Genomic DNA, 144,179 nt, shown 5'->3' with positions numbered 1-144,179 from the left:
CCCAGTAGGGATTAGGTCCTCCTCCCTCCATGCAAGTCTTTCACTGTCCCTGAACTTGTCCTACAGTGGCACTTGTCACACTGTACCTAAACTGTTTATTAGTCTGTCTCTCCTACTACAATATACACTCCAAGTCTTTCACTGTCCCTGAACTTGTCCTACAGTGGCACTTGTCACACTGTACCTAAACTGTTTATTAGTCTGTCTCTCCTACTACAATATACACTCCAAGAGGGCAGAGAATATGCTTGTCTGTGTCCCTTGCACATTACAGTGCTTTAAATTTCTGCTGAATTATTAAGTATATATACTTTTGAGAATCTGTATTTGAATTTCCAAGCTACTGTTGCTTTGCCCAGTGGAAGAATATTCTTGGCATGAACATAACCACCCTGGACCCAGGCAGGTAGTAGAGAAGATACCAGTGAAATCAGACCCACTGCTTAAGAAAGGAAGGAATCCAGATGCTGTGGGCCCCGCAGGACCCTGGGAATGTTTGTCCGGCTCCCAACTCCTGTTTACACCCGGCTGAGCTGGAGGACAACAGAGCCCCATCACCAATGCCTCCCTCCGTGAAATCAGCCAGACCGGGGGCCGTCTCTAGCTCAGGACAGCACAGGCTCGCTTCCTGGGCAAGGAGCATTTGGGTGGCAACATCAGGACTCTGTTGGTTGAAGTCACTGCACAGATGGCTTATGAACATGAAAAGCCTGTCTAATGTTAAAAGCCTTTGATTGTTTTTTTTCCAGATTAATTCCTTCGGTGCCCTGCAAGCTGTACACAAAACTGTATGAGCCAAGGAGAAAGGGCATTTCAACCAAAACTCTAAATTTCCTTGCTTGATACCATTTCCATGAGTCCCAAATCAGTGTCTTAAATACACGTTTGTGGATTCAATGTTTGTTTTGGTTTGTTTGAGGTAAGAGAGTGAAGGATATATCAATAGTTCTAAGCTGTTTGCTGTCCAAGTTTCAACAAAGGGGAAGAGAGAAAAATATTAAGCTCAGATGGAAGAATAAAAACTTACCAATTTGTGAGTGTCTTAAAGGTTTCACTGGAGGGTCCTTCATTTACTCCTCCCAGCCGTCTACCTTTAATCACTACTTTGGAAGCAAGATAGAGAAGGAAATTGGAAGCCTGGTCATCCCTTGGTCTGGGGCATCTCTCTGAACAGAGTAGGGATGGTGGGTTTCTGGGAAACCAAAGGAAAGTCCTAGAAGAACACAGCTAGCAACATCCTCCAGTCAAAATTTTGGACTGTGGATTCAACACTGTTTTCTGTTTGTAGCTTTAGCTTTGGGGATAGGAAAAATGTGCTTCTGCTCTGTCTCCTCCTTCGTGCAATTATATATTCAAAAAAAAAAAAGTTACCGATTGCTAAGGATGCTGTATTGAAGGAAACCTAATCTTAAACCTAATCCTAACTCTCATTCTACTACCGGGCTTAGAACCCCGGCTCACCGTCCTTTCCTCCCTGAGGGCCGTTTCCCTCACTCCCAAATCAGAGTTTTGAACATGAGTTTGTCAATGGAGGGCTTGCTTTTTTTCTTGTGAGGAAGAGTTCTTTCAGTATTAGACATCGAGCCCTCTAAACGTTGGGCTGCAGCAGAAGTTTCATCTCCTTTAATTTTCTTGCCGATGATAGAAGGTCAATAACAAAACAGGGATCAGAATGGTCCCCAGCTGGTAAATGACAATGTCTTCTCATCAGACACCTCCCACCTGGGAAAAGAAGCCAAAGATACAATGTTTTCTTTGAATACTCAAGGAAAGTTAAGGAAAACCCAAGAACTCTTTCTCGAGGAAGTTAATAAGCCCATACATCATTCTGAGTCCTTGGCCCATACTAGTCTGTGATGTCACCAGCCCATCACACCACTCTTAATCAAAATCTCCCTACCTTCTTGCCTCTTACTGGTTGTTCAACAGGCCAGAGCGATTTGTGTGTACTCCCTGGATAACCAAATCTGTGCTCCACAGCCGTCTCCTGTCGGTGAACACAGAGCTATGACATGAAACAGTAACAGTTGTCACACACAGGCAATGTCTTTATCCTTATTTTTAAGTACATAATGCTGTGGAAGATGACAGGTTTGGCAATTTTTTTTTTCAACCTGCTCAGAACATCACCGGATATTTTCATAATGACTTGAGGACTCAATCTCTAAAAAACCAACATCCACGTGTGACTAAGTTTTCAATGTGCATCTTTATTAGCAATGGGGTCACTGAAGTCCCCCGCTCACACTTCTGATTAAGAAAACACGCAAATAAGTCCTCCTAAATCATTCCTTGTCAGCTGATTCTAAATGGCACCAAAACAGAAATAATTGCTTTCCTCTTGCACCCAGATAGGACATTTCCATGCAAACTGTTCATTTGATTCAAAATAAGGATGATACATGATGATGATTCAAATAGGAAATTAGATCCTAATTGGGTCTCTGGATAAACAACTTGAAGTTTTCTTTAAAAAAAAAAAAAAAAAGAAAAGAAAGAATAGAAAGCCTGAAAAAGCCAAAAACAAAGATCCCTCCATAATTACCCACATGTAAAGAAGGAGTTGTGTGATGTTTTCCTCTTCGTGGCAAATCATTAGGTCTATTCTAGGTTTTCAACTTAGAAGGTAGTTATGTCAGTCTGAAATGAGAACAACTACAAACTCTTTAACTGGGAAAAAGAGTTGCATGGTAAGATCTTGGGCTCTGGGCTGAGACTGCTGGCTCTCCCGGTTCCTGGCTGTGTGACCATGGGCAGGTTACTCTGTCTCTGAGCCTTGTCTGTGAATGGGGCTAAGAGAAGTGGCTACCTTAGAGGGTCACTGGGTGGATGACATATATGCCTAGCACAGTGGCCGGAACAGCACACCCAGTGGAGATCAGCAAATTATTATCATCCTCTGAAGGTCAAAGGCAGGAGGATCTTTCCTACCCATTCACTGTCAGTATAAAGTTGCTTTTGAAAAGTGAACCAACCAACCACCAGTTTGGCAAATCTAAAAGGGCTGGTACCTCTCCTGGAGGAAGAAGGCATTGCCTGCACCAGCTGGCTGATAGGTGCACTCAGGCCCTAAGCTGTTAGGTTAGGTACCACCTGGGAGGTGCACTCAAGCCCAAGGGGGGGTGTTTTCCCCCTCTTTGCTCAGCTCTGATACGTTAAAGAGTTGTCTGTCCCTAAAATGGCTTCCTTTAAAATACATGTATACACACAAGCATATATATGTGTGTACCTATATAGATAAATGGATATAATGTATAGATAACCATCTATGGCCACGATGTTGATTTTCCCCACACTCTGAGGCTTCAGCCTTAGCAGTGAGAGCTGGTGTGGCCAACTGTCCTGAGCTGTTGCCCCGTAAGTGCTCCTCCAGGCTACGGCCGGTTGAGTGTCCTGCACAATGTGTCGTGTTTAGGCTGTGGTGTCTTTGCTCCCTACCATTTATTGGAGCTGTAAACAACGTTGGCTGGCAAACATTGTGGAAACGAAGGTATTTAACCTGCCACAAAGAAACAAAGGATGAGTAACATGTTGGATATTAAAATGTAAGTTACCACACTGGGCAGCTCTCATCAGAGTGGTTAGGGAATCACCTCTAGGCCATTAGGAACTCCTGGAAGTCCTTAGATATTAGCATCAGGCATCAGCACATCACGGCAGCCCAGATAACGGATCCACAGCTGACTCTCAGCTCTACACTGAACAATGAAAGCCAAAAGTCTGAAGTTATTTCTGAAGAGCAACTGCCAATGGCAATGCCAGGACCACGTCGCCCCTGGGGACAATGCTGCGTCAGTCATCACTCCCTCGTCCTGGAGAGCAAACCGCAGCTAGGAAGCACATGACTGTGTTCCTCGCCTACCCCCAGCTTGAAGTCTCCAACCAGCCATTTTTAAACAAATTCTTAAGTTACAGAAAAGAAATGACTCATTCTTTCTGCCCTGTGTTAATCAAAAGTTATGCAAATTATTTATGTTACATGTACATATGTATAAAACATGCATATATGACCCTTAGATGAGACTCTAAATTTACTCAAAATTCATATTATGATTGGGTGTAAAGCTCTTATGGTAGAAATATATTCTTATTAACTGAGGTGAGCAGAAATCAGAAAAAAAGAACAAGATTGACATTGTCATTTTTAACCAGCATCTAATCTTTAGAGGGTCTGGTATGTCAAGTTTTCTTATCACCTGAAAACATGCTAAGAAATGAGAATATCCGTCATTTTTTCTGTGATTTATACAATGCTTGTTTGCCTTTGGTCCTTCTAAAAATGCACACACAAAAAGAGTAAAAATCAAATTCTGGAGTCAGCCACATGGCTCAGATGCTGCAGGATGTAAGCCCAGAATTCATTTTAACATGTAGTATTCCCTAGACTGTGACAGAATTCAGGTTTCAATTAGCTTTCTTCAGGCTCTCCAAATCAAGAAGAATCTAGTGGGTTCTTAGCATATTCATAAGTAAACAAACGTTTGGTCCTTTGACAGGTGGCCAGGAATGTGGAGCAGGGAGGGTTCCAGGTATCCATGGTGAAGCCATGGGGGGCTTTCACGTCCCTCACTCCATGGGACTGGACCAGCTACGCGTGCTGCTCCTGTCTTTCTGAGCATCTTTATCTATACATTTATGGAAGTGAGCAAGATGCCCACTGAAAGAAGCCTGGCATGCAGCCAGAATTACTGAACTGCGACGGTGCTCCTCGTACAGAACCACTCCAGGCTGAATGTTGGCAAAATGAAATTGCCTATAGGTCGGCCACAAACTTGAATGTGAACATCGATCACCTGGGAGCCTATTAAAATGCAGGTTCCAATCTGGCGGGATCGGGAGGGGCTGATGCCACTGATCTGAGGACCCCACTTCCCTTCACAATTAAATAAACATAGTTTGGAGGCATCCCAGGTGCCAGGCACTGTGCCTTCTCCTAGAAATACAAAGATAAGACGGGGACCCTGCCTTAGAGAAGCTGGTGTCATAGGAGAGACAGCTTAAAACACCCTGGGAAAAGTCAACCGTCGTTTGGATTCTTTGCATCGCAAGCAAGAAACACCCATCCAAAGTGGTTCAAGTGAAAAGGGAATGTAGCTGGCTCCTGTAATTGCAAAGCTCGGGTAAGGTGACTTCAGGTCCGCTTTGAAGCAGGGCTAAAATGACATCATGAATACCTAGTTTCTCTTTCTCCACCAGTACCTGGTTTCTCTCTCTCAGTCTTTTGGCTCTGCTTCCTGTGGTTTGGCTCTTTTCTCTTGGAGGCAATGTGGGTACCAGTCCATATTTTTTCTCCTCTTAATAAGAGTGCCCGCTTATCCCAGAAATCTCAGCAAAAATCTCAGGGTATCTCATTGGCTCTAATTGGGTCATGTGTTCAACACTTAACCAATCACTGTGTCCTGGGAAGTCAGACTTCCGCCATGGCAAACACTAGTGTTTAGGGTGGGGTTAGCCCCAGCAGAACCACGTGCATCAAAAGAGCAAGAGGCATGGATTCCCAAAAGAAAATCAGCGGTTGGATGCCAGGCAGCCAAAAGGCCACAGTCACCACAACAGAGGTGTGATAGAAGCATGTGCATAGAGAAAAACACTGGTACCTGATAAATACTGTTGACAACGCATGCACGCGCACGCGCGCGTGTGTGTGTGTGTGTCACCAGCCACAGGCAAAACACACACAGTGCCCAATCTGGAAAAGACTGCTGATGGGTTTCTTGGGGGCCTTTAACACGACACTGCTCCACCTCTACCTCAGCAATGGTGTAGTTCAGTCACTCCAGAAATATTTCATTCATTACTTTCCGTGCAGGAAATGAGAAGTGAAAAGTATGGTTTAATTGTTTCCGAGATTAGAGTTAAATTGGAATATAGACAAGACTGACACATCAAATATTTTAAAGCCAATACAAAATACTGTGTAGGGCTTCCCTGGTGGTGCAGTGGTTGAGAATCCGCCTGCCAATGCAGGGGACACGGGTTCGAGCCCCGGTCTGGGAAGATCCCACATGCCGTGGAGCAACTAGGTCTGTGAGCCACAACTACTGAGCCTGCGCGTCTGGAGCCTGTGCTCCGCAACAAGAGAGGCCGCGATAGTGAGAGGCCCGCGCACCGCGATGAAGAGTGGCCCCCGCTTGCCACAACTGGAGAAAGCCCTTGCACAGAAACGAAGACCCAACACAGCCAAAAATAAATAAATAAGAAATAAAAATAAAGGAATACCTTTAAAAAAAAAAAAAAAAAACTTCAGTGTTCTTAAAAAAAAAAAAAAATACTGTGTAGCTAAGTACTGATTTGTCCTCAAAGAAAGGAGGCATTGGTGTAAGCTGGAACAGAAGCTTCCACAGGCATCAGTAATGATCTAGCTTGTGCATTGGGACACGAAGAGACTAAACAAGTTGTAGAAGAGGACAGTGTCAACTTCAAACACCAGGGATAAGTGCAAGATTTGAGCGCCCAGATCAACGACCATGGCCTAGACCACCATTATCTATGATTTGAGTGTCCACGTTGGGAACCTATCTGATATCCTAGACTTTTTCAGTTCCTTAACATGTTCCCCTTCAATCCACACAACGACCTTAGCCCTTGACTGAGAACAACTGCACCATCTCAGAAATATAGGATTCAAGAATTCCTGACTGCTTGTTCTATAATCTATCCTGCCAGAACTGTATATATATATATGTATAATCTCAAATCTTCGCTCTCGTTGAGAGTTTCAGCATCTCTCCTACTTTTTCCCTATTCGTTACCCATCATCCAATCAGCCTCTTCTCTACACCTGACCTAAAGCCGCAGAATGTAGCTATAGAAACATGCAAACTTTCAATTCATTACCGCCTCAAGGCGGATGCCCCAAATAGCAATGATGATGATGTTGACGGTGGTGGTGATATCATTATCACCTAACATTTATGGAGTATCATTATGAGGCAGCTTTATTGTTGGTTCTGAGTCAGTAAGTACATAATTCTCTTTGGCTTAATTTAGCTCAGTATTTCTCAAAGGAACCACTATTGGCATTTGGAGCGGGACAATTCTTCATTACCTGGGACAGTCCTGTGCACAACAGAACATTCAGCAATACTGCTCCCAGCCCACTAAATGCCAGTGTCATGGCAAACACACATAGTTTTCCAAAGGCTGGCCCTCAATCCTCCCCACCAAGCAGATTGAAAGGACAGTTGAGAACCAGTGGCTGAGTGGAAAGAGTATTAATTTGGACCTCAAAACTGACATTTACTGTATGTACTTTGACCTTGAGCGAGCCACTAGCCTCTCTGAGAGTCAGTTCCTTCTCCTATAGAAGATGGATCATACTCCTACTTCTGCCGGGTGGCGGCAAGTTTCTAATAATCTAATAAAGTATTAGTGAGAATATTTAGTGTATTCATTAGGATTGTGTTTGACTGTGAGTAACAAAAAATTTGACAGCAGTAGCTTAAACAATTAGGTGTTTATTTTTCCTACAACACTGGTATTCTGAAGGCTGGTGGTCCACGACTGGTGTGGTGACTTCATGATCTCATCAACATCCCTGGCTTCTGTCTTTCTGCAAGTGGCCTTTACCTTCATGGGCACCTCTCAGCCACAGCATAGAGTCTCCCCTTCCAGACTCAAGACAGACAGACAGACAGATAGACAGAAAGGACGGGGGAGAGGAGGAAGGGAGCAAGGAAAGAAGGCAGGTAGGAAGACAAAACAGGCAAGAAAAAGCTCTGTCTCTATCAGAAACATGACACTTACCTAAAAATCCCCAGCAGATTTCCATTTACATCTCATTGGCCGTCGCAGGATCATTCCTACCTGCAAGGGAGACTGGGAAATATTTTTAGCTGAGCATATTGCCTCCTAAGATTCTGTGAGTAAGAAAGAAGGGGATAATGGATAGTGGGTAGGAAACCAGCAATACCTGCCATACTTAGTAAACTACAAAGCATTACAGAAGGGTAAGGTGGCGTTATTATTAAAACCTGAATGAAAGCACATCACAAAATGCACTGTCTACATGAATTTCATTACCTGTATGAATCCCCATCACTTAAATAAGTGAATGTTCTTATTTACATCCAACGAGCATGGCAGCCCAATTCACTAATAAGGTATATCGCTACCCACATTTTAACGTAGCAACGCAGAGCGAACCACCTTGTGTGTAGTGGGCGCTGAAGAAGATTGGTCCCAATTATTCAAGGTAACAGGAGATAATAAGAAAGTATGTAAATGAATATAGAAGACTTTTATTGGTTTAAGGCCACCTGGAATTTATTCACCTACTTTTGATCATTGCACCCTGATTTTCTTGTGGAAAACTACTTTCCCACATTGTGTGCAGGTTGGTGGTGAACTCGGGTGGCCTCGGCCTTCAGTGGCTTGAAGCAGGATCTCAGTTCCCCGACCAGAGACTGAAGCCAGGCCACAGCAGAGACAGCACTGGATCCTCACCGCTAGACCACAAGGGCCAGTGGCTGGTGACAAGACCCTGGCTTGTCTGCTTTGGAGAAATGAATTTCAACAAAGAGACAGAAAGTAGTAAAACAAGTAAAGTGTTTATTAGGAGGGAAAAAGTACCTGTGAATAGACACACACCAGCGGGCTCAGAGAGAGAGTCACGATTTGTGGTAGTTCGAATCACTTATATGGGGCATTTCTGCCAGGTTTCCTCTGGCCAATCATCTTGCTTTGCCTGGCTCTGAGTCTGTATTTGGTTTATCTCAGGGTCCCCCCACCCCGTGCACACACATCTCTTAGCCAAGATGGATTCCAGCACAGAGGCCTGTGGGAAGGTTGACACCACTTATTATGGGGTGGTGTCCCCTCCCTTTTTGACCCCCAAGGAGCGTTTCTGTGCATGTGTAGTCAGGAGGTCTCCTTGACCTCAAGAATGAGAAATACGTGGTCTCTTTATCTTTTATCTCGACAGGGCTCATCTCCTCCTTGTTCCTGCCATTGTCTTTATCTTGGAGTATCTGTCCACAGGGGACAGATTCTAGCTGCTCAGCCTGGGGTCCATCTATCTCCTGCCTCAGTGGGACTGTCAGTCAAGATGCCCTGCTCAGGTGCCCCAACCTCAGCCAATGCAACTCTCTCTTCCTAGACATTGAATTCTGAATGTGTGAAGCAAGGCAAATGAAAGAGAGAGAAAGGGAGAGGGAGAGGATGAGGAGAGGGAGGGAGGGAGTAAAAAAGAGGGGGGGGAGTGTGGGAGGGATAAGGGGAGGGAGGGAGGGAAGGAGGGAGGCAGGGAGGGAGAAAAGAAGGAAGGGAGGGAGGGAAAAAGGAAAGAAACAAGAAAACCAGTGTATCCGGCCTCGCTTTTTAGCTGTTCTTCAATTCTGTGGCCTCCCAATATATTTTCCAGCTTATTTCCTGTTTTATTTACTGTAATTGAGTCTGTTTTTCAACCAGAGAACCTTGACTGATGCCTATGAGAATGACACTTGCAGACCACCCAGAAACTCAGCTGTCTGCTTTGGATTCAACCTCATCTCCTACTAAAACTTGACCAGAATCCCAAAGGGCACTTCTTCTCTGATTCCCAGACATTCTATAGAGATATTGTGAAACACTGGAGTGGCCAAAAAGCTGGTAGGAGCCAAGGAAATAAGTCTTAGGGCAAGGATGTGTCAGGAAACCAAGAGCTGTGATCTCTAGTTTGGGCAGTTTCTCTGACTAGAGACACAGAGGACATCTTTCAGCCTCTCTGCACCTCCATTTCCACACCTGTAGATGACTGAGCTGTCTCTATCACATCAACCTTTATGACATGCCAGTACTTCCTAACTTTGCTAGGTCTCCACCTGCCCACTGAGTCCCTGCCTGCAAAGCATTGGAGTCGCAAGCCATACATCCACCTCCTGGACACCCCTACTCCTTGAGCAGTGCTCACACCACCTCATCCTTGAAATTTTAAATAAGATTGCCTAGAAGCCCCATCTCACAGTGGGAGAGAAGTTTCCTTCCCTGCCCAATGCCTCCAGGGAGCCCTGGGGTAAGCCCACACTCCCACAGGTCAATTCTAGCTTGAGTTCCTGCTTCCACTGAATTTGCAATTGCCTCCCTGCCTTTCACCTCCTGTAGTTTTTCACCCCATGTCATCCTGGGTGGCACTACTCTGATCCCTTCAGCCTGCAAAGCACCACCCACTCAAGGCAAAGCACGTAGCAGCCTTGCTGAAGGCTTGGAGTAACAGAGGCTACTACACACTGCAGCGGAGGAAGGCAAATACCCCCCAGGCTGAACATGGCTCTTCCTGTCACTGGCCGTTCCCTTCTTTTCCCAGAACATCACTGCAGGGTCCCCTCCTTGGGCTCCAGCATCCCGTCATGTTGCTTGTCTCCTCCTTCTACCTCTTCCCCTCTCCTTTCAAACTCTTTCTCCCAGTCCCCAAATTTCCTGTTCAGATTTTCCACGCCTTCTTCCCACCACCAAAATGGCCTATTACATGTTTCGCTAAACAAAGGTCATTCCAAGAGGAATTCTGACCAACAATTGCTTCTTTCTTTCTGCTGCAAAAAAAATGCATCTCTAACAATACTGATAACACCTGTTCCCTGGCTGAAGGCATAATGCCTCCAGCATTTAGGAAGCATTTCTCAGAAAGCATTTGGCTGGGATAAAAAGCTTTGCTATTTTGTTGGTATCCCTTATATGGAAATAGTGTGACCTCTCATGTACCAAGCAAAAAGAAAGAGGTTCTGTCACTTAAATAGCTGTGTGACCTGAGGAAAATTAAGCATCTAACCCTATAGTTCCCTTCTGTAAAGTGGAGACACTCATCACAATGAAAAAAAAAATCTATTTCTTTGTGTCTATATGAGATGAGGGATGCTCACTAAACTTATTGTGGTGATTATTCCATGATGTATGTAAATCAAATCATGATGCTGCACATATTTAACTTATACAGTGCTATATGTCAATTACACCTCAATAAAATTGGAAGAAAAAAATGGAGACCATAATACTTATTCCATAGGATTGTTATGAGAATCAAATAGAATCCTACATATAAAGTACTTTGCACACTGACTAGCACATAGCAAATGCTCTACAAAGGGTAAATGACAGTATTAGTATTATTATCACCATCACAATTAGGGCATTTGAAAGTGAAACTAAAATGGTGATAGAAAGTTATAAAAAGCACAACACATCGAGAAGTCACTTGGGAAATGTAAAAATATAAATGAAGACTTAACCTAAAAAAGTGCACTCGGAGCTCACATTCTGGAAGGCTACTGGTCTCACCAGCAAGTATGGCTGGTTAAATAACAGGGTTAAAAACTGTAAATGTGAATGCCCATTCTTTCAGAAAGAAAATGTGTTTCATTTCTATTTTTCTTTTAGAAAGAAATAACATAATACCCTCCTTCATCTAAAGATGCTGAGCATGAATATGAGAACATCAAATATTTTAATTCCTCCCAGGAGCCAGTTCAGTCCTAGAGAGAATAAGAGTTTGCCAGAGTAACTGGGACATCTGAAAATGGAAATGTAATATTCAGACCTCCACATTGTTCCTTGAAACTTTTCCAGTCCCTGAAAAAGTTAAAAGATGATCATACCAGTGATGAGCTCCATATGATAAAATAAATACATGGGCTCAGCCTACATGACCGCAATACATTTTCCTAGTGGGCCCTTAAAAATTGTATCATTTCTACATGCACCCCCCAATGTTCATAGCAGCACTATTTACAAGAGCTGAGATATGGAACCTAAGTGTCGATCAACAGATGAATGGATAAAGAAACTGTGGTGTATATATATATATATATTCCATTGTGTATATATCTATCTATATGTAGAGATAGATTCCATTGTGTATATATCTATATCTATAGATAGATAGGTAGATGATAGATAGACAGACACAATGGAATACTACTCAGCCATAAAAAAGAATGCAATTTTGCCATTTGCAGCAACATGGATGGACTTTGGAGGGCATTAGGTTAAGTGAAGTAAGTCAGACAGAGAAAGACAAATACTGTATGAGCTCACTTATATGTGGAATCTAAGAAATACAACAAGCTAGTGAATATAACAAAAAAGAAGCAGACTCACAGATATAGAGAACAAACTAGTAGTTGCCAGTGGGGAGGAGGAGGAGAGGTAGGTAGAGGTAGAGGAGTGGGAGGTGCAAACTATCAGGTGTAAGGTAGGCTCAAGGATGTACTGTCCAACACGGGGAATAGAGCCAGTATTCTGTAATAACTGTAAATGGAAAGTAACAATTTAAAAATTGTATTAAAATTTTTTTAATATGTAAAAAGAATACATATATATTACGTGCATGGGTAGGACCAAAAGAATTGTATCATTTCTATTGACTGTAATTCAGTTGTTACCTTTCTTTGGGGGGCTCCAATTTACTGTTCCTCTGTTTCAAACATTAATATGGAAAGACCAAGTTTGAGGCCTTCCACAGGACTTTTTGGAATTCCTTTTCGTCCGTATTGATTTGTCTGGCTTTTTTCCGCTTCTGCCTGGCACACATATGAAGTTCAGACCATGGTGGAATGTCACATCCCAACTCGAAAGCCTCTGACAGTGTCTGCTCCCCTCAATCCCTTCTGCTGCGGTGGCTTCTTGGGTGATCTCTTTTATTTAGCACTCCACTTTTTTTTTTTTTTTTTGGCTGTGCCGGGTCTTAGTTGCGGCAGGCGGTCTCCTTAGTTGTGGCATGCAAACTCTTAGTTGCAGCATGCATGTGGGATCTAGTCCCCTGACCAAGGATGGAACCCAGGCCCCCTGTTTTGGGAACATCGGAGTCTTAGCCACTGCGCCACCAGGGAAGTCCCCAGCACTCACTTTTTAAAGACCTACGAGCAAGATGCTGCTTCAGTGTTGGGGAGACACACACACAAATACGATCCAGTTTCTTTCCTCTCGAAGGACCATGACTAGAAGAGGAAGTGGATTATAAACAAAGAATCCCAATCTGCAGGGATACATACCGATAGATTCATGCACAAGGCAGTCGGAGGGAATAGGAGACAGAAAGACACGTCTGCATCTTGGAGCAGGGCTGATAAATAAAACCTTCAAACAGATCTAGGCTTTTCAATAATGAGTAGGAATTTACAAAGTAGAGAACAAATGGCAGGCAGGAGAGGAGAAGAGAGTGCAGAGAAATTTCCCCAGAGAAGAGAGGGACATCCCACACTTATAAGGAAATAAACTTAGCCAAAGAGACTGGGCACAATAAGGAGACTTAGCTGTTGGCTTAGCACACCCTGCACCTTTAATCCTTGCGTTCATTGTAACCTGACCTCCTGCTTTTCTATGCATAGACTCTCCCTCTCTATTATACACGAAGCAAATGCAGAGAGTCCCACAGTAGTTTCAGAAGGAAGGGAACATGGTTGTCAGAAGAAGTTGCTAGCATATCCACGCTGAGGGCAAGAATGTCGAGCTCTCCATCCTCATGGAAGACTATCTGACCTGTTCTTGCCAGAAGGGTTCCCCTGACGGCACAGACCGTATATATATATATTTATATTTATATTTATATAAAGTTATAGAAAATAACTTCTTGAACTTAAGAAGTAAATATTCAGATCAAATGGGCTTGATGAATACTAGACAAAATTCACATAAAGAGACTAGTTCTCGTGGAAGTTTGACATTTTAATTTTTCATAAAAAGAATTCTGGAAGACAGAAAAAAACAAAAGAAAATAAAACAAACAAAAAGAATAAACAGGTTAGCTACAAGGGAAGAAAAATCAGGACCAGAAGTTAATAAAGCAATATCCATCCTGAACAGCATTGGTCCCAAGTTGTCTCAAGCCCAAATGATGACTCAGAGGGCCTTGTCAATCACTTGCTACAATCATCAAGGATTATTTGTCATGTGTGCGCTCACCTCCTTAGAATTCCATCATGCAGAGTGCACTTGTCTCGCTAGGATGTCTGGGCTTTAATTATAGTTACACACGATACCCTGCAGCCACTTTCCAGGAAATTGTAGGCCACTGTTATTTATTCTCTCCTATAATTAAGCATTTCGTTTCTGTATCTGGATGCAGGACTGGCTTCACGGCAAATACCCGTACAGGTTGTGGGCCCTACACTCAGAAGGGCCCATGCTTGATTTAATTCTCTGCTGCTGCAGAATTGAAATGCTTAATAATTTTTTAACAGGAGGCCCTGCCTTTTCATTTTGCACAGAGACCCCACAAATTATGTAGCTGGTCCTGTCTCGAGGATTCACTGCCTCAAGGTGAATTTCTATCTACACACTCAGGATGGGAGCCATTACTGAATGGTTCTGAGTATAGCTTTTGGTTACAGTGATCATTTTCACAGTCATTTACTTGGCAGGGTGACTGTCACCAACCTGAATGTTCAAACAGCCCCAGAACACATTTGATGTCTGATTACGAACAACTGGCTTGGTCAAAAGTTAAGCTTTGGCCTTGGCCATCCTCTCTCATCCTGCCAGGTATACAGACAGGCCCTATTTCTTCAAGGCTCTTTCAAGTTTATAAACAATACCACCCCTCAAACACTGGTTCATAAAGTTTCCCATTCTACAAACTTAATGTGTTAGTCAGAATTGAACCATTTCCTTAGCATAATTTGATGAAGGGTGTGCAGAATTGTATCAGATGTAATAAAAGTCAAGCCCTGTAATTTCAATTATTAAACACTTGTACCAGAGCCCATACCCAAGCAGCTCAGTGGCTCGTACTTGAACTGCAAAAGTAGCAGCTGGATTGCCAGAAAGAAGGAAAGGTATGGAAACCAACTGTGTCCTTAGCCGTGACAGATTTGAAAGGGTCCTTCTCAAGGTGAGTGACAAAAGGGGTCTACAAACTGTGCATTTACCTTGGGACATCCCATCACCTACCTCGAGCCATTCCACAGATTGCAACTGACATTTTCTACCTGTCCACATTGGATCCTGACACGGAACTGTCACTGGTTCTGATAGAATCATCGCCCACGAGCTCTCAGAGGCCTGAGATCAAAAAGTGTCCCTCGCCACACACCCATTAGCTGGTATAAAAACGTTCTCTCTTCCAGACCTCAAGACGGTGCACAAACACACTTGTATGTGCGGGCGGGCATGTGTGCTGTGTGTAGAGAGGGAAGGGAAGGAGGTCGGGGGATGGTGGTAAAGTGACACCTCGTCTTTCTTCACGACTACAGATAAGACACGCCTTTTTACTTCCCTCTTAGTCTTTCTGAAGTCATCTCTAGAGACTGGGTTTCCAACATGATGTTTATTTCATTGTTCAGACCAAGGGAATATTCATTTAACGGCCTCACTCAGATTCACATTAATTTCAAACAGACAGCGTTAATTCAGCCACAACTCTCCAGTGTGCAACAGAAAGCCTGGACAGAACTGGCCACGGCCAGGCAGGGGATGAATGGGGACAGGCAGCCATTGTCTCGTCCACTATCCACAATAGGACTCGCTTCCTGCAAGTAACTATTCTCTGCCTGGGTGAAATTCACAGCACTCGAAACCATAAATAAATATCACAGGCTTCTGCAATCATGAACAACATCCCTTAGGTACCAGGGCAGCATTTATTCTGCCGGTATGTTCTGATCCCTGCCTTTTATCTTGTTCATGCCGTTGGAAAAAACAAATAATAAAAATAGAATTCCTCATTTGGAGACTTTTACCTCTCCATGTTCAGAAATTCTAATTCATCAGCGGGAAATATTGGTCTATACGCAGATCCCCCTGGAAATCTTGAAGGTGTTCCTAGTGCCTATGCCCCACATCTAAATAGAGCCTAAGGCCCATCCTCTTCAGCAAACTTTGATGAACAGCCTGGCACTTTCTCCAAACAGGTAACTCTTTTCCCCACTCTCTCCCTTCTGAGCACTTTCAAAATTGGATAGTTACATATTTCACTCAATAAATAGTTATCAAGTACCCACTGTGTAGTAGACACTGAAGGGTACAGGATTTGCCCCCATGCCTGCCCACAAGGTACCCACGGGTCAGTCTGAATGAGGCCTTTGAGTGGCCTGAGCTCCCTGAAACTCAAGCACTCAGCCTGAGCTGCTGCCCTTGTTCCAAACTCATATTTGTTGGCTAAATGCACTGAGTAGACTTTGTTTTACAAATAGAGCTTTCTAATTAACAAAGGCATTCCAAAGTCAATGGGGTAAATCAGGCGTGCTATCAGTCAAGCAGAATGTGAAAATAAAAATCACTCTGATAACCTGCTCTGAAGAATATGTCCTCCTGCTGATGGACATATTGCCAAGTTGGGAACGGTGAAAGGAACTCCTTCACATTTGCTGCTTCAGAAATGGTCACAGGCTGTCACAAATTGTTGTGGCACAAGTCTGCTTGCTCCGGGGGCTGACAGAAGCTGACTAACGTCCAAAATTGCTTCTCTCCTTCTCAGACTTGTAGAAGGTGAATGTCACTGATATGACGATCTCGGCTGTTAGTGGGAAATACACCTGTCTCGCTTTCCTAGAATGCAGCGAGGTACAAATCTCCAGGAGCAACAATTCACCCTGTCAAATTACCGAGCCCAGGAGTGGCAGAGTGGAGAGAAGGCAGCTGCTACAAAACAAGGATATTATGGGCGGAAACCCCGTTCAAACACAGCAAGGGCAGAACTGTTGGTGTTTAGCTTAAAATTTCACCGGAGCAGAGACCGCGAATGTGCTGCAGGCTACAAAGCCTCTACGTGGCATCTCACATTTTTTAAATACAAGATTCAAAAACATCGTGATTCCACTTTAATGCAATCAAAGTCCTTAGCTATCCAGAGAGAAGAATGAATTCAACTGCTTAAAAATCCTTCACTCAAACACTAAGCATGAATTTTACTGTGATTAAGTGAAACGAGTTGATTCTAATGCCACATGAAATTTGTTTTTAAATGGTTCTTTTATTCAGAGTGGTTGCTTTTTAATGATGCTGTCTTAATTTCCTGCTAAACCTGTTTCATCTCTAGTCATCCAACATTAATATTTATTTTGTTCATTTACTTTTAAAGTATTCTTAAATTAAAGTTGTTACAAATATTCTACTGCTGCTGAAGATAATTCAGCATAGGCGCTACCATGAAAATATCATAGAAACCATGATCAGTGTGTTATAGCTGTAATCTGGATTAATAAACACAATTACTATAAACAATTTTAGTAAATTAAGAAATAACCATTCTAGAATGTGTTATAAAATCCACTGCTAAATACATCCCTTTTTTTAACCTCTGTGCTTTTAAACTCTCAGAATTCTTAACAGTGTAGTTAGATTTCACATTGTAATAAAAATATACTTAAAGTATTTCCCACGTACATATTCCTTTTCATTATATTTTCCTTAAAATGAAATCCTCAGCATTTAACCTATACAGATTGGCTTGCACAAATCTCACAATAAATTACAGTAAAATAAAATTATGATGAACTTGAACTTGTACCATATTTAATGTAATATACAACTACACTCTCTTGTTCCTATTTAGCTTCATAACTTCTTATCATAATACAACATTCTGCAGAATGCTTCAGTACAAATGGGCTCAGGACAGCAGCAACACCATTACCACTACAGGAAAATTGCAATGGTTTTTTCCCTGGAAAATACCAAATCTCAAAATCCAACATACAAACTCATAATTCATTTTCATTTCCTCTTTCCCATAATTTATTTTCATATCTGAAAGAAGCTCTTGGTTGAAGACTTATACTGTCAGCAACACGTAGCGTCTTTGCAATTTTTTACTTTCAGAAAACATGATAAAAGAAAAGCAATGTACCCCACAAGCAACCTAAGTAAACCATTATAAATTCACATTCTCTTTTGCACTAATTTGGATGGGAAGCCAGGAATAAGGGGGATAACCTGTGGGTACCCTTACAGTTCCCAGATCAAAGTTCCCTTTTCATATGCCTCCGTGGACTGTGTCAGAGGCAGAAAAATGCTCCAAACTCAAATACTTCTGTCACTTTTCTAACCGAAGAACTTGCTACCGCTGCCAACAAAACGTTCACACTAATTTTTGAGGTTTGTGTTCTTATCATCAGAAGTTTTTTGAACTACATACTTCTCTTTTTTTAAAAATCCGTTTTCTGAACTAACCTCAGGACCAAAACACTGGTCTCTGCTTCAAGGTTTCCCAGTGTTTACTCAAGAGTAATCAAAACCGAATGCCTTCAAATCCTCAAGGGGTTGCTTCTTCCTTTCCGTGCTCCAAGTGGAACAGGAAAGTAGTGCTGTGCTTTTTTCTCCACTGCCCTGCTTGATTTTTGCCTTTAGAATCTGAAGATTTGTTCCCATTCCTGGGCACCTGACAGGCTGTGATTTACACGGGAGAACACAACTCCAAAGCTCTTATCAAGGAGTCTGAAGCTGCTCCCACCCATCTTAGCTGTTTTCTAGGAAACAGACAGGAAAAGGGGGTGGGGGGAGGAGAAGCAGATTCTGTCTGAAGCTGCACAGGACAAGGAACACAAGCAAAGCCAAAGTAATGGAGGCAAATATAAAAAAGAATATTATTTATTATTTTCTTTATTAATACTCACATATAACCTTTGCTTTTTACACAAAAGTCTACTTAGAAGAATGCCTCCTTGGTTTAGCATGCCCAGTGGGGCTTTTGCTCCTGGACCACTTCCCCTTTCTCCGCCCTCCCACACCTCCCACCCCACCCCCGACATCCAAATGACTCTTCTACGTGTTCACAGATACCACGAAAATTTTGGAAACAAGATTTGGGTTACTGGATCTTGATTTAATCAACATCCCACTTCAAAATGGAAGGCAGGTAGGGGAGAGGGTAAGAAAAGGGAGAAAAGGCAGGGGAGAGAAGAGGAAGGGCAGCGGGTCAGAACTTTCAAGCCTTGCCTTTTCTGAGATGTGTGTGTATTGTGGCTGTTCCTTGAAATTCAATGACTCAAAACACTGACAGCAAGTGCCTGTGTGGTTATTTATATTATGTATCTATAACAGAATGTGTGGGCTTCCTCAGTTTGGATCTGGGCTGTTTTTGTTGAAACACACCACAATCCTTCTGTGGGTGTCACCACAGGGAGTCTGGTCTCCCGGGAACCCCTCTCAGAGCCGGGGTTTCCGGAGCAGGGTCTTGCTGAGGTCTCTGACCTCTTCAGGGCTATTGACCCGCTCGTAACCCAGCACGGCCATGGGCTGGTAGCAAAACTCCTCCACCTGTTTGATCTGCTGGAAGGTGAGGGCGGTCCGCCAGGCGTTGGCGGCCTGCGTGGCGTTGCGTGCTGACACCACGAAAGGCTTGGAGGAGGAGCCTGAGCCACTGGTCATGTTGAGGGCAAACTGCTCCATTTCAGGGCTCACCAATAGCCCCACAAAGTCATACACCCTCCGTAGGGTCTTGACGGGGTCTCCCACCAGGTCCTCGTACCGCACCACCAGGTAGTGGCCTTGCAGCCAGTCAGGGGGCTGCAGGGCCGTCTGCAGCGTCTTGGCCATGCTGTGGCAGATGACCTCCATGGCGCCAAGGGCGTGGTAGTCTGCAGGCCCACCCATGCTCTCCTTCTTGGCGCCCAGCTTATGGCCAGCGGCCTCCAGGAAGGGCATGCGGTGCGCTCGGGGGTCCCGGCTGCGCACCACCTGCAGGCTTTCACGGATGAGACCATGGCGCGAGCGGATGCGTGAGCTGGCCACAGCGCGGGGATCCCGCACCAGATGAATGACCTTGAGGTCCAGGGCCGGGTCGCGCAGAAGTGGCGCCAACACGGCCACGTCGAAGACACGCACGCCCTTGATGACCAGAGTGCGGTACTTGCGGCACTCCTCCTCGAAGCGCGCCAGGCGCTGCGGCGGGCACTTCTTGCACACGCGATCGTCCACCAGTCCAACGACCTCCTTGCGGTAGGCGGGGCAAAGTGGCGACGAGCACACCACCTTGTTGGTGGCCGCGCCGAAAATGCCCAGCGTGGTGAGGTTGCGCCCCCCGCTGCCAGCGGGACTGTACAGCTGGAAGACCGAGAGGTCGCAGCGGTAGAGAGCGCTCAGCATGTCCCGTGCCGCCCCTTGCAGAGAAACGGCGTCCCCTGGGTACAGTTTTTGCCACACGTGCCACACTGGCTCGTAGAGGAAGAACACTTCGGGGTTCTGGTTGAAAAGCTCGCCGAAGAAGGACGAGCCCGAGCGCCACGTGGTGAACACGTACACCAACTGCCTCTTGTCCCCGCCATCCCCGGTGCCCCGAGTGCCATTACCCGGAGAGGCTGCGGCCCCCGCCGCCCCCGCCCCGGCTGCCGGGGCCGCCCGGACGGGGGCGACGGGAGAGCGGTATGGGGTACGGGGGTCCGAGCGGGTGTGTGCGCGGGGCGGCACGGCCGGAGGAGGCCCCGGACGCCCCCAGCCGCCCGCAGCCGCCCCCGCCGCGGCACCGAGCGGCCCGTCGGGGCTGCACTGCTGCAACGGCCCCTTGTGCCACTTGTAGTCCAGGAGGTTGAGCATGGTGAGCACCAGCAGCAGCGCGTAGCCCGCGCACAGCACCAGCGCCTTCCTGCGGAACACCTTCATTCCGAGCGGGGACGCGGGCCAGCGGCGACCCGGGCGCCGGGGCCACGGCGGGAGCAAGGCGCGCGGCCCGGCGGCAGGCGCAGCCGGGAGCAACCGGGGGGGCGCGCCCGCGGGCAGGGCTCGCGGCGGGCTGCGGCTCATCACAGGCACAACCCGGGCCGGCAGCGCGGCGGAGGCGGCCCTGCAACCCGGGAGGAGGACGCAGCGGCCCGGATTCGGGCGCTGGGACTTGGGCCGCGACTCCGAGGCGGGCGCGGCAGCAGCGGCGGCTGGTCCCCGGCACCCAGGGTTGGCTCTCCCATGGCAGCGGCTCTGAGAAGGACCTGCGAGGGGAAGCGGAGTAAGCTGGTGCGCCCCAATCCTCCTGCCCAGCCGCCTCCTCCCCCTAATTCACGCCCACCCTCGGGTCTGCCTGGCTACCCCGCTAACCTGGAGCCGCGGGCGCTCCCCGGAGCGGCCCGGGAGCACGGCCCGGCGGTCAGTCCTGCTGTCACTCGTTCCTCGCCTTCTCGAGCGCTGTTTTCCGCCCGGGGTCCGCGCGCCTCCGAGGGGGCCGAGGGACTTGGCAGCCCAAGCTCTGGGCAGAGTTTCCGGGCAGCGGGCGCCCTGCGGCTGGGGAAGGGAAACTTTCACCGGGCCCGGAGCCCTGCTCTGCGCTCCGCTGAGTCCTGTGCGCCCGGCTCCATCGGCGTCTCCAACGCCCTCTCGGGACTGTAGCTTCCTTCCTCGCTCTGGGGGGGTGAAGCTGGCCGAGGGAGGGGAGGGGGAGGGGGCTTATACGCGACCCAGCTCCCGGCAAAGCGGCTCCGCCTCTCTTGCTCTCGGCCTCCGCGCCCCGAATCTTCCCATGTCTCTGGCGGTGGTAGATGGGGCGCAGCGCGACTGTGCAGCGGCGGCGGCAGCAGCTGCTTCTTCCATCACCCGAAGGATGCCCGGGCGGGCATTGCCGGCAGCCCCCGCCGCTCCTCAGCCTCCGACTGGCCCGGAAACCCCCTACACACACACACACACACACAGCTCTAGGCAAAGGAGCCGGGGTCCGCAGCGCTCCCTTGCCCGCCTCGCCAGCGGCACCAGCCTCTTCAGGTCAACGAGGCATCGGGGCAGAGAAAACCCCGCCGCCGCCGCCGCAGCCGCCGCGCGAAAGCCGGCGCCTGGGAGGATGCTGCTACCCGACTCTCCCTACGCGGAGCGGCTGCAACGCGCTCGGGCCAGCCTCTGCGCGGCTCCTGCCAGCCGGCGCCGGGTTGGTGCGCGCCGCCGTCTGTCGCTGCGGCTCCTCCCCTTCGGCGTGCTGCCCTCCTCCTCCGCGCGTCCCGCGCCCGCCCCCCCTTGCAGCGCCCAGCTCCCGCCGCCGCCACCTTGGGGGTTGGAGATGCGGGTTCCGATTTACAGCGGCGCCGCTTGGGCCGCCATCCGCGCGGCGTAGGCCGTAGCAATCCGTGCGCCAAGCGCCAGGGTACGGACGCGGGGTTCGGAGCGCTCGGGCGTCCCGACCTCTGGGAAACTTGGATTCTCCGTGCCCCTACCGTGCTCAACCGCACAGTTTTGCTCTCGGAAAGAGTTGGTGATAAAGTTTGGGCAGAAATCCCCCAGCGGCCTCCCACTCCGCTCTTCCCCCGGGGTCGGCACCGCCGGGCCTCTCCGGGAATCGAGGACGCACCCGCGCCCCGGAGCGCTCCGAGGAGGCCGAGCGCGGCTCTCAGGCTTCCCACTCCCGGCTCGTCCCTTCCAGCTGGCCTGAGGCTTCTCCCTCACCGAGGAAGTAATAAATCTTTCTGACCCCTGGGTCAAAGAAGAAGCTTCAGTTTTCCGGAGGTGTGTGCCAGCGGGGCGTCTTCTCCCCGCTCTACTCCACCTACGGAGAGGGCCTCTTCGGTTTTATTAGCCCCCAGCAGACGCTCTCCCCACCTCCGATCGTAATGACGCGTCCGCTGTGACTGACGTCCTCGGGAATTGGGGTGATGGGGGGTCGGGGGGTGACTCTTTGTTCCAATTTACAGTAAAATACTTGTTTTGCTTCTTGGTGTTAGAGATGAGATCAAACGATTTCAACCTAAAGGAAACGCAGTTTTTGGAAGTAGATCATTTTTTAAGTTAAGGTTTAAGTACTTTTTTTTTTTTTAGGATAATGAGGAACAGCCCTCCCTTCCTCCCTCCCTCCCTCCCCTCCTCCTCCTCCTCTCTCTTTCTCTCTCAATCTCTCACCAAAAGAGACTAAGCCATAGCTCAATTTCATCCGCAAAATGGGGACAATTATAATAGCCTCCAGTAACTGAACGGTGATGGGGAGCTAGATGCCCAGATGATTAAACCCCTCTTGAGCCCTGGGCTGAATCGCTACGAACTGCGACCGGTCTTGAAGCTCACGGGCCGCTGGTAACAGACTGATCTCCTGGAGACGTTTTGCTGCCTCCTGTCCTGATGGAGTTTTTAGAAGTTTGACAAAGTTACTGCGAATTTCTCTTCGTACTATTTGGGGCAGCCTTTCTCAGCAAGATCCTTCTAAATTAAAAAATGTTGTTTGCGCCATTATTCTTCAGTGAGTCTTACTGAAGTACGAATCTTCGGAGTGCAAGGAGTCTTAGAAAGTGACTTAATTCATATGAGTTTTCAGGGTAGAAAAATGTTCCAAGAACTTGACCTAGCCTCGTTTTCCAGAAAAATCCATAATGCCACGGGTAGAGTTCAGATAATTTTTTTCCCCCCGTGGTTCTGATAAAATGTAAGGGTGAGACGTTTCTGGGACAGATTTTATGCAAATAGAGGGAGGGAGAGTAGAGATCGAATTTTATTCACAGCTTTCTCAAGCAGCATGGCATTTCTCCTGGGAGCGTGTCAGGACAGACAGACATTTTTAATCCCTGTTTACAGATGAAGATGATAGTTTAATGGAGTGACTTCCCATCTCTCCATTTCTGGGCCCACCCACTGCCCTTCCCCCTGCTGTCTCTATCCCTCTCCCTTTTTCCCTCTACCCTTTCCCCACAAAACTGAAGTGATATTGACACATTAAAAGACTGGTGGAAGAGAGGGAGTTAGGGAGGCAAGAAAACCTCAACGTTAGTATTCAGCCTGGTTCCAAGAAAAATAATGTCGAATATCTAAAATTTAGTCCCTGGCTTTGTGGTTACTCAGAAAGCCCCTGAATTGCAGTTATTTGCTGTAAGGACCCTTTTCTAAACAATTGTTTGCATAGAAACAGTTTTGTCTGCCATTCTGTAACACTTTCCTGAAGTTGGCAAAATAGTAAATCCATTTGCCAGACACTCCCCCAGTGAGTGCTCAGCTGGCGTCAATTTACAGGTTCCAGCATCTCCACCCTCTCCTTGCTTGCAAATGTTTTACCGTTTTGCGTGTCACGATTAATTCCAACCTTCGTCACAACTAATGACACCCAAAGACTTGATAATGCCTGTCTTCACACGTGGGTTCAGGATGTCCTTTCATTTTAAGCCACTTATCCCGTTAGCATAGTAATGACCCAGACCTATAAGAAGTCACATAATTTCGTTGCCAGAGGAGTCAGGCCACAGGGCTGTCCTTAATTTCAGCTCACTGTTGAGTTTATTGCAATTCAGAGTCTTTTCCACGAGGCTCCTCAGTCCGTCCTCTGCGGTCTGGGCTGTGGAAAGGAAACTGCTGTTGGAAACTTGCTGTGGCATTTACCTAATCCTGGACAGATAGGAGGCCAAACGTTCTGGGGTGCTGTAGGCCCAGGGCCCAGCCTGTGGGATGTGGCAGAGAGATCTTCCCAGACCTTCCTCCATAGTCTGTCGAGAAAAGATGTAAAGCTGGGTTACCCGGCCAGTTTCCGTCCAGGCCTGTCTGTGTCACTGTGGAACCACAAGATTCCCCTCTGGGGAATGCCTGCCCCCCGGGCACCAAGATAGGTTCAGTCAGTCATCATTTCAGCGAATATGCATTGTCAGAGGAACTTGAGTGCACAGAATTGGATTAATCATAATCCTTGATTTAAAACATGCTGTTGGGCTTCCCTGGTGGCGCAGTGGTTGAGAATCTGCCTGCCAGTGCAGGGGACACGGGTTCGAGCCCTGGTCTGGGAGGATCCCACATGCCGCGGAGCAACTAGGCCCGTGAGCCACAATTACTGAGCCTGCGCATCTGGAGCCTGTGCTCCGCAACAAAAGAGGCCGCGACAGTGAGAGGCCCGCGCACCGCGATGAAGAGTGGCCCCCGCTTGCCACAACTAGAGGAAGCCCTCGCACAGAAACGAAGACCCAACGCAGCCATAAATAAATTAAAAAAAAAAAAAATGCTAAAACACGCTGTTGTCATTAGTCCAAGGGTGACCCTTTTCTTTTTTATATGATTTTAAATAATATAATGAATACTCATGAACCCATTACAGAGCCCACGAACCTCCAGAGGTAACTGCTCTGCTTAATTGAGTTTAAAAGCTGAAATGAAATAGTCAAGTTCGGGGTCGGGGGAGAGGGGCTTGCCTTAACTGTCAAAAAAGGAAATAGCCTGAATCGTCTGACGGCTGTGAAGGAACTCTTTGGAGTTCCCACCTTCAAATTCTAGCGTGTAGCCACCAGTCATCCTGAGGAGCTCCAGCCCAGCCTCTCCATCAGCACCAGTGACCTCACCACTCACACCTCTCCCTGGCCTCATTTATCACCAGCTGGATGAGAAGAACCCACAGGTTCCCACCTGTGTCTTTCTCCTCCACAGAACACTTTGCTACTCACTTCACTTCTGACACTCCAGGTCACCAAACGTGTGGATTCTTTCCCCAACACCAAGCAAGTCTGTGGCACCAGATGGGTGTCGAGCAACTTTACTCAATTCTGACACTATTTGCCTGGAGATAGTGTCAGATCCCAGAGGTTAAGGGCTCAGTCCCACTAGACTGCCCCCCACTTCTGATGCCAATCGCAAATCCAGATTGCCACCCGGGGTTCTGACCAATCGGTCCTAAGTAAGAGGTTTCCCACGACCCCCTCCTCGGGTTCAGTTAATTTGCTAGAACGGATCACAGAACTCAGGAGAAGTTTACTTATGTTTATGGGTTTATTGTAAAAGGATACGATAAAGTATATGGATGAAGAGCCAGATGGAAGAGATGCACAGGGCGAGGTATGTGGGAAGGGTCACGGAGCTTGCATACCCTCTCTGGGCTCACCACTCTCCCGGCACCAACACGTGTTCACTGGCGAGGAGTTCTTTGAACCCCCTACTGTTGGAATGTATGGAGGCTTCTCATGTTGTCATGACCAGTGATTAACTCCATTTCCAGCTCTTCTTCCCTCGCTGGAAGATGGGGGCTGGGGCTGAGAATTCTGTTTCTAATATGGCTTGTCCTTCTGGTGACCAGCCCTTACCCAGGAGCCACCCAGGAGCCCACCCAGAGTCACCTCATTAGAACAAAAGATGCTCCTAGTACCCTTATCACTTAGGAAATTGCAAGGGTTTTAGGAGTCCTGTGCCGGGAACCAGAGACAGAGACCAATATATGTATATTTCTCATTATCTCACACTAACACTGATTGCGCTGCTCACTCATAACCCCTGATCTGCTGGGCTCTTTTATTATTATTTAATTATAACCTCCCATTCAAAAAAAAAAAAAAAGCAGGAATGTGAGGTAGCCCACAGAGATAAACACAAGAAAAATGATCAAAGGGAAAAATAACATGAAGCCAGGGGTATGGTCTGTACAACAATTCATTTCATGAGGTCCTGTGCAATTGCAAGAGGTGAGTCCAAAAATTGGCTCTGAGCTTCCTAGTAGGCATTGTAAAGAAGGAAAGTTGCTCAGGAGATTGACAGCTTTGCCTGCCATAGAGAACTAAGAAAATAATTTCTCTTCTTTGTATTGTAAGACTCATTCATGTGATTTCTTTGTTCATTGCTTTATTCCTAATACTAGCACCCTATCTGGCATATAAGTGTTGAATAAATATTTGTTGGCGAATTACTGTGGGTCCTTAAGAAGGAATTATGCAGTATGGAAAGTGTACTATGTCCTTAAATATGTCTCCACGATCTACAATAAAAAAACTGTAGAGTTGGGGCAATAGGTGCTGGTTCTTATAAGCCCAGTCAATGCAATCTAATGTCATAATATCAATGCTCAGTTCAGGAAAGGTGGACTAGTGTGGGCTACATCTACCACTCTGATGGTCTGGCCTGATGGCTCATCTCAGCAGGCTGCATTAAGCTATTTCTCACGCCCAAGTGTGTAGGGATGAATCCCTTCTAGGAAGAGGCTTCTTGGAGAAATGACTGCCTGGAAACAAGAGACTCAGCTTCTGTCAACTCTTTTCACATCTCCATGCCAGGCATCTCCCAACAGCAGTAAGAGTGTCTTGTGCTATCCTCAGCTAGAAAGTGGTCTTGAAGCATTTGGAAAATCATTTCATTTCCCCCTCCCCACCCCGCTGTCCCCCTCAGTTTCCCAGGACTTGTGAGCTATGAACACACTAAATGGAGTTGAACTGGGAGCGGGCAGCGTGCCTTGCTCTAACCACCACCCTCACCCGCAGGCTGGAGCTCCAGTTTGCAGTAATTGCTCCTTGGAGCAAATCTGTTCTCTCCATGGAGAGCCTGTCCCCCAACAGTTGGATGCCTGGAGGTTGGACCTCCCTATAGGCTCTGAGAGATGGCCAGCCGCCTCACCGTGGACCTTCTGGACACATCACTCACCTGGCCCCAGTCGGTCAGGAGCAATGACTTTCACTGTATTTTTGAAACACAGCATTTGAAAAACTGGAGAAGCTTTGCCACTGAGGTTTGCGTCCATGATCGGAAGTACTTTAAAAATAACCAACCAGTCACCAAAATCAACTGTCATGAGGAAGCAGAGATAATGTCACACTGGTAGAAACTCCATCGGACATCCACATGTCTGTGCAGTAATAGAATTCTGCTTAAAACAAAGAGCTGTCTAGTGTAATACCCCCATGCCTTCAATGTGACTTCTACCACAGGTACCACAGTCTCTGATAAAAGGCCGTCAATTGGAAAACATTCTCTTTATTGACAGAAGAAATTAAGTTCCTTGAGATGGAGAAACAAGATATAGTGGCTCATGGGGCTTCCCTGGTGGTGCAGTGGTTAAGAATCCGCCTGCCAGTGCAGGGGACACGGGTTCGAGCCCTGGTCTGGGAAGATCCCACATGCCGCGGATCAGCTAAGCCCGTGCACCACAGCTACTGAGCCTGCGAGCCACAACTGCTGAGCCCACGTGCCACAACTATTGAAGCCCGCGCCTAGAGCCCGTGCTCCGCAACAAGAGAAGCCACCACAATGAGAAGCCCGTGCATCACAACAAAGAATAGCCCCCACTCGCCGCAACTAGAGAAAGCCCGCGCGCAATAACGAAGACCCAACGCAGCCAAAAATAAAATAAATAAATAAATTTATAAAATTAAAAAATAAAAAATAAATGAAAAAAAAAAGATATAGTGGCTCATGTACAGAATTTGAAATCAGCCCTGGATTCAATTCCCTGCAAGTTTACTTACTAGTTCTATGTTCCCAGACAAAGTATGTCATCTCCTTGGGCCTCAGTTTTCCATCTGTAGTAATGGGATAATAATAGCCATCTCCTCGAATGGCTAGTAAAAGCCAGGGCAAGTGTAGGAGGAAGGCACACAGCGTGGCTCAGAGTGGTTAGTAAATAACAGTTCCTGCCCCCCACCCCAGGTGAAGGGCATCTTCTCCTTAGGGAGGAGTGAACTCTGGGGGTCTGCAAAAAGAAGGATGCCATATCACTTTTTCTACCCCTTTTTTGGTGAGGACATTTGGGGATCTGGCTCAGCGAGGGATTTTTTTTTCAGGGCAGGGAGTGTTCTGGTTGAGATTTGTAGGGGCAGAAAGATGGGAGAAGGATTCAGTGGTTAGCAGAAGGATGAGGCCATCATGACTGGAGTTTGACCTTGGGATTCATTGGCCTTGACGTCCCCTGGGCCTTGCTACTCAAAATATGGTCAGTGGATGGGCTGAATCAAGGTCACCTGAGAGCTTGTTAGAAATGCAAAATCTTAGGCCTCCGACGGCTTCCATCAGAATCTGCATTTTAACAAGATCGCTGAGTGACTGGTCTGCACGTTAGAGTTTGGGAAGCCCGGTAGCTGCCATTCTGGTGTTAATGGGCGTGAACACCTAGGTGGCTAGTACAGGCTCCTTCTGGAGCAGTTGCTAGCACACATATTAATAAGAAATGCTTCCTCCCCACCGTCCCCACCCCAGGTACAGCCCCAGGCCAGGGTGCGCCGCCAGCGGAGCAGATGCTGGAACCTTTGTGCAGAATACAACCTGCACAACCACACGAGGGAATGTTCTTGGCACAGAAATCAGTAAAAATAATACAAATGTCCAGAACTAGTCCTTCCCTCTCAACTTCCGTATTTACCTAAAGCCATAGAAATAGCTGCTTTGCTGGCATTAAATAGAAACAAAAAAAAAGAAACTATGCCCGCACTTAATTACAGTAGCAACCCATCGTGACATCAGTCTTTTCTGAAGAAAGGCGAGTGCTTTGGGCATGTTCTGAGTCTCATGGTACTCAGCGCCACGCACAAAAGCAAATTCCATTCCGGGCCAAGTTATCTCCGTCCTTGTAACTTATAGACAAACTATTATGCAGAAAGCCAGCGATTTTCCACAGGTGACCTCCATGCTTATGTGTGTAATTTCTATGGTGTGTCGGTGAATGCAGGGGAATGTAGAATTTCATGCATACATTGTTTTGGCAGTCACAAGATAGAAAATCCAAGCGGGGAAAAAATCGGAGAAAGAAAGTAGGTCTTGACCTAGATAGTTGCATTCTGCATCTCCTCCGTCTATAGTTGGTCTTCCCCCCTCCCTGGCCCACGCCCCGCTTTCATCTTCTGTGGCAGCTTCTGAGTTCTGAATTCCCAAAGTTTTAGGTCAACTCTTTATACTTTGGCTCAGATCTTGCCTAGTTGCATGCTGAAAAGTTGGACGCAATTTTGGCTCAGAATGTAACGTCTCATTAGTTTTCAGATGATATATCCTTGTCTTTCGACAGATTTCTCTTTTCTCAGTCACGACGTAACAAGTGGCTTTACTTCCTTCAAAGGAGCAACCTTTCAACTTAAGCGTGCTTTCTGCCACTTCCATTTTGAGAGCACAAAATGTTCTGTTGATCTGTTGAGTGTTTCTTTTCCTTCGCCTTGTTAGCTGTCTATTTTTATGCAAGATTTCATTGTTAGGACACAACTTTTTATGCAGAAAAGTTTCTTCTGCAAATCCGTGCCCCACTTACAGTTTTGGGAGACAATCTACATCTTAATGCCACAGGTCAAATTCCAATCCAATAAATGTCTAAACTCCTAGCCTTCGTACAAAAATATATCACTCTCTTCATCTCCAGCCAATACCCCATTTCTCATTTATTTCAGGATCTAATTGACTCGATGAAATTTCAGTACAGCGTAAGAAATTAGGAATTTATTATACTAAACTATCTGTTTTGATTTTTATGACAAACATCTGGGTTCCTCCAGATTTATTTTTCCGTTATCGTTTTAATGATGGATGTTTTGTTTCTTTTTCCCTCAAATCTCCTCTGCCCAGACCATAGTGGTCATGGCTTTATACTCACTATAGAGAAGCAACGTTCAGCCATTGCCACCGCCTGGACTCTGTACCCAGAGAATGAAGATATGATAGACAGCATCACAGCATATGATGATGTGCTTGACAGAATGGCAGTACCAACAAAGTGGGAATAATGGTCACTAATGACAGAAGAAAGCCCTCTCCTTCTGGTGGAAATTAATTCTTCTCAATTAATATGCATGGCACTGCTCTGGAAGCTTTTGGATCCCTGGCCTGTTGAACTCTGTCCATAATGACGTGAAAGCCACAACATCTTCCCTATTTGCAGCATTTTTGCCGGTGTCACCACATCAGAGCACTTGGGTATCCATTGCTCAAGTTTTGCCCTTCTGCCTGGTGTGCTGTGTTGGAGAAGAACCCAAGAGAGATGGTGCCATTTGGTATGTTTTGGCTGAACGACATTGTTTCTGCACACAGCTGGATTTGTCCAACCATGCTGGCCATCAACTTAAGTATTTATGGCTATTATGAAACTCCCATATCGCTCAGGCAGGCAATTGTTTGCTTATGTTCTGCTGGAAACCCTTAGAAATATGTACTCAATAGCTGCAGCTGTGCCCACAGCTTGCCCACAGTCCCAGCCTGGGTCAGCAATCTTTTACATCCTTTTAAATAACCCACTCAGAATATCCCCTAACAGATTACTATCCATCTGGTAGTTCAAGTCAAAGTGCTGAAGATGCACTGTGTGCTTTGGGGGCTCCCATTTAGTCTAATCCCATGGTTCCTCCTGATTCAAAAAGTCTTTATTTACCTGCAAGACTCCCCATATCACCAATTCTTGCTGTCAGTAGAAGGTACATAATGTCATCTGTTTGCATAATCATGGTTCACTTTCAAAGCAATTTACAGAAGCTCGTCCTTATAACCTCCCACCAGAGAAGGGTAGAAATTTCACGAAGACTGGAAATGAGGCACTAATTTTACCCAAGAATAGCTAGGTCCAGCAGAATTTTAGCATCCTTATTTCATCCTGTCCTCCAAGGACCCATTACTGGATGCCTAGTCCTGCACGAGGCTTATATAGAAAGCATGAACAGAGAACTCATAGCAGATCTTCTCTCTCCATCTTCCCACATCCAAGCATTCTCCTCCCAATCTCTCCCACAAAAACACCGCCAAACCGGTAGCAAATATGTGTATAAGCCTCATGGGCCACGTGAGAGTGCTGAAGCTGATGTTAGCCGGGATTGCAGTGAAGACACAGGAAAGTGGAAGCAGCCCAGCCATGTTGCAAGTTTTATGACCACAAGAGGGATGCTGACTCCATGCTCAATGGGCTCTGACCTCCAGCGCTGTGTTTAGTCTCTAGATTCACAGGCCCTCTCAAACTGTGGTCCAAGGACCTGCTCAAAGTGAGGTTTAAACACCCCATTCCCCCAACCCACAGCATCATTATCTCCAAGGGCAGGGTCCTGGAAAAGCTCTCCAGCTGATTCTGATGCACTTAAATGGGGGGACCACTGTCAACTGCAGCACACGCCTTGACCCTCAGGCTTTCACAGTCATTTCCCCCATTTTGCAAGGCCCTTGGCTCCAATGCTAGCCCCCATCCATAGATAGGCTGAAAAGCCTCCTCCAGGGAGCCTTCCATGATTACTACAGGAAGAAAAGCAACCAATTCCCAGAGCTCTTTCTGTCTGTAGCTCATGTCTGAACCACTGAGTTAGCTGAGCAGATATGTGTGTGCATCTCTTACTTCTCCTCTGGTAGTTTACCAAACCTCATTCATTCCTCTTCCACTTTCACTCCCTCTTGTCATGTCCAGATACCACCTGTTTTATTGTTTATTTAATATTTTATTTTATCTGATTCACTGTTCAAGAGCTAACCTATATTTATTTTAGGTAGAAATTGTCTATCACCACTATAAATGGAAAACCATTATCAGTTTTTGCAAATGAAAAGTAACCAAATACAAATGTAATAAAAAACAAAAGAAAGTTATTAAATTCAGTGAGATTATAGCCTTTCTTTGTTTTTGGTTTCTTTTTTGTTTTGGTTTTTTGTGTTTTTTGTTGTTGTTGTTGTTTGTCTTGTTTTGTTTTGTTTTTGCTTTTTTGTTTTGTTTTTAAAAGGAGGGGGAAATTAGTAGGTATTAAAGACAGACCAGCCCCAGACCGAAATTGAAAATTATTCTTCATTTTCCTGAAAACAATCTGACATACCATGAGTGGTAGGGTTCCTAGTCTTTAAGAAGCACCATGCCAGAAATTGAAGTTTCTCAAAGACAAGGACTGTATTTTATGGGAAATGTAACAATTTAAAAGTAGATTGCCACTTAAGAGATCTGTCTGAACGTTTTATAATACCATCATGTACATCTTTAAAACTGCTTTAGGACTTAGCACAAGTGCCTTGCATATGGAGGCACTGAACAAAGATTGAATATTTGTTGAGTGAATGAATGAGGGAATGTACAAACATCTTGACTGTAAAATTTGATTTTGCAACTTTCCTCCATTTAATTACTCCATTAACATTAGTGGTCCAGTTCAGGGTCTTCCTGGTACAATGCAGATTCTACCCCATGAACTCCTTCCCCTGTGTGGTGAGTTCCGATTATACAATTCCTGATTTGCATGTGATTAGATTAGGGTCAGAATGCTCATTAACAGAGGCTGAAGTGGGGTTTTTTGTTTGTTTATTACACTTTCCATCTGGCATGCCAGATCACCCCATTCACTTATGTTAGGTCATGAACCACACGGTTTATTAGAGCCACTGATTGGTTTCTATGTTCCGGTTTTGGTTTAGGATTGTATGTCTAATACTAATCCTCCAGTTTCTAGCTTCTCCTTTGCTGAGGGTTTGTGTTTACGTCTGTGCAATCCGAAGCAGTTATGCTCAACCTGCAGCCCTGGCTCCAGCTCACTGAACAACTTCATGCTATTTCCTTCTTAACAGTAAATATTTCCATTCCAGGCTCATGAGCACTCCAAAAGATGCTGGCAAACTCCATGCACCCCAAATCTGATAATTCCATTGAAACGCTTCTGTGAACTATATACATACATACAATTCCCTTTTGTTGTGAAGGTTTAGAGTTAAGAAAGACCTTTCTAAAACACTCAACTTGCTTTTAAGTGTATCTCGTTCTTCTTTTCAGAATAGTATATAATCAATTATTTTCAAGCATCAAAGCCACATGAGTGCCACACATACAGTTACAATGAGAAGGGAAAACACGTTCTGCTTGCCATTACACTCGGCATTTCTATTCATACAAAAGATTCTTATATTCAGCACATACTTTTTGAACAGCTACTAGAGGCATGAGGTCAACATTATACCACCACCTAAATTAAATCACAAAACATATAAATGGTCCTTCTCCATGCTAAATCTTGTTCTGACCTGCTTTGGGGGTGCACATTTGTATTCTGTTTTCTAGAGTGCCATTGGGGGGTAACATATGCAAATCCTTATAAATGTTCTACTCAGAAGGTACTGCTTCCATTAGTGACAAACTTGGTTATTCGGATTAACATACCCACTTACTGAAAGTTCGTGGTGTCAACTGAAAAAAAATGCACAGCCTAAAAGTTGAGAATTATGTTTTATTTGGCAGACAGAACTGAGGACTTAACCCTGAGACGCAGCCAATCAGATAGCTTTGAGGGACTGACTGGAAGAAGAAAGGGAGGGAATTTCCCTGATAGCACAGTGGTTAAGGCTCCGCGCTACCAATGCAGGGGGCCTGGGTTAGATCCCTGGTCAGGGAATGAGATCCCACAGGCATGCCGCAACTAAGGAGTCCGCCTGCCGCAACTAAGACCCGGCACAACCAAATAAAATAAAGAAAGAAAGAAAGGAAGGAAGGAAGGAAGGACCCAGGATACATAGGGGCTTTTGCAACAAAACACCAGGTAGTTGGAACATCAAAAGATTACTGCTAATTAAAGAAAAACAGCCACCTCAAGTTAATGAAATTAGCACCTTCCTAATGTACGGGAAGATGCAAGAGTCTGGGCTCATTGAAATCATTCCTTTGATATGTACCTCAGCTAGCTAGGTAAGGCCACTATCCTGTGCTTTCCCAGCCCGAGTCCCCTCAGGGTGCACCATAGGGGGTGCCTTCCGTGGCTGACAGCTTGGCAGCGGGCAGCCTGTTTGTCTCCATCCTGAGTTGCCTCAAGGCTCACCGTCAGGGGCGGCTGTAGTGGCTTGAAGGCTGCAGCATCCTTTATTTACTGAGAAGGCAAGCACCATTTTTCATTCACAGTGGATATACAGTGTAGAGGACCAAGCAAAGCCAAGCAAACCTCAAAGAAGAACAAGCAGGAAGACTTGCTGTTGCAGATATCACGACTTGGTATAAAGCTCTCGTTATTAAGACAGTGTGATATTGGTGCAGGAACAGAAAAATCGAGCATGGACTGGAATAGACCAGGTAGCTCCTTCACAGACTCATGCATATATGGACCTGAGCTGTGACGTAGTTGCCACTGCAAAGGGGTAGGACAGAGACAGTCTCTCAATAAATGATGCTAGGACAATTGAATGTCCATATGGAAAAAGTTGACATTGAACACCTATCTCATACAATACATAAAATTCAAGCCCAGCTAAATTACAAACCTGAATGTGAAAGGTAAAACACTAATGCTCTTAGGAGATAACGTAGAAGAATAGCTTAATGATCTCAATAGAGAAAAAAAAATTGTAAACATACAAAAGCACTAACCATGAGGAAAAAATATATATATGCATTTAACTACATTAAAAATAAGGGCTTCCATTCAGCAGAAAAATAGCATAAAGGAAATGGAAATACAAACCGTGGAATGAGAGAAGATATTGCAACACATGTAAGTTTCAAAGGACTTCAATCCATGTTACACAAAGAATTCTCACAGCTCGGTAAGAAAAAAAGGCAGGTGGCCTAATAGAAAAAACTGCAAAAGATTTGAATTGGCTCTTCACAAAGGAATAAACTGAATTTGCCAATATACACGAAAAGATGCTCAATCTTATTAGTAATCAAGGAGATGCAGTTAAAGACCAGAAAGCAATATTACTACACACCACCAAATTGCTAAAAACATAAAAAATCTGGCAGTGCCAACTGTTGGTGAGGAAGGGAACTCTCATTCGCTGCTGGTGGGAATCATAAACTATTGCTACTTTGGAAAAAATTTTGATATTATCTAATAAACTTGAAAAAGTTCATCTCTATGACCCAGCAGTTCTACTCATAGGGCATATTTGCTAGAGCATCTGTGGACATGGGCACGAGGAGACAGACCAGAAGTGTTTATAAAATCCAAAACATCAAAACAGATCAACAAATTATATGGTCAAACAATGGAATATGACATGAAAAGAAATGAACTAGAGTATAAACAAAAACATGAATCTTACAGACACTGTTGAGTAAAAATGAAGCAAGACACAGTATTGTCTCATTCCTATGAAGTTCAAGAACAGGAGAAGTTACACTATGTTCTTTACATATTTTTTTAATTATATTTTTTTTAAATCAAGAAAATGCTTTCCATGAAAGTCAGTAGTTGTTACCTCTGTGGAGGAGAAAGCAAATGTTGATTGAGAAGGCAGGTGGGGGTGCTTTCAGGGAGCTCATGATATTACATTTCTTAACTTAGAGGGTGTTTATTATAATGTATATTTTATGTACTTTTCTTATGTGTGGTATATTTTATAAGAGGAAGTAAAAAGAGAAGAAGATAAAGCAAGAAAAGGAAGGAAAGAAAGGAGAGGGGGATGGAGGGGAAGAGAAGGAAAGAAGGAGTGAGGGAGGGAGAAATGAGAGCGATCAAAGGCAGAAAGACCGCAGCTGCAGAGATGCTGGACCACAGACAGGCTGGTGACCCAGCTTTGATCGTGCAGTTAAGGACGGTTCCCTAAGGGATGGCAGAGCAAGATGGAAGGAGCGTGGTCCCTGAATGACCACGTGGAGCTCAGCTGGCCCCCAACCTCCCAGCCCACCAGCCTGGGCCACCACCTCAGAGAAATAAAGGTCCATCTTCTTAAAGCTACTGTATTTTGAAATGTATTTGTTACAGCAGCACTGCCTTTTACCATAACTAATACAGTTGTCTACATTGCCAATCAGGAGATTTCACATAAAAATTCAGATTTCTGTTGAAAAACCGGAAGATCTAGCAACACTGGAGTTGCATTCTCATAAGATAATCTTCCAGAGCTGAGGGGTGGCTGTCCCCTCAGTGGGACCATGTGATGGACAGCTCACCAGAGCCCACACCTGGTGCACTTCATTCATTCATGGTACCTGCCTAGCTTCGGAGAAATTTGCAATCCCAGCATCAAATGCATTTTTATCAATCCGTTCTCCTGATCCAAAGATTTCATTCGCTCCCCACTGCCAAGATCTGGCTCAGCCTCCTCAGCCCAGCATGAGCAGTGCTGCATTCTCACCCCTCCTGTGTTACCCCTGCACTCCTGTACTCCCAGAGCCCCACTTCCAGGCCCTGGCTCGGCTGGTCCCCCTGCCCGGGAAAGATAGCCTCCTCCTCTCTGCTCAGGTGACATCCCCCATAAAGCTCCTCGGTGCCCAGGGACCTGGTCATGCTCTAAACTGCTAAGACACAAATTAACTGTGTGTGCTTCTCAAAAGATCATAGAATGTCAGAGCTAGGAAGAACGATAAGAAAAGAAGAGAGAGATGTAATGAGAGCATTTGAAATGAAAAAACTAATTAATGGTCAGTTTCTGGATGGAAAAACCTAGACTCCCCGACACCTAGCCCTTTTCACTCCAACTCATTCATTAACTTCTCCAAGCCAGAGTTTTACAAACATTTTTTTTAAATCACAACTCACAGTAGGAAACCGATCTTACGTTACAACCCTGTACACAGACACACACACACACACACACACGCAAACTAGTGCGCATGTGTGCCACTCACGAAACATGAGAGATCCTCTGACATTTTCTAGTCTATTCTACTTTTTTAATACTGTCCTTAACCTCTGAATTATTTTCATGACCCATAAATTGTTTGCAACACAGACCAAAAAACAGTCTGCTCCATGATTCCTCTTTGGCCAGGTGGCAAGGAGCTCTGCTTGTCTCCAATCCTGGATCAACCGCTTAGGGAGCTCTGAGGCCTTGGGGAAATTGCCTAACTTCTTTGAGACTCAGTGTTCTCATCTGTAATATGGGATAATAATGTTTACTAGTTTGTCATAAGAAGTCAAGATAGTGATGTAAGTATTTTATCACAGCGCCTCAGACATAACAAGCAGTCAATAAACAGTGGCTTTGTTGTCAGTTTTTCTTTAACGTTTTTGTATCATTCTTCAACTGCATGGCAATTTTCATTAGAATGTCATGGCACCCAGAGAGCTGCTGTGCACCCGCCAGGATCTCAGTGAGTGCATCAGGGACAGTGTCCTGTCACCTCCTCGATCTTTGCCTTGAGGTCCCAACTTCAGGAATCAGCTGGGAGAGTTCAAATGGAAATCAGGGGATGCGGAAGTGTGGGAAGAGGGGAGGAGAAGAGGCAGAGTTTTCTCTCCTCCGATGCTTGTGATGACCGGCCACTGTCCTCCTACACACTGATTTAGAGGCTGTCAGAACTGCAGTCTTCAAGGTGATCAGAACAAAATTCCTCATGTGGGGTCCAGAGGGGACATTCCCTGGCAGCCGCAGGAAGGATGGGTTAGAACAGTGGTACTCAATTTGAGGAGGGGCAATTTTGAGGAAGACAGCTTTTAAAATTTACACACACACACACACACACGTACAAAGACACCTACACACATGCACACACATACACACGCACACACTGAGTTGTCTGGTGAGAGTAATAGTATAATATGGTACGACAGCTCCATTTTACAGATGAGGAAGCTAAAGTCCACAGAATAACTGGCTGAAGGTCACAGGCTCACCCCGATCCGCGCCCTGGACAGAGTTCTTTTCTCAGCCAACGCCTTTTCCCCTGTGCAACCGCCAGCTTCGTGCTTCCAAGCGTCCCTCAGATGCCCACTCTGCCTCTCTCCCCCGGATACAGTCAGGTTACACGTTGGTTTTGGAAAGTCGTGGCCACTTAACCCTCTGTTCCTATTTTCTATAAGAACCAAGGCTGGTTTTGGTTATTTTTTGTTTTTTACATTCTCTGCGGGAAGTAACATTGATGATGTGATATGGAAGTATAACCAATCTACCGGCCTCTCCATAAGCAGCGCCAAAGCATCAACAGTGGAAACATCTCTACTGGTGATCTTTTCTGAAGGCATTGCAGTTGGCCATGTAAAAATTGTCTCTCTTCCCATCCTCACATTTGCCTCATTTGAGTCCGGAAATCAGAAAATAACCGCTGACCCATTAGAATATGGTTGAATCACTGACTGATGAGAAACCAAGTAATTTCATTGGCAGCTCGCACTGCTGGCTCCCCACCCAGCCTGGGGAAACACCGAATGTTTAGGCCGTAAAGTACAGGCCAGGCCCAATCCACTCAGTCTGCAAAATGCAGGACTTTCTCGTATACGGGAGGCTGAACAACAGCCCGGCCTCTAAGTTTCCAAGCTTTTGTCAGTTTAAGTTAGGACTTTAATGCAATTTTAATAAGTAGTGATTTTATTTTGTACCTAATGAAATCAACGGAGCGTGAAAATAGACATCAGAATTTGGAAGATAATGAGTCTGTTAGCTCGGCTGCCAGCGTCGCTGAACGAGGTACAGTATTTAAGGTACGAAGAATAGCCCGCTTCAGAGGAGGCTTTTATTAGCTTCATTAGGTGGACATCAAATGAATGATTTCATAGCAGATCTAATTAACCAAAGAATGTGCAGAGGCTGCATCTTCTTCCTGATAATTGGGCATCTAGACGCAAGACATATTAGCTACCTTAGAAATTCAGCATACAGATAAACCTGATAGATTCTTTGTGGGAAAGTGTTCCGTGCAGGGGATATTTTATAAGCAGAATTTTGAACAACCCGAGATAAAAACTTTCTAACCTTTTGGGGCTTCCCTGGTGGCGCAGTGGTTGAGAATCTGCCTGCTAATGCAGGGGACACGGGTTCGAGCCCTGGTCTGGGAAGATCCCACATGCCGCGGAGCAACTGGGCCCGTGAGCCGCAACTACTGAGCCTGCGCGTCTGGAGCCTGTGCTCCGCAACAAGAGAGGCCGCGATAGTGAGAGGCCCGCGCACCGCGATGAAGAGTGGCCCCCGCTCACCGCAACTAGAGAAAGCCCTCGCACAGAAACGAAGACCCAACACAGCCATAAATAAATAAATAAATAAAATTAAAAAAAAAAAACAACTTTCTAACCTTTTGGCTCCTGACGATGGACCAAGGACACTGAAGCCACGTTGAGAAAGTGTCAGAATACTTGGGAGCCAAGAAACAGGAATGGAGTCTGACCATCATAAATGAATGGAGATTTTATTAGAAAGCTATGGGGGTGGTTGGGAGGGAGGGGAGGGCAGTGTCACAGGAGAGAGGAAGGTGGAAGTCCCAGGCTCACAAGGGACAGAGCCAGTCTGGTCTGGTCAGGGGACGGCGGGTGCCCAGGAGACTGTGTTCCAGCCTCCGCCAGGCACAGCCCCGCTGGAGTGAATGACGCCAAGCATCTTCTGTCCCTAGGTCAAATCAAAAAGTGATTCAAATTCCAGGGAGGGAATTCCCTTCATCCTGCTTGGGTCCCTTGCCCACCTCTTAGCAAATGGTTCAGGTGCAATGATAAAGTGGGTGCTGCACCATCAAAACACCCACCGTCCACTCTTGTTTCCTTCTTAACTGAAAACTGCCTCTGCAGAAATATTCATGGGTAGAGTATTTCACCAACTTTATTCTGACGGTGGAAATACTTTTGTGTCTTCTGGGCAGACTTGGTTCTTTTGGGGAAATCTTATGTTGTTTATTGGTTTGATGTTGGAGTCTTTTAGGAGGAAGTTTGGGTCACAGAGGACATTTAATAACACTATAGTTGTCCAGCTTTTAAAAATAAATCTGATTTAAATAGATTAAAAGTACTCTGATCATCACAATCTACTGATTACCTGGACCCAAAAGAAATTCCTTCTGGCTCACATTCGAAGACCAGCTGCTCTTCCTCATTTAACCAGAAAGTTCAGAGCCAAATTTTGGTCCACGGACGGAAACTGTGTTGGTTTTAGCCTCACTCCATTTTTATCTATTCATACTTGCTTTTCTTGTTTGTATCACTCCTTCCTAAACTCTACCTACTTCCTTTTTTTTTTTTTTTTGTGCGAGGGCTTCCTCCAGCTGCGGCGAGCGGGGGCCACTCTTCATCGCGGGGCGCAGGCCTCTCATTATCGCGGCCTCTCCTGTTGCGGAGCATAGGCTGCAGACGCGCAGGCTCAGTAATTGTGGCTCACGGGCCCAGCCGCTCCGCGGCATGTGGGATCCTCCCAGACCAGGGCCCGAACCCGCGTCCCCTGCACCGGCAGGCAGACTCCCAACCACTGCGCCACCAGGGAAGCCCTACCTACTTCCTTTTATGCCATATTATTCGCTTTTTGTATCCTTCAAAAGTACCTTAAATATGATACAGAACAAGCTGGGAGGTGATGATGATGAAGATGCAAATACAATATACACACACAACAGAATGTTAAGATGGGCCTCTTTCAGTCTCAGTTTTGGCCAAAACTCCATATGGTCAGGAACAAATCAATAGGTTGAAGAATACAGTATACGTTATGATATCGAAGGCTTGTGTATTACTGTAATATTTGTCAACATAGCTCTTTTAAATGTCAAATAAAACTGAAATTTATAAAATTTTAAAAAAAGAACAAATCAATAAGTGTCAAGTACTCTCCACATTTCACAGGTTGGTACTAGACACCCCCATACAAGACTTGCAAAAGAGGGGCTCAAAAACTGCAATGTTTAGCCCAATGCCACCTTGAGGGTACTAAAGGGGTGAAGCTGAGAGATGATGGAGAAAGCTCTTAGACAGATGAGAGAATATTTCTCTCTCTCCTCCTATGGGAAGAAGTCAGAGGCTTGTAAGGGACAAGATGAGAGAATAAGCGGTTTCTTAGTCCTCGGAACTCCTACGCTCTCAACACACCAGTTCCACAAACTCACAGTCTTTTTTTTTATGAAAAAGATGCTTTGGTTGTTCTTTTTTATTTCCTTGACTATACATTAATTTTGGTGATTTATCCAAGTAATTTTAAAGAACTAAGGAAGTTGGATTTTACCTATTCAACTTCAGATCATTTTTTCTTGTACTTTTTTTCTCTTTTACATTCTTTTCCATTAGGCTTTATTACAGGATATTGAATAGAGTTCCCTGTGCTATACAGTAGGACCTTGTTGTTTATCCATTCTTTATACAATAGTTTGCATCTGCTAACCCCAAACTCCCAATCCATCCCTTCTCCATCCCCCAGTCCCCTTGGCAACCACAAGTCTGTTCTCTATGTCTGTGAGTCTATGAAGGCACCATGAAAGATGAGGAGCTGGAGCATTTCGGAGAGTGGTCAGAGGGGCGTCTCTGAGGAAGGGACGTCCAGGACACCAAGATGGAAGGAAGAGTGGAGCCAGCCAAGCATAGTCTGGGCGAGAGTGCAGGAGTGAGAAGGGGAAGCACGCTTGGCATATTCTAAGTCTGTTTGTGTCACAAACTCACAGTCTTAACCCACAGAGTTGAGATCATAGGAATCAACTCTTCACACAGCATTGGTGCCAGGGTCCCTGGATACAAGTGTGCGTGATTTCCATGAGAAAGCCTGTCACAGAACTAAATGAAAACTCTTACTTGTAATTGGACCAGAGAATTGGTCTAAATCTAGCAAAATGCCACTCCACCAAGATGCCTAGGGATCTTCGGATTTTGTTTCCTGATCTGGGAGCTATCTGAGTTTTCCCTTGTTTGCATTGGGCCTGCACTGGCCCTTTGAGGCGAAGGACTGGACAGCTTCTCCCTTTTTCTCAGGAAACATGCTGACAGAGGGCACTGCCCTGTGGCTGTCAGGTATGTGCAGAGTCTGAAGAGGGAAAGGGGGAGGGAGAAAGTAGAGGAGCCGAATGGTGGTGGGCCCAGGAAGCAGGGAAATTTCAAGATATAACCCTTAGAAAAGCCTGTGAAATATCTTGACCAGATCCTCAAGCCAGAAATCAAGTGGTGAGGTCCTTGCCTGACTTCTCCGAGGCTGGGAGGTCCAGCAGCCTTGCTCCTTCATGAACTGCAGTAGCTAAATGCAGGGCACTCACGGGGAACCGACTCAGTTCACCTAATTGGTAAACGCTTCAAGATTGGGTGTTTCTACGTCTCCTCAATGATAGGTTGTACTGAATGTTCGATACATGTTCATAGATGCGGTAGGAAGAATGGATTGTGCAGTTGAAACAAGTGGTATGAAATTCTAGCAGATCAATGCACTCTGGGTTAAGCGTTTTATTACAATTACAGAGAAACTAAGAGATTCAAACAAGGGGCTCCAAATAAGCTGTTCCTTAGTTTTCTGAGGTTATGTCTTGAGAACATTATCTTTTCTGAAAATCAAAAGCACAGCAAATGAGATTTTTTTTTTCTCCAGTTGTTTGATTATTTTTTGTTCACCCCTGGGATTGTGCCTGATAGCTAGAAAAATGAGAGATCAAGGCACCTCAGGACCCCTTATTAATTCTACACACCAAACGTTCCCAAATAACCCTATATAATACACCGCTGACAATAAATATTTTAGTCTGAGAAATAAATATATTTAATTTTAAATGTATGATTTAGGGATAAGCTAGCTCTCAGCTTCTTAAGCTTTTTATTGTTTCCCAGAAATTCCCCAAAGATAGATGTTGAAGAAGGACTTTTCAGAAAGAATTTTTTTTAATGAGTTATCAACTCGATAAAGAAATGGGCAAAAGATATGAACAGACACTTCGCCAGCAACCAAATCCCTTTCTCATGTTCGGAAACTTGCCCAACATGAGTCCATTCCACTAGAGGAGCCAAAGAGGGGCTTAAATTCACGTTCCCCAGCTCTGTATGGAGGGCCCAGGACTGTGGCTACAGTTCTACTAACCAGCCTCGCAGATGCAGAACAGATGAGAATCCAGCCCGACAGCCGTCTGTGCCCCTAGCACCTCTATTCCCACTCATTCTGTGAGCCTGGCTCACTGCCGTCCTGGTGATTCTAGGAGGTGCCCAGTAACTGTTTTTCCCCCTAATCAGCACTAGTCAGTTTCTGTTGCATTCAGCTAAAAACCCTGGCTTATTTGGCAAAGATGTGGAGAAAAGGGAACCCTCATACACTGTTGGTAGGAATGAAAACTAGTACAGCCACTATGGAAAACAGTATGGCGGTTCCTCAAAAAATTAAAAATAGAACTACCATATGATCCAGCGATTCCACTCTGGGTATTTATCCAAAGAACACAAAAACACTAATTCAGAAAGATAAATGCACTCCAGTGTCACAGCAGCATTATTTACAATAGCCAAGACATCAAAACAACCTAAGTGCCCATCAACAGATGAATGGATAAAGAAGATGTGGTACATATATGCAATGGAATACTACTCAGCCATAAAAAGGATGAAACCTTGCCATTTGCAACAACATGGATGGACCTTGAGAGTATTATGCTAAGTGAAATAAGGCAGAAGGAGAAAGACAAATACTATATGATTTCACTCATATGTGGGATCTAAAAAACAAACAAGCAAAATAAATAAACAAGCCAAACCAAACAGAAATAAACATGTAGATACAGAGAACAGAGTAGTGGTTACCAGAGAGGAGGGGGCCATGGGGGTGCGGGGGTGGAATAGATAAAGATGATGGATGGAAACTAAATTTCTGGTGGTGAGTAGGCTGCAGGGTATCCTGAAATAGAAACATAAAGTTGTACACGTGAAATTTATATAACATTATAAACCAATGTTACCTCAATAAAAAAATTAAAATTAAAAACAAAAAAAACCTGACTCGTTCATTTTTGAACAAGGAATGTGAGAACACTGTGCTTGGACAAGACGCCAGACCTCAAACGTGCCTCTGTTTCCCACCTAAAACATGGAGCTACTAACACCACTCTGTTTCACCGAATTCTTGAAAAGAATAACTTGTAAAAATGCAAACATTTTTGAAATGAAGTAACATAGACAAAACACATATGCGTACATGTTTTTGAACCAGCACGTTTTATTAAAAGGAATGTAAATTTCAAAGCTAGAGGAGAAAACAAAAGCCTCCATGCAGAAATGCTGCACAGAATATCCTTGTTCTAGATCCTTCAGGCAGTAAGTGGAAATCCAGCCCGCACTGCCACCTGACTGGACTTCAGAATTTATGGGGCCACCTAGGAGAAGAGACAGTTTTTTTTCACAGACCCAACAATGCCGTCGAAAGCTTTGAAAAGCATCCCACCTAGCCGTAATTCCCCTGTGTGTCACAGCATCTCTGTGTTTCCCTTCCCTGTATCTTTTTTAAGCTGCTGAGATAAATACAGAACCTCGGTCTCTTAAGAATTCATCTGTTGGAGTCTTTTTCTTCTCACCAGCTGTAACGTCCAATTGTAGCATCCAAGGTAGAGGCTAGGGACATGGTAATCAAGTCACAAAGAATGAGCCCAGAAGGAAAAAAAAAAAGCAGCAAACACGAGAAAACCTTGCACATCAGAAGCCCATTCTTAGAAGAAAAGGTCACTTACAGGTAAAAATAAAAAAGGAAATGAGCATCTGGAGACTACTGCTTCATTAAGACTTTCTTTTAAAGCCTGTAAGGTCAAGGTACCCACAACCTTTAGAGAATATCACACACTTTCATTTGCAAATCCATCCAAGGACATCGTGTCCCCTCTCGCTGCATACGTGTTGCAGACAAGGAACAAGAGGCAGCCCTGGGTGACCCCACGGGGAGGAGGGAGCCCCAGGGAGTGCGGGACATCAGACCAGAACAAGCTGCTGGGACCAGAGGTAACATTTCCTGCCGGTGTCAATGACTTGGAAAGTCACGTCTACTCCACTGAGCCTTGTTCCTCAGTTATGATGCTCTGAACCCATCTTCTTTTCACACCTGCAGCTTAGGGACAATTCTGTGAATCAGTCTGTCACCAGCTCACCCTTTGCACATCTCTAACAGGCACAGATGGGGCTGCAGCAGCTGGCTGGAGGCAAAGAGAGATTCCTTGTAGGGGAAGGTGCTACCGAAAGATTGTCAAGACCCGGGTGCCCAGAAGGGATCTGCAGACCTCCTGCTGTCTGCACAGAACCAGACCCCGGGCACAGGGCCCGAGGGGCAGACAGAGGACTGCTGGGCTCTCCCCAGAGGCTGACTTTGTTCATCCTTCCACACTCCTGGAGGGAGTACCCAGCAGACAGACAAACTCACAAGCACTTGTAGGATTAAGAGGAAGGAAGACAGGGACTTGCCTGGCGGTTCGGTGGTTAAGACTCTGCACTTACAATGCAGGGGGTGCAGGTTTGGTCCCTGGTCGGGGAACTAAGATCCCACATGCAGGCAAAAAAAAAAAAAAAATGAGGAAGACAGGCAGTGGCAGGGTCCAGCTCCAACCTCTCCCTGTACCTCTGAAGTCATTAGCTGAACGTGGTGCAAGAGGCCTGGGGTGCCCCAGCTCCCAGAATAGGGGATACCGGGAGCCCCAGCTTTGTCCTCAGCCTACGGTGCCCCTCGCTCAGGCACAGTGAAAGGCCGCCACTCAGTCAGAGATGGGCACTTCCCTTGCCGGCATTCAAAACGTGTGCAGCCCTGAGCGTCAGCCTCTACAAGTTCAAATAGCTTCGGCTCTCCCTAGCCCAAGGAGATGTGGAGGGGGCCGTGCAGACCTGGACTCAACATAGGGCCCAATACGTGCCTGTAATTTCCATTCTATACAGTCCGTCCTGACTCTTCTGAGAGTTTAAACCATTCGTGTTAGCATTTTTCAATATTATTCCTCGATGAGACACAACTTTATTACCATCTCTAGCTGCCCTTTCTAATTCTAATATTCTCATATTCTGTGCATCCCAAGAGGCCCCTTTCCTGACAAAGATATTTACCTTAGATATGTGTAACTTCCAGGAGTCTAAAAGACGATCATAAAGCTATTAGCTAACACAGTGGTTTTTAGCTTCTCCAAAGCAGAACTCACATAATTAATATGTCTTTTAGGATATTCATCTCTGCCTAGCTTTCCTCTATCCCCCTACGTGAGGAGGACTTATTATAGACTCTATCTTGGATCCACCAGGGGACCACAGAAATGAGGTCTGCATAGCATGTCATTAGCCCAATAGATTATGTTCATGATGGAGAGGGAGAAAAAGCACATTGATACCCCAGGAGACTTGTAATGGTCCGAAGCTTTTCCCTCAGGCCGAAGCAGGAGGGAGAAGCCCCAGCCTGGGCAAGAAAAAAGGCAGGCTCCCTCATTGGGCTCACTTCTGCCTTTCAGAGGCCAGAAGGTTTACGCTATTCTGGAAACCAGCTCCGGGAGGCGACCTGAGGATAGGAGTTGGTCTAGACGGGGGTTCTCATACTTCAGCGTCCATCAGAACCCCTGGAGGGCTGGCGGGAGCACAGATGGATGGGCCCCACCAGAGTCTCTGATTCTGTTCGTCTGGGGTGGGGCATTAGAATCTGCGTTTTTAACCAGTCGCCAGAGATGCTGCCTCAGCTGGCCTGGGGACCACACTCTAGAAGCAGTGGGGTTCCAAGATGGGTCACTGGTTTAGGACACTCTAAGGGGGCCAGTGGACACAGGTTCTGCGGGGCGCCCCAATCCAGCTGCTCTTCAGGCCCCCCCTGCTCACTGTGAGCCCCCCTCCTGAGGAGTCCAGACGTCCCTGGACCAGCCCAAGGCCCATTCGCTTTGACCTGAGGGCCAAGGGCTGTCCAGGCAGCACCCCATCACCACGAGGACAAGTGCTCCCTGGCTCCGCCCCTGTTTCCTCCTTCGCCAGGACCAGCTACATAATTTGTGGAGCCCAAAGCAAAATAAAAACGGGGGGCCCCTTGTTAAAAATTAAGAGCTTCGGTACAGTGACAACAGAGCATCAAGCCAAGCACGCACCCTTCTTCCCAGGGCTGGGTCCCTGGGCCCCCAGGCTGCAGGCAGGCGAGTCCTGAGTCTTTCTCTGCCCCATCCTCCCGTCTCCCTCATGTCTCCACACAACAATCCACCCTCCCTCCGCACCACGCCCCACCTCCTTGACTCCACAACTTCTGCCCCTCAAAAAGGGGGTATTGGTATATTTTTTGGAGGGAAACTTAAATACCTGTGAAAGTTATAAAACGTTTCTACACTTTGACCCAGCAATCCCACTCCAAGGGATTTATTTGTCCTGCAGTGGATAGATTCCTTGAAGTGCTCTCCCGGGGCTCAAAGGATGTTCACTGATATGGTGTCTGGAATCAAATGTTTACCAATGGTAGTTAAAGAATGAGGCAGATTTATAGGTAATGACGAGGAAGTATATTCAAGATCTGGTTAGTATAAAAAACAAGTTGAAAATGGGTGTGTGTGTGTTAGCACATGAATAGAAAAAAAAATCAGAAAATCGAAACAATATATTGTTAGCCATTGCCACCAGGAATTTTCACTCTTACGCTCTAAATTTTAAACTTTTAAAGTTACTTCTTTTATTATTTCTGAGCTTATGTAGAACTAAAAAAATACTTAAAACCCTCACCAAAACTGTTTTCATCCAGAAACCTTGACCACCAGCGGGGTTGCTCCCTGCCCGCTCCCCCCTCGTCCTTTCAGCCCTGTCCCTTTTCTCTCTTACTTTGTACGTCCCAGCCCTGTAACTCTCCACTCACTGCCATCCATGAGGCCTCTCAGGTGCCTGACTGAAGCAAGACTACAGCTGAATCTGCTGCATCTAAATACGCTCAGTACTTCCCAGAAATGGGCTCCTATAAAAACCCAGTGAGAATACTGAAAGGGGAAGAAGCATTTATAGAATGTCTTTCAGATCTTTTGCCTTATTTAGTTTTCACTCTGAGGTATGGATGTATTCTTTCTTTAATATTTTAATTTTATTGGAGTATAGTTGATTGACAATGTTGTGCTGGCTTCAGGTGTACAGCAAAGTGATTCAGTTATACATATACACATATTCGTTCTTTTTTATCTTCTTTTCTCATATTCTTTTTTCATATCTCATATATATTCTTTTCTCATATTCTTTTCTCAACAATGTATTCTGTTGTCACAGAATAGTGAGTAGAGTTCCTTGTGCTACAGTAGGTCCTTGTTGGTTATCTGTCTTGTATATAGTAGTGTGTGTGTTTACGGATGTATTCTTATTTTCACATTTGGACTTTGGATATGGAACAGGACACCCACCCGACATCTCAGTCAAAAGTGTCTCAAGGTACACCCCAAGTTGAATTTTTATCTTCACTAAGGGCCTCCAGCCTCCCCACCTCCTAAGACTCTAAACCATCCCTCTTTCTCACTCTCAATCCTGAATAACAGTCAGCCAGTTGAGGTATTAGGGTAAGTAATACTAACAACAAACTCCCAAATTTCAGTGGCTTAACACAGAGGTTTATTTTTCACTCAACTAGGTCCAATGCGGCTGTTCCTTGGTGGCAGACAGCTTTCTGCTTGGCCATCCAGGGTCCCAGGTACGTACATCTCTGCCTTTTCCTTCCTTTGTGTCCTCAGCACAGGGAAAGGGAGAGAGTGTGGAGGGCAACAAGGGAGACTTTATGGTCCAGGCCTGGAAGGGAAGAGTAGAAATCACATCCTCTGGTCACATTCCAATGGCTGGAATTTGGCCTCATAACCCCACCTAACTGTGTGGGAGCCTGGGATGAGTGGTGTGTAGGCAGATTATGGCCCCAAGACGTCCCCAGAACCTATGTTCTATGTTACATGCCACAAGGACTTCCCAGGTGTGATTCAGTTAAAAAATCCTGCGATGAAGAGATTGTCCCGGATGATATGGGTGAGCCCAGTGTAATCACAGTGTCCTAAGAAGAGACAGGCAAGAGGGTCAAAGTCAGGAAAAGGAGATGTGAAGATGAAAGCAGAGGTTGGAGTAACATACTTGAAGATGGAGGAAGTAGCCCAAGCCAAGGTGGTGCCTCTAGAAGCTGGAAAAGACAAGGACACGGAGTGTCCTCTGAAGCTTCCAGAAGGAACAAAGCTCTGCAACACCTGGATTTTCGACTTCTGACCTCCAGAACTGTAAGAGAACAAATTTGTGTTGAGTTAAGCCACTAAGTTTGTGGTCATTTGTTACAGCTGCACTGGGACTAATACATGTGGTCCAGCTGCGTGCCAAGGAGGAAAAGGCAACAGAGGCTGGTAAATAATGGCAGCCTTTTCCTCAGTGGGAAATCCATGCTACCCTTTCTGCTGCTGCCATGTCCATTCAAGCTCCCTTTGTTCACCTGGCCCCTGGCTCTGGCTGCCCTCCCACTGACTTTACCTCATGCCAATGTCTTTCCTTCTCAGCTGCCAGAGTGGTTTTCCTAAATTATAGGTCAGATTGCATCACTTCTTTGCTCAAAACCCCCTGTAGTTCCTAGAGAAGAAAGTCCAAAATTCTCAGCGTGGCATTCCAAGTCCTGTAATGTGGCTTCTCTCTGCTTTTCCATCCCAGCCTCTCACGTCTTCTCTCCCGTGAGGGGGAAATCCTGGGGCCATAAGGGCACATGACTAGAGTTCAAAAGATGGGGTCAAAGGGTGCTGGCAGTTGGCCTGGGCTCATCCCTTTCCTCACACTCAGCTTCCCCTCAGGCACCACCTCCTAACAAGAGAGAGAGAAAGCCAGGGGAGGGCATTCCAGATGTGAGGAGTGGTTTGAGAAAAGATGCTTCACATACCGATAAATACAACCCAAAGACGCTTGTTCTCAGTCTAAATAATTGAAAGGGCAAACCCCAAACAGATTTTCATTGACTCCCTTGGTTACCTGAATATATTGAAGCCAAATTCCTCAGCCTGCGAGGCTAGACAGTCATCCCTGCCATCAAGCCCTGATGAAATGCCTGAGGGTCCACCAAGGAGACTAGGAGCTTGGAAAGATTCCAAGCCCATGCTTGTAGCTGAACTGTTCGTGAGCGTGATGGAGACAAAGCTCAGGTAAGACCGAAGGGGAGCCACAGTCGCGTCCACTGTCACCCCTGCTGGCCCTTCTCAGCCCAGTGTTCGTGTCCCCTCCGCCATCCCTCCCTAGGTAACACCCCCCCCCCCACACCAACTCTGGGCTGTGCCTTACGCTCTGTGCCCCTTTTCCCCAAGCCCTGTTGTTTCTAAATGGCAGGGCACTGCAAGTCAGTTAACCATGAAATATCACAGACTCGTAGAATTTTTAAATACACGTTTAAGTAACTTTGGAAAAGGGGGAGAGCAGAGAGAAATCACCCGTAAGTCTACAAACCTACTGCTCTCATTTTGATATATTCCATTTTAAATATTTTCGTATGCATATTTTTTTTAAAATTATCCATCAGTTGGTTTTTTGTTTGTTTGTTTTTTGTTTATTTATTTATGGCTGTGTTGGATCTTCATTTCTGTGCGAGGGCTTTCTCTAGTTGCGGTGAGCGGGGGCCACTCTTCATCGCGGTGCGCGGGCCTCTCACTATCGCGGCCTCTCTTGTTGCGGAGCACAGACTCCAGACGCGCAGGCTCAGTAATTGTGGCTCACGGGCCTAGTTGCTCCCCGGCATGTGGGATCTTCCCAGACCAGGGCTCGAACCCGTGTCCCCTGCATTGGCAGGCAGATTCTCAACCACTGCGCCACCAGGGAAGCCCTCGTATGCATATTTTAACATAATGTCATAAATGCAATTTTGCGTCTGGCTGCATAGTCCTCCCAGGCATTATTTAATGGCCTCATAATATTCCTTCCAGTAAACTCTCCACAATCTACCAAACTGCTCCCCCATTTTTGGATGTTCAAGCTATGTCTAATTTTTTTTACAGTTTGCAAATATAGCGTTGGTGCATGCATCTTTTTCCAGATACATATATATTTTTTACTATTTCCTTAAACCAGATTTCTAAAAGTGGGATTTCTGGGTCAAAGTGTATGAAAATATTCAGGGTGTGGTCAAAGTGCATTTTAAAAAGTTGTACCAATTTAAAGTGCAGTGAGCAAAGGAAAAGAATATCAGGTATGGAAATATATTTGTATTTCATATAAATATTTTAAAATCACTTCAAATATATTTTTGCTACTGTAATTAGCAAGAAGAAAAAAATAGCATTTTGGAGTTGGAAGGAATCTCATACAACCCAGTGGTTCCCAAACTTTGCTGCAAATCAGAATTACCTGAGGAGTCTTTTAATAATATGAGTTCCACTAAAGCTTGACAAATGGCTGTTTAGGTCTGGGGGTAAAAAATGCACAAGATGAGTCTCGAGACTCTGTCATTTCAGAAAACAAGGAAGCTATGAAAGACCAATGTCATGTGTCAAAAAGACTCAGGAAGCAATGGATAAAAGCACATCAAACATGTTAAAAATCCATGAGGTTATAATGATGCTAATAATAATAATAAAACTTTAATGGTCACTTTGGAGGATGGTAGTGATATTCCCTGCATCGAGATGATTTTGCAAACTGGAAAATAAAGGGAAAGAATCAAGCATTTAGGCTGCCTTTCCTATCTGAACTGTACTGTGGCCTGAGCAAACAGTAGATGAGGGGAAGTTTCTCTGTATCATCTCAGCTAACAAATGGAAAAGAAATGATAAATTTAGGACATCACCATATGCAACCATAATGGATTAATAGACATAAGCAATGGCCATCAGTGGCAGCTAATGTCACAAAAAGAGACACAAGCAGACATTATGTGCCCCTAATGGAAGTGCACACCACCTCTTATGAAGTTTCCTTGCCAAAACTTTTGAACCCAAGGCATCAAACCTCTAGATCAAATGACTGCTTTACAGAGAATAAACCTGGTAGGAGGCAGAGGTGCCATCAGCCAAATCCAGACTATGGGAAAGTCTTCAGGACAAACAACCCAGCTTCTTCAACAAAAGATTTAAGGGGAAAAAAATTAAAATGAGGGACACCGATGGATTAAAAGTTACTTAAGAGATACATTAGCCAATCATAATGCAGGATCCTTACTTGGGTTTCAATTCAAACACACAGGAAAAACCATATTTTTTAATAAGACAATTGTGGATTTGTGAACACTGACAAGATTTTTAATGATATTAAGGGATTACTGTTAATTTTTTTTCTGGTGTATAATGGCATAGTGGATATTTTAAAAGTCTGTATCTTGTAGAGAAACATTGATACTATGTATAAAATAGGTAACTAATGAGAACCTACTGTATAGCACAGGGAACTCTACCCAATGCTCTGTGGTGACCTAAATAGGAAGGAAATCCAAAAAAAGAGGGGATTTATGTATGCGTATAGCTGATTCACCTTGGTGTACAGTAGAAACTAACACAACATTGTAAAGCAACTATACTCCAATAAAAATTTTTTTAAAATATGTATGATTAAAATAACATGTCTGGGGGCTTCCCCGGTGGCGCAGTGGTTGGGAGTCTGCCTGCCAATGCAGGGGACACGGGTTCGAGCCCTGGTCTGGGAGGATCCCGCATGCCGCGGAGCGGCTGGGCCCGTGAGTCACAACTACTGAGCCTGCGCGTCTGGAGCCTGTGCTCCGCAACAGGAGAGGCCACGATAGTGAGAGGCCTGCGCACCGCGATGAAGAGTGGCCCCCACTTGCCGCAACTGGAGGAAGCCCTCGCACAGAAACAAAGACCCAGCACAGCCATAAATAAATAAATGAAAATAAATAAATAATTAAAAATAATAATAATAACAAAAAATAACATGTCTGGGATTTATACAGATTAAAGTGGCTGTGAAGGGATAATTGTTGAAGCTGGGTGATGTAGTCAGGGGGTTCATTATACTATTTTTTCTACTTTTGCATATGTTTGAATTTTCCATACTTAAAAGTGAAGCCATATATATATATATATCAGGTCCTAAGTCCCACCTCAGATCTGCTGAACCAGGATCTCAGAGGTGGGACCTGGAATCTGAGTTCTGAGATCTCCCCAGTGATTCTGATGTGGCTGGTCTGTGGACTGGTGTTTGGGAAACAGTGGTTTGACTCACAAAGACCCTGAGGCACAAGGACAGCACATTTCTTGCCCAAGTCACACAGCTAGTTCATGGAAGAACCCAAGTTGCCTGACTCTGGCCCAGGATCATTTTCAGAATAATAGGCAGCCTCTTGAATGCAAATGCCTTCACTCCTAAATGTATTCCCCTCTTAGGCAACATGATGCTTTGACCCAGTTTAAATACACGTGGCCGGAAGGCACCCTGGGACTTGTCTAGGATCTTTCATCACTCTGTAATCATAGTCCCATGGGGCTACCTGATCCGTGAGGACCTCAGTGTCTATCATGGAGAAGAAGAGGACTTTTGAGCCACATCTGCACACAGGAACTCACATTTAAGACCTCCGATGTTAGAGGGCAGACAGCAGAAGCAAGAAGAACTACAATCCTGCAGCCTGTGGAACACAGACCATATTCACAGAAAGACAGACAAGATGAAAAGGCAGAGGGCTATGTACCAGATGAAGGAACAAGACAAAACCCCAGAAAAACAACTAAATGAAGTGGAGATAGGCACCTTCCAGAAAAAGAATTCAGAATAATGATAGTGAAGATGATCCAGGACCTCGGAAAAAGAATGGAGGCAAAGATTGAGAAGATGAAAGAAATGTTTAACAAAGACCTAGAAGAATTAAAGAAAAACAAACAGAGATGAACAATACAATAACTGAAATGAAAAATACACTAGAAGGAATCAATAGCAGAATAACTGAGGCAGAAGAACGGATAAGTGACCTGGAAGACAGAATGGTGGACTTCACTGCCACGGAACAGAATAAAGAAAAAAGAATGAAAAGAAATGAAGTCAGCCTAAGAGACCTCTGGGACAACATTGAAAGCAACAACATTCGCATTATAGGGGTCGCAGAAGGAGAAGAGAGAGAGAAAGGACCTGAGAAAATATTTGAAGAGATTATAGTCGAAAACTTCCCTAACATGGGAAAGGAAATAGCCACCAAAGTCCAGGAAGCGCAGAGAGTCCCAAGCAGGATAAACCCAAGGAGAAACAAGTGAGACACATAGTAATCAAACTGACAAAAATTAAAGACAAAGAAAAATTATTGAAAGCAACAAGGGAATTCCCATAAGGTTAACAGCTGATGTCTCAGTAGAAACTCTACAAGCCAGAAGGGAGTGGCATGATATACTTAAAGTGATGAAAGGGAAGAACCTACAGCCAAGAATACGCTACCCGGCAAGGATCTCATTCAGATTCGACGGAGAAATCAAAAGCTTTACAGACAAGCAAAAGCTAAGAGAATTCAGCACAACCAAACCAGCTCTACAACAAATGCTAAAGGAACTTCTCTAAGTGGAAAACACAAGAGAAGAGAAGGACCTACAAAAACAAACCCAAAACAATTAAGAAAATGGTAATAGGAACATACATATCGATAATTACCTTAAACGTGAATGGATGAAATGCTCCAACCAAAAGACATAGGCTCGCTGAATGGATACAAAAACAAGACCCATATATATGCTGTCTACAAGAGAACCACTTCAGACCTAGGGACACATACAGACTGAAAGTGAGGGGATGGAAAAAGATATTCCATGCAAATGGAAATCAAAAGAAAGCTAGAGTAGCAATACTCATATCAGATCAAATAGACTTTAAATTAAAGAATGTTACAAGAGACAAGGAAGGACACTACATAATGATCAAGGGATCAATCCAAGAAGAAGATATAACAGTTATAAATATATATGTACCCAACATAGGAACACCTCAATACATATGGCAACTGCTAACAGCTATAAAAGAGGAAATCGACAGTAACACAATAATAGTGGGGACTTTCACACCTCACTTACACCAATGGACAGATCATCCACACAGAAAATTAATATGGAAACAAAAACTTTAAATGACACAATAGACCAGATAGACTTAATTAATATCTATAGGACATTCCATCCAAAAACAGCAGATTACACTTTCTTCTCAAGTGCGCATGGAACATTCTCCAGGATAGATCACATCTTGGGCCACAAATCAAGCCATAGTAAATTTAAGAAAATTGAAATTATATCAAGCATCTTTTCTTACCACAATGCTATGAGACTAGAAATCAATTACAGGGAAAAAACCATAAAAAACACAAACACATGGAGGCTAAACAATACGTTACTAAATAACCAAGAGATCACTGAAGAAATCAAAGAGGAAATCAAAAAATACCTAGAGACAAATGACAATGAAAACACGATGATCCAAAACCTATGGGATGCAGCAAAAGCAGTTCTAAGAGGGAAGTTTATACCAATACAATCCTACCTCAGGAAACAACAAACATCTCAAATAAACACTCTAACCTTACGCCTAAAGGAACTAGAGAAAGAAGAGCAAACAAAACCCAAAGTTAGTAGGAGGAAAGAAATCATAAAGATCAGAGCAGAAATAAATGAAATAGAAATGAAGAAAACAATAGCAAAGATCAATAAAACTAAAAGCTGGTTCTTTGAGAAGATAAACAAAATTGATAAACCATTAGCCAGACTCATCAAGAAAAACAGGGAGAGGACTCAAATCAATAAAATTAGAAATGAAAAAGGAGAAGTTACAACAGACACTGTAGAAATACAAAGCATCCTAAGAGACTACTACAAGCAACTCTATGCCAATAAAATGGACAACCTGGAAGAAATGGACAAATTCTTACAAAGGTATAACCTTCCAAGACCGAACCAGGAAGAAATAGAAAATATGAACAGATCAATCACAAGTAATGAAATTGAAACTGTGATTAAAAATCTTCCAACAAACAAAAGTCCAGGACCAGACGGCTTCACAGGCGAATTCTATCAAACATTTAGAGAAGAGCTAACACCCATCCTTCTCAAATTCTTCCAAAAAATTGCAGAGGAAGGAACACTCCCAAACTCATTCTATGAGGCCACCATCACCCTGATACCAAAACCAGACAAAGATACCACAAAAAAAGAAAATTACAGACCAATATCGCTGATGAATATAGATGCAAAAATCCTCAACACAATACTAGCAAACAGAATCCAACAGCACATTAAAAGGATCATACACCATGATCAACTGGGATTTATCCCAGGGATGCAAGGATTCTTCAATATACGCAAATCAATCAACGTGATACACCATGTTAACAAACTGAAGAAGAAAAACCATATGATCATCTCAATAGATGCAGGAAAAGCTTTTGACAAAATTCAACACTGATTTATGATAAAAACTCTCCAGAAAGTGGGCATAGAGGGAACCTACCTCAACATAATAAACGCCGTATGTGACAAACCCACAGCAAACATCATTCTCAATGGTGAAAAACTGAAAGCATTTCCTCTAAGTTCAGGAAAAAGACAAGGATGTCCACTCTCACCACTATTATTCAACATAGTTTTGGAAGTCCTAGCCATGCCAATCAGAGAAGAAAAAGAAATGAAAGGAATACAAATTGGAAAAGAAGAAGTAAAACTGTCACTGTTTGCAGATGACATGATACTATACATAGAGAATCCTAAAGATACCACCAGAAAACTACTAGAGCTAATCAATGAATTTGGTAAGGTTGCAGGATACAAAATTAATGCACAGAAATCTCTTGCATTCTTATACACTAATGATGAAAAATCTGAAAGAGAAATTAAGGAAACACTCCCATTTACCACTGCAACAAAAAGAATAAAATACCTAGGAATAAACCTACCTAAGGAGACAAAAGACCTGTATGCAGAAAACTATAAGACACTGATGAAAGAAATTAAAGATGATACAAACAGATGGAGAGGTATACCATGTTCTTGGATTGGAAGAATCAACATTGTGAAAATGACTATACTACCCAAAGCAATCTACAGATTCAATGCAATCCTTATCAAACTACCACTGGCATTTTTCACAGAACTAGAACAAAAAATGTCACAATTTGTATGGAAACACAAAAGACCCCGAATAGCCAAAGCACTCTTGAGAAAGAAAAACAGAGCTGGAGGAATCAGGCTCCCTGACTTCAGACTATACTATAAAGCTACAGTAATCAAGACAGTATGGTACTGGCACAAAAACAGAAATATAGCTCAATGGAACAGGATAGAAAGCCCAGAGATAAACCCATGCACCTATGGTCAACTAATCTATGACAAAGGAGTCAAGGATATACAATGGAGAAAAGACAGTCTCTTCAATAAGTGGTGCTGGGAAAACTGTACAGCTACATGTAAAAGAATGAAATTAGAACACTTCCTAACACCATACACAAAAATAAACTCAAAATGGATTAGAGACCTAAATGTAAGACCGGACACTATAAAACTCTTAGAGGAAAACATAGGAAGAACAGACTTTGACATAAATCACAGCAAGATCTTTTTTGATCCACCTCCTAGAGTAATGGAAATAAAAACAAAAATAAACAAATGGGACCTAATGAAACTTCAAAGCTTTTGCAAAGCAAAGGAAACTACAATCAAGATGAAAAGACAACCCTCAGAATGGGAGAAAATATTTGCAAACAAATCAATGGACAAAGGATTAATCTCCAAAATATATAAACAGCTCATGCAGCTCAATATTAAAGAAACAAACAACCCAATCCAAAAATGGGCAGAAGACCTAAATAGACATTTCTCCAAAGAAGACATACAGATGGCCAAGAAGCACATGTAAGGCTGCTCAACATCACTAATTATTAAAGAAATGCAAATCAAAACTACAATGAGGTATCAACTCACACCAGTTAGAATGGGCATCATCAGAAAATCTACAAACAACAAATGCTGGAGAGGGTGTGGAGAAAAGGGAACCCTCTTGCACTGTTGGTGGGAATGTAAATTGATACAGCCACTATGGAGAACAGTATGGAGGTTCCTTAAAAGACTAGAAATAGAATTACCATATGACCCAGCAATCCCACTACTGGGCATATACCCAGAGAAAACCATAATTCAAAAAGATACATGCACCCCAATGTTCATTGCAGCACTATTTACAATAGTCAGGTCATGGAAGTAACCTAAATGCCCATCGACAGACGAATGGATAAAGATGTGGTCCATATATACAATGGAATATTACTCAATCATAAAAAGGAACAAAACTGGGTCATTTGTAGAGACGTGGGTGGATCTAGAGACTGTCATACAGAGTGAAGTAAGTCAGAAAGAGAAAAACAAATATCGTGTATTAACGCATATATGTGGAACCTAGAAAAATGGTACAGATGAACCAGTTTGCAGGGCAGAAACTGAGACACAGATGTAGAGAATAAACGTATGGACAGCAAGGGGGGAAAGCGGTGGGGGAGGGTGGGGGTAGTGGTGTGATGAATTGGGCGATTGGGATTGACATGTATACACTTAATATGTATAAAATGGGTAACTAATAAGAACCTGCTGTATAAAAGAGTAAATAAAATAAAATTCAAAAATTCAAAAAAAAAATCTCCAATGTTATTTCCGAATGAGATTATACACGGAGGTCATAAACCTTGTCCTCCTGGATTCACAGTCCAACAGTAGCAAAATCTCCTGTATCTGCAACACCTTTTCTGAATGTTCCTATTACATTCTGCTCAAATGAAAACCAGAAAGCAGCAGGAACATTCAGAAAGGAGATTGAGAACATTGGGGATTTTGTTTCTGTTGGTCCGTGAATCCTGAACAGAACAGGGAACATTCAGCCTGAGGTGTATTAGAATGTTGGAGGTGAAGGGTGACGTGGGAGTCTGGGGCTCCTCATGATAACTGACATAACCCGGGCTGAAGGATTGGGAAAATTCAGCCTTGGTGGATGAAAGAAAAATAATGGTCGAATCAGTTGTGAGAAGCTGTGTGAAGGGAAAGGGAGAGAGGAAAAGTTGGGTGTCTGTGGTTTTCTTTGGACCACAGGAGATGTGAGGACCTCTTCTTGACATTTGGTGATGGGGGTAGAGGCTTAAGGGAGGTTCACTGCTGATCTGACCCCTGTTGTTAAAGGGGCAAACCCACACCAAAAGCACTGGCTCCTTCCTGGCCCAGAAGCTGGGGGTGTCTCATCACTGGGTGCATGGTGATGGGGGTAGGAAGCTTGGGAGGTACGGTTCCCCTTTCCACCTTGCTATCTACCACGCTTAACGTTCAATATTTCTACTCTTTAGCTTAATCAAACACAAGATTTGGAAGATAAGAACCTTAAGGTCCAATTTTTTATTGACTCAGTGAGGGAGGATCTCGCAGTATTCCATCTCGAGTCATCTGAGAGAAGTTTCCTCTTAACCACATACCAGGATCTAGAAGAAAAATGGAAACCTGCCTAGGTGGTCCCTGGTCTGGAAAAGAGGACACACAGCATTGCTTGGCTTGATTTTTTCATGTACCAGAGGTGTCTTCCTTTCTATCTCCCCCAGCCCCCTTCTGTAACACATAACCATACTCAGACACGTATGCACATGGAAAACTAACTTGCCAAAATTACACAAAAAATTGAAAACAGCTAAAGCCACCCAAAGACTTACATTTATTATATATAATTTCTCTCTTCTAAAGATAATATAAAATAGTGATTTTTTTTAAAAAAATTGAGTTACAATAGATTCATATCAGGAGTATTTGGCCTTTTGCCTCAGATGTCAGAGGAAATTAGTGTGGCTCTAGGGATATGGCTGCCACTCAGTATGGCTCCTGCAAGTGGGATTGCTTTAAACCTACACGTTTCTTCAGATGACTGGACCAGTTACCTCATTCATCTATATAGCCTGCCAAAATCACCCTCTGTTTTATGGATTCCAGAAATCTCCCCAGCTGGGAGCAAGTAATTTCATCCAATTTGAATTACTTTTTTAAATTGTACGTCACAAGTTCCCAATGGTGGCAAAGGTGTGGTGAAATACCCAACCCCCAACATTACATAAAGTCTAAAATGGTACCTATTTGGAAAGAAAGTTGGCAACATGCATCACATGAGCTTTAAAATGTTTACATTCTTTGACCCAATTATTCCATATCTGGGAATAATCCAAAAGGTTTTTTGAAGAATGAAAACAAAAATGTTATACATGGTGATGTTCATCACAGCATTGTTTAGAAAAAAGTGGAAACAACCCAAGTTTCTAACAGGGTCTTGGCAAACTACAGTAAAGGACTGTTTGTAGCCATTAAAGTTATATATTTTCTAAAAGCTTATGACTGGAAAGCTAGGTCCATCAGGTGCCCCCTTCCTGGAACCCAAACCTCCAGGAGAAGAACAAAGAGGCTGAAGAAGGCTGGAGCTGTGATCCTTCCTGGTGGGGGCCTGGCCAGACTGCCCACCACTGTGATTCCAGCTCCCTTGCCTGCTGCGCTCTACATCCTGCTGACTTCCACATCTGGCTTTCCATATGGCACTGTCAGTTCTCTCAGTCTAGACAGGCTTCCACTGAATTCCTTTTTGCTTAATTTAGCGAGAGATGGTCTCACTGACTTGTGCCCAAGGACTCTGACTCATCTAACCAACCCATTACTCAGATTATCAGACTCCAAAACATAAAGTTGCCCAATCACAGTTTGAAAGTGTTTTCCAAAGTATGTTCAGTGGAACTTTAGCCCCCTGAGATCAGATACGTTTGGGAAATATGACATAATGTCTCCTGCCTGGGCATACATAGTCCATAGTCAAGGTTCTGAGAAGGACTGCTGTAAAGAAGCCTATCTAGCCTGGTGTTTCTCAACTGATTTGACCACACAACTCCTTTTTCCAAGTAGTGCCTATTAACACCCTGCAGTGCAGTAGGCAGTAGTAGCAGCGGGTGGCAGTGAAGGAATGCTATGTAGTCTACACAAGTTATAATTTCCTCATATACCAGCAACAGGGGTGCTGTGTCCTGATCTGGTTGAATTTGTTTAAGAGAGGTCAAGTGAAGTTAATCTTAAAGTGAATGCTTGGCCTCTGCTGGGAAGAAAGGAATCACAAGATCCAAGAAAATGATGAGAGGAGAGGTTGAATTATTAGAGAGCTGCTATGTGCTCGGGGCGATGCCAGATATTTCACTTATACGATCTCATTTAATTTTCACAGCCAAGAATTTCCTAAGTTCCGTGTCCCCTCTTGCCTCTCTGCACAGTGGCCAGTGATCTGAAACTACATCACTCCCTTGCTTATAACTGTCAAGTTCTTCCTAACCTCACCTCATTCCACGCCTTCCTTTCCTCACTGCACTGGAGCCACACTGACTGCTTTCCATTCCTCATCACACCAACACTGTTCCTTCCTTAACACAGCCATACTTGCAGCTCCCTGGGCCTGGAGCACTCAGTGCCCTATCTTCACACAGCCAGTCCTACCTTATTACTCAGGTCTCAGCTCAAACATTACCACCACTACAAGGCCCTCCTTGACTACCCTATCTAAAAGAGGCACCTCTCATCCACTTTCTGTCTCACCGCCCGCTTTTTGTTTTTCAGGACCTTTTACCACTGGAAATGATCTTGTTTGATTTTCTGTCTGGTTCCTCCCATTAAGATGTAAATTCCACGAGAAAGACCTTGTTCTATCATCACCATATACCCCCTGCGCCTAGAACAGTGCCAGGTGCGCAGCAAATGCTCCGTTTGTTGATGAACCCTATGAAGGGGATGGTGCACTTGTGCTGATAAGGAAATAGGCATTGTGACCAAGGCCACACAGCTGGGAAGTGATTGGAAGCCACGTTTTGCAACGAGGCAAAGTTGAAGGGAGTCTTTGGAGTCCGGGTATCGTGTTATATTGTTTGGCCAAGTCCTGCTGGGCTACAAAATACAAAGAACTTGGTTCTCAAGGAGGCACTCAGCTTCTGTGAACTTTCCATCAAGCCCTGTAGGAGCTAATCTAGATTTATTAAAGATGATCAAGGTCAGAAATTCTTCTTTAGAAATCACATTCCACCCAAAATATCCAAAAAGCTCTAAGGTCTTGAGGTCTGACAACTAGACTCATTCATACATGAGATGATGGAAGAGATCGTCTAACATTTTGTGTCTTCGCCTCAGTCTTCCTTCTTGCCCTGGGCAGTGTTTGGGTCAGAGGTAAGCATCTGTACAAATCAATGAGAAATATCATTTTAGCCACGATCAGATATTTTATCATGTTTACCTTGTTGTCTTCAACACATTCTGCAAGGAAAGAACTAAAAACTTCAGAGAAAGTGGGGAAGGAAAAAAAAAAGCACTACAAGGCAATCAGAAGAGGTAAGGAGGTCAGGCAAGTCCTCTATTTTCTCCAAAAGTACATTATATCATCCTCCATATTCAACAAAAGGGTCTGTTTCAACAGAGGTAAAACACCTTCCACACAGACATGAGGAGCTTTGCAAGGTCTTCAAGGGCCTTTGGATCCCCAATGGGTGCATGTAAGGACATCAAGATAAACTGACAAAAGGCCAAAGTCTAGGATAAAGAGGGGTAGGTACTAGTATACTCAGGCACTAAAAATAGCTTGAAGGCTTTTTTTCCTATATTCCAAGGATGTATAAGGTACAAGGAAAGCCATGATGTGATGATCTCTGTAGCTAAGTACTTTGAATTCCATTGTGATAGGCTATGGTACCTGAAGAGAATCATGTGAACTATTCACTGAGTAGGACAATATCAGTGTATGTGCCGTGATTGTTAATCATGAAGACTATTATAAGATAAGCTGTTCTGGAAATACACGGAAACAGATCTAGTAGAATTCTGCAACTTGTTGTGAATGGTACCTTAAGCTCTGAAACATACAGCAGGCAGAGTAATTCTTTATCTTAGCACCAAAACTTTCTCTCGTTCTTCATATATTGTTAGTCACCATTTTATTATGTAATAGAAAAAGAATACATTAGATTTCATAATACATGCAAATGAAGAATATTCTGACAGGTTTCGACAAGTTCCACGTCAGTCAAGAGAACAGGTAAAAAGATGATTCCCTGCTTAAAGACGTTCTCTAACGTATGCCTACTATTTGAGTTAGTGCAATCAATTCAGAATTCAACCGGTACTTTGACGTTGATGCCTCTTGAGAAGTACTTGAGTGATACTTCCGCTTTGTGGCACACATATATAGTAGTATTTAGCACAGACTTGGTCATGCTGCAGATTTTTCTGGAGAGGACACATTCTTAAAGTAAGATGGATATATCAGGAGAAGTTGAGGATAAGCACCCTATGAAATACATAAGGTACATATGTGATCTCGAAATTTAGAGTTGAAATTCCCATTAGCTAAATGTTGTGATTAGAGACTATAAAGATTAGAAAACCTACTCAGAACACCTTTTGGTTTTTGATACCACACTACACCCTATAAGGGAGGCCTGTATTAGGCCCAGATAGCTAACTTTCCCAGAAGTGAGTAAAGAGTTTGACACATCCTTTATTAAAACTTTAGCATGGCTAAAAACCATCTGAAAAACATCTTCCTAAATGCTTTTTAACAAACTGCTCACACCCAATAGTTATTGCAGCAATGAAACAAAATATGCTGAAAGAAGAAAAATCATCTAATAGCACTTCATGTAACAGGACTATTTAAGCTGCTAAGGTAGCCAATGGATAGTGAGGTACTTATTTGTTTCGATTTCAGTGTTTCCGCTATATGGAGAACGAAATAGTGTTTTTAACCAAAGTTTTGCTCTTCTAGATTCATGTTGGTGCAGCTGCTGAGAACTCCAAAGATCATTACATATGTCCTGAAAGATACTTTACTACAAAGCCATTATTTCTGAGTAGAGTTTAAAGTGTAATTTCTTTTTCAAATTCTATGTAGTTTCAACTCTCCTTTCTAAAAGTAGTTTTAGGGTACATTTCTTATTTCTGCATAATCTGAAAATACAAATCGTAACTTGCAAATATACACAAAATACAGGAGTTCAACTCCCCTCACATTACTAACCCTCTTTTTAGTCTTCCCTCATGCTGTTCTGTCCACTCATTCTGTGAACATCACATACTGTTGCTCAGCTCTGGTAACTGGTATAGCTTTTCTTCTTTTTTTTTACTTTGAACTTGGTCAAAGAATCCAGTGTTTCATCCTATTTTATACTATTTTCCAGGCTCTTTACACATATACCCTATTTAAGCTGTTTACATTTGGATTTTGCTTTATGAGCTTCCTTTCAGGAACTTTGGTTAATGGAATTCTATAATAACAAGTGACAATTTTAAAAGTATCTTTAAAAACCTGCTTAATGAAAATGTTTTTCTCAAAGGAGATCAAGAATTAAACGTCATCTATAAGACTTGACAGCAAATTATGAAGTGATATTCAGTGTGCAACAAAGCAACATATCCCCAAGTGTAAGTCCACAAAATCTGTTAAATAAATACAAATCAAGTACACAAATATATCTTTTAAAGGTACCAGTACTACAGAATTGTAGTGTTAATCTATTTTTAGTTAAAAGATGTTCCCATCATTAGTCTCCAGGAACACTGAAAGTTTATTAAACTATCACCGTATGACAACTACACGCCAGTGATTTACATGTGATTTCATCCTTACAATAAACAGGCAAGGTTATTGCCATCTTACAGGCAAGAAGAATAGATTCCAAAGGATCACACAGCTAGTAGTGGGGAAGAGCTGGTATTCAAGTTCAAATAAGTTCAAATATCAGGCCACAGGCCAGCCTCTTCCTCTTCCTCCATTATGCTATGCCACATCTCATTTAAAAATCAAAAAGTAAGTTCTTTATTCTAAACAGTTTCATGCTCTGTGTTTTCTAATAGGAAAAAATAACTAAAAAAAAAAAAATTAAAACAAAAGTTTTTTCTTCCTTTGTGGCAAAATGAGTGTCTAATCTAAACACTGAGTATACTAAATGCCAAAATTTTAGTTTCCTTCTCATCAGGCAATAAATAAACTAAAAAAGCATTTGAGTATGGTCATTTATATTAATACACTACAATTTCAAAATCACATATGCTTTGCAAGTGTATTTTGCACCCCATGCTATGAAATGTTGATGTGAAATCATATCATACATAATCATTTAAAGAGAACACAGCACAAAAGTGATTTAAAAAGTCAGTGGTTGGCATATATACTTGGTATTACTTTCTTTTTTAAGTTTTTACTCGAAATAGAAAATGCTAATGTGCCATTTGCAGAAAAAACTTTTCAAATTCTATAAGGAAATATAGAAATTTTAAAAGAAAAAGTAGGCTTTAAAAAAGAACCAATGCACATGCTACCACATGGATGAACCTGAAGGGACATTATGCTAAGTGAAATATGCTAGTCACAAAAAGACAAGTTCTGTATGATTCCACTTAGTTGCATGCAGTATCTGGAGTAGTCAAACTCACAGAAAGTAAAAAATGGTGGTTGCTGGGTGTGGGGATGGGGGAGCAATGTTTAATAGGTACACAGTTTCAGTTTTGTACCATGAAAAGTTCTGGAGACAGGTTGCATAACAATGTGAACATAACTTCACACGACTAAACTGTACACCCAAAAATGGTTAGGATGGTAAATTTTGTTATGAGTATTTTACCACAATTTACAAGATTTTAAAGGAACCAATAAATTATTTTTAATGTGATAGTGATACTGTGGTTATGTTTTTAAAAGAAAACACTTAGAGACATTTAGAGACTAATAACTTGGTATTTGCAGACCGATGGGTACTAGGAATGCTCATCCTATTATTCTACTTTCATATATGTTTGAAAATTGCCTCCATAAAACTGAACAAACTCTCTTTAAAAAGTGGAACCAATAAGGAACTAAAATTTCCTTATCAAAAAAATCATCTATCATGACAATATTTTATTATGGTTTAAACATGTAAAATGTAGTAACATTTTAGCTATAAATGATAAATATGACACATCACTTATTTCACTTGGGATAACACTGCTGAAAACTAGATACATTAGAAAAACTGTATGGAGAAAATTACATGAACAGTCTAAAGTTTGCTATGAAAACAACGTATTTTATTAAAGTAATTAGAAGTCAAAAAACAACAACAAAAAGGAAATTCCACAACCTTTGTTTGCAACTATATAATCTTTATGTAGAAAAACTATAAAGTGACAGTCTGGAAAGCAACTCCACAATAAACTGAATCCTTACATCAAGAGTAACTAAATTATGGAATCAGTTCACCCAAAAGAAATTGTCTTGCTATAGAATATTTCAGCTAAGCTGATTTCAACTGTATTATTCTCATTTCTGAAAATTTGTCTTTCCTGATATTTCAAATCACCAAAGATATAACGTACAAGACCCTGTTGAAGTCAAAGAATAAAACACAAAAATACTCCAAGCACAATTACATATAAAAATGAATGAGGGCATTTATCTACAGATCTACAAAACTATACAAATAACCCATTATACATATAATCCGTGTACACTGACGCTCCATGAGGTGGTACTGAAAAAACACTGAGGCATTGAATTTTCAACAATGGAACATGGCTCACTCTGGACAGCAGCGCATTCCCACCTTTTCGTCCAGCATCACAACACATCCCCTGGGATCTGTATTTGTGTATCATCTAAGTCCTGGGAAGTTGATAACAAAATAAAGAAAAATGCCAAAAGGAAAATGAATTAAATACTCCCTAAAATCTACTCTAAAACATGCATGTGAAATATGAGGAAACCAAGCACTTCATGAGTTTTTACAGTCACATGTTCCTTTAAACTTATACTAGTGTCTTCATTAGTACCTGCACTGAATTTTCTGTAGCTTTTCCATTAATATATAATAGAAGAGGAAAACAACAAAGCAAAAAGAAGCTCTTATTTTCTTACAAAAGTGGTACTATTTATTTTTAAAAACAGCTTTTTCTGCTAAAGAAATCACACTGTTGTGGTCATCAGAACAGGTTAAGTCACTTTGACAATACTTATTTTACCTCATTTTTAATAATCATATACTATTATCATGGCCATGTAATTTTTCAGAACTTATACCACAATGGAGGCAAATATGTGCAGAATATTTCTAATAAACTATATTGGCTCACGATTAGAATTTCTTTAAAATATTTTCAAGTGCTCAAGAATATTAAAGTTTGTGGAAAAAAATGCAAAAGTCATAAGCAAGTATTTCCTCCCTCTAAGATCCTTTAATTGGGATAAAAGTCTCAGGAATGGTCTGCAATAAAGAAAAACTAGGTCAGTGTATAGTAATTTCTGCAAACTTTAGCAGAAATGCCAAGAACACTCTGAGCCAAATAAAAGTGATGTTTTGGGTCAGGGCTTTTGGTTTTAGTTCTTTAGTCTCTAACTTCTCAACATGTTGCAGTCCAGAAGTGCCCATAAGCTTATTAACAGTAATAAGGAAATACAAAGTCAAAGAAAAGATTCACAAACATGATTTACTTTCTCTCACCTGCTAAAGAATGAGAGATTAAGTGGTATTAACCTGGAAAGGAATCCCTGTGCATGTTAGAGAGTGAAGGGTTTAAGCCACGTCCTTTATAAAAAGAGTAGCCAACAGGATTTCCTCCTACATGTACCTGTGGTAGAGGATAACCGTCTATCACAGAGCTGAAACAGGGTGTTTCCTATAACTGGATGGCCACACCTACAAACATTTTAGTCACCCTGTAGAAGTCTTGCTATCTAATTAAGTGTTCTTTAGACAGGAAACAGGAATAACATACTATTATAAAAATATGGTAGAGAATATCTCCTCCCTTACAATTCACCAATTTCTGACCGTTAAGAATCCATGGAGAATTAAACACACTTACTCTGGATATTTTCTCATTAAGTTGGAAATAACCTATCTAACAATACCATTTGCAATTCCAGGGGAAAAAAATCCAATACAATCTAATACGAACATCAGCAAACTTCACAGAATACATATTCTACCAAGCCTACACAATCGCCACCCATCACCCAAAAGGAAGCCAGTCTCACCCATTCTAAGATAGATAAACGATGTTCGTTATATCTGGATGCAGATTAAAAGAACTGCTAAGTCCCACTGCAGTAGAAAAAATACTAAATATAAGCACCCGAAACTGACCTAACAATTTCTACACACTCCTGCTTCTCCAGGATATTTTTTTAAAGAGAGAAAAAGAAGCACTCCTTGCAACTTGACTGGCAAAATCATTTCCTGACTAATTTCTAAGCCTATACTAGATACCAGTGAATGACAGAGTGCCTGCAATCACCAGCAACTCAACACTGTTATTTCTGCAAAAAAGGTAATTATATAAAATTCCACTCTCCCAGGCAATGAACAGGGGAGAAAAACATGCTCTTTAAAAATGGCTATATTTGTAGGTTTTTAAAAACCAGCACCAAGTGTTCATGTTTAATTATTCTGAGCAACATTTAGTAATTAACACCCTAACAATATGTACAAACAAAAGAGTGAATGATAAAGGAATAACTTTCAAGCAATATTGCATGTTGATAAGAACCACTAAGTAAAATAATCTGATTGGCTCATTTCTACAGCTATTGTAGGTCTGCCCAGTTTGGCAATAACATGCCTCACTGCTCAGCTGATATGCCTACTCCTCGAATCATGAGTACAGCTTTTTTATTTTGTGACTAGGCAAGACTAAGTAAAACAACTTGAAAAGATATTTTTAAAAAACAAGCTAACTCAAAACAATCCATTATTAGAACAGTTTTCTACTCTATTAAGAGGGGGAAAAAAACATCAAACCATTGTATAAAGTGCCTAAGTGAAAAACTGAAAGCAAGATTCACAAATAGTAGTAGTGTCAGTTCAAGTCTACATAACCCTTTATTACATTATAGCAATATTATATTCAACATTACACAAGTTTTCTTATTTCTTCCTCATACTGCAATTTATTACCACTGTATTACAGATTCCAACTCTGCAAATGGTTTAAATCAACTTTTTGCACCTTTAATTTACAAACCATTGGATGTTAAGTTTCCTGAAAATTATTTTACTTTTAAATTTTACTTAAAGCTAAACCTAAAACTAAATTCTTTAAAAACAAACCCCAAAAAACCAACAAAGGTGCTTTAAACTGAACCTTGTAGAAATATTCTGATAACAGTGTTTGAAAGACAGCCTACAGAGGGCTGTAAAAGGGTAACCTTCAAAAAAAAATTCTATGGCCAACTATTATTAGAAAACTTCTTTTAAGTAAACGTTTCTAATGACAGAAGATGAAATCGAAAGATGGAAATTTAATTTTTCCCTGAAAATAAGTAGTTGCTCAGGACACAGGTTAAGTGTATTGAAACCATATTGCTTCTTTGGAAAAAGAAAAAAATATTTTAACCAGGCATTGCATTAACAAAAGACTACACCACATTTGCCTAGTCTTTTGATCTCTGGGTATCAGTATTACTTAAGGGAACCTTACCAAAGAAACTGGTTGGCAAACCTACCAAATATGAGTCTCAGGTCCCTAAATTTTGACAGTCATCTTAGTAAATATAAAACTTTAGCTACCTGAACATGGAGCTTGTAAAGTGCATTAGGTATAAGAAACACAGCAGAAGTGCTAAACTCACTTAAGTAGGACTTTAAGGGACTTGATGTCATCGATAGGGCAAAAAAACAACGTTATAGTTTTCTGTTCAGATTTTATTTGAAATCTAATTCAAATTGTCAAAGCTACAAAAGGGGGGAAGACATCTGTATTATTTTTTGCTAAGTCACAACATCCTAAAACAAAATATTACTACTGCCAGCAGATCCATTATACACATTTTTGATGAAATTCATTAGCACAATAAAAATTTCACCTTGAGAAACAGCCACAATGAAAGTATTTATACAATATAAAACAACGACAGGTCTACAGATGCAGTTACTTATGAGTTTACACATGCATTCACAAACAAAGAAAAACCCCAGGAATGCTCTTTCATTAGATTTTTTTGTTTTTTTGTTTTTTTTTATAAAACAGACCATTCAGGCACAAAACAAAATCGCATTTCCAATAAGTGACAGCATCTTAAAAATTTATGTCAGTGTTTGTTTTTCTTTGACTTTTTATGAGACCTGTGTGGAGATCGGGACTGGGATCTGGACTTCTTCCCTGATTTTTTAGGGGATCTAGACCGTGATCGCCTAGACCTTTTAGGTGTCCTTGAACCAGATGGAGATCTGAGGAAACAAACAAAAACAATTTAACCAAAGTACTCATGTGATCAAAACTGACTATCCTTAAATTATCTAAAGTGATCTTTAAGAGAGCACAATGAAAGTCACTGAAATAAAAAAGGCTGTAAACTTTCCAAGTTTATACTTTGCCTACCGTGTGCACGCACACACACACACAGATTTTGTACTTCCTATGCACCGCATCAGTGATCATTGGTGGTATGCATGCTTAGAAAGACAGACTCCTGAGCCTTACCACTGCTCTACTGAATCAAAATCTCAAGAGGTAGGGACTGGGAATTTGCATTTTAACAAGCTCCCCAGATTATATAAGCCAAAGTTCAAAATGGCATCCAAGATCATTCACAAACTTTTAAATGAAGCAGCTTTGCAGCCTATCTTCTTAAAGGGAAAAGAACCAACTACTGCAATATCATTTGAGGGAATCATTTAAGACAGCATAACTCTGTAAGTGCTATTCATGAAAATTACCAAAACAAATAATTATATATACATATATATAATTTTCATGAACATGTATATAAATATATGCACAAGCACCATTTAGAAAAAGAAACTTATCTGTTGTATAAAGATTTTACTAAAAATGGTTACAATAAAAACGTTTTAGGATAAAAAGCAGTTTTAGCTCTCAGAAAAGTTCTTCTATAAAACACTAGATAAATAAAACATTTCTGAACCACCTTTCTGGAACTAGGAGGAGAAAAGTATATAACACACTAAATTAAACACTGAAGAAATGGTATCTATGTCCAGAAGCCTCTACCCAAGAACTTGCTAATAAGATTACTGTTGGGTGGGGAGGGAGAATGTATTTTTCTTTCAGCCTTGACAAAAATCAAAGAATATTCTACAGAAGCTAAAGAACAGAAAGGAAAGGAAAGCAGCTAGCCCTACTCCACAGGAAACTGATGTTTAAAATTCTTGGCTGGTCTTTACTTGTTGGAAGCTTTCTTGTGCTTTAGTCATGACAAGGCTGGGGTGGGGAGATGGGAAGGAAGATTCTAAAATGAAAGTATATCTGTTTGGTTTTCTAAAATCCTTTAAAAAATGGCTGCCAACCAAATTATTTTCAAAAGCTGGTGGAATGACAAGGAAACTGGCATTTCAAGTATTACAAAAAAATGACTTGCGTTTACCTTTTGGCCTTTTTGCTAACATCTCTAGGAGAATCTTTGTGAGATGACCTGGACCGTGAGCTCTCTTTATGAGATCTTTCTGAACGCTCTGATCGCTCCGATTTTGGTGATGGGGATTTCACTCGTCTACCACTGCTACTGCGAGATGGGCTAGGGGACGTACTGTGTCGCCTTTTCCTATGGAACAAAGCCCCCAAAACATTCCATAAGTGAGCAAAGGATCAGGTATTCATTTTCCTTCTACTAAATTAGCTTTTACTTCCTACCAGCTTACACTATCTTTATTTTCACTAACCTTATTAATGTTATTTTCCAACAACATTCAAAGCCTTTTATACTAAGAACAAATAAGTCTTAAAGATAGGTTGATCTAGACAAAAACTGAATTCAACTAAATTAGATTTTCTGCTGCTCTAAGAAAGATTATTGGAACAATGGACCAAATTTCATCAAGGTCTCTGATTAGACAATAGTGTTTTTTAAAATGTTAATTTCCTGCTCTTGAAACTTTTTTGTTGTTGTTGTTTGATCTTGAAACTTTTATAGTAGTTAAGTATAAAAACGGGGCATCATGTAGGCACACTACTCTTAAATGATTGGGGATGAGGGGGGAAAGGAAGAGGAAGAGGAAAATAAAGCAAAAGGAGAAATATTTTAACATTGGGGGAATGTGGGTGAAGGATATCTGGGAATTCTTTATACTATTCTTGCAACTTTTCTATAAATCTGAAATTATATCAAGATAATAATAAAAAACAAAAAAGTGATAGATTTACTACTTAACCAATTAGTATAACTGCTACTTGTAACTATATGTAGAGTGACTGAGCCAAATTTTTTTTCTTGGCATTTGCTTGGTTTTTATTAGGAAAACCTCAATTCTGTTAACTGAAGTAATTTTCTCTACTAATCAGAGATTTAGGAACTGTGAAAGTAAGAAATAAAAACTAAAAGAGAAATGATTTTGATTAGAATAAAGACTTAAAGTGAGGACCAAGTCCCTATGGCCTATGTACACAAACTCCCTTTACAAACAGGACCAGGAGACTCAAGTTTACAGATATCAGCCTCAGCACAGAAGAAAAGCTTATATTGGAGGCAACAGGTAAGATCTAGCAGGCTGTTTAGTTATTTAAGCCTTAGGTTTGATACCTAATACAGTAACTGAATTCTTGCACTGAACTAAGGCTAAGGTACCATACGAACCATGTAAAGGGATGATGTCCCAGATAACTAAGCCAAGTGCCAACTGACTGCCCCATTTCTCAGCTAATTCTGCCTCCTGCAGGCAGAAGCCAAACATGTTTACCACACACACAAAAATACTTTTCCAGTTTGTTGGCACCAGTGATGAAAATATTACAAAATGAAACATGATTCCAAATCCTGAAACCAGTATAGGCATTAAATGAGAAATGTTATACCTTTCTTTCCTTGTTGGAGTACACTCATCTTTTTCCTTCTTGTCTTTGGATCGAGATTCCAATTTTTCTTTATCCTTCTTATCTCTTTCTCGTTCTCTTTCTAATTCTTTCTCTTTCTCCTGTTTTTTTTTTTTTTTAAAAGAGAAAGTATTTAGCCATTAAAAACACCAACCTGGTTAATCTCATTTATGAAACAATATTGCCTCTTCTAGTTAACTATTTTTTAAATTACTATTGAAGGTATAACTATTTTTTTTAAATACCTACTCTTCCAGAAAACCAGTCATTTCTTCTACTCTTCTACTTATACTGAATAATAATAGTGATGCCAGTGATAGCAGCTAAACATTTTCTGAGTGCCTATCACAGGCCAAGCAATTAATAAACAATTTTCCATATACCATTTCATGTAATTCTTCAAAACATGCCTAGGAATAGCATTATCCTCATTCTAGAGATGAAAAATGAGACTCAGAAAGGCTAAGTACCATGCCTGTGGTCATACAGGATGGTGAAGTCAGGATTTGAGCCAAAGCTCTAGAGCCAGGGCTCTCTTAGCCACTACCTATAGAGTGCTGTCCTTCCACTTTAAAAAAAATTGGAAAAAGCTAACAGTACAATGACCTTTCCAACTCAGACTGCAATAAAATTGTCAATAGTGATTCTAATGGTACAGCAAGTTGATTTAATCAAAGGAAAGCCCTTACAAAGTAATATGTTGAAAAGGAGAAAGAGCTATTCACAATAATCGGCCATCAGATAATACTATTAGTGAGAAACAAGTACCAATCATATTGGAAATTTTAAATCCTAAGTTACAAAAGTACAAACTGACTACATGACTATATAATTATATAAACCAAAAAATAACTTATTTGCTTAATCCCCAACTGCTACAACTGCCACTTCTCACTTGAAATTATGATTTCTATTGATAATTAAAGGAGTGGCTATAGACAATGAACCCACAAAGCCAACTCAGCTCTCCACTAACAGGAATTAAATTTCTCTATGATTTGTATGCATCAAGAAAGCTAACTGATATCTGATAAAAAGCCTACACGAGATGCTGGCACATGTTTTCCATAAGGGCCAGGTGGTGAATATTTTCTTTGTGGGCCACAACCGGTCTACTCTACCACTTTAGTCCAAAACCCACAGTAGATAATACGCAGATAGTAAGTGAAGGGGTATGGCTGTGTTTTAATAAGTTTATTTACAAAAATGAGGTGATGGCCCTAGTCTGCTGACCCCTAGTATATACCTTCAAAAAATACATTCTTCCCTCCAATTACAACCATGGAATGCAAGGAGACTAAAATGGTAATACATGTATTACTACATTAGACCCAGTGGGCATCTCAAGGTGTAGTCTTCCATGCAGATCAAACATCTACCACCATCTCCAAAGGGACTCATGGGGTTCAGATACATAACATCTTTTTTTTAAAAAAAACAACTCACTTATCTTTTTCCAAATACAACACACTGAGCACAAATTTAAAAAGTGATGCTGAGGAGACTGACTTCCTCTGGTGATCTGTAGGATACATTTTCCTGATCGATACTTTCATAGGGATCAGACTACAGTTAAAACACTCAAGATGTTTTAAACACTTTAATTCAATAATAAAGAGTAATGCAGCTATTATCTAATTCACAATCCTGCAAAATTGGGACTTATCAACCCAGTTCCACAGAGTAAAAGCAGGTTTCAGTGGCGTGCCTGGGAGCGCACAGCAGACAGCGGCGCCGGGAGTCCACAGTGCTGCAAAATTCTCTGTATATCCCTACACACTTTTTTATGTATAAGAATACGAGGTCCCTCAAAAGCTTAGAACTCACAGATGAGATGTTCTGCCACTTGCTGTCCCTCCTTGGACACAATGGAAAAGGAGTCCTAAATGCAATTCCCAAACCCTAACTGCATCTCTGACTCTGTGCTACTTCTCAGGGTTGTTGGTGTCTCACTGTCACAAATGTGACTCTTTCTATAGGATCTTCCAGTTCTCAAAGCATGTTCTTAGCAGGATTTCATGCTCCACAGGTAGTATCAGGAATAAAACAGTGTGCTGTTGCCCTAAGACTGCTTTCCACGCTGAAATAACTGTAAAACGTCAAGTTTCAAATGTCCCTAGTTAGCTACCAATATTCAGCATTTAGACAAAGGATATAATTTGAAATATTCTTTTCCTTAAATATCCCAATATATCAATATTGTAGGCAGTCAAACAAATAACTCTGGAAAATGCATATTACTGCATATACTTATTCCTTACTCGTTGAAGAAGTTTATCTCTGTAGTGTTCTACTTGTTCCTGAAAGCTCTGGCCTGGTTTTTTAGGTCTTTTTCCAGATTCTAATTCATCTTGAAACTTCATAACTTTGAGCTGTGAAATAACACATATTTAAAATAAATCTTTTTATCACTATAGCTTCTCAAGCAGTGCTTTGCTCCTTTAAAAAACACTCTCTTCTTTGAAATAAATGTATAAAAACGAAAAGCATAAGTATAGCAACATAAAACATAAAAACATACAGTAACTGATTAAGGACTCAGTCAAAATATAACATCAATGTGTAACTCTCTCATCGGAAGGCCACTTGTCAGACAAGCCCAACTATGCAGAATTCAAGTAATCAGACTCTGGCCCACGTGCTCTCTGCAGAGCCACACGAGATGACTGGACAAAAATGACTGTTCTAATTTGTGGTAAATCAGTTTAAGAGTAAAGCATCCCAGAGTCAAACAACAGACCTGAATGTTACTTTGATGAAAGAAAGGCATTCCTAGAGCACCTTTTGAAGATTATTATAAAATCCCTAGCTACAGTTCCTGCTGATGTGGCCTAACCCAGGCACAAGCACAAGTCTAGGGCACCCAGAAAACAGGTCACAAAGGGTCCCAACTCAAAAGAGAGTAGCCCATGGAATGGCTTGTTAGCCATCTATCCCCTGGCTGCCCTGGGACAGTGCCGAGTATATCACCTTTCCCCTCAACTATTCACTCTTTCCTCAGGGATGAGGGCAGAAAAGGGATCTTTCTACTTCAACAACAAAGAAGACCCTTCACCTGGCTCCCCACCTAGTGTTCCACTCCTCCAACCCTTATGATAGAAACGGAGACAACAGCAGAATGAGAAAAGAAAACGCCAGCCTAGGCACTGCTCTAAGCAGAATCTGAAAGATTAAGAACTTGCTTCCAGTAAACACTGTAATTTATGGCTGCATGTTTTCTAAGTGCTCTGCAGAGAATGTCAATATTTTATAACACAAATCCTTTGGTTTTTATTAATCCCATGGTAAAAAAGATTCAGCTATAGACGTCTTTATTACGACACATGTGGGGAAGAAAAGAGCTTTTAGAAAGAAAAACTACACTATAAATATACATTATACATACTATATATACTATAGTATATAATAAAACTAATTAGAACTTAATTCTTTATTTAAGGGTTCTCCAATAAAAAGGTATTCACTGACTTCTCAATTCAGAAACTGACATTTGAATTTAGGGGCAGAGAAGAGAGCGTGCATGAATAAAGCTCATGAGCCCTGAGTTCTAGTTCAAATTTGCCACCAGTTGTGGACCTTTACTCCAGGCGACTAAATCTCAGAGTAAATAAGGGAGAAGAATAGATAATTCTATAACAAAGCCAAGATCTACATTTTAAAATCAGGATTTGGCTCACGTTCAAATCCCAAAAGGGTAAGTAAATTGCGATAGGGCAGCCACTATGAGAGCAGGATGAACAATCGCTGAGTATCTAACAAAGAGAGAGGCCAGATTCTCAAAGAACATATAAAGTAGGGAAATGTATATATATATACACATATATATGTATATATATATAATGTATATGTAGGGAAATGTGTGTGTATATATATACGTATATAATGTATATATATGTATATATATAAGGTGTGCTGGTATGTGCACCTCTGTGTATGCATGTATAGCACATATCAGTATATACATATACAGTGTAGAACCATCCAAATTAACAAAAAAGTTGTATCATACGGTTTTCTTTCAAGTCAATAAGAAAACAGAACATTTAGAAACAGTCTGTTTGGGCATTTATAAGAGGGTAATTCAATTATCAAGAAAATACATTTTTTATTGAACTCAATCTTTGTTTCTACTCCAACAGATCCATCAGGTCAGTAAGGCAGAGTTCAGTAAGACTGGGAGAGTGCAGCTTGAAAAAGGTCCACGGGTGAGCACATTCACTGATAACACATCTTATTCCCCTACAATTTTATAAAGAATGTATATGAATATACCTCAGGAAAAATGAATCAACTTACTAACTCTGAATATCCCTCCTCTCTACTTAAAATTGACATCATACTGATTCTGTGTAAGGTTGAAACAAAACGTTTTCTCTATTAACTTTTTGGCTTGGTGATATTGAGAAAGAGGTGGGCAAGAACTTGTACCAGCCCAACAGTGAGTAAGTGGAGAAGTGGAAATTAAGGTGGTAGGTATTATAAGTTAGTAAGAGGAACAGCACTGACAACCAGTAGGCATATAAAATACTGTTAAATGAATGGACAGAGTATTAAAATTCACTCTCATGTACACTTTTGAGATTCTGGACTGACTGCTACACGATTGCTAATATTTACTGGGAATGTTCCACCACCTTGGGGCAAGAAATAAGGAAGTCTCCCATTACAGAACCCTCCCCTCACTGACGTGTCTGAATACCTTTGGTAATTTTAAAAAGGCATTATAATAGAAAAGAGAATGGAGAGAGAGAAGTCTTGAGAGTTTGGATTCCCACTTAAGTTATTCCCCTTCTTATTGTTAAGCCCCAATCAACGTCTACTCTCTCCCCATCACTCGTGCAGACACTGAAAATGAGCCTACTATAGTACCATGTATACATAACTTGAATGTGTCAGAAAATATCTCACTTTTTTTGTTACATACTATTTATGCTCAAAATGTGATGGATTTCATAATGTGAGATATAATCTATTCATTACATCAATATCTGCAGAGGGTCTCCTATGTGCCAGGCACTGGAGATATGATGTTGAACAGACAACAGACATGGTCCCTTACCCTTGCAGAAATCACAGCCTAGTGGGGAACACACTAAACAAGCAAGCAAGAAAAAAAAAAAAAATACACATACCACAACACATGTAAAATCGTAACAGAAAGACAGAAGAGATGCTTGAACTAAGAGACCTGAAGGAAGACAGCTGGTATGAAGGTTTCCAGACAGAGAGGGAACAGTATGGACCAAGGTATGATGCTAAGAGGAAGCACAGTTTGGTGGGAAAAGTGAAAGGCGGCCAGTGTAGTGTAGTTTAAACTTCAATGCAATACTAACCTCAATTTCACGGAGTTTAGCTCGTTTTTCCTCACTCATTTCAGAGTACTTAGAGAACTTGGACTCAGTCATTTCTTCTTTGATTGGATTAGAGTACAAATGATGTTCTTCAGATTTGGAACTTTGAGTATCTTCTTCATCTTCACTTTCTTCTTCTTGACTTTGGAAATAAATAAGCAGAATACATTGTATGTCACGACAGCAAGGAAAAAAATTACATTTTACAGTACAGCTTTTTGATTTTTTCACTGCCTTAGAGCTTAAATAATGTTAACAAAACATAAGAGGACAATTCATCACTAAAACATTTTTTACTAAATATCTGATCAAATAACAATTTTATAAAACTCTTATGTTTCCTCCATAGAAAAAATTTGAGCTTCAACATAATCACACTTCTAAAAATTCTGCTTATGTTAATGTTATTTCTGTGCTTTTCATTCTGCCACAAACTTTCCTTTCAACAGTTAAATGAAATGAATAATCAATCAGTGATTTCTGCATACTTCATAGTTCAGAGTGATTTCATGATGGTCAATGTTTAAAAAGCCAAATGTTTACCCTTCCTTCAGCAGAGCCTGTAAGCTAGAAAATACATAAGTTTGAGTCACAGAGTTTCTATGCAGCAAGTAAAAGACCTTATCTAATTAACACATAACCCTAAGAATAAAACAGTGTATTAATTTTAAATTTTAGCACACATTAGTATTCATGTCATAGTTGATTATGAAAGTTGTATTGGTTCTATGTCAGATAAAAAGAAAATGATAAACTAAGTGACTACCATAGCTAAGGATACAACGAAGAAAAATTCTCCTGTCCTTCCAGAAGCAATCGAGTGGAAACAGACAGGGAAGCAACTATGACAAGCTGCTCATCATTGCCAGGATAGGATTAACAAATGTTCTTCAATGTTCTTGAAGCACAAAGAATGATGGGACTTTAAAAAAAAAAAAAGTCGTATGCTCTGGGACTGGGCCTTGTGAGTGTAAATGTTGGATCTGGGCAAAACAAGTCTTCCATGTACAAACTCAAACTGTTTATGTATATACAAACAAAATTCCTCATAAACAATATTGTGATATGAACATTACTGGCACAGCCTAGAATATATGCCATTTTCCCTTAATATTTGAACCTGATAAACCTTTATATATTGGTATTTGGGTACTACACTCTACCATGAATAAGAGGAGTTCTTTTAGTATATATTTAAAACTACTCATAATAATATAAAAACAATTATAACCAAATTCTTTCCAAATAAAATTTTAATTATTTTAGAGTCACACACTGAATGAGAAAAATTTAAGCAAGGTAGATAAAAATAAAGAGAGGACTATGCTACTAGCTTTTTTATTTCTCATCTAAAGGTCCTTTCTAGAATACCAATAAAATACTTTTCACACTTTATACTCTCAGAGCCCCACAAATTATTAGTAGCACATATAGGCACAACTCAATACAATACTTAGGTGACGAAAAAAAGAGGAAAAAGTCAAAACCAACGATTAAAAAACATATTCTTTTCAGAAATAAACTTTTACTTAATATTTCTCATTAATTTGTCAGAAACTTCCTAAATGCAGTTCTTAGCTAATTTTTTAAAAGACGAGAATTTCCTATTTTATGGTGCAAAATAGTTTTACAAGGGTCTCAGATGCTTTTAGTGGTTAAAGTGTGTGTGTGTGTGTGTGTGTGTGTGTGTGTGTGTGTAAATACAGATTATTTACTGAAGGATTATTCTGGAAAGAGTTAATCAATAAAGATGCAACATAGCTAATGAAACTGTGTTATCTATGCAATGGAGATTACTTAACCAATTCCAGCCTGTTATTTACAATTTTTTCAAAAAATTTTTTTTGCAATTTGAAATATTCCTTGACAAACTTCCTTGTACACTTATCTGAATGTTTGCAGAATACACAGCAGATAAACATATGGACTGACATGGAATAACAAAACCCATGATACTTGAGTGAAAAACATGGGTCACAGAATAATATGTACAATATTACATAATTTATGCTTTAAATAGATATGCATGTTTTTGTACACACAGAGAAAGAATATAGGTGGCTAGGCACTAAACACTAATCATATTATTTAAGACTTTTAAAATGAACTACACAATTTGAGAATTTAAAATACATACATACTTTACAGCTGCTATTTAAATTTTCTAAGGCCTGAGTGATCTGTTCTAACTGGCTTTGACTTTAGCTCTTAGTTACCAGCTCTAGGTTCAGATCTCACCACGGCCTCATCTTGCTCTTCTTTTAAAGAACTGGAAATTCAAGACTCTAAACCCATACAGAATTCACTACCAACGAATTAAATTACTATTGGAACTTTTCTCCAAAGCATTAGTAGTGCTATATATATATTTTTAATCACCTTTCTGCCACAAAGACAATAATTACTAGTGTCAAAAAGCAGCTCCAGGGCTTCCCTGGTGGCGCAGTGGTTGGGAATCCGCCTGCCAATGCAGGGGACACGGGTTCGAGCCCTGGTCCGGGAATATCCCACATGCCGCGGAGCAACTAAGCCCGTGCGCCACAACTACCGAGCCTGCGCTCTAGAGCCCGCGAGCCACAGCTACTGAAGCCCGCGTGCCTAGAGCCCACGCTCCACAAGAGAAGCCACTGCAATGAGAAGCCCGCTCGCCGCAACTAGAGAAAGCCTGCGCGCAGCAACGAAGACCCAACTCAGCACCACCACCCCCAAAAAAAGCAGCTCCTTGGTAAAAAGGCATTTTGGATTCAGCCACTAGAGAGCAGCAGTGAGGCGCAAGAAAATTTCAAGGACCAGAAAGCAGTAGCATGTGAAAAAGTATTTTTCCCTGCTTCGTACTTTCAAAAAGTTATTTTCATGTTATCATGACTTACTTGGAGCTCCTAGGAAACATCAAAAATATAAATTATACTTTCAGTGATCCATGCTTCACTGTATGAATGTACAATTACCATCAACACAAAAATGCTTTCACATTTCAAACATTAAAATATCAAATTCAATGCAAAAAAATTAGCACCTTTAGAAACAAAACAGCTTGAACAATATTTGAGTTCTGCAATGGCTTTTCTACCCTTCTTTCCCTTAAATTAAATAATTATTTTATGAATACACAGACTCATTTTAAAAAGCAGTGATTCTACAATGGTGAGAGATGTTACTAATGATGGGACTGCAGACATAAAATGAAAACAAACTGGACTGTTCCCAATTCCTGTACTCCTAAACAGCCTCAGAGAGGTACCTCCATCAGCGAACCACATCTATATTTTGTAAACATGTTGTCATAATCATTGCTGACTTGTTCTGATCACACTGTTTCTGGAAAGACATCACCATTGCCAAGTTTTCTTCATCATATCAAACTGTGTTTCCACAAATGCTGATCAATCATATTGCCTTAAATCTAAATGCTAACACCCATTTATTGAATCCATACAAATGCTCAAATTGTGCTGGGACACAAAGGGACTTTTCCTTTTGTGCACTCTTCCATATGAAAACAATAAAAGAAGATTTAAAAAAAAAACAAAAACCCAGAAACCTCTGCTTTGATGCCATCTCTTTCCCTACTAAAAAAAACTAACTTTCTTTGCAATGATTTTTAAAGGTGTCAAGTGCTATCTTAAAAAAAAAAAAAACTACCAGCATAAACTTGCAGGAGAATTTGGGAGCAGGAATTCCTATAATCACATTCAGTGTTAAACTCAAAATCAACCGGGGGTAATTACCAAAGAGCAAAACTGAAAACTATAATTTCTCCATACAATAAAGGTAAAATGGTTTTTTTCTTTTAGTTATTCTTAGTTCTTCTGAGGTGTTAATATTTAAATAACGTAACGGTCATAATGGTCATAATGCATTATTTTTCTTAGCAATGCACAATCCCCCCCAAAAAGGAGCATAACCTTCCCATTCACATTTTAAAAAACACTTTTTGTGGAGCCAAAACAATACTTGATGACAAAGACTTAAAATAAATGCAGTTGACCATTTAGTAACTACAAAGTAAGAATGTATAACCTAGCACAGGAAAACAAACTCAAAAGCAAAGTGAAACCAGATGCATCAAAACCAGAAAGCAAAAGCTCTTTATTCACTGGAAAAACAATGAAGAACTAAAAATGATCCTCTTAAAACAAGTTTTTTTAAGAGTTAAGTTTTCCTCGTCACTATTATTTCAAGCATACCTCTTAATGAAAAAGGGAGTGCATATGCAATAAGAAACTGAGTATATTCGAAACTTAGATTCTTACTTTTGATTTTCTTCTTCTTCTGATTCTTCATGCTGGTCAAATAACTCCCATTTAGAAGTTGTTACAGCTGAATGGAAGGAAAAAAAGGATGTAATTCCATAAGGTAAATCAGCATTTGTGCAGCAGCACAGTAGAAGCCCAGCTTTAGAACTGAAAGTTTATATTACAGAAGTTATCTACATTTATCTTTTCTTTGAATAGCCATTTCTATGTACTAAATGTATTTCTTTCCTCACACCTACACTATAATTTTATTCAAATTCATGAGGTGACAAATAATGTTGTCATCCTTATTTCTATGCTAGATGGTAAGATTTATTTCATTAGAACCTACAAATACTGAATTAACAATTATAGATTATAAGCTCTAGGATACATGTCCAAGCAAGTATGAAAGGTAGGTCTAAACTGCATCTAAGAAGTCAAGCATTATAAGAGAGACAAAGCTTTGGTTTTTCTGAAACTGACCTCTAATTTCCAAATAGGTACAGCTTCCCATCTACATTTTCTACTGAAATGGCTTAACCTAAAAGGTTTTTAGTGATTTCTCTGATTACTCTTGAAGCATCCAAACTGAAGGATCTAAGATAATTTAAACAGCAACCACAATGAAAACTTAGCCACTAGACATAAAATATGACCACACTGGGTCTTAAGGTTGAAACATGTTATAAAATACAAAAGGAAAATGTACACGTACACACACACAACAATGATTTGGTAAAACTTTAAGTACTCAATTTTTTAAAGCTTCGTATTTATTGTATTTTTACTTACCCTGTGCTTCCAATTCAGATTCATCTACAGCTTCCCATTTTGACGGGGCAACCTTAAATATAGGCTCATTCTTCTTTGCGTCTTCAGTCGCATCCACTGTTGAAGAAAGATGAGCCATTAACTCTGACTACTAGAGGATGACTTAAAGAGCTCATGAATATTCACTTATTATTAAAAAGTAAAATTAAATAAGGTCACACGTGGACCAATAATGCTAGTGTCAAGAACAAGGATTATGACTAATCCAACTCTCTGCACCTGAGGTCCAATTTTTAAATATAAGTATAAATATAATTTATATACATACATATGCATATATATGTGTGTGTGCGTATCTATATCTATATATATATATATGTAGATATAGATACGCACACACACATATACCCAGAACATAGAGGTGGTTACTGCAAGCAAATGGAGAAGCTGAGAAAGTAAAAGAAACTTTAGTACCTTTATCTAATTATTGTTTAAACTGCAGAATTCATATATTATTCAATATTTTAACATATAATCCAAATGTACTAAAGATTATGTATACTTATTTCCAAAAATGATTCCAGGCAACTAGGAAAACTGAATCTATAAGTTAGGAAAACTAATAATAAAAATAGAACTGATAAAACCAAGCACCTGGGATTATGCATACAATTGAACACAAGATTTTGCCTGTAGTTTCCTAACAATTAAGACAGGAAAAACCTGCTAATATTTTAAGAGGCTGACTGTCCCAACAAATAAACGTGACCAGAAAGGAAACCTTTTTCTTGGCACAAATGTATTACTGGGTAGTTCAATTCTGAAAAGTCAGAACTAAAAGACAGAAAAAAGTTAATGACTGACAACCTTACTGAGAAATTATAACCTTTTTCCATATCAGCATGTGTGGAAATTAAAGAGGCTTGGAATCAAACTTATTAGCTAGATTTAATGAGTTTGAAGTTTGAACTTACAAGGCACTCCATCAAGATCATCATCAAGGCTCTTAATAGGGACTCCATCAAGGTCATCAATGGGAGTAGCATCAATAGGAATTCCATCCACATCTTCTAGAGGTGCACCATCAAGCTCTTCCTCAATGGGGGCACCATCAAGGTCATCTGGTACATCCTATAAAAACACATGCTACTGTAACATTTTCTTTTGCTTGCTAAAGTCATATTGCTAAAAGATTAACTTGCAATCCAGTATAAACCAACTAACATGCCCAGGTACAATGTGAGGATATAATAAGAATATATTTTTATCATCCAGCTGACAAAGACGCATTCATCTGTGCAATATTTATCAAATAGTTACCAAGTACTTAATTATGCCAGGTACCATGTGAGGCACTGAGGATACAATGATGAGCAAAAACGAGCCTTGGTCCCCTAGTCCCTCCCGTCGTAGAGCTTAGTACAATTGGGGGGTGGGGGGGGACGGGGGGCAGAGAAGGAGCCAGGCAATCAGATAATCACAACAATATACGATGACTGCTATAACAAAGAGGTGCACTGTATTATTAGAATGTGTAATAAGTAGGTTCCACCTAAAGAGGTCTGAGAAGGCTCAATGAATTTATGCTCAAACTGAGATCTGAAGTGTCTCAGATAAAGAAGAGATGTTCCAGAAAGAGGAAAGAACATGTACAAAGGCCTATGGTAGGAGGAAACATACTTAAGAAACTGAAACAAGGACCATGTGGTTGGAGCAGTGAAAGTGAAAGTATGATAGCTGGATTAGGATGGTAGAAATGAAGATGATGGATTTAAGAACTATCGAGGAGGTTTAAAAAAAAAAAAAAAAACAGAATGGTGATGAATACAATCTGCTACCACTGTGGTGCATCTTTTCAGGTACATGTTTACTTACACAGCTATCTTTAGTTTAACAAAATGAAATCATGCTATATACACTGCTCTATTACTTGCTTTTTTTCTACTAATATACTATAAATCCTTTCATGTCATCAAATTTAAAAAGTCACCAATTTTCACATAAAGACACAAAACAGAGAATTCCTATTACATATAATTTCAAGTCCTGGGCTCCAGCAATGCCAGCAACAAAAATCCACTGTTTAGTGGTAAACAGTAGGCATTTTCCACAAAGAAATGTTACTCACATCTGTAACATATCATACCTCCACAGCATTCCAGAAATAAATTTTAAGATAATCGGACAAATACACTGAATACCTACCTCTGTCTCCTTTTCTTCAATAATATTTACAAGTCCTAAGAAAATATTTTGTAGTTTGATCAAAAATGGTTCTGGATAAATTGCCCAATCTTCCCATGCTCTAAAGCAGGTCATTACCCGTTGCTAACAGGAAAAAGACAATGAATTATTATTTAGGGCAATAACTATCCAACGTCATCTCATGATAATGACCATCACAATTTGCTAAATTTTCCTTTAAACCAATATTCTTTTTAAAGTTTAAGGGAAATAACTATTCATCATTACAATATTTTTTTTAAAAATGAATATTACCTCCCCATTAAAAGAGGAAAGAAACTAAGAATAAATGTAATAAAAAAGAAACAGTAACTGTTTGCTCTCAGTCACCTAAGATCAAGGTCCCATACCACTGGTGGTACACATGAGGCCACATTCTGGGAAACACTAGCTTAGAAACTTATGAAAGCTGGATATCAAGGTAGCCCACATTTTGATCTGAATTCCTTTATGGTCCGATGAAGTACTTCCTGATTCTGGCTAACACTTCTCTCTGTCCCCTCCTTAAACTTTTCTATAATCTCTGTCTTATGGTCAAAAAAAATTTTAATGGAGTTGTTTGTCTGAATCCCCTAAATGGTGGGGTCATTGGGCATCTTCCCAAGCTAAAAATTTCCTTAATGAGTATTCTTCCCATGAAAGTGTATCTATTTTTTCAACTATAAGTAAGGTATTCTGTTTGGCTTTTCTTAAACACTGGTCTACAGCTTGAGCGTTAATAAAAAATTAATAACTGAATATACTTTCAACATGAATAACTATATTCCTAATCCAGCCAAATAATATATACCACTATAAAACAAGTGATCTTCTGAGTGTTTTCTGTGAAAAGACCAGTATTTAAAATGTTTAAATAAAATCCTTAAAACTAAAACAGACACCCAACAAAACACTAGACATATTTTTAAATTTCAGACTTTTTTTGATACTGAAGGTAAAATGGCAGTAAATTTTAAAACAATAATTTCTGAATCATCTAAGTTATGTCTTACACTTACTTAACATACTCTTTTAGCCCTCCAATGTGCTTCCGGTGCCCACTTCCCATTTAAAACACTAGGGCAAAAACACCCAAACAATAAACGTACCTTAAAGTTTTCAGACTGTAAATGGCCTTGAATTGTACGATAGGTAGCATTGAGGTCTGAAAATATCTGACACAACTTTGTTTCAAAACTGAAATTCAAATAATATGTTTTTTACAATAGAACGTGTTTAAAAATCTTTATCTACTTCAACATGCTAGGCCAATGAAAACCACTCTGGACTTTTAATTTTATAAATAAATTAATCAAGTAAATCTTTAAAAATAAGAATTAGGTGTTTAAACTCTAAAACTATAACTTTAACTCCTATTATTCTGAATTTTTCTTCTGCAAAATCGCACGAAGAGCCTTAAGAACTAGTTCCCGTAATTAACAAGGAACTCTTACATCTAGGATACCTTGAGCCATCTAGTCCAACCACTTTGTTTTATGAAACAGGAAATAGAAAAGGTAAGTGACCTGTCCAAGGCAAAAGAAGGAATAGCAGAGCTAAGATTAGGGCCCAAACCTCCAAATTTCCCTTCAGAGCCAGTTCCTAAAGAAAAGCTTCCCTAATTCATAAAATAAACACCAAAAAGGAACTGTGGGGAACTGAGGAGGAGTTATATATTAATATACAGCAACATAATTTCCTATTGCCTAGGAAAACATTAGCAATGAACCACAACCAATACAATGATGATCAGAGAACACTGATTCTGTAAATAGTTAATGCTCCTTTGTTTTCTTCCTTTGTTGGCCACTATTTCTAGTGTTTCAGCTTATTTATTACACAAGTGGCTAAATACACAATAGAAATAAAGTGATTTTTTAACTCTTCCTATTTGTTCTTTTATCAAGTTAATCAAGAAACTGATAGAAAAACTTTCAAAAGATTATAATAATTTAGCTTAAAGTGGTTTACTTCAATGAATACAATCCAATTTTTAGAATATTCAACAAACTATGAAGAAATTCAAATTATTTCTTATTATTGAGGGTATTAATTAACAAAACTATCCTCTTTTCTGAGCTCCTTACCCTTAAATATTTTAGTTCAGGCATATCAACTTACATCACTATACTTACAATTTTCTATAATAGGAAGCATTGGCAACTTTGGCTGAAGAGTTGTACAAAACATCAGAAACCAAATATAATCTGGCAATCTAGAATACCAAAAGACAGCATAAAATGGATTAAAAATAAAAAACCAACAGCAAAAAAACGTATCTAAAAAAATTTCCGTATTGAAATTTTTTGAATCAACAGCATAAGGCCAATGTTTAGCCATAATTTAATAATCCTAACTAATGAGAAGAGTTTTAAGAAATTCAGTATCACCACAACCATGACTTTGGCAGGGACAAAAGTTGTAACTCATTTACATTTCAATCTGTTGATAATCTGTGTGTTAATAACTAAGATAAGTTTCCCAGGCAGAAGGAAAATGAAACTGCACCAGAAAGGTTTCTTCAGTCAACTTCTTCATTCAAAAAGGAAACCAATTTCAATTCAAACAGAAGCCAACTATTACCTCTCCTTTACTTAACTAAATGTTCCATTAGGAGAAATTATTCCCATACCTTTTTGGGAAGGGGTGTCTTTAAGATGGACAATGACTCGGTAATGCAATCCACTATTTCTTCAGCAGCTTCAGCATTATTAAGACAGAAAACCATTGCATCTCCAATATCATTTTTCCTTGGAGTTAACCCCCGCAGAATTTCTTCTAATTTGTCCCTCTGTCTGAATACGAATTTTTTAACTTATAAGTATTTATAAATACAAATTTCAAATGCCATTATAGTTTCTGCTCGCACGTTAATTTCTTTAAAACCCACTCAGATAAAATTCTGAAGACTAAGTTGTGTTAAGTCTGATTTGTGTTACGTATTCCAAATATGTTACATTTTTTTAAAGAATTTATATGGGGAAGAAAACTATCCCGGGAACTAATAAATTATTTTAGTGACTTTTAGTTTACAAATTAAGTAAATTTTAAATTATAGGCATTTTTTCAAGAGTCTTCGCAAATGTCCCACTCCTATTATCCTATTACACTGAAGAAGAACCTTCATGGCCTTCACTCTCCTTTGAAGGAAGTCTGTTACTTTAGCACTTCTGCATAGGATTAGGACAGGCTATAAAGCAAGGGTTGACAAACTTTTTCTGTAGAGGATCACAGAGTGAATATTTTAGGCTTTGAAAGTCATACAGTCTCTGTCACAGTTACTCAGCTTTGCTGCTATAACACCAAAGCAACCACAGACTACATGCAAAGGGATGGGTATGGCCGTGTTCAAATAAAACTTTATTTACAAAAACAGGAGGTAGCCAGATTTAGCCTATGGGCTGAGTATGCAGATCCCTGGGCAAAAGTAATGATGAACATACATCTTCAGAAGCAAATATACTCTCAAATGCTATAGTTCTCTATCAGCAATGCTCTCACAAACAATGCATCAATGCAACTAGCACTAAGATTTATTGACAGTGAAGTATATAATCCTATAAGCTAAAAATTATTTTGGCCTTTTTTTTTCCCCTTCAGGTATACAGAATTTCCTCTAAACATTTCAATAGTTAAATTTGTTTCTGCTTCTTAAACCAGGCTAACTGCCCTGAAGCAGTGCTGACTGAGCACTAATAATAACATGTTTCCATGGTGGCCGCACACGGCACTTCATGGAGCAGCTTTGCAGTCACCCATTTGACTTCACTAAGCCATAAAATAACTTTACCTCTTTACGTTGCATTCAAAGAGGCAAGAGTTCTAAGGGCCATGAAATAATTTCTATAAGAATATAAAGTATTCCACTGCTGGAGTACCATCACTTAAGAGATCATCAATAATTTTTATCAGTAGGAAGAGGTCAAGTTGAGTAGGACACACACTTATAATACTTGCCAAGATTTTTAAAACTACAATGCATACGTTAAGAGATGTTACTATTTTAAACAATCACAAATTTTAAAAACCATTTTATTTTAGGGTTAACACATCTTATTAAGACCATTAATTACAGTGACCATTAAAGCCACTTTTCTGAATATAAAACAAGAAAGGTAAAAATCTTACTCTTCCTTAAGTGCTCCCTTTTTACTAGGCTCCTCTACAAAAGCTTCTGTTTCCTGCTCTTCTGACATCCCATGCAGATATGGATTTAACGGTGGTGGCCTCCAAAAAGATCCATTTTTGAACATACGAAAATCTTCTGTCCGCCACTTAGTTGGAGAATCTCCCTAGTTAAGTGTCCAGAATGTTATTAGAAAGATCTAATACCTCAGAATCAAAATAACAAAGTAGTTGATTATACTTGCCTGCAGAATAGAATAAAGCTTCCACCTATAGTAAACATGGGCTGGTGTCTGGTTTTCAAATAAGAATCTAAAACAAAAACAAAAACAAAATTAAACATTGGATTCTTTCATGGAGAACTATCTTCAAGTAAATATGAACAAATGAGAAATATTATTTGCCTATTTACTTCTAAATAAAACCCAAAGCAAAGATCCCTGAAGAGAAATCCTCACCCACTGCCATCTATCCCTTTCCTCACCCCAACCCCAGACCGCCTTTGCGACTGACACTAATACTCAGAAGGTATGTATGCATCTTGCTGAGTCTTACAATCAGTTTTATTGAACACTATGTGTCGGGTACTGTGTCTGGCAATGGAGAGGTCTTCCCAAGATATAACTTCAAAAGCAGTGGTTTTTAAATGACTTAAGTAAATTGCAAATGAAGTGTTAGATATAACTATTCAGAAAATAAGTAGTTTCTTATAAACCTCATTTATTCTACCGTATTTTGCTTATGAAAGACTCTTTCATTGAAAAACACAATGAAAAATATTTTCCTCCTAGAGAATGCTAAAAACAAAGCTATTTAATTAATCAAACCATGGAAATCACTGGAAAATTGACCCAGGCACATTCTAGTCTAATTATTAAAACTGCCTTCTCACCCCATTACGAAAATAACCTCATACTTTTAGGACTTTTTTCTTTGAGTATTTTTAATTCCAAAAAATAATTTTAAAGTATTTTTTAAAATGCACATCTGAGGATAAACAAAATGTGATATATACATGCAATGGAATATTATTCAGCCTTAAAAGGTAAGGAAATTCTGACACATGCTACACCAAGGATGAACCTTGAAGACATTATGCTAAGTGAAATAAGCCAGTCTCAAAAGCACAAATAAGGTATGACTCCACTTAGATGAGGTACCTAGGGTAATCAAATTCACAGAAAGTAGAATGGTGGTTGCCAGGGGCTGAGGGACCAAAGGAATGGGGAGTTATTGTTTAAGGGGTACAGAGTTTCAGTTATGGAAAATGTGAAAAGTTATGGTGATGGTTGCACAACAACATGAATGTACTTAATGCCACTGAACTGTACATATATAAATGGTAAGTTGTATGTTACATGTAAATGTTATTACCACAATAAAAAAAATGCACACCTGAACATAGGATTGTTGATCTCTCTGTTCATAATCATAGCTTCAAACATTGGCCCTTCACGTACAACAAACTCTATCATTCGATGTATCAGGGCGAGCAAATTCCTACAACAACAACACAGTTAAAGAAAATGGATTCAGACCTACCACTAAATAAAACTACACTTGACCTAAGTTACTATAATTGTGCAGAAAAAGATTATTCTGCTGACTAATACAGAATTTTATACCAAGAAAGTAACCTGGAGCATATGTTAATACCTTGTGCATTAAGAGGGAGGGGGGCAATGGGGATAAGGGAGTGGGAGGGGAAGGGAAGGGAAGGGAGGGTGGGAAACCACAACACAGCTTCACAGTAATAAAGATTTCAATTTCTAAATACCACTTAATTTTACTTTCCAAATGCAAAACATTAAATTATGAATCACAACTAACTGGAAAGCTGCAAATATATAAAATCAGAAACTTAAAGCTTACATGTTATCATAACCATCTAAAAACTTACACACTATCTCAGTTTTAAAACATTCCTAAACCAAGCACTTTTATAGTGATACTGAAATGTTATATACATGACTATAATTTATAAAAATGCACAACTATTAACAAGTTTAAGGTCTGATTTAATAATTAAAAAAATCCATCCAACTCCTGTGCTTTTCTGGTACACATATAGCAGATGGAGTTTTTATTGAATCTGACCTTCAATGAGGCAACATCCCTTTGGACCACACTTCAAACTAGTTCACATAGCTCATGACATGTATAATTCTGCCTGTGTGTTCTGAATCAATAAAGCAATTATATTGCCAAAGCCTTAAACGAATGGAGTCCTGTTTCCAAAATATTCCAAAACAAGGGACATGGTGATATGCCCTTCCCATTTTTCATAACAATTACTTCCCAATATTTAAGCCAAAAATAAACATATGTAACTTTTTAGTCGTCATTTTGTTGACTGGGCTTATAAAGTATTTTTAAAATCTGATACCTTATTAGGCTCCAAACACCATTTTAGACATTGATTACAGTGTCAGGCAAAAATGATTCAGCTTATGATAGCTACTTCTGATTTCTCATTTCACCAGTCTCCACCATATAGAGTTGGCAAATAACAAATGGGAAAAGCAAAAGGATATTGGCTCTTGGTACAAGGCACACACTAAATTACACCTTTAGCATTCCCAGCTCAAATTAAGTTCATATAACTGCTAGAATATAAATAAATATACAGTTATAGAATAAGACCTTTTTTTTGCTCTATAAAGCCCTGCTTCAGAGTACATGAACAGTAAAATAATTTATCTCATGCTGACTATAATTATTTTCTCAGTTTTCAAACAAACCTACTTAAGTGGACACTAAAATCTCTATAGTGAAAAAATGAATTTTTTTGACCTCCTAATAGAGGTCAAAGAAAAATATGAAGGTTTAATAAATCTTTAACAGAGGGAAAACTATATATTAAAATTATTAATTCAACCTCAAACTGTTAAAACAAAAACCCAAAAGTATCAATTTTAAATCTAAAAATTCTTTCACATAAGTATTAATTGGTCTGCAAATATGCAGTTCTTGATATCCAAATGAGAATGTATTCTCAACATCCATATGGTTAATGACATTGTTTTAAAAGAAGGGAGATATGGTATTGATTCAGTCCCAACACTCCCACTGGTATATGTCAAATTAAAGGGAAATTTTATGTATCATAATATACAAAATCAATGACTAGGTGGACAAATACTACACATCCAGAAACTTGCATGAATTAAGTCAAAAGCAACTTGACTTGCATATTAAAGATAGATGAAAAATGATTTAGCAAGTTTAAAACAAAGGATTCATTGTAATGGTGAGTCAAGACTTTACAGCAAAATGTACACTCAAAATTTTGTTTAGAAATAAGCTGAGCCACATATAAAGCTAATACTGGATATATGCTTTTTAAGTGCTGCCAATATACTACTTTCCTGTGAGTGCTTTACCAGTGGAAAAAAAAACCCACTATAGTTTTAAACAGGCTTGTAACTGATATATCTATTTTTAGAAAATTTAAAGTTTAAAAGAAGTTTTAGAATGTTTCATGATTATTTAAAATCAAAATCTGACAATTAGTCGTTGCTAACTTACATTCAAGATTCTTAAAGAACTGTAATCATTCTTTTTTCCTTAAGGATTATGTGCTTATTTTTAAAAAGGTGACTTTTCTATCAGAATGAAACAGTGTAGTACAAAAAGATGACATAATTTAAAGTGCATTATTTTATTTTAAAATGGTAATTATCTTATTCTGGGCAACAACAACAAAAAAACAAAAATTGTCTCTCAGTTATAATAAAACCACATTTACTGGAGTCGATCGTACCAATGTCTGGTCAAAACCTGTATACTTTCCCAATCCATCCCATGCTGCTTTCCTGGTCCCCCGCTGCCGCAGACACTTCAGCTGGTGTTGCTCACCAAGGCCAATGTCAAAGAGAATTTGGTATTCTTTTGTGTTCATTTATTATTCAACCAGTGTTGTGTTCCTGTGTTTGGGAAAAGGCTTAGCTTGACTGAGCAAGAGCATACCTACGGCATGAATTCTTTCTTCTGCTTTAACATTATGTTGAAAAAGAAAAAACGGAAGAAAGGAAAATAAAAGAATTCCAAACACCTTTGTTACCATGAAAAAAGTTTCGAGTTATGGTCAGTGTTCACGAGAATAATAGAAATTCCTTCTTAAAATCATTTAGGAAAAATAAAGCTATGCTTTCAGTAAGGAAAACTCAAACTAAGGTTGCATATTAAACACACACAATTCAGAAACCAAGAAAAAAAATAAGATTGGGTCAAAATGTAACATTATCTAAAATTTAAGATACATTTAAAACACCTATTTTCCCATCCCAATAATCTAATGTTATTAGACTAACAACTCCAGATTAAATCTATTAAACACACTGTAACTACTAAAGCTACAAAATACCCTACATTGTTAACAATAAAACAAAAAAGATAATGACATAAAATTGCAAAGTATACTAAAGTTAGTTAAATTTCACATATCCCCCCCAAAAAGTACTGGGAAGGAACCATTGCTCAGTCAAGATACTACCTTTTCCTCAACACCATTTTTTTTTAATTCAGAAGGGGATATTGTCTATATTTAGATCAGTAATAATAAAGAAAAACATGTACCTTTCTGTTGGGATAACCACTTTGACTATGGCTTGCGACAGAGTCTGTATATGAAGTCACATCAGATAATAAACATAGAATATGTGAGTATTGTTAACAAGTAACAAGCAAAAATATACATATGCATTGAAAATACTACACATCTAATCACAAGTTTTGCAGGCAATCACTGCATTTGAAGTAATTATACACTAAGCAATTACATAAATGCAAATGGATGTGTTCAGTGAACAGTAAACGTTCACCAAATGCAAAGAATCAGAACATTCCTGCCAGAATGCACATCAATGCACTGAAATAGGTACTACACTGAGAATTATCAGATAAAGATTTTAATTTGTGAAATCATTAACTGTTTGCCTCTGACCATACAGTTTGCTACTTTGTTCCCAAGCCTTTAAAACCAGCCCTGTCATTTTAAGTGTAATTAATTCATAATAGAACCAACAAATTCTTATAACTTGAAATTAAGTTGGTTTTATGTTTAATAAAAAGAAAATACCCTTTGCTTTTACTAGAGTAGCTAACTTTTTAAAAACCATATATGCTCTCAAATATTCTAAGACCTTAGATCTTGAAAACGAAGTTATTAGCTAGCTGCCATCCAAACAGTTTAACTATTTAGGAGTCTTTCTAACTGAAAAGGCACTTAACCAAATACAAAGTATCACTTTCTCAAAACAAAGTAAATTTAGATACTACACTTAAGCAAACCTGGATACAACAGTGGACAAAGGAAAAAAAAAAAAACTTAATAAGTGGTCAAAAAAGGAATGATAGCCACAAATAAAAATATGACCTAGTATCCCAATACAGGGTTTCCATGGGCTAAGGCAGGGAACACATCTAAGTTATTTCATTTTCTTTAAGAGATGCCAAACAGAATTACACACACACTTTCTATAAATTGTTGAAAAGAAATACTACCACAGATTTAGTATTTACAAATTAGATGCGGCCCTATGTACATTTTTTAAATTACCTTCTCAAAATCCTCCTTGTTTTTAGGTGGTGGTAACATGGGAGCATTGGGGTTTTTTAACCGCTCTCTAGGCTGCGCATTAAAAGGCAGTCCTGACGGAGGTGGGGGAAGCGTATGTTCCATCATGGAAGGCGGAATGTATATTGGATGTGGAGGAATAGGCACAGCTTTACCCCAACCTAACTTCATTTCAAAAGACATAATCATCTTTCCTAAGAGAAAGAAAAGAAAAGTCACCCTGGTAACTCTCAAAAGAAAATAAAGGCTCTCTGGTGATTTAAATTAATTTTCATGTTTAACCTTTACCTTTCTGGTCCATTTTTCCTCTCGAGTTTTTATAAATACTTTTCAAAACCAAAGCAATATCTGAGTTCTACAGATGGGCTTCCTTACCATTTAAGTTTTTTAAAGCTCTTTCAGCATCTCTTCTATTCATAAAGGCCACAAAGCCACAATTTCTCTCTCTTGCCCTTTCTTCATCAGTTCTGGGCCACATAATTTTCACGCTGGCCAGGGGCCCAAATCTTCCAAACTCCTGGCACAACATTTCTTCATTCATCTATTAAAAGGCGTAAGATATTTTTGGTAAGCAAAGAGGAAAGAAAAAAGAACTCTATGCAGCACAGAGCAGTTTTTGCAAAATGAGAAGAGACCTATCAATGCTACAGCTTTCCATTCAAGTACTGGGACCTCTACAAGGGTGAAATCCTGCCTTCATGGGGCATGCACAAATCTTTTCACACCAGAAACATTCTGTTTTATGTAAGTGGCCGGGTGAAGAGGCTGGGTGGCTGGAGAAATCAAAAGCACACCTTTACCTTCACTCTTCCTCCTTCTGAGATCCTGCACCTAAAATACGCTTTCTACAGCAATGGTTTGTTCAGCATTTAGCAACCTTTTTCAGGCAGCAATAATTACCACACTTAAGTCAAGGAGGAAATATTTGTTGGCAATGAAAGAAATAAAGGATCTGGTCACTTTTTCTTTTTCCAGCACCCAGCTGCCAGTGTAATCAAGAACAGAGAAAACAAAAAAGGGTAAATATGCAATGAGGTCCAAAATATATAGTATTTTTTAAAAGATCTTATTATGCAGAACAACCACTATATTCCCCATAACAATTAAGAATGATGCAGGGGAAAGAATTAAAATATAAAAGACAAAGCAGAAATATTACTTTGCTATTATTAAGATGAAAAAAGAAAAAAATCCATAAGGAAGTAGGCTATGCATCAGAAGGGGACAGTCTCAAAAGAATACTGTCTACCACTGGTCATATCCTGATAAAATCAGCACCTAGCAAAACAGTTCAAAATCAGAGGACAGTCCAGTTACAGCAAGAGGAGACAGGGACTTCCCTGGCGGCACAGTGGTTAAGAATGTGCCTGCCAATGCAGGCAACACAGGTTTGAGCGCTGGTGTGGGAAGATCCCACATGCCGCGGAGCAACTAGCCTGTGCACCACAACTACAGTGCCCAGGTGCTGCAACTACCACATGCCTAGAGCCCGTGCTCCGCAACAGAGAACCCACCACAACAGAGAAGCCACCACAACAAGAAGCCCGCACACCACCACGAAGAGTAGCCCCCACTCACTGCAACTAGAGAAAGCCTGCGCACAGCAAGGAAGACCCAACGCGGCCAAAAATATTTAAAAGAAATAATAATAAGAAGAAGAGCAAAGCTAAATAAATGTATTTAAAAAAAAAAAAGAAAAGAAAAGAAAAGAAAGAAAGGGGAGACAAGCCCTTAGGAATTGTAGCAAGAAAATTCGGCCCATACCCCTAAGGCTCAATTTCACAAGATAATTTTAGAGACTTACTAGTTCCACCACATCTGCTTACTTCAAATTCTTGACTTCATTTTTTTAAATGACTGACAAAGCAGTTTTCCTACAAAAGTATACAGCATATGAGCCAACATTCATCTTTTCTAATATTACCTGTGGATTAATGTTTCCAAGGTATAAATTAGTAGTGCTTGGATCTCCTACATCATGTGAGCCAGGTGCATAATCATCGAGAACTAGGACAAAGAGAAGAAAAAATTATAACCTGCAAAATACAAAGTTTGGACAATTTCTATGAATTAAAAAAAGCAAAAAACTGTATTACCACCAGATGATCTATTTCTTCTTGAAGGCGCATCCACTTTAAAAGGGGGAAAAGAAAACAATTCTTAGTTTTTGGAATAGTTCGTCACAAAAACAAACATTAAAATAAATGTCACTTACTAGAACGACGCTGACCATCAGAATCTGACTGAGGCGGCTCAAATCGACTTAACCTGCCTTTTGTTTTATGTCTCTCATCACGCTCTTCTTGAATTCTGTTGAAAATATATATAATCACTAATAACGAGCCAAAATTTGTTTGTTCACATTTAATAACAGAACTTATCCAGGTATCATCTTGAAATAACCTGAAATATTTGTGTGTAATGCCACTACTGACAACCAAGATTAAAGAGTCCCTCAGCTACAAGTCATGAGCAAACTTCTGATATATCATGTAAGCAGTGGAATACAAAGCTCACTTTTAAGGTGAGAAGGAAATTCAACATTAAAACCACTTAATTTGTTCTTTCTTAGCTAAAGGTTGACCACTCCTCACCCATATCTCAGTGACTATATTGTTTCCACTGCAAACAGGACTCTGGACATTAGTTAGATCAATTTAATTGCATCCACATAATAGAAGCAACCTAGATGCTGGACAAAATGCTAATTTCATTTTCAAACATAACCTACAAAATATCTAAAACAGCTTCATGGTAAGCCAGTTACTAAAAACGAATTGGTAGACTACATTCTTCACATGTGCATCTGTAAGTATCAGCTCAAAATATCTATGAGAGCCATTCTCAACACTATAAAACTTACTGTTTCAATTCTTCTTTGAAGAGTTCCAAATTGCTTTTTTTCTTTTCTTTCTCGCCTTTCTTCAGTGGCTATGAAGGATATGATAAGTTATACTTCAAAGAAAACAAGGTTAAACAAAACTAATGGTTCGATAATCAGATCACTTTAAACAAACTTTTATTTTAGTGCCAATTATGATCTAATTATTTAAATTAAAAAGAAAGAATGCTTCTGTTACCACTGAACTTTCCTTCCTATTTTCTAAAACTGAGAATTTAACACATTATTAAAACAACAAGCAGCAGTCTTAAAGGAGCTACCAACTTTATCCCCTGCCCCGCCCCCCGCCCAAAGCGTACAATACTTAGGCCAGAATACTGTTGGAAGGGTACTGGAGGGAAAATTAATAAACATAAAGTAACTGAACTGCCATGTAAATAACTGCCATGAACAACTACCAAAAATATGCACCCTTCAAAACAATCACCTTAGAAGGAAATGAATTACTGAAACAAACAGTAACACCGCTGGAATTCCTCTCTTAAAACTGCTTCCAAAAATGCTTTTGGAATCCCTCTTTTGAAAGTGCCAAAATAATTCAATGGGGGAGGATAGTCTTTTTAACAAATGGAAGTACGGAAATTGAATATCCACCCATAAAAAAGAATGAAGTTGGACCTCTACCTCATACCATATACAAAAATTAACTCAAAAGGTTCACAGACCTAAATATAAGACCTAACAACACAGGAGTGAATCATCATGAGCCTGAATTCGGCAATAGTTTCTTAGATATGACACCATGAGAAACAAAAGAAAAAGCAACAACAAAAAACTGATAAACTTCATTAAAATTAAAAGCTTTTGTTCTTCAAAGGACACTAACAAAAGAGGGCAAAGCCAACCCACAAACTGGGAGAAAACAACACAGTTGATAAGAGACTTGACTCTAGAAGCTGTAAAATACTCTTACAACTCAACAATAAAAAGACAAATAACTCAAATTAAAAACTGCGCCAAGGATCTGAAAAGACATTTCTCTACAGAAGACTCCAAGTGGATGATAAATGAAATGGTGCTCAACATCACAGGCAAGTGCAAATCAAAACCACAATTAGGCACAACTTCACATCCACTAAGTTGACTAAAATAATTTTAGCAAGTGGTGATGAAGATGTAGAAAAACTGGAACACTCATATACACTGCTGATGGGACTGTGAAGTGGTACAGCTACTTTGGAAACAGTATGGCAGTTTCTCAAAAGGTTAAACAATTAGTGACCATATGACCAGCAATTCCACTCCTAGGAATATAAGAGAATTAAGAATATATGTCCACACAAAAGCCTATACATGAATGTTTTCAGAAGCATTACTCATAATGGCCAAAAAGTAGAAACAACCCAAATGTCCATCAAGTAATAAACGGATCAGCAATATGAGGTATATCTGCAAAATGGAATGTTATTCAACCATAAAAAGGAACAAAGTACTGATATATATACCAAAATGTAGATGAACTTTGAAACATTATGCTAAAAAGCCAGACACAAAAGGCCATATGCTGTATGATTCCATCTGCATGAAATGTCCAGAACAGGCAAATCCAAAGAAATAGAAAGTAGATTAGTGGTTGCCAGAGGTTAGGGATGACTGAAATTAAGTATAAGGTTTCCTTCTGGGATGATAAAAATGCTTCAAAATTAGAGATTAGTGACTGTTGCACAACTATCAACATACGTCAAAAACACACTTAATAAAGCTGTTTTTCAAGTTGCTTTCGGAGCTATTTTAAAAGTCACAGAAGAAAAATCAGTCTCACTATTCAGCATAATCACATTTCCTCAAATTTGGCTCCAAATGACAAGACCCACATCTACCTACCATCCCCCAAGAAAAATCCCACTCTCAAAACATAAAGACTTTCTAACACTGAGAATATTTAAAGGAAAGTGTCACTAGTTCTAATAGTAAATCCAAATAAATTCCAAAAATGTTCCAGGCAACAGACACATTGTTGGAGTACACAGTCTTCCAAAGTAATTGATACTACACATGCTGACATTTAAATACCCAAGTTCAGCACTGCTTAAAAAGACAATCCCATTATTTTACATTTATGCCTAAACTATAGTTAACTTTCAACTTGCAGTATGCTATGAGTAACAGCAAATGTTCACTGCTCAACAAACATAGAAAGAGTATCATCTATGCACCCTAATTTATTATCTCTCATCTAGGAAGGTTAAGCATCAAAACTCAACATCTACTACCAAAATAATTAGAAACGAGAAACCAAAGTCCTGCTTACAGTGGAAGTACAGAAAATATTACTGGCAGTGTCATCTCTGAACATAAATGGTCACTTATTTAAGTATGACTTACAGGTTTTTTGGTTTCTATCACAAGAAGAGATGGTGGTCTTTCATTGGATGACTGATTTGGAGGATTTTTTTGATCTGCAAATCTTGAGGATGGCTTATAGATTTTACCTCTTTTTTCATCTGTTTCATGTTCTTCTGAAATTTAAAATACTAAGTTTCAAAACTAATTTCACATTATGTGGATTTTGTTTACTTACTATTTTTATTAAAAATAAACACAACTTAGTAAAATGCTTTTAGCATTAAGATATATCACTAGTGACAAAATATGAAATTTAATTCAAATATTATTCAAATATTACTGCCTTACTCTCAAAAATACTAATTTAATCATTTTATAGTAAAACTATAAAACCTGTAAAATGCTACTTTGGAAAACAGTACAGCAGTTTCTCAAAAGGTTAAACAAATAGTTACCATATGAGTAGTAACTCCACTCCTAGGAATATACAGTAAAACTATAAAATACTTGAAAATGTTTGCAAAGTTCTCTGCCATCTTGAAACCTGAAAGGTACTAAAACCATTTTTTAAACTTATCTGGCTCCAATTTGTCATTAATCCACATTTGGCCATTAATTTTACTAATCATTATCACCACTAGAGGGTGCCGATAGAAAGGAAACATGAAACTCAAAAGCAATTCAACCAAGACTTTTTGGGTTTGCTCAAGGACTATAATATTCACACTAACCTTTAGCTGCATTAACAACACCTCCGCGCACAAACGTTTTCACTTTATTACCATCACTTCCTTCAAAGGCAGCAAGAAATTCCTCATAAATTTCAGCAGCTGCCTTTTCATCCTCCTAAATACACACGAAAATATTAACATCACTTGATATAAAAATTACTGTACATACGGTGAAACTCATCCAAGAATAATGTAAACAAAACCTCTCCCTCCAATGGGGAAAGCAGGTTATTAAGCAACCTTAACAGGCAGTAATATCTAATGCTTAGTAGATATTTAAGATACTAATTAACACTGGAATTAAGAGGGGCTTTGCTCCTTTACAGGTAATTTGTGGAACAAGAAAAGGACCCACTAAGTAAATCTGTTTAGAGAAAATTCAAGGGTCCAACCGTATGACAACTGACTACACAAAATATATTATTCTATTAATGTTTATGACATTTCTAAGGTACAACAGTTTAACTCGGAATATAAACATTTCCTTCACAAACCACTGAAGACATGAGTATTAGAAGTCTGAAGAAGCAGTATCTCCAGACAGTTGGCATTAAAGAAAAAAACCTCAAAAGAACCTTGACAATTATAACTATTCTAAATGTCCCCAAAACATGTATAAATAGGAACGCCAATAGAACAGAATAGAAAATATAGAAATAAATCCAACAGCACGTGGAAATTTAGTATTCAATAAAAGGGGCCTCTCAAATCAGTGGAGAATAGATGGACTTTTCAATGAATGATGGTGGGATAATTTGATAGTTATTTGAAAAAAAGATAAAAATGAACCAATTCTTCACATCACATACCAAGAGAAATTGCAAATGAATCAGATTTAATTTTTTTTTAATGTAAGTATTGGGAAAAACATGAGGAAATTCCTTTAAAAGCTTGGAGTAAAAAAATGTAAACTGAAAAACCAGAAATCATAAGACTGATAATAAATCTGGCCATATAACAAAAAATAGTTTCTGCATGGAAAAAAAACACCAGAAGCAAAATAAAAAGGCAATCAACAAACTGAGTAAAAACACTGTACCTTATGTCATAGACAAGTGTTACAATATACATAATACAGGAGTTTCTAAAAACAGAGATATCCTACTAACTTAGAGAAATATTGGTTTAGATATGAGCAGACAGTTCAAAAAATCGAACACAAGAAAAATTGTTCAACCTTACTTACAAGAGAAATGCAAATTTAAAACTACACCGAGATACAATTTTTCACTTAGCAGATTTGCAAAAGTCCTTCAAAAATACTGGCAAGGCTATGGGGAACCAACCTCTCAAACACTGCTTATAGGGATGCAAAATGGACCTGCCCATATATATGAGAGACCAATTTAACACTATCTAGCAGAATTACAGCTATGCATTTACCATTCAACCCAGTAATCTCACTTACAGAAATATATCCTAAAGATACACTAGGAATAAACCCATATTCCTAACACTATCCCTAAGCGCACTACTGGAAACGGCAAAAGACCAAAACACAAATGCCCTAAATAGGCATTGTAGTGAATGTAGGATTTCAGTGAATAAACTATGGCATATCTATAGAGCTATAAAAAAAGAACAAGCAATATTTCAATATACTTGCAGTAATCTCTGAGATATAATGTTAAGTGAAAAAAGCAAGGTGGAGAAAAGTGTACTGAATATAGCAAGCTATTGTTCATCTAAGAAAGAGCAGGCACAACATACATTTATACAAACTTGCTTATACAAAAAGAATAGACCAGAAAATAATCAAAACTCTTACAAAGAAGAGAGGAAATGGTGGAGGGGACAGGGATAAAGCTGGACTTCTCCGAATATATCTTGTGTTATAGACTTAACTTGGGGTGGGAGCTGAGAATACCCTGGAGGTCAAGAATCTTTCAAAAACATTTCTCTACTGTCCATACACTTAACGCCTCCTTAGACACACTTATAAAGATAACTAAAAATACATTTTAAGCATTACCTTCTTCTTTAATTCTTCTTGCTCCTTCTTACTTAAAGTTCGCTTAGCTGTACTCATTTTTCCAATACTGAATGCTTTAAGTTTGTTTTCTAGAAGAGGCTGTGAAAAGAAAGAAAAAGCACACCTTTACATACACATTCTCAATTTAACTTATTAACCTCAAGGTTAGTAACTTACAAAAGCCATTTTTAAATACATAAAGTAAAAATAAAACACAAAGAGAGACACAAAGGCTTAGAACTCATGCAACCTACTTGGCGGCAAGAATAAAAGCACTTGAGGAAGGAAAGTATAGATGTTTCTGGGCAAAAGAAGCAGTGATAGAAAACAGATATTCAAATAGGGAGAAAGAGGCATCTATTCCCATGGTTCAGTAGCAGGAATCATTACCATCTAGAACCCCCAATTCAGGTACAAAAATCGCATCACTTCCTTTTGTAATTCAGTAAATTACCTAATTCTTCATCAACAAAACTGATGTTTATGAACAAAATAATTTCATTTTCATTGCTGGGAAAATATCACATACTGTGTTCTAGGTTTCAGACAAGTAAACAGTCATCAATTAATTCTGAATATGAGAAAACAGTATTTTAATGAATTCTTCATTTATGTAACTTAGAAGCAATTTCCTTGTAAATACGGTTTGAACGAATTGTAGACTTTTCATTGTTCAGTTATTTATTTGAATGATAATTTTGAGTCATAAACTTTTAAAAGAGAGGAATGTTTATTAAATACAGCCTAGAATGGTTCAAGATGGCAGAGTAGGATGTGATCTCACTCCCTCTTGCGAGAGCACAGGAATCACAACTAACTGCTGAGCAATCATCAACAGGAAGACACTGGAACTCACCATAAAAGATACCCCACATCCAAAGACAAAGGAGAAGCCACACTGCGACTTGTAGGAAGGGCGCAATCACAATAAAATCAAATCCCGTAACTGCTGGGTGGGTGACTCACAAACTGGAGAACGCTTACACCACAGAAGTCCACCCACTGGAGTGAAGCTTCTGAGCCCCACGTCAGGCTTCCTAACCTGGGGGTCCGGCAATGGGAGGAGGAATTCCTAGAGAATCAGACTTTGCAGGCTAGCAGGAATTGACTGCAGGACTTCGACAGGACTGGGGGAAATGGAGACTCCACTCTTGGAGGGCACAAAGTAGTGTGTGCATCGGGATCCAGGGGAAGGAGCAGTGATCCCAAGGGAGACCGAACCAGACCTACCTGCTAGTGTTGGAGGGTCTCCTGCAGAGGCGGGGGGTGGCTGTGCCTCACCGTGAGGACAAGGACACTGGCAGCAGTTCTGGGAAGTACTCTTTGGTGTGAGCCTTCCCAGGGTCTGCCATTAGCCCCACCAAAGAGCCTGGGTAGCCTCCAGTTTTGGGTCACCTCAGGCCAAACAGCCAACAGGGAGGGAATTCAGCCCCACCCATCAAAAGACAAGGGGATTAAAGTTTTACTGAGCTCTGCCCACCAGAGCACACCCAGCTCTACCCACCATCAGTCCCTCCCATCAGGAAACTTGCACAAGCCTCTCAGATAGCCTCATCCACCAGAGGGCAAAGAGCAGAAGCAAGAACAACTACAATCCTGCAGCCTGTGGAACAAAAACAACATTCACAGAAAGACAGACAAGATGAAAAGGCAGAGGGTGATGTACCAGATGAAGGAATAAGATAAAATCCCAGAAAAACAACTAGATGAAGTGGAGATAGGCAACCTTCCAGAAAAAGAATTCAGAATAATGATAGTGAAGATGATCCAGGACCTCGGAAAAAGAATGGAGGCAAAGATTGAGAAGATGCAAGAAATGTTTAACAAAGACCTAGAAGAATAAAAGAAAAAACAAACAGAGATGAACAATACAATAACTGAACTGAAAAATACACTAGAAGGAATCAATAGCAGAATAACTGAGGCAGAAGAACAGGTAAGTGACCTAGAAGACAGAATGGTGGAATTCACTGCCACGGAACAGAATAAAGAAAAAAGAATGAAAAGAAATGAAGACAGCCTAAGAGACCTCTGGGACAACATTAAACGCAACAACATTCACATTATAGAGGTCCCAGAAGGAGAAGAGAGAGAGAAAGGACCCCAGAAAATATCTGAAGAGATTATAGGTGAAAACTTCCCTAACATGGGAAAGGAAACAGCCACCTAAGTCCAAGAAGAGCAGAGAGTCCCAGGAAGGATAAACCCAAGGAGAAACACGCTGAGACACATAGTAATCAAAGTGGCAAAAATTAAAGACAAAGAAAAATTACTGAAAGCAACAAGGGAAAAATGACAAATAACATACAAGGGAACTCCCATAAGGTTAACAGCTGATTCCTCAGCACAAACTCTACAAGCCAGAAGGAAGTGGCAGGACATATTTAAAGTGATGAAAGGGAAGAACCTACAACCAAGATTACTCTACCTGGCAAGGATCTCATTCAGATTCGATGGGGAAATCAAAAGCTTTACAGACAAGCAAAAGCTAACAGAATTCAGCACCACCAAACCAGCTCTACAACAAATGCTAAAGGAACTTCTCTAAGTGGAAAACACAAGAGAAGAGAAGGACCTACAAAAACAAACCCAAAACAATTAAGAAAATGGTCATAGGAACATACATATCGATAATTACCTTAAACGTGAATGGATGAAATGCTCCAACCAAAAGACACAGGCTCACTGAATGGATACAAAAACGAGACCCATATATATATGCTGTCTACAAGAGACCCACTTCAGACGTAGGAACACATACAGACTGAAAGTGAGAGGATGGAAAAAGATATTCCATGCAAATGGAAATCAAAAGAAAGCTACAGGGCTTCCCTGGTGGCGCAGTGGTTGAGAATCTGCCTGCCAATGCAGGGGACACGGGTTCGAGCCCTGGTCTGGGAAGATCCCACATCCTAGTTGCCGCGGAGCAACTAGGCCCGTGAGCCACAACTACTGAGCCTGCGCGTCTGGAGCCTGTGTCCCGCAACAAGAGAGGCCGCGACCGTGAGAGGCCCGCGCACCGCGATGAAGAGTGGCCCCCGCTTGCCGCAACTGGAGAAAGCCCTCGCACAGAGACGAAGACCCAACACAGCCAAAAAAATAAAAAATTTAAAAAAATTACATTAAAAAAAAATGCCTCATTTAAAAAAAAAAAAGAATTAAAAGAAAGCTACAGTAGCAATACTCATATCAGATCAAATAGACTTTAAAATAAAGAATGTTACAAGAGACAAGGAAGGACACTACATAATGATCAAGGGATCAATCCAAGAAGAAGATATAACAATTATAAATATATATGCGCCCAACATAGGAGCACCTCAATACATAAGGCAACTGCTAACAGCTATAAAAGAGGAAGTGGACAGTAACACAATAATAGTGGGGGACTTTAACACCTCACTTACACCAATGAACAGATCACCCAAACAGAAAATTAATAAGGAAACACACGCTTTAAATGACACAGCAGACCAGATAGATTTAATTGATATTTATAGGACATTCCGTCCAAAGACAACAGAATACACTTTCTTCTCAAGTGCCCATGGAACATTCTCCAGGATAGATCATGTCTTGGGTCACAAATCAAGCCTTAGTAAATTTAAGAATATTGAAATCGTATCAAGTATCTTTTCTGACCACAACGCTATGAGACTAGATATCAATTACAGGATAAAAACTGTAAAAAATACAAACACATGGAGGCTAAACAATATGTTAGTAATTAACCAAGAGATCATTGAAGAAATCAAAGAGGAAATCAAAAAATACCTAGAGACAAATGACAATGAAAACACGATGATCCAAAACCTATGGGATGCAGCAAAAGCAGTTGTAAGCGGGAAGTTTATACCAATACAATCCTACCTCAGGAAACAACAAACATCTCAAATAAACACTCTAACCTTACACCTAAAGGAACTAGAGAAAGAAGAGCAAACAAAACCCAAAGTTAGTAGGAGCAAAGAAATCATAAAGATCAGAGCAGAAATAAGTGAAATAGAAATGAAGAAAACAATAGCAAAGATCAATAGAACTAAAAGCTGGTTCTTTGAGAAGATAAACAAAATTGATAAACCATTAGCCAGACTCATCAAGAAAAAGAGGGAGAGGACTCAAACCAATAAAATTAGAAATGAAAAAGGAGCAGTTACAACAGACACTGTAGAAATACAAAGCACCCTAAGAGACTACTACAAGCAACTCTATGCCAATAAAATGGACAACCTGGAAGAAATGGACAAATTCTTACAAAGGTATAACCTTCCAAGACTGAACCAGGAAGAAATAGAAAATATGAACAGATCAATCACAAGTAATGAAATTGAAACTGTGATTAAAAATCTTCCAACAAACAAAAGTCCAGGACCAGAGGGCTTCACAGGTGAATTCTATCAAACATTTAGAGAAGAGCTAACACCCATCCTTCTCAAACTCTTCCAAAAATTGCAGAGGAAGGAACACTCCCAAACTCATTCTATGAGGCCACCATCACCCTGATACCAAAACCAGACAAAGATACTACAAAAAGGGCTTCCCTGGTGGCACAGTGGTTAAGAATCCGCCTGCTAATGCAGGGGACACGGGTTCAAGCCCTGGTCTGGGAAGATCCCACATGCCGCGGACCAACTAAGCCCGTGAGCCACAACTACTGAGCCTGCGCGTCTGGAGCCTGTGCTCCACAACGGGAGAGGCCGCGACAGTAAGAGGCCTGCGCACCGCGATGAAGAGTGGCCCCTGCTCGCCACAACTGGAGAAAGCCCTCACACAGAAATGAAGACCCAGCACGGCCAAAAATAAATAAATAAATAAATTTATTATTTTTTTAAGATACTACAAAAAAAGAAAATTACACACCAATATCACTGATGAATATAGATGCAAAAATCCTCAACACAATACTAGCAAACAGAATCCAACAACACATTAAAAGGATCATACACCATGATCAAGTGGGATTTATCCCAGGGATGGAAGGATTCTTCAATATACGCAAATCAATCAATGTGATACACCATGTTAACAAACTGAAGAAGAAAAACCATATGATCATCTCAATAGATGCAGAAAAAGCTTCTGACAAAATTCAACACCCATTTATGACAAAAACTCTCCAGAAAGTGGGCATAGAGGGAACCTACCTGAACATAATAAAGGCCATATATGACAAACCCACGGCAAACATCATTCTCAATGGTAAAAAAACTGAAAGCATTTCCTCTAAGATCAGGAACAAGACAAGGATGTTCACTGTCGCCACTATTATTCAACATAGTTTTAGAAGTCCTAGCCACAGCAATCAGAGAAGAAAAAGAAATAAAAGGAATACAAATTGGAAAAGAAGAAGTAAAACTGTCACTGTTTGCAGATGACATGATACTACACATAGAGAATCCTAAAGATGCCATCAGAAAACTACTAGAGCTAGTCAATGAATTTGGTAAAGTTGCAGGATACAAAATGAATGCACAGAAATCTCTTTCATTCCTATACACTAATGATGAGAAATCTGAAAGAGAAATTAAGGAAACACTCCCATTTACCACTGTATCAAAAAGAATACCTAGAAATAAATCTACCTAGGGAGACAAAAGACCTGTATGCAGAAAACTATAAGACACTGATGAAAGAAATTAAAGATGATACAAACAGATGGAGAGATATACCATGTTCTTGGACTGGAAGAATCAACATCGTGAAAATGACTATACTACCCAAAGCAATCTATAGCTTCAATGCAATCCCTATCAAATTACCAATGGCATTTTTTACAGAACTAGAACAAAAAATCTTAAAATTGGTATGGAGACACAAAAGGCCCCGAATAGCCAAAGCAGTCTTGAGGGAAAAAAAACAAAGCTGGATGAATCAGACTCCCTTACTTCAGACTATACGACAAAGCTACAGTAATCAAGACAGTACTGTACCGGCACAAAAACAGAAATATAGATCAATGGAACAGGATAGAAAACCCAAAGATAAACCCACGCACCTGTGGTCAACTAATCTATGACAAAGGAGGCAAGGATATACAATGGAGAAAAGACAGTCTCTTCAATAAGTGGTGCTGGGAAAACTGGACAGCTACATGTAAAAGAATGAAATTATAATACTCCCTAACACCATACACAAAAATAAACTCAAAATGGATTAGAGACCTAAATATGAGACCAGACACTATAAAGCTCTTAGAGGAAAACATAGGAAGAGCACTCTTTGACATAAATCACAGCAAGATCTTTTTTGATCCACCTCCTAGAGTAATGGAAATAAAAATAAAAGTAAACAAATGGGACCTAATGAACCTTAAAAGCTTTTGCAAAGCAAAGGAAACTACAAACAAGACGAAGAGACAACCCTCAGAATGGGAGAAAATATTTGCAAACAAATCAATGGACAAAGGATTAATCTCCAAAACATATAAACAGCTCATGCAGCTCAATATTAAAAAAAACAACCAACCCAATCGAAAAATGGGCAGAAGACCTAAACAGATATTTCTCCAAAGAAGACATACAGATGGCCAAGAAGCACATGAAAAGCTGCTCAACATTACTAATTACTAGAGAAATGCAAATCAAAACTACAATGAGGTATCACCTCACACCAGTTAGAATGGGCATCATCAGAAAATCTACAAACAACAAATGCTGGAGAGGGTGTGGAGAAAAGGGAATCCTCTTGCACTGTTGGTGGGAGTGTAAACTGATATAGCCACTATGGAGAACAGTATGGAGGTTCCTTAAAAAACTAGAAATAGAATTACCATATGACCCAGCAATCCCACTACTGGGCATATACCCTGAGAAAACCATAATTCAAAAACACACATGCACCCCAATGTTCATTGCACCACTATTTACAATAGCCAGGTTACGGAAGCAACTTAAATGCCCATCAACAGACGAATGGATAAAGAAGACGTGGTACATACATACAATGGAATATTACTCAGTCATAAAAAGGAACAAAACTGGGTCATTCGTAGAGATGTGAATGGATCTAGAGACTGTCATACAGGGTGAAGTTAAGTCAGAAAGAGAAAAACAAATATCGTATATTAACGCATATATGTGGAACCTAGAAAAATGGTACAGATGAACTGGTTTGCAGGGCAGAAATTGAGACACAGATGTAGAGAACAAACGTATGGACACCAAGGGGGGAAAGTGGCGGGGGGTGGTGGTGGTGGTGGGATGAATTGGGAGATTGGGATTGACATATATACACTAATATGTATAAAATGGATAACTAATAAGAACCTGCTGTATAAAACAATAAAATAAAATTCAAAAATACAGCGTAAAATACTAATCTGTAGTTGAAATCTGAAGGTTTCTCTCTCACCTACCAAAATGAGAAGTTAACCAATTATGAAATTAAACTATCAATCCCTTGGTTATTAAACAGGCTTGCCCTTGGCAAGATACAAAATGGAAAAGTAATATTGCTGCGAACTACTTCAAGGTTACATTAAAATCCCTTTAAAAAAAATAAAGCAGTTCATAACTCAAAAGTCAACACTGGGTTTCACGAACACATTCAAAGTAAATTTTTTCCCAAAATAGAAAGGAAAATGTTTTGCCATCATTCAGCACCTTTGGTTTCAACTTCTGAAGTTTAAACAAATGGTAAAATTACATACAAATTCAATGAGAAACATAATTTTACAAAGCAAAATTTCTGTCCTCAATTTTATTTATATCCTAAGAGCTAAACTTAGACACCTAAGAGAGAAATGGTTAAGGAAATTATGGAATACTTACTCAAAAAATATAATCATCCATTAAAAAGTCTGTTTATAGAGTTTTTTCTAAAATTACAAAAAATTAGACCTGAAGAATCTTTTAAAATGTGTTCCTGTAAAATGGACCTCAGCAAAGTAAAAATATATTTATGCTTAAAAATATTAAACAAGAAAAATAAAGTGTTATCAGTATCAATACTGGCTGGTAATGACTGTCCTCTTTATTATATTTTCCAAATTTAACCATGACAAGAAAACATTATTTGAAATTTAAAAAAGACTAAAAGAACACGAGAGTACTTTGCAGATACAGGCAGTGAAGATGCTCCTTCTCTGGGTGCTTGCATCGCCCTGGGAACTGCACTGACCAGAGTGAATAGCACCTGCTCCTGTTAGCTTCCCAGGCTGGGACTATGTGTAAGCTGAGAACAAGAAGTGTGTTTTAATCATCTGTGTATTTCCAGTGACTGGCCTCTGGCACTTGGTTCAGTAAAGGTTTGGCATAAGGGGAGAACAATAAATCTATTAACCATTTTACATTCAAAACACTCCTTGATTTTTTAAAATAAAATTAAAATTTTTAAATGAAACATATCTTGCATATGAGCTAAAAACCCTTTCCTTAATGAGTTTGAATTTATTGTTAACCCAAAAAGAATAATGAATTCTATTTTCAAATAGTACAAGATGAAACAACAAGTACAAAACCAAGATATTCAACTACCAAATTCAATCAAGGGCAGATCAAAATCATTATCTATCCTTTCTTATCTTTATCAACACTTACTCTTGAGAGATTCTGATGAGGAGAGTCACAAACGTTTTCACGGGCACTTTCATTCCTATAATTATGTTTTCTTGGGCTCTTAGGTCGTGTCCGACTTGGCATATCACTATCTGAGGGTCCAGATGCATCCATCTTCGAGAAAAGGAAAACGAGCTTTTAAAAATCATATATGTAGTACTGAAACTAGAATCAACCCAAATGTTCAAATATTGACAAACTTCATTTTACACTATCAAAATATTTCACTAATTATCCCTTAATCCCATCCCTTAATACCACTGATTTCATCAGAAAAGTTCTTAAGCACAGAAAGTTTTCAATAATTCTAACTTGCACTTGAAAGATCAAATTTTATATCACTAACAAATAGTTGTTTTCCTTAAAAGAACAGGTTAGTTTCCTTCATTTTCAAGAAAATATCTGCCAAACACCCAAGTCTGACTAACCACAGTTTGTCTGTCAGTTGTACCTTCAAGTAAAAATGGTATTCCATGAAAGGAGCCAGTTTTATTTCACAACTTAAACAATCCCACAAGTATTACTTTTCCTTAAGACAAACACCACACTCTGGCAAGCAGAAGTGCCTTATATGTGCCTCCCATTTCATCACTCAGAACGTTAAAAACACCCATACACAAGGACAAGATTTAATATTAATAATTTTTACTGCTTCATCAAGAACATTCTTAAGTGAAACTAGCATATTTTTACTGTGTCTGGTGGGGAAGAACACAATGACTACTAGCACATTTTGGTGACACTGCCTTGATGCATGCTAAGGTGCCAACAGTTTACCCATCAATTGCTTTCGCACCATTAGTGCAAATGTCAACACAGTGATGGCAAATGATGTCTTAGTGTTATTACAAAATAGTTCTGAATTCAGCCACCCTGAAAAATTCTCAGCAACCCCAGGGGTCTGAAGACCACACTTTTAGCACTGTTATAATAACACGTGTAAAGGAAAGTTTATCACAGTATTATTCAAAACGTCAAAAAGCTTGAAACAAAACGTCTATGCCCATCAACAGAGAAACAGCTTAATAAATAATTGCACCTCCCCCATGGAACATTAAGATGCCATTAGAAAGACTAGATTAGAGCTGTATCTGTTGACTTGCAGGGATTTGCAATAGGTGTACTGTGCACTGTGAAAAGAAATGTGTATAACGCAAAACTTGTTAAAAAAAATGTATAAGCACACACACCTATGTACAAAATTTTACAAGCACAGTAAAAAAAAAAAAAAGGAAATATACACACTTGGTTTCTAACATGGTTTGAGGGGCCAACTTACGTGAATAACAACACAAAAAACGAACACAGAACATCTAGCAAAAAAGGTTAAAGAAAATATGCACATACAACGCAATCATATCTATTTATCAAGTAAAATCATAAGGGACATATCAAGTAGAGATATATACAATAAGAAATGAAATTTTAAGGAAAAACGACAACGATTGCCTTTTATACTCACGTGGGCATCTGAAGATCCAGATGAATGAACATCTGATGATCTGGTCTGCAAGCATTAAAAATAAAAGCCAACATTTAAATAATCAGAAAATGTATTATGCTAACAAAACAAGTATTTCTCGCGTTATACAGACAATCTTTCCAAACTTGTAGCAATTTCTTCTCAGCTAATAAAACCAAACAAAGGCAATCTCTGACTTACAAAAAAGAATTGTGATCCAAAATAAATGTGTCAGTCAAGTTCAGTCTTCAAATAATGGCACTTTCCAATAAGGTCAAGTGTTAAAGTTTCACCTGATGTTGTTTTAATTGATCTACATTTCAGATTACATATGACATATAATAATTTATTTGATTTTTCACTATGCAGCTAAGGATGAAGAAGCCAAGCTATAACACTATTAACTAAATAAATAATATGTGGTATCTTTCTGAAATTTTAATTGGAGGCCCAGAATTTAACTCTGGCACTGAGTTGTTTTTATTTTTCAAGGTATTGGGTAGTGAGATTTTACTTATTTTATATATATTTAAGTATTAAAAGTGAAATCAAGAATCTTGAGATCACAAGTACCTCATCCATCCTAGCTCCCAGTTCTAGATTTCAAATGTAATGCACAAGACAATATATTCATTTTTAAGAAAAAAATTAAAGATTTGTATGATGTAGAAAAAAGCCAATAAGATTCCTATGGGTCCACACAGTACTGATTTACTTATCTTGTTGAAACATAAGGCTAAGAACAGCTGATCGGATTTCCATACTGAATCAATTTATTCCTCTGAACTCCATACTGGACCCCAGGCAAAATCAGCCCAAGACAACCAAGCACTGAGCCACCAGCCATCTCCATTCTTTCTACCCATCTTTTTTCTGTCCCCAACTTTTATTGTGCCCCTCCTATTTCACATTCTTCTCCCTGCTAACCTTTCCTAAAAGGCAAGATAGCATGAAAAAAAAATTTTTGTATTTAAATTTAACCCTGTGAAACCTACTTTGAATCAGTTTGAAATGCACCCATTTGCAGACACTTAAAAAATACAAGAGAATAAATAACTCCTCTTAAAAAAGAAAAAAAAAGTTCCATCAAGAGACTGAGTGAATTGAGGAGAAAAAAAAATTCAATTGCCTTCTAATATACCAGTGTTAACCTGCTAGGTAACAAAAACAACACGGTAATCATAATAGTGAGAAAAAACATAAAACACCTAGAAACCAACTAAAGAAATATGTACCACCTGTGCAAAAAAAATACAAACTTCACAGAAGGGTTGTTATTCAAGTCAACTTTTGAAAAGATTCATCACATTCCTAGATGGGAAAACTCATTATTAAGACAAAGTCAACTGCACCTAAATTTATTTATGCATTTAATGCAATTTCATTCCACAGCTCAAAATCCTAAAGGGAAGTCTCTGCAAGGGGACAAGGGGGATTGCCAAAAATAATTCTGAAGTTCACCCAGAAGAATAAGCACGAAAGAGCAGCTAAGAAAGTGCTAGCCTTTCTTTAATCTACGCCACCACATCCAAATCATCATTTCTAGGATTTAAAAATAACAGCATGGCTTAAGACGATGCATCAGCTGATTTCAATTAACCTAAGAGTCATATTTACTGCAAACCAAACATTTTCCACTGATATGCAGTTATAGCTACACAACATCAGAATGAAATTTTAGGCTTGAGAACAGTTAAAGAGAGGCAAATAGTAGTGAATAAAAATTTTAAAGGAATAACCAACTTTTAAAGCTAATGGTCCAGGTAAGCAGTAAATGTAACGCTACTTCTGAAGCCGAGTCTTTCCCTCTACTTAACCTGGAACTGCACTATGTTATTTGTCTTGGGTTTGGGTTTTATGTTTTTACTGAAGAACAGTAAATTAGTGATGTTTAAAGAACTTCTGAAGTCCACAGCACAATTCCTCATCCAAATGAAAAGACCCAAAAGCAAGAAATGAAAGGGCAAAATAAGGGAAATTTGAGGCAATAAAGAAGCAAACACAAGAAAAACTTATCTCAAGTTTGAGAAAGCAAATATAGTACAGATGTAGGGAAGGACAGCAAGGGAAAAAAAAAAAAAGGATCATTCTGATGGCTGCTGAGGAGATAGAGGTGAAGCCAACTAAACGATACCATGAAACTTTTTTTTCCAGCTGCTCCTACTTTACTTCAATTGAAAAACCGCCACACCTGAGTTTTCAAATTAGCAAGCTACCCACAGCAACATTCCTCCAACACCTCCACTCTGCCTAGTCCGCTCTCCATTCCCATCTGCCTCCTTCCTCCTCACATCCTCTAAAGCATCAACTTACATTTCCACAAGTTTAACAATCACTCCCATAGGAAGCATATCAACACTTTTATTGTGCTGAGATGACTCCCAATTCCTTATCTTCAACCTTGGTGCCTCTCCTCGGTTCCAATCTGTTCTTAAACAACTTCCTGGACATCTTCACCTGAGTATCTGCAAGTTCCTCACATCCTAGATATATAAAATATAGTTTCCTCCCAAACTAGCTTCTCCTGTTGACCTTCTTACTTCTGACACCGAATGGTAACTCTCAATCAGTCATAATATGGAAACAGTAAAATGTTAAGAGCACAGACTCTGGAATCAGACTTCCTGTTTTTAGCACTTACCAGCTTTGTAAACTTGGGCCTAGTTCCTTCATCTGTAATGCTGCATAGCACCTGCCTTATAGGATTGTTGTGAAGGACAAAGACAGGTGAAGCACTAAGAAGAGTGTTTGGTACATAAAAGTGCTCAATGAGTGTTAGCCAGCAGCATTATATCAGGGTCATCCTTGACTACTTCCCTATCCCCCATAACCAACTGAATCAAATTCTGTTCACCCCACCTCTACTGAAACTCTTCTCTGGGGACCCTTTTTACTAAAGACACTATTGTGGTTCAGATCTTCCCTTTATTCAACCCACTTACTGGGCAACCACTTACTGGTACTGTGCCTTACATCAGAGATATAAATGTCCTTAGGAGCTAATAAATAAGAGAGACAAGTAAAACAGTGTGGCTATACCACCAGAGCACAGAGGGCAAGCAAATCTTAATGGGAGTGGGGACGACGTCAGAAAAGCTTCCCAAAGAGTATCTGAGGTGAGATTTTTGAAGCAATCTTTAATATTTATCAGCAGCACTACAAAAATCTTCAAACTAATCCTCCTCACTCCCAAATTCTTCCTAAACTATGTCTCCAGAAGAGCTTTCCTAAAGGACTTTCCTGCCTTGAATCTTCCATGGCTCTCTAATTTTATTCCGTAGGTTTTAAAGCCACCACAATTTAGCTCAAACTTATCCTTCCGTCTCAGAAACTTTTATCCCTATGCAAATGTCCTATATACATTGGCTAAACCAGAACATATATCAACCCATTTGCCAGTGACTTATTTTCTTTACCTCACCCACCTCTTTTTTATACCTCTATGTCTACCCTTCAAAACTCTGTTCACTGTTCAAAAGACTCAAACTCCTCTATTCCTGAAGCCTCCCCACCCACCCTCCAATCAACCAGCTGTCATTTCTTTCCCTAAAGTTTTAGACGCTTCTGATGGCTCCGCTTTGAACTATCATGTGTTGACTCTTTTTCCACTAGACAGCATGTTCCCCAAAACTGATTATCATCTTATTTAATTTTTTCTTCCTCAGAGTCAAACAAAATCTGGCAAGTGACGGAGCCTCAATAAACTTGCTGACGTACCCAGCTGGAACAAGTACCTACACAACAAAATTGCACTCCTCACTATCAACATACTAAGCTGTCCACTCACCAACAAGTAACAGCTACCTAGCTGAATACCACTTTCCAAGACAAACCAAAGTCTACCTCTCAAAAGAATTCATCAAATCTACTGAGTTAAATAATAAACCTGAAATTATCCTTAAAATTACATCCAAAACACTACCAGTACACGAAACGTTGTAAGTACATTTTGAATGATCTGTAGTTAATCTAAAATGAGGAAAGCCTGGTGAAAAAAATTAACTGCTCAAGGAAGAGACATCTAACAGTACCAAACAGCCTCAAGTGCTACTGGCAAATGTATCTTGCTTTTAAAAAAAAATTATTTCAGCAAAATATCTAGCATGTGGCCAATCTGCAATAAACTGTTAAAGCTACTTAACAGTATAAGAGGCAAATTATTTGTAATATTAATATTTTTGAGTTTAATATCCTGTAGGAAGTTTTGGGCTCTTTTTGTTTCTTTGTTTTTATTTTTCAAAAATGATGCTCTCTGTAAAAAGGGATAGAGAGGCAGGAGTCTTCAACTTGCATACCAAATGAGCCCTCCTCTCATTTGCCTTACTGGCAAATGAGTATCTTTTTGTCAATTTATTATACTTTCCAGGAAAAAAAAAAGCTTCAGGAATAAAAACCAGAAGAGAATAAAAACTAAACTTTCAGAAAACAAATAATTCAATCCAATAAGATAGAAAATTTTTAAAACCATATTAATAGTCATATTCGAGCACCAGTGCTACAAATACTCCAATTTCTAAAAAACACCAATCAAGAAAACAAAAGTTCCTAATTCCTCTCTCCACCCCAAAACACAGCCTTCCACCCAGAAAACTAACCACCTTATATTTTAAGATAAGACGGTTATCTTATCTTACAACCATATCATAATAAAGATTCAGTTGAAACTAAAACTGGCAAACAGAGCCTAATTTTTCAAGGTTTGTGTTTTGTTTGGAGTTTTTGATCATATTTAATTCTTACATACCTTCAGGTACCACCAAAAAAATGTACACAAGCAGTAATATATACCTAAGGATAAGCCTTGAATGGATCCTCATTATATCAATACATATTTCGTACAACTGAAATACTTTTGTTAATCAGCAGTCAATTAAAGTAGTTCCCACACCAATTTAGCACTGGGTGTCCAAGGAAGCCAGCAGTATTTCCTACTTAGCTCATTTACCTCTCTAACCCAATTTTTGACACTATGGCAAAAAAATAAGCACTGTCACAGAGTGAAATAACAGGGCACACAATTCCATTATATTAGCAGTATTACCAGCACACGAGCTGCAGAGGGAACGAGAATACCACATTCTCTTCATATCCTCATTGTGCTAAGCAAACAACTCTTACAATCAAAATAAATCAGTTTTTATAAATTAAATTCTAATTTTATATATTAAATTTAACATTTTTCTAAGCAATTATACGCTCTTTGCCTCTCCTCCCAAAATCAAAGCTACAACATGGTACCCCTCTCCCCCAAAGCATCATTTTAGTCTGGTGATACAAGAATAAACGCACAGGAAATTTTTAGCTAATTCCTAAAACATTTACTGAATTTCTATATTTGTCAGGCTTTAAAATAAAAAGTACAGCAAAATTACACAGAAAATAAAGGGTCTCTTCATTAGGGACAACTACACATAAAGGTTAAATCATTTGACTATACACACTTAAAATGTAATTTTCAAAGCTAAAAGAAACTGTAGAGGTTATCTAATTTAATCTACTTTGTAATTAAGACACATCAAATAATTTTGCCATTGTCAATAGCAAAAAAACCCTATTATACATTTTATTTGTTAAATTACCTCAATACCTTAAATTACCTCCATTTTTTTTTTTTACTGAGGTATAAATGACATACAACACTGTATTAGTTTTGGGTATACAACATAATGATTCAGTATTTGTATACACTGCAGAAAGATCATCACAATAAGTCTAATTAATAGCCGTCACCAAACATAGTTTTTTCTCTCGTGATGAGAACTTTTAAGATCTACTCTCTTCTTAGCTTTCAAATATGCAATACAGTATTATTAACTATAGTCACCATGCTGTACATTACATCCTCTTGTACATTTTTAATTAACATTTTCCTCAGGGTCTAGAAATATGATTAACAAGCATCCCTGCCCACAGCAATGGGAATTTAACTACCAAAGAGTAAGAATGAACATGAAACTAAAGAATTTTTTACTCCATCAGTATGGTAGAATATGTCACTCATCTGTACTCCCCAGAGGAAGAAATCAAAACAGAGATCAAAGGCTAGAAATTCCAAACACCGTCATATTAACCAAAATGATGTTATACTCTCTCCAATAAATTCTGGACTTGTGTTAGGAAGAAAAAGCAGTAATCTGAGCAGTCATTATGATAACTGATAACAGATTCTAAATCTCAGGATTAGAACTTAGCCTGACATTTTGAAAAGTAAGTACTTTTTATTTCCTCTAAGAACAAAGGGGAGAGGAAAGGAACTAAGTTTTTTTATGTACTTTATAGATATTCACTCATTTAATCCTTACATCAACCCTGTAGAAAAGGGATTATGTCCATATTACAAACAAGGAAATTGAGGCTGAAAACTTTAAGCAATTTGCCTTGATATCGCAAATATAATTTATTACCAAGTCAGGATTTGAATCCAAATACCTTTTGTTTGTTATCAAAATCCATAATCTCTCCACTAAGTCATGCACTCTCCTGAGATATTTTACAGACATCGGTAGGAAATCTAACAGCATCAACTGATTATAATCTAAAGCAATATAAACTAAGAAGATTACTGGAAGATCCAACAATTTACTTACAGGGATCGGCCACACAGTCACAACCGTGAGAAGTACTACTAGAGAAGGAGGCCTGAACATATATATACGTTAATACGTTTTCAACGTAGCCAAAGCCTCAAACAGAAGATACTTAAATATTACTTTGAGTAGAAATAAAAATAGTGAGGCTTCTGCGTGAATTTTATGGATGCACTAGCTTTAGTAATAGTTCCCTAATAGTAAGCAGGGCTGTTTTTGTCAGAGTCCGCTGAGGAAGTGGGCAGTCATGTACCCAACTATGCCCCTCCTCACCAAGGAGAAATGCACTGCGGAGGGGAGAAACAAACAAGGAGTAAACGCAGGTTGTAAAGCAGCCAAGACTGGCCCTCTACCACAGTTTCTACGTAACTAAAAGATTTCTGGTAAATCCATTACTAATTACGAACTAATTATAAACATCATTTACCAAATGGCATAAAGACTATGATTTAATAGAAACTGAGAAAGCAAGTGTATAATAGCTTACGTTTCCCAGAACAAACTGTACACACAAGACTAGCCCCGTCTACCGTAAACGTAACTTCCTAATAACCTATCATACACACTCTTTAAGATGTAAGTCCTTAGAACCTTTAAGTATTACACTTCTTGCATCAGCATCAAAAAGCTTAACAACTACTTCGGGCACTATTACTTTTAATATCGTGTTGGATGGAGATGAAAAACTCAAAGCAGAAAACGATTATATGACCCATCCAGGAGGGCAACTTAGGACCTGATGCTAATCACAACCTAACTAACGCTAAACCCCTTCTACAGCTCAGTGGTTTCACAATACGTGTACGCGGTTCCCTGTAAACTCAAAAGCAATTTACTAATCTTAGGTGGCTTCCAAGTCTACGGAAGTTTTCCTTTCAGAAGAAGCGGAAGACCCCGAGTCCTCGAAAACGAGCCCTCCAAAGAAGGGCTCATTTTACACTTCCTCTTATGTGAGCTAAGACCACGTGTAGAGCGTAGCATTAACCTTGGCGAGGCATCACCGCAAAGGAGAACTGCACTTCCCACCCCGCTTCCTTCCACTATTGGTCCTCCCCTCACAATTTGCGGCCCTAGAGATTATTTATTCCCTGGAGGACGTGAAGGAAATTGAGCGAGGCCGGAAGCGTGCGAGGTCCAAACCCAAAGAGCCGAGGAAATAGAAGCAGACACTTAAGCACCGGGAAGCGCTTCCCGCCTCTCCCAGGCTCTGTCCCGCGGCCTCAGAGCTCAATAAGCTGAAATACAGGGGCGCGTTTTCCCGACTTCAGACCTCAGTCTAAATCACTGACTTCACTCCACTGCTAAGCGGGAGCCGAACTACTCACACCACCCGCCCTGGGCCCGCCAGTCTCGAGCCGAATCCAGGCTGGGACTAAGGGGAGATACCAGGCCTCTCAACCTGCGCACCACGGTGCGTCTGCGCCCGGCCTACCGTCGCGACCAGAACGCGGACCCCCACCCCAATCTCCTCCCTCTGGCCAGAAGCGTATGTAGTCCCCAGACGACAGTGATACACTCACTGACTTACTAAATCCTCTAAGAAATTACCTTTGAACTGGCCTTCTGAGAGCCGCCTGGCGTTTTGTCCGCCATCTTGAGCTTTGCCCCTCCTTCGGCAGCGGCAGCAGCACGGGCGAGTCGAGCGCCGAAAGACTGGATCTCAGCGGAGCCCGCCTGAGGCGCGTGCAAGACCGAATAGTCGACTGCCGACTTGGCGAAATTCAAGAGGAGCTTCGCCACGTGACTTCCGGTGTTGGTCATTTTCCCGGGCCCGCCCATTCCGCTGAATATTTGGGGGCGTCTCCGTGGCGTGTCGCGTTATTGGGCCCGAGAATTTAGAGAATCTTCTCGTCCTGGCTTTTAGGGCCGGTCGATAGGTCGCTCTTTTTCCAGCACCAACCCTTGGTAGGTGCGAGCCAGTTTCACTTGCTGGGCGAGGAAGGAATGTCTTCTTAAAGAAGAAATGCGTCGTCAGCTGGGGAGGAGCCTTTACTTAAACTCAGAAAATAAATCTGGAGCCGACCGGGGTCCGGCGCTCCGTGGACAGAGATGGTGTTCGCGCCACCTCTGTCGCTCACACCCTAGTGGGACAGGCAAACTTGCAGTCTGTTCAAGTTAATTTAAAATAGAGTGGTGTTCGGAAGCGGAGGAGGGAAGCTTTTGACCCAACCTGAGATTCCGGCAGTGGGGTTATCGGGTAGACTCTGGGTCAAAATGGGTACATGCAGAGAGAGGGTGAATGAAAGAAAAATTATAAACAGATGGTATTCTAAATCTAGCATCCATGTAAGTTGTGTGTCATTTAAGAATTACATTTTACGGTTTTTTCATTTTTAATCACATAAATGGAGGGCAGCACCATAAACCTTTCTGTACTTAGCTTTTTGGGTTTTGGTTTTTTAAATTATTAATAGGATCTATAGTCAAAGAAGGAAAGCTTGCTTGAGGTCATTCCTGAGCCAAACCAGGCAAGGAAAATGGAAAGGGCATTCCAGGCAGAGGGAGTCGTTGAAATAAAAGCCTGGTGGCATGAATCAGGACAGCCCTGTGGTGCAGTCACATTAAGCAGTCCCGTTTTATTAGACCAGGTTTTGGGAATCGACGTGGCTGGAGAAGTGGATGGGAGCAAGCTCACACACGGCCCTGAGGTAACCAGTGTGCTTAGGGAGTTAGAATTCTATTCCAAGGATGAAGAGCGGCCTTCACCACAGTTAAGTAGGGCTGTGATGTGGTCAGATTTTAAGTTTGAATAGATTGCTCTGAGCACTGGGGGAAGGGAGGAAGAAGGGTTCATGACCTTCTCCTGAATTCATTTATTCAAAATATTTTCGAGCCCGTTTTGTGTGTAAAAGCCTGCAAGAAATGTTGAGAGGCTTACAGAGATGCCTAAAACACATTATCTTCATATGATTTAAGATTTAATGAGGAACAACAAAAAAAAAAGATTTAATGAGGAATAGGGGAGAGAAGGGAGCAGCAAACTAACGCTGTAGAATTCAATTTATGCTGCAAGGAAGGGTCATTAGCTGTGGGAACCCTGAAAGAATTAATTCTAAAGGTAGGGGTTGGGCAAAGAGATGGGGGGAGGTTTCACAGAGAAGGAAGCATTTGAGCCAACTCTGAGGAAGTAGAATTTTGTCTGTTGGATGGTATTGGGGGGAGAGGGAGGGGAGATTGGCATGGTGGTGAGGGAAGCTGGATCTGACACATGGAAAGACTAACAGTCATATGTTCCAGGCTGAGGAATCAGCAGGCCAGGTAGGGCTCCTGTTCCGTGTGAGGGGATGGGGGTAGAAGAACAGACAGTAAACAAATAAGCAAACAAGAAATGGTCAGAAAGTAACAAGTGCTATGCTTGAAATGGAATGATGCTTTACAATCTCCAGTCCTGCTGAATTTATTTTCGAGCCCAGCTTTTTTCACTTCTGGGCTTCTCCCCCCCCACCCTTGTCCTGACTGCTAATTGAAGGCTAATCAATTTCTTTTTATACTCTTATTGAAGCTATCCCTTCCTCCAGGAAGACTTACAGACCTCCCTCCCCTACCAAGCCTAAGAAAGAGACTCTGCTTCTGTTACCATAGGAACCTGTTTCACACTCAAGATGCTCATCGCACCAGATCTTCATTGTCTGTTTACAATCTAGGATTAGAAAATGAAATCATCAGCTGAGATGAAGGGAGAATTGTGGGCTTGGCAGTGCCTAGTCATGTTCTGGCAATGCTGCAGGCTGACTTTGTCACTGTAAAGTGAATATATACAAACTTTTCATTTAAATCCCTAAAGTCCTACTTCACATAAAAATCATTTTTATTAAATGTTTACTCCTAAAGACTTGAACATAAAGGAACATAGACTTCTTCTCTCTCTTCTTTTTCATACAGTAAAGCCCCAAAGGAAGTCAAACAAATATGACCTGACTAGAAATGGTACATAGGCATTTATTAAGGCCTAATTAAGTACACTCTTAAAAACTCACAATCACGATTAAGAGCAGAGTTCTCCTCAATAGGTTCATGTAAGTTGTGGCCCTGTTTCTCAAGCCACAAATCAAGGAGGATGAAAGGGCATGAATATGAATATGAATGGAAGTTTACAGAACCTGAAATTTTTTATTTATTTATTTATTTTATTTTGTTTATTTATTTTTGGCTGCGTTGGGTCTTCATTGCTGCATGCGGGCTTTCTCTAGTTGCGGCGAGCGGGGGCTACTCTTCATTGTGGTGCGCAGGCTTCTCATTGTGGTGGCTTCTCTTGTTGCCGAGCACGGGCTCTAGGGTGGACGGTCTTCAGTGGTTGTGGCACACGGGCTTAGTTGCTCCGTGGCATGTGGGATCTTCCCAGACCAGGGCTTGAACCCGTGTCTCCTGCATTGGCAGGCGGATTCTTAACCACTGCGCCACCAGGGAAGCCCTGAAATTTTTAATTAGATTCACAATTATTATTGCCAAGTGACTACACATGAAGAGTAAGAAAATCATACAATTTACTGCAATTAGTATTACTTTTTTACAATCACACTGAACCCATACCATTCTTCTCTTCCTGGCGTGTTGGTTCTCTAGTCCTACACCTGTCATCTGTTTTCAAGGGTTCTCCCCAAAGCTACATTTGACCGAGATTACAAAGTAGTGCCAGATGCAGTCCACAGAGGTGTTTTGTTTGGCTCAAGCAGGGAGGGTTTTTTTCTTTGAATTTTGAGCATTTTTTAATTGGGAGACTTGACTTTTTTCTACTCAGGATTTCCAGTTTTTCTTGAAAAATGGGCAAGTCTGGGAACAATCCGGTGGAGGTGAGCCACAGGGAGCTCTTGGGAAGGGGATCTTGGGTTCACCAGGGCTTCACCACACACGGTGGACAAGCGCCCCACACAGGCCTGCTTGTGGGCCCATGAGTTATCTACTTCTCATGTACAGTGTAAGTCTCAGCAGGGGTAATGATCAAAATATTTAACAATCAGTCCCCCGGCACCAAGGAGAACTGACTTACCCGTTAGGCACAGAAGGCGCAGTGCCTAGGGCCCATTCACTTTTAGGGGCCTCCCAAAATGTTTTAATTTCTTTTAAAATAAGGTGGGGGGAGGGAAAGATGGAGTGGAGAGGCTGAAACAATAGCAGCATTTCACAGTACACGCAGTGAAAGGTAGAGACCTTAAAAATGATTGCCCCAAGGCTAACATCTCTATTGTACCAATGAACTGCTCCTACTTGGTGGCACTTTCTTTCTAGAGAATTTTTAAGCAGCTCTCCCTGCTCTTTAGGCTTCAGGATATAGGTTGGTGAAAGGACAATCCCATCCATTTGTTCATTTGGCAGTTATTGAATTTCTAGCATGTGCCAGGCTCTGCAGAAAGAAGATAAAAGGGAGGAAGGGAGAGCTAAAAATCCAACTTAGCTTATATGCTGAGAGATCCTAGCCACTTCTAGGAATAGTCAGGTAACAGCCTCCAAGGAGGGTGTGGTCTGTGTGGACTGCAAGATTCTTTCTGATTAACCTGATCGCCTGCCCCACCCCACAATGCTAGCCTGACAAGTAAAATTTCAGTGGCAATAACAGCTTCTCCCTTTTCTCCACCCCCCCCCCAGCAAAAAAAAATGTACTTATTGATGATATATAGAATTCCTTTGACAATAGTAATGAGCAGTGGAATTTTTTTAAACTACAATGCCCGTGATGTAGGGAGGTAAGAGGTATATAAAAACAGTGTCAGAAAGCATATAGCCCAAGAATGGTCTGGTGACATGTTGAAGATAATAAAAATTGCTATTTTAGCTTTGATCCTGGGGAGATTACCCCTCCTGTGTAGCAATTATTGCATCAACAATATAGTAAAACCTAGGATGGTCCAGATAGGGTATTGTGGAAATGGGTGTTCCTGTTTGTGTGTGTGTGTGTGTGTGTGTATGTGTGTGTGACAGAGGAGGACTGAAGGTGCCCAGGGCAAGTCACGACAACGAGCAGAGGGCAGCATCTCCTAGGGAGAACTCACTTGCCATGGCCTGGCAGTCCAAAGGTGGGCTTGGCTTGGACCACGAGGTAATATAAAGGCTAGGTGGAGAATGAAGTTATGGAGAGAAAACAAGACTCTTTCTCTGATCAATTTCATTTGGCTGCCAATAACAGAAGCCCAGCTGCAGTGGTCTTAAGCACAAAAGACTCCCTTTTCACAGTGCTATCATGGTAAGTCTTTCTCTTAAGGAACATGGCATACTCTTCTTCTTTTCCAAGTTTTGTTCTGTTTCCTTTGTATTGACTTTGCACATTTCTTGTTACCCTAATTCTTAGTTTTTTAATTTTTTCTGTTACTGCAAATAGGATGTTTTTCCATTATTTATATGTGTCCTAGGTAATTTTATATATTGATTACTATGCATGAATGTTGTACCTACCACTTTGCTGAATTCTTTTATTATTTGTATAGTTTTTCAGGTTTTCTTTTGGACTTTCATTCCATTGGCAAATAACTGTAAGTTTACCTCCTCTCGTCCCACTTTTTTTTTTTCTATCTTTTGTGTAATAACATTAGCCAGTGCATCCAGAATAACAATAAGTAAGCATGGTACTAATGGATATCCCTGTCTTGTTCCTGACTTTGATGAGAATGCTTTTAGTGTTCTTACGAGGATGAGGCTGACTTTGGGGTTGTAAGTTGAATTATTAATTAATATATATTAATTATATATTAAGTTTTTAGCCAAGCATGGAACTGAAAATACAGAATTTTTAATTCTCATAGAAAACTAGGGGACCCTGAGGATATGCCAAAGACTGCCAATGGTCAGACAACCCTATGACAGAAACACTATTACAGGCTTGTGTTAAGAAACCCCAGGACACCTCCATGACTTGGGAAAATAAGGGAACAGAGTAGAAATGTCCTGCTCTGTGCACCAGGGAGAATGGGCAGTGGGGTGAGCAGATTAGAGGGAGGACGGGTAGAAATCTATATTAACTTCCTGTTGCTGCCAGAACAATTACCTCAAAGTTAGCAGCTTATAGCAACACAAATGTATTATCTTATAGTTCTGTAGGTCAGAAGTGTAAAATGTGCCAGCAGGCCTGTGTTCATCTTGGAGGCTCTAGAGGAGAATCCATTTCCTTACCTTTTCCAGCCTCTAGAGTTCACCTACACTCCCTGGCTTGTGGCCCCTTCTCCATCCTCAAAGCCAATAGCATAGCATCCTCTCTCTTCTCTGACCTCTGTTTCAAACTTATAATCTTCTCTCCAGGTCTGCCACCTCCCTCTTCTAAGGTCCTTCATGATTACATTGGGTCCTCCACAGCAATCCAGGATAATTTCCCATCTCAAAAACCTTAACTTAATCACATCCACAAAGCCCCTTTGCCATGTAAATTAACGTATCTGCAGTTTCTGGGGATCAGGATGTGGACATCTTTGGAGGGCTATTATTCAGCCTACCACAGGATCTAAAATGAACTTTCTTCATCTTAGAAGAAAGCTGGCAGGCACAGCTTTGATCCGACCAGAAAACTAACATGGGAATGGTCCTAATAAATACAGTCTTCTCAAAGCAACTGAGCTCTGAAATTGTTATTGGGGAATTAAAGGGGTAGAAGGTATGGTTCCAGTGAAATGGCATGAGACAGATCCCTGTTGTCAGAGGACTTACAGGGCATAAAGGGGACAGATGTGTCACAACAAGTGTAATAAGATTGAAATTTTAGTCCGATTTGTTTACTGCTGTGTCTGCAGTGCCTGAAACAGAGTAAGCACCATGCAGGCACCCAATGACTATTTGCTAATGAATGAGATCCACAGCAGAGGTGGTTTGTTGGGAACACAGAAGACTGGTGCTGCATAAGAGGAGTCAGGGAAGGCCTCGTCAAAGAATCTGTAGAACTTTTGGGGGTATCTGTCCTGCTCTTAAGAGGTCACCTCTGGGGCTAACTCCCAGGGGTTACTAGAGGCTCTCAGAGAGCAGGATGGAGACCTTAGCACAATGTTATCTCATTTTAAGAAAATGCAAATTTTGCTAATTTTAAACAGACTGAAAAGTCTCCCTTCCTGTGCAAATTTTGAAATAATACGAATCTCCTCTCATCCTCAATTTAAAAAACTCTTTTCGAGAATTGTGTCATTTCGGGAGTTCCCTGGTGGTCTAGTGGTTAGGACTCAGCATGTCTGCTGCGGAAGCTCAGGTTCAATCCCTGTCGGGGAACTGAGATCTCACAAGCCACGCAGAGTGGCCCAAAGGAAAAAGAAAAAGAAAGAATTGGTGTGATTTCTACAGACAGGCTCAACGGACTACAAACATCATTTACTGTTTTGCCACGTGGTAGCACCGCTGCAGCTGGTGAATAAAAACACCCACCATCCTTTGTAGATCTTGTGAACACACACACAACTTCTGTGAGTGGTCCTGGTGCTCTTGTCAATTAAAAATCTTCCTAGTGTCCTGTCATCGTCAACCAAGCTTTCATTGAGCAGTTGTGCTAGCTCCAGTGCTGAAAAAAAAAAGAAGTGCTAACAAAATCATGTAGAGGGGGAAGTTAAATACGATAAAACAATGGTATGCTGTGTTGTTCATTGAGGAGGGAAGAGTTCACAAAATCTTAGAGACAACAAACATATTATAGATGACATTAGACGTAATATCTTCTCAGTCTGACTTGCTCTGTTTCTTGAGGAGAAGAGGGACAGGGCTGAAGCCCAGAACTTATTACTGTGCCTGGCACCCAGAAGCAAACAATAAACGTTTGTTGAATAAATAATAAATGAACATGGAAGATGGCTACCTTGTAGCTCCCAAACATATATCCTCTCACCCTACACAGAGACTAACAAAAAGTTCCTGAAACCAAATTCCAAAATCACAGCCGTGAGTTTCTGAATAGTCCAGCTCAGATCAGCCGCTCATTGTTGGTCTAATCAGCCACGCCCAGGGAAATAGGGCCACATGGTACAAATGGCTCCCAGAGGCTTACAGTGCGATCGCATGAAGATTTCATGTCAGGTGTGGGGTTGAGGAGCCGAAACTAACTGTAGAGTGTAGGAATCATAGGTCTCAGGCACATACACAATTTGTTTTTCACATGTTTGGAGATGCTGCTCTAACAGGATACAATTTGTTTTACTGTGGTAAAATACACATAACATACAATTTGCCATTTTAACCATTTTAAGGGTGCAGCGTAGTGGCATTAAATCCATTCACACTGTTGTGCAAACTCTCACCACCATCCATCTCCAGAATTTTTTCATCTTCCCCAACTGAAACTCTGTACCCATTCAACACTCACTTCCTATCTCCCCTCCCCCCCACCCCACCCTGGGCACCAGGAAACCACCATTCTATTTTCTGTCTCTATAAATTTGACTACTCTGTATATCTCATACAAGTGAAATCAAACAGTATTGGTTCCTTTGTGACTGGCTTATCTCACTTAGCATAATGTCTCCTATAATGTAGCTATGATGTAGCACGTGTCAGAATTTCTTTCCTTTTTAAGGCTGAATAATATTCCATTGTATGTCTATAGCACAATTTGTTTAGCTGTTTATCCATCGATAAACATCTAGGTTGCTTCCAGCTTTTGGCTGTTGTGAATAATGCTGCTAATGGACACTGTCAGAGCATTCTCGAATTCACAACAGCTCTTTGTCATTTATACATACCAGCAATCAGTGGTCTTAAAAGTATAGCTACTATCAAGTGGGTATTAGCAGAAAAACTGGCAGTGTGGGTGCCCTCATGCTTGACATCTTTTTGAACCTTAGAATAGGAGTGTGTTCAGAGTAGAGGGATCAGTGTGGTGGTGCATCTGGAAATCAACTCCTGGGAAGAAGGAATGATACAAAATAAAGTCATTGGCCTGGAGGAGGGCAGACTGAAGGAAGCTATGGGAGGTAAGGAACAAAGGCTTTTTCCCTGTTGCTCCCTAAGACAGAGGAGGAAGCCCTGGATGGAGGCACAAAACAACCAATTTCTGATTTCAACTCAATGTACAAAATACTTTTTAACCTCTATAACTGTTTACCAATGGAACAATCTACCTTAAGTACTTCTCTATGAAAATACACAGACAGAAGCTGATTGTAGAAAGGGTTCCAGAATTTGGAAGGCAGTTGGAGGAGAGCTATATCTGGGTTCTAAGGCTTCTTTTACCCCAACATTCCCTGTCTTTCAAATGCTTGAAACATCCGTAGAGAAGACAAAAACAGCCAAAGCTGTAAAGTTTCCAAAGTAAATAATTATTCATTATAAACTTGATTTCGATATTCATGAGTGCCATGTCCGCAGATGCAGCTGGAATCTGAGAAGCTAACTGTTGAGTGCTGTTAGGGACCCACACAAACCTCAGAGAGGGAAGCATTATCTGAGATTATAGTGACGAGAGCCAGAAATGATCAACAGGTACACTGGGGCCTCAACTCAAGAGCCCTTGCTCTTGTTTGTATATTACACTAGGAAAATACCCTGGTAAATCCAGATCAAAGTAAACAAATAGTGTTCCACTTTTTGTTACTAAAAATTAATGACTCCAATTTGTCTCACTTATTAGACTTTGGTTTCTAGTTTTTCTCCTGCGATTTCTCTTTTCTCTTTTCATTAAAACTTGTGGCAAAAAATGCCTCAAGAAGCTGTGGAGAAGTAGACAATTCTTCTGCTTTGGGGTTTGGATGACCATGTGGCCATAGTTACTAAAATGTAAAGTGAACATACCCTTTGACCCAGCAATTCCACTTGTAGGAATGAATTTTCCTCCTGGATGCTTTCTCACTCCAGTAAAGAATATGTGTAGCAAAACATCAAAAATGCCCTGACCGTCCATCACTAAGGGACTGTTTCATAAGTTCTAGTACAGCCATAGAATGTTCAGTGTGGTGCAGGGCCAAAACACTATGCCAAGAAGATCTTTATACACTGACTTGGAAATTGCTCCAAGATACACTGCTACGTGACAAAAGCAAGGTAGGAAACTTCATGCTTAAAAAAAAAAAGCTATCAATAGATAGAAATTTGTACACATGTGAGCCAGGCAGCTTCTAAGATGACCTCCAATGCTCTCCAACCCCTGGTAACCATGCCCTGTGTAATCCCCTCCCCTTGAGTATGGGTTCAACCTAGTGACGTGCTTCTAAGGAACAGAATACAGCAAGGGTGAGAGGACGTCACTTCTGAGATTCGGTTAAAAAAACTTTGGCTTCTTGTCTTCCTTGACTTTTCTAGCTCTTCTCAACTGTTGGCTCAGATGAAGTCAGCTGCCATGCTCTGAGGGGTCCAGTGGAGAGGCCCACAGGGCATGAAGCTGAGGGAGGCCTCAGGCCAAAAGCCAGTGAAGAAATGATGCCGTCAGCCCAACAACCTGTGAGGAACTAAATCCTGCCAACAAGGCCTTGAGGGAACTTGACAGCAGATGTTCCGGGGTGGAGCCATGAGGTGACTGCATTCCCAGCTGACAGCTTGATGGCATCCTTGTGACAGACCCTGAGTCTGAGGGCCCAGCTAGGCCACTGGACTCCTGATCACAGAAAATGTGAGATAATAAACATTTGTTGTTTTAAGCCACTAAGTTTTGGTGTAAATTGTTACACAGCAGTAGATAACTAATACAAAAGGCTTGTTTGTTATGCATATATACAGTTCTTTAAGCACTGGCCACTGTGCTTGCCATCAGGAAAGGAAATGTAAGATTCTCGGGATCAGAGGCAGGAGGAAACTTACTTTTTAATATAGACCCTTTGGTCTATTTCAGTCTATTGTTTATTCAACAGATGAGCAAAGAGACAAATAATAACATTTTTAATATCTTCCAATAAACAATCATTCCAAAGACCCATTTCTAAAACTCTCATATGAACGTTTTTTCTATATCGACATACATTAGCTAACTCACAAAGAAGCGTTTTCATACTTCGTTTAACTTGAGCACGTATCACATCACTTCACACAGAAAAAGAGACTCTTTCCTTTCACCTCTTTGGAGGAACAGGAAAATGCCTTCTTTTCAGCCCCATTCTCTGTGGCCTGATAACCTTGTGCTCCAGCCACACCAAGGGTTCCAGCTCCTCCTCGGGGGCCTGTTTCTGTCTCCGTCTCTTAATGCACACCTCCTCTCAACTTGGAATACTATTCCTCCCGGGCCTCCCCCGGATAATTCCTATGCACAACACCCAACTCAAGGCTCTTCCTCTGACACCTTAGCCCACTCCTGCCCCAACCATCCTCATGCCCTTACCTGATAATCCAGCAATTCTGTTCCTGGATGTGCATCCCAGATAAGTGGGTCTCTCAATCCTTTGGGCTACCCTGTAGTTTACACTTAGTCCCAGGCAGGTCTTCACCCACTGTCATGTCATTTTTCTGTCTTCCCTACTAGACAGTAAGCTCCTTGGAGATGAGAGGGGCTGGGATAGAAGGCAGGCATATGAGAACAGTGGTACGATATGCCCTGTTCACTCCCCCACTCCCTACCTCGAGCAGGGGCAAGTGCATGTGGTTAGCCCATACAGAGGTCACGTTCTTGACTTAAATTCACAAGAGATATTTGAGGACTTATACTTACATCACCTTAGGAAGCACGTATAGGATGCCTTTAGTTGCAACTGACAGGAGCCTCATCACTTGCGTGACTTACACTGTAAGGAAATTTTATTATTTCACTCATCAAGAAGTTCAGATGCAAGACTGTCCCAGGACTTGTTAATTTAGCAGCTCAGTCTCATCAAAGACCCAGGTTCTTTCCATCACTCTGCTCTGCCACCTTCAGTGGGTCAGCCTGCTCCTCAGGCTAATTTCCCTCACAGTCACAAAATGGCTACCACAGCTCCCAACATCACACCAGAGGAAAAAGTGTTCCTTTCTTCCTGAAAGCTTGTATATCATTTCTTTTTAAAGAAAAAAACTTCCTAGAAGCCACTCTATCAGACTTTCTCTTCATGTCTTATTTGCCAGAAATGGGTTGATGCTCATGCCTAAACCAACTGATGGCAAGGGGAGTAGAATGACCGTGATTGGCTTATATGCAGCACCTGGTTGACTAGGATGTGCATTATCTGAATAAAAAATTTTTTTTTCTTGGCTGCCCTGTGCCTTGCAGAATCTTAGTTCCCTGATCAGGGATCGAACCCAGGCCCGGGCAGTAAAAGCACAAAGTCCTAACCACTGGACTGCCAGGGAATTCGTGATCTGAATAAAATCTGAGTTCTGCTGAAAAGGAAGAGAGTGGGTAATAACAACACTGTCTCCTGCATTGTGAGGACCTAGGTTTCTGACTTTTTTTTTAACTATTGAGCTAAATTGCATATACTATAGTTAGAAAAAACTACATCACTCCAAAGACCTGGAGCTTTATTTTTAAAATTATCACATAAGTGACCTAAATCTAGCTCAGAATATGGATTTTTAAAACTTTGAGCATTGGTAGTACTGAGTGAAAAAAAAATGAGGCAATTAAACCTAGAACCATGCCAGTGTTTGCCAAGAGACTGAGATGATGAATTTTTTCCCTTTCCCAATTGGTCAGGATTCTTCATTGAGCTTAAAGAACAACCAGACCAGGAGCTGACAAGCTGGGCATGTTGTAGAAAGGAAAACACAGGCTCTCAAGCCAGATTGACTTAGTTTAAATCCTAGCTCCACCATTTAAGAGTATACATGAACTTTGGGCAATGAAATTAAATTTTCTGGGCCTCTGTTTCCTTATATGTAAAATACAGATAATAATACTGACCTAGATCCTCACAATCATGGTAATAAAGTCACCTCCAAAAGTTAAAAAAGTAAAAAATAAAAAAATAATACTGACCTTGCAGCCTTCTGAGAGAATTAAGTGAGAATCTGGAGTGAAAGCACATGGCTGGGACTTCCCTGGTGGTACAATGGTTAAGAATCCGCCTGCCAATGCAGGAGACACAGGTTCGAACCCTGGTCTCGGAAGATCCCACATGCCGCGGAGCAACTAAGCCCGTGTGCCACAACTACTGAGCCCATGTGCCATAACTACTGAAGCCCGCACGCCAAAAGTCCGTGCTCCGCAACAAAGAGTAGCTCCCGCTCACAGCAACTAGAGAAAGCCCATGCACAGCAGTGAAGACCCAACGCAGCCAAAAATAATACAAACAAATAAATTTATTTTTAAAAAAAGAAAGCGGACTTCCCTGGTGGCACAGTGGTTAAGAATCTGCCTGCGAATGCAGAGGCCAAAGGTTCGAGCCCTGGTCCGGGAAGATCTCACATGCCGTGGCGCAACTAAGCCTGTGTGCCACAACTATTGAGCCTGCGCTCTAGAGCCCATGAGCCACAACTACTGAGCCCACATGCCACAACTACTGAAGCCCGCGCACCTAGAGCCCATGCTCCTCAACGAGAAGCCACCGCAATGAGAAACCCACGCACCGCAACAAAGTGTAGCCCCTGCTCGCCCCAACTAGAGAAAGCCCGTGCACAGCAACCAAGACCCAACATAGCCATAAATAAATAAATAAATTTATTAAAAAAAGCACATGGCTGAATGCCTAGAACGTAAGAATAAAATATCAAACCTCCTGCCATTGTAAAAACAAAACAGAACAAACAAACAAAAACAGTGTTATAATAGCACAAGACTGAAAGATTGGCCAGTGGACTAGAAAAGCTAACGTAGTGCCATTTGCACATGAGAACTTAATACACAACAAAGGTGTCACCACAACTCAATGGGGGAAAGAATGCATTGCTCAACAGATGGTGTTGGGAGAACTGACTCATTATGAAGAAAAAGAAAATCCAGTTTGGTACATGGGACCAGGGTGGAAAATGCCCTTTTCACCTCTCAAACTAGCAGAGTGGTTTCAAGATGAATGAAGGTTCTAATTACCTGAGGGAGAATTCTAAAATTAATGGGGGAAATTGTAGTAGGATGTCTTTGTGACCCTAGGAGTTAAGAAGCATTTCTTAAACTTTGACAAACACAGGCAGAGAAAGACAAATACTCTATGATATCACCTATATGTGGAATCTAAAAAATACAGCAAGCTAGTGAATATAACAAAACAGAAACAGACTCAGATATAGAGAACATACTAGTGGTTACCAGTGGGCAGGGAGAGGCAATATAGCCGTAGGGGATTAAGAGGAACAAACTATTATATATAAAATAAGCTACAAGTATATATTGTATAACACAGAGAATATAGCCAATATTTTATAATAACTATAAATGGAGTATAACCTTTAAAAATTGTGAATCACTATACTGTAACTCCTGTAACTTATATAATATTGTACATCAACTATACTTCAATTTTTAAAATTTACAAACACAAACCATAAGGCAAAATCTTGAGGCATTTGATTACATAAAAATTAAGGAGTTTTATTAAACAAAGGCCATCACAGATAAAAAATAATAGATTACAGAATAGTAGAAGATATTTATAGTGTCTAAAAATAGAAAAGGATTAATATCTCTAATATACAAGAACAAAAAGTCATCAAGAAAAAGTCAGCAACTTCATAAGAAAAAGGGGCAAAGAATATGAACAGGCAATTTAAGAAGAGGAAGCCCAAAGTCCACCAGGCACATGCAGAAATATTCAATTTTATTAGTATACTTCTAAAAATCCAAATTAAATAAAATATTATTTATACCTATAAGATGGGTAAAAATAAGAAAGCCAGATTATGTCAAGTGTTGGTGGGAATGTGAGATATGTCAGGGGGGGAAATATCACTTATCTATTGCTGCATAGCACAACACCCAAAACTTAGTAGCATAAAACAACAAACATTTTATTTAGCTCACAATTCTGTGGGTTTGCAATCTGGCCTGGGCTCTGCCAGGCAGCCTACTCTCTGGTCCCACTACTCTCCACTCACTCCCGTGTCTGGGGCCTCAGCCAAAGTGGCTGGGGCACCTGGGTCCTCTCTCCTCACGGTCGCTCATCCTCCAGCAGGCTAGCCCGGGCTTGTTCACATGATGGTGGAAGGGTCCCAGCTCAGCAATAGAAGTTGCAAGAACTCTCAAGGCCCAAACTCAGAACTCAAATAATGTATTTTCTGGGCTTCCCTGGTGGCGCAGTGGTTGAGAATCTGCCTGCTAATGCAGGGGACACGGGTTCGAGCCCTGGTCTGGGAAGATCCCACATGCCGCCGAGCAACTGGGCCCGTGAGCCACAACTACTGAGCCTGCGCGTCTGGAGCCTGTGCTCCGCAACAAGAGAGGCCGCGATAGTGAGAGGCCCGCGCACCGCGATGAAGACTGGCCCCCGCTCGCCGCAACTAGAGAAAGCCCTCGCACAGAAACGAAGACCCAACACAGCCAAAAACAAATTAAAAAATAATAATAATAATAATGTATTTTCTGCCATGTTCTACAGTCCAAAGTAAGTCACAAGTCAAATCAGATTCAAAGGGAAGAGAAATAGTTTCCACCTTTTGATGAGAATTTGTGAACACATTTTTGGCCCTCTGCTATAGGAGGTACAGATTAGTTCATTCATTCTGGAAAACAATCTGGTACTATAGTCAAATTAAACATATTCATATTCTATGGCACAGCATTTCCATCCCTCAGTATATATCCCAAAGACGTTCTCACTCAGATTCATTAAGAGACAGCATTATCTGTGGTAGCAGGGAGTTAGAGACAATTGGTTATCCATCTTTTGGCCAGTGGATTGTTAAAATGGTAGATATACATCGTGGAATATTATGCAACAGTTAAAAACAATGGATGAGAAAAGTACACACAGCAATATAAATAGATCTCAGAGGCATCTGCTGAAGGAGAAGAAAAGGAACAGAATGAGAGATATACTGTAGTACCACTCAATTAAAAATACATGTACACAAAACAATTATATATATTTTGCACGAAACATACACACAGATACACATTAAACACATAATAATAGTTGCCTTTGGGGGAAGGCTTAAAGGGAAGCAGATAAGGGAAGAGGAGATAATAAGTAAACTATTTAATAAATCAGTCAGTCACAGGAGGAACCCTACCCAGACAATGATGACAATGTACCTTGAAATGAGAAGTATGATTATTTGAAACCTCTGCATCTGAGATCCAGGATGAAAAAGATAGACATGATACCTCCTTCATCTCTTCCATTCTTTCCTGTACTAGTGTTCCTTTCTGCCGCTAAAGAATTGTCAACTTCAGAAAGGCAAGAGCCAAGAGAAAGGAAGGGCTAGCCCAGGGACCAAGTCTACGTAAGGACCTCTTTCACAGGTGGTAAATCCGAGAAAATGTGGCATGTTAATATCCTGTGCATTTTTGCCAGAGTAAAGGCATTGGAACTGGGTGTTCTTCCTTGAAAAGAAGTCCACACCTATTCTGTTTTCCTTCCACTGACATGGGTGGAATTGTCAGTCATCTCCATCAAGACGGCCCCCATTCACCCCGCTCTGAGCTGAACTTTCCATCCTGTTGGACAAAGCTGCCCTCAGAAGACCACATCCCAACACTCCTTAGGTTTCCAGTCTTCTTCAAAGAGACCCTGGTTTACCATCACCAGACCCAAGGAAACTTTGCAAACAAGGGCTTTGACCATCAAATCACCCTCTATGACACACTTTCTGAAAAAATTCTATGACTTTTGTCCTTAGATCACTTACTAAAAGCAGGCATTCTTTCATTAACCAATTCCAATGGCTATTTACTTTATGATGCATCCTTTGTTTCCTTCCTGGGCAAATTAGAGTTAGTTTTCTGCTTCCAATCCAATTAAGTTATCTTTCTAACTAAATCTAAACTTTGGAAAGTCACCTTTGATCTGTGTATTTGGCTCCAGAGAGATGGATGGTAAAGCAAGTTAAATATGTTTTGATCGTTTTCTTCCTTAGCTACTATTTGTTTCTGATTTAAGAAATGTACCTACTGTTATGGGCTGAATATCCGTGTCCCCCCAAAGTTCACATGTTAAAATCCTAACCTTCAATGTGATGGTTATGGAGGTGGAAACTTTGGAAGGTGATTAGTTAGGCCATGAGGGTACAGCTCTCATGAATGGAGTTAGTGCCCTCATAAAAGAGACCCCAGAGAGCTCTCGCGTCCCTTCCACCATGTGAAGACACAGTGAAAAGACGTTTGTTTGTGAACTAGGAAGCAAGTCTTCACTAGATACCAAATCTGCCGGTGCCTTGATCTTGGACTTCCCAGCCTACAGAACTATGAGAAATACACATTTGTTGTTTAAACCACTCAGTCGATGGTGTTTTTGTTGTAGCAGCCTGAATAGACTAAGACATCTGCTATGTTTATGATTCTCATAGCTTTTTTGTCTTTCACTTTAGAACTGAGTTTTCACTCATATTTTTAAAACACACTCTTTTTTATTAATTTATTTTTTATTGAAGTATAGTTGATTTACAATGTTGTGTTAATTTCTGCTGTACAGCAAAGTGACTCAGTTATACTTACATACATTTTTTTTCATATTCTTTACCATTATGGTTTATCCCAGGATATTGAATATATTTCCCTGTGCTATACAGTAGGACCTTATTGTTTATCCATTCTATATGTAATAGTTTGCATCTACTAACCCCAAACTCCCAGTCCATCCCTCCCCTTGGCAACCACAAGTCTGTTCTCTATGTCTGTGAGTCTGTGTCTGTTTCATAGATAGGTTCATCTGTGCCTTATTTTAGATTCCACATATAAGTGATATCAGGTAGTATGTATTTGTCTTTCTCTTTCTGACTTATTTCACTTAGTATGATAATCTCTAGTTGCATCCGTGTTGCTGCAAATGGCATTATTTTGTTCTTTTTTATGGCCAAGTAGTATTCCATTGTATTATATATAGGTACCACATCTTCTTTATCAGTTCATCTGTCGATGGACTTTTAGCTTGTTTCCATGTCTTAGCTATTGTGAATAGTGCTGCAATGAACATTGGGGTGCATGTATCTTTTTGAATTATAGTTTTGTCTGGATATATGCCCAGGAGTGGGATTGCTGGATTATATGGTAATTCTATTTTTAGTAAAACACAGAAGTTCTTGATTCTTGAGGAAAGAAGGGGCTGGTGAGTTTGAGAGTGTTTTCTTTAACCACTAGAGGGCACACTACATCGGGTATTTTGGTTCTATTTCACTTCTGTGTAATTTTAAATGTTTATTTCAAGAGTACTCAAAGAATAAGAGGAAGAATAAGAGAACTTTGATTTTTCAATGTGAATATTTCTTTTTTTAGCATCTTTATTGAGGTATAATTGCTTTACATTGTTCTGTTAGTTGCTGCTGTTCAATGTGAATATTTTTTAAAACCCTCATTAACTTAACGATAAGCATGAAGAAAGGGACAAACAAGAGGGAAAGAAATCAAAATCCTTGAAATCTAAAAATTGGTAAATCCAGATACTGTACTTGACAATCAAATAAATAAATACATACAATTTTCCCTTCAGTTGCTAAGTAGTAAGAGGGTAAATTTAACTCTCTAGAAAGCAAAAAGAGAGAGTTGCAGCACCAGGAAAGATTTAAACTGTGCAGTGTAGGCCAAAGATGCTCTATGGTATTGTGATAAGAGGTAATTTCCTACTTAAAAAGTCATTAGATGTTTTATTTGCTTTTATTGGATTGACAATATATACCGGTCATAAAAAACTTAAAGGTACAAAATACTCTCTTCTTCCCCCAATACAGTTCCCTTCCTTAGAAGCCACCATTGTTACTAGTTTCTTATACAACCTTCAAATAAATCTATACATGTATAAACATAGAACTGAACAAATATATTGAGCTCCATCCCCAACGGAAATGGCAGTGTGCTACCTACACTGTTCTCACTTTGCTTCTTCTCTTTTTTCCTTTTTTTTTTTTTAACTTAATGCTATATCTTGGAGATCCTTCTCTGTACGTTTGGATCTGCTTTATATCTGCCTTACTATTTTTAGCGGCTGCCTGCTATTGAAGTTACATGATTATTTTATAATCCTATTGAAATTATACTCATCATGTATTTCATCACTCTCTAGTAATGAACATTTAAGTTATTCCCAATTATTTTTTGTATAAACATTATTGCAGTGAATACTCTTTTACGGAGGTTATTTTGCACTGTGTGTATCTGTAGAATAAATATCAGGATTGAGTCAAAGCAAATACACAATTAAAGTTTTGATAGACACTATCAATTTGTCTTCTACAAAGGTTGTACCTACTAAATTCCCATGACCCTGTTTTCCTGTATGTTGCCCACACAGTTTATACTTAATTTTTTTTAAAATCTTGACCAATCTGCTACGTGAAAAATATCTCCTTGTATTTTGCTTTGTGTTTCTCTTAATATAAGTGAGTTGAGCATCTTTTTTACATATTTAAGGAAAGGCTAGTCTTAATTAGGGTGAACTCTACCATATAAAGGGATAGGATGTGGAGACAGTATCACCCAAGTTAAGACTAGAGGGGAGTACATTTTCACGGGGAAAAGAGAATCTGGAAAGTCCTGAGCTGACCCCGCAAACAAAGCCCTCGACATCACCCCAAGCCATACTACTGCTTTCTAGGCTGGGACCCCAGGCCCTCAGCAGGTCTCGTAGGGGTCCTTCCCATCAAACTGAGAGAAGACCGGACACCACCTGGGACCAAAATGTACTAAAGCACCTCTTATCCCCACAATCCTCAGCCCTCCTCTGACCTGAACTCCCTCTCAATCTTTTCCCCTGCACTTTTTTGGATCAACTCTGTCCAACAGAAATATAATACAAGTCACATATGTAACTTAAAATTTTCTAGGAGCTACTTTAAAAAAGAAGCAGCTATAATTACTTTTTTAAAATGTCATTGAAGTATAGTTGATTTACAATATTGTGTTAATTTCTGCTGTCCAGCAAAGTGATTCAGTTATACATATATACATTCTTTTTCATATTCTTTCCATTATGGTTTATCACAGGCTATTGAATATAGTTCCCTATGCTATACACTATGACCTTGTTGTTTATCCATCCTGTATATACTAGTTTACATCTGCTAATCCCAAACTCCCACTCCATCACTCCCCCACCCTCCCTCCCCCTTTGTAATTACTTTAAATAATATTTTTATATGATGTAATATATGCAAAATATTATCATTTCATGTAATCAATATTTAAAGTTATTAATATTTTATATTCTTCTTTTGGGACTAGGTCTTTGTAATCCAGTGTGTATTATGCTCACAGCACATCTCAAGGGCTCAGTAGCAGCATGTGTAGACTAACATTGTCCAGTAGAACTTTCTGCAATGATGGAGATGTTAGATCCTTGTTCGCATAAATACCTTCTAACCTCCTATATATTCAGTCTTTCCCCAGAGCACTTTTTTTCCTCTTCTTGCATCATTGGGATCCAGGTACTCTCCTAAGGCCACTTCACACCCCTGGGCGTCTCTAGCAGAGGCTACTTATTCTTTTATACCTCAAACTACCAGAATCGGTTCCTCATGCAGCTTCAGGCTAGCTCTGTGTTGTCCAATGTGATAAACACAAATAAGCATGTGGCTACCTAAATTTAAGTTAATCAAAATAAAATAAAAAACCTCATTTCCTCAGTTGCACTAGCCACATTTCTAGTGCTCAAGAGCCACATGTGGCCAGTGGCCTCCATATTGGACAGTATTTCTCTTCTATTTCCCTTCCACCACCAGATAAAGCCATCTCTCCTTGGAGACCATTCAGCTCTAGAACCTCCAGCCATGCCCTCGTGGGAGTCACGGAGCTGCCTCTCCTGATGAAGACTGTCAGAGGGTCTTTCAGCCTTCAGAGCTGCCCCATGCTGTCCCAGCCCAGCTCCCAGCATCACACTGGGGCTTTTTACCACGTGTGTAGCTCTGGGTAACAGCTTAACTGAACACGTCCGGTACCTCCTTAACTCCAGCCTCACCTTCACTACATTTCAATCACCTACTCCCAGAACCCAACCCTTAAGCTGGTCATCACCTGGCAGTACTCCACCCAAGATATATTTTTTATTCCTTTATTTATAACTAATTCATAAATAATGCATACTACATTCTTCTTTTTAAAAAAGAATTGAGCCACACAGCTAAAAGGAAAGTTGCCTTTGGCCAGCCCACCCCTAAAAATCAAGCCCCCCTCTTGCGCCCTTCTCCCAATCCCCTGTCCTTATATTTCTAAACCTTGATAAGAGTCTGCACGTTGTTTTGCAGCGTGCTCGTTTTTCTTAACAATTTGTCTTGCAGACCTTTTCATGTCAGAATATGTAGACCCACCTCTTCCTTGTTTTGTGTATGTAGGGGCGGGGGGAGGTAGCATATTCGCATAGTTAAAGCCCCTAAAGTATTTATTTTTTTATTTTTTAGCCCCATGGCATGCAGGATCTTAGCTCCCTGACCAGGGATCAAACCCGTGCCCCCTGCACTGGCAGCACTGAGTCTTTTTTTCTTTTATACAAATTTATTTATTTATTTTTGGCTGCATTGGGTCTTCGTTGCTGCGCGCGGGCTTTCTCTATTTGCAGCGAGCTGGGGCTACTGTTTGTTGCGGTGCACAGGCTTCTCATTGCGGTGGCTTCTCTTGTTGCAGAGCACGGGCTCTAGGTGTGCGGGCTTCAGTAGTTGCGGCACGTGGGCTCAGTAGTTGTGGCTCATGGGCTCTAGAGCACATGCTCAGTAGTTGTGGCTCACGGGCTTAGTTGCTCCGTGGCATGTGGGATCTTCCCAGACCAGGGCTCGAACCTGTGTCCCCTGCATTGGCAGGTGGATTCTTAACCACTGCACCACCAGGGAAGCCCGGAAGCACGGAGTCTTAACCACTGGACCACCGGGGAAGTCCCCCCAAAAGTATTTGAAAATGTACAATGACGCTTTCCTCCCCATTCTTGCTCCTCATCTACACCATTCCCATACAAGTTTCATAGGTAACCATTGTTGTTAGTTTCTTATTACCATCAGTTATTCTTCATGCATTTCAAGCAAATATGAATATAGATTCCTATTTTCTCCCCATTTTATGCACTATTCTGCACCTTGAAGTGACTTTACGTATCTTGAAAACCCTTCCATATCAGAGTATTGAGAATATCTTCATCCTTTTTTCAGCACCATGGTGTTCCACTGTATGGCTGTACCATAATTTAATCAGCCCCCTGGATGGATGTTGATGGAGTCCTGGGTTGTTTTCAATGTTTACTATTACGATGAGTGCTACAATAAAGAACTTTGTACCTATGTCACTTTCCTTGTGGAAGTATACCTGTAGGGTGAATTTCCAAAAGGGAAACTGTACAAAGGGTTTTTGAATTGCTAATTTTGATAGATATTGTCAAATTGCCTTCCACAAGTACTGTACCAATGTATACCCCCATCAGCGTGTATCTCAGTGTTGCCAACTGCTGCATAATATTCTGAAGACGCTGGTCTCCCGGTATCCGCGGATACGGAGGACCGGCTGTACAGAGGATATACATTGTAGTGGATAGGCCCTTTTCTACTGATGCAGGACATTAGGTTGTTTTCAGTTGTTGTATTTCAAAGTTGCTTCAATAAACGTCCTTGCACATGTTTCCTTGTGCATGTATTTCTCTGGGATAATTAAAACAAAGAGCAAAGGAAGCAGCTGTGCAAAGGCTCCAGGGTGGAACAAAGCTCAGAGTGATGAGAAATGGGAAGAGAGCCGTTGTGCCTGGAGCACAGGCGCGAGGCTGGAGTCCTGCGGGCACATGTTCACAGGGGCCCGTAATTGGGCCAGGAGGCCATGGGTAAGAATTTGGATTTTATTCAAAGATCAAGACTACCTGATTTACATTTCAAAAGATCGGTCTGGCTGCTGCACGAAAAATGGTTTCCAGGGAAAGAGTGGAAGCAGAAGACCAAGAAAGGATGAATGTCAGAAGGGGCACCAGAGGCCTGGCTAAAGTGAAGGAATAAATTCCTAGCAGGTTGCACCAAATGGGAAGTAAATGGAACAGGAAGTACCCTGCTCCCAACAGAGGACTCTGTAGAGCGCAATGAGGGACACCTGGATCCACAGGGAGACACAGCCTCTGCCCTCAAGGAGCTTACTCTCTAGCAAGGAATTCAGAGATTAAGCAAATAATTTCAAGTGTAGACAACAGTCCACACACAGTGTGACAGAGAATAGAGCTCTGGCTTTGACCTCAGATCGCTCCACTGCATTCAAAACTCTGCTCTCCCACTTACTAGCTGTGCTACATTCGGCAAGTATCTCTCTCTCTCTCTCTCATCTGATTTCTTCATCCGTAAGGGTTAGTCAGAGGATTAAATGCAATCCTTTATGAAAAGCACCTAACACTGGTAAAAAGGAGGTACTTAATTATATTTGGTAAATGCACAGGAAAACACATTCCCTTTTCTCTGCCATCTGTCTTCTTGTGCCCCTGCTGCCTTCCCAGGCAATCATTCTGGTTCTAAATTCCTGCCACCCCCTTCAACTACGGAATGCGGCTACCAACTGAGTCAACCCAGCTCATTAACCCTTTGCGTGTGGTTTGCCAGAATCAGGAGCTGCCAAGTAATGCAAATTAATAGTGTACACTCCTTTGGGTCTATTCTTTTCCCAAAGTTATCCTTTTTAAATTGTAAATATACTCGAAACCGTGGATGGATGAATTAATTTATTTGACTAATGGATACCAAATTATTATGGCTAAGTTTATTGTTTCAGACCACAGCTCCATGGGGACGTT

General features: G+C 40.4%; 2 protein-coding genes across 5 annotated transcripts; both read right to left on the bottom strand.

Moving 5' to 3' along the window:
- Nucleotides 1–18,480: 18,480 nt before the first annotated feature.
- Nucleotides 18,481–21,074, bottom strand: CHST2 (carbohydrate sulfotransferase 2). Its single transcript, XM_036851563.1, has 2 exons — nucleotides 20,935–21,074; nucleotides 18,481–20,828 (listed from the first exon to the last, which is right to left on the bottom strand). Exon 2 carries the CDS (start codon nucleotides 20,644–20,646, stop codon nucleotides 19,054–19,056), a length of 1,593 nt encoding a protein of 530 aa, XP_036707458.1. The 5' UTR covers nucleotides 20,647–20,828; nucleotides 20,935–21,074; the 3' UTR covers nucleotides 18,481–19,053.
- A 48,571-nt stretch (nucleotides 21,075–69,645) lies between these two features.
- Nucleotides 69,646–121,271, bottom strand: LOC118894153 (U2 snRNP associated SURP domain containing). Of its 4 annotated transcripts, none has more exons than XM_036849969.1 (28): nucleotides 121,117–121,271; nucleotides 112,982–113,026; nucleotides 111,502–111,633; nucleotides 102,965–103,063; nucleotides 100,993–101,107; nucleotides 100,301–100,434; nucleotides 97,937–98,004; nucleotides 97,289–97,383; nucleotides 97,170–97,205; nucleotides 96,998–97,080; nucleotides 95,449–95,614; nucleotides 95,056–95,267; nucleotides 94,074–94,117; nucleotides 90,891–90,995; nucleotides 89,741–89,807; nucleotides 89,499–89,662; nucleotides 88,003–88,165; nucleotides 87,506–87,585; nucleotides 86,480–86,567; nucleotides 85,353–85,475; nucleotides 84,122–84,278; nucleotides 83,169–83,264; nucleotides 82,392–82,458; nucleotides 78,121–78,280; nucleotides 75,049–75,159; nucleotides 72,770–72,888; nucleotides 71,346–71,522; nucleotides 69,646–70,188 (listed from the first exon to the last, which is right to left on the bottom strand). In XM_036849969.1, the coding sequence occupies exons 1-28, from the start codon at nucleotides 121,159–121,161 to the stop codon at nucleotides 70,050–70,052; spliced, it is 3,090 nt and encodes a 1,029-aa protein (XP_036705864.1). In that variant the 5' UTR covers nucleotides 121,162–121,271; the 3' UTR covers nucleotides 69,646–70,049. The 4 variants fall into 4 exon arrangements, with proteins under 4 accessions (XP_036705864.1, XP_036705866.1, XP_036705867.1 ...); XM_036849971.1 differs by having other exon boundaries at nucleotides 97,173–97,205; XM_036849972.1 differs by lacking the exon at nucleotides 71,346–71,522.
- Between the last annotated feature and the right edge of the window lie 22,908 nt (nucleotides 121,272–144,179).

This window comes from Balaenoptera musculus, chromosome 4, assembly GCF_009873245.2.
Source record: "Balaenoptera musculus isolate JJ_BM4_2016_0621 chromosome 4, mBalMus1.pri.v3, whole genome shotgun sequence".
NCBI lineage: Eukaryota > Metazoa > Chordata > Mammalia > Artiodactyla > Balaenopteridae > Balaenoptera > Balaenoptera musculus.
The sequence above is the reverse complement of the archived record's forward strand: the minus strand, read 5'-3'. Positions and strand labels throughout refer to the sequence as shown.

Coding starts and splice junctions, on each gene's coding strand:
- CHST2 (XM_036851563.1), bottom strand. CDS start 20,646: ATGAGCCGCAGCCCGCCGCGAGCCCTGCCCGCGGGCGCGCCCCCCCGG.
- LOC118894153 (XM_036849969.1), bottom strand. CDS start 121,161: ATGGCGGACAAAACGCCAGGCGGCTCTCAGAAGGCCAGTTCAAAG. Junction 95,615..96,997: donor TTGGAAACATTAATCCACAG/GTAATATTAGAA, acceptor GCCTTTTAATAG/ATGAATGAAGAAATGTTGTG. Junction 72,889..75,048: donor GAGATAAACTTCTTCAACGA/GTAAGGAATAAG, acceptor AAAAAAAAACAG/GAGAAAGAGAAAGAATTAGA.